The sequence below is a fragment of the Grampus griseus genome (assembly GCF_964374135.1).
Source record: "Grampus griseus genome assembly, chromosome: 7".
NCBI classification, from domain to species: domain Eukaryota; kingdom Metazoa; phylum Chordata; class Mammalia; order Artiodactyla; family Delphinidae; genus Grampus; species Grampus griseus.
In genome coordinates this window covers 73,543,852-73,688,030 of record NC_139001.1, presented here as the reverse complement: position 1 = coordinate 73,688,030, position 144,179 = coordinate 73,543,852, and the positions used below count along the sequence as shown (strand labels likewise).

Here is a 144,179-nt window from a genome sequence, read left to right as displayed (position 1 = left end):
ATAGATAGAGTCTGATATATTCTGTGTCTTCAAAGGTAGCATTATATGAAGGGTTAAGTTTTATATTGACAGAGAAATAGAGCTGTTATTACTTCCTGTTCACCCAGCATGTAAGGAAAATAAAAAGTCATGTAAGAAATACCAGCATTTTCACAATAAGTCAATTCTCCCTCCTACCAGGTACCAGAGTCCTTCTTCCATTCCTGAACCTTGAAGCACAAAAGCAGTAAACCTTCATGTGTAGCTACCAATCTGTGTTCTTAATGTGTCCCATATGCTTTTCAAATATGTTAAGTATCCCCCCATGAGATTTGAACCAGACCCTTGTCTTTCTTAGGCTACAAGAATCAAACAGCCACCCATCACCATTATGTACTTACAGTCACTAAGCTCTGTGGCCTTAATGTAAGATGGCGGAATAGGGCAATGGGCACGAATGCCAAATAATAGTTTCAGTGCTCTTCTGCAACTACATTGCCTCATTCATGAGCATTTAGCATTTACTCATTGAACATACCCTGAAATAGTCTTGTTGATAAAATCTTTCATAGTTGGTTAATCATCTGGTAAGAGCACAAAACTAAAAGGGCCAGGGTTACTATATTTTGGAGTCCAATTAGAGCTAGTTGCTTGGCCACATCAAATGACCACAGACCTCCCACCTCACTCAAGTTCCACAGGAATTGGCTGCCTCTGCTGGAATAATTCAAAATACAGGCTCTGTTGATGGTAGGTTAAGAATATGGTCCTGTTCCATGATGGATAACACAATACTGTGCTTTGAAATTAAGTAGAAAATAGTAGGGTTCACCAGTAATCCAAAAAGAAAATAGCTTGTCCAAGTGAAAAGATTTAGAGGCTCTAAGTAAACAGGTAATTGTCCTAGTGCGTCAATCTTCTACCGAAATTTGTCAATAAAAAACTGATTTCCCTGTCTTTATTCTGAAAACTTGCATTGTCGAGAGTGAAATGTATAGATTCTATAGATTAAGCGTGACAGGCTTTTATATGGTCAGGTTGTGAAGTATCTGTTTGAAAGAATAAAAGGAAAAAATTCAAAATTGAGTCTCATAAACACTAATAGTATGTGATACCATGGAAACATATTACATGATAATAAAGAATTAAAGAAAGTGCCTTTAGAATGTGTGGGATTTGTTACACAGAAATAAGCAAAAATCTGAGAAGGGCTAACCCAGGGTTTTTCACAAAATGAAAAATAAACAAAGGGTTGAATAGTACAATGAAGACTGTATTACATTCAGACAATAAGGAATTGTCTTTTTATTTCTAGGGCCAAAAGAAGTGTCTTTATCTGTGGTGACAGAAAGCTCAGGATAATATATATAGAAGCATGAAATGAAAAATTATGGAACTATCTAAGAATATAAATATAGACTCTCCCTTTTCATAAATATTCAATACATTATTTGACACATTGGTTTGAGTGAAGCTTCACAAGCACAATTTTAAGCATCCTGATTTGGGCTGAGGTCCAGTAAATTATATATTCCCAACAACCATCAGAGCTTTCTCACTAAAAATACATGCTCACACTCTACTTTGAAAATATTCTAAGATAATTATTTCCATTTTCATAGTAACTAGTACAGTTATGACTAGAGTTGTCTCAGGTTTCTAAGGAAAGAAAATTATTCTGAGATACTCTTAATAGGAGAAAGTGTAGTAATAGAGAGGGGTATTTTCTTAAAATTGTGCTAAAGCTGTCATTTTCATGTTTAATGACATTAACTGTGCTAGACGAGATTTTATTTTCAGTCTCAGAAATAATCTATCTGATATAACTCTAGTCAATTGCCCACCAATCTTCCAGCCCCTCCCTGTGGCAATCTCACAATGGATTTAATTCATCTTGAGAACATAAAGCCAACATTTAGTAAACAGAATTTTCCTGACTGACAATTGCTCAACCCCTCTAGTGAGAAAATTCAGTGAATGGTAACACCTAGGAAGGCAGCCTATACAGAATTTCACTCTGTACATGCCAAGAAAAACAACTTAAAATCTGAAGATAATAGGAAAGGCAAAATATTTTGGAAAGTTTATTGCCAGAGTCTATAAAACCACGTTTTAAAGAAAGAGAGATTTGATACCAGACTTTCTATCACCCTCAGGAAGAAAGACACCAAAAGAAATACATTTCATTTCAAATAGTCCTCTTTCATTTGATGACTACATTTCCCAGCATTGCTACTTTTAAAGTCAAACTGTTTAGTGCTTAGCACACAGGCTATATTAGTGAGGATTTAAAAAGCAAATATCCAAGAATGAATCTAAAGCTTTTTGATTTGAGGTTACCAGACTGAGTTTTGCCTAGGGTTATTTCCACATTATTCTGCAGTGAAACAGAGATTAAGCTTCCACTTCTTTATAAGGGATGACTCAAGGCATACAAAGATGCATCTCAGGAGAAGAGAATTAGCTTTTGCTTTAGTGGGCATGAGAACTTCTCAGTTCCAGTTAGTTTATAAATGCATCATAGACTCGAATTCATCAATTCTTTGCTTGGTGTTCCCCTTTCTGATTTTCCGATAGGATATCGTATTGTATCTTGAATAAGCATTTCTGGAAATATCACCCTTCTTTCCGAAGGCTGGCTGCTCATCAGGTGTGACAGGTTGGGAACTGGGGCTGCTCAGTGGGGAGTCCTCACTTGCATCGCCTTCCTCTTTTAACTGAGAACCTTCTTCATTTTTTTTCTTAAGTTCTATCACTCGAACTTCATCTTCATCATCTTTGCAATCATCATCATCATCATTATTAATTTCTTCATCCCAAACCTCTTGCTCCTCATCATGCTTAGAATGTAACACATCAACTTGGCTTGGTTTCCGAAATCCTAGCCATTCAATTTCCATTGCCTGATGTTGAGTTTTGTTCTTCAGATCCTCATCTTCTCTCTCTCCTAAAGGTTGTTCAGCAATCCTTTCCTTTCGTCTACTTGGTTCTTGGTAACTGCTGCTCAAAGGAATCTTCTCCCACTGACGTCCTGTAGCAAAATCAATTGGCAATTGATATGTGTAGAGATTTCAAAATACCACAGATTCTCCAGATTATATTTCTGGACAATCGTTTTCCACCAAACATTTTATGGGATATTGTTTTATGGGTTATTAATATGTTTTATACAATAAAACAGGCTACACCATCAAATTAGCTTGGAAGACACTGCATTAAGCACAATGAAGTAAGCCTCTTCAGAATTTATCCAAGCCTTTAAAATACTAATGGATATTAGCATCCAGCAACCCAACCTCATTTGACTATGGAACATTTTTGGTGTGGACTACTGTATCTAGTGATACTGGTATTCCCTGAGACACACTTTTAAAAATCCTGTCTAGCCTATCACGAGTGGATATGTGAATATATTAAAAAATATTTGGACCTAGCTCCTACACACACACACACACACACACACACACACACACACACACACACACACACACACACACACACACACACTCCTCAAGGAAAGTTAGAAAAAAGGCTTTCTTCCAACAGTAAAAATAATGAAATAATGACTGCCAGTGACTGGTCACACTCAGAGTAGCAAATTCAGTGTTTACCACCATGCTTCTCAGAGTTCTCAAGTCCTAAAGTACCAGCTATGGAGGAGGAGTACAGATGGCCAAGAGTCATGTGCTGGGCTAATGGACGCATCAAGTCCACGAAAGGACACACGCTAGAGCCTAAGATCTGCTACTGATTTCTAGTGAGTCAAGATTTAAAAATCATGTTGAGGTCGTATCTACAGAGTGTTAGGTTAGCCTATTATTTTCGACATGTCCTTAACCGACAACTAATTAACTTAAGTTGTTTGGTACCATGCAGTGACTTTTAAGAGGCTCATTTAATTCATTGCAAATTTCACTTTTCAAACACATCCTATCAGCATATCCTCAATAATATTTATTGAGCATGAAAAAAATGAATTAATAATAGGAGAGTAGAGGTTGTTCTCAGAGCTTTCAGCCCTGAAGGACTTCTGTGGGAAGCTTCAACCTGCAGTGCACATGACTCAGGGTTGCGTTCACTATTCCCTTTCAACACCATAACAGTCTTTATATAAAGCGAGAGGCACTGTTCCTCTTTGCCCTTCTCCTCCACAATTTCCTATTTTCACTGAAAGATGTTGACAAGTCCATTTCCATCAGAGATTTTTCATTCTCTTTTCGTTTTGTTTTCCCAACTATAGGAATCAGATTGTAAACTTACACAAAGAGATAGAAGTGGAGGTGGTTCATCTCTCCTCATTAGCTGTGCACAACTCCTATCAGGCCACTGGCATCCAGTCAGTGTTTTTTACATCATAAATAAATATGTATTCGAATGTTTGCTATAATTTTAAGCTTTGTTTTGTTTTCTTCTTTTCCATAAGAACCAAAGAAACTGATCTTTTTACTCATATTCGTGACTTGGGCATGGAGTTGTCATGCATGAAATTACTTCTTGACTTTAAATTATAATTCTAAGTATTTTTAACATCTTCCTATTTCTCAACTCAGGAGTATTCTCTTTGGGGACTTTATAGCTGTTTGCCATTGTGAAAATAAAAAACACCATAATGTGTCCTTCTAACCCTACAGGAGGAACATGTTCCACCAAACACAAAAGGATTCATGCAGGGAAAAACTCTGATCTGAGATCATCCACTTTAAAAATCCAGACTGCTTTTATTCTTTATTTGAAGGAAATGAAAGATCATAGAAAACTATTGTCTCCAGTGACTTTCTGATCACAAATTTGAAAGGGGCTCTAGTTGAAAGGTTGAGATCCCTGCCTCTCAGAATTCGCTTGCTCATTGGCAGTAGAAGGGTTAGGGTGAGAGGTTATTTAGTCCATTTCATGCAGTTTAGGTCTTATAAATTATCTGTGATAACGTAAGAGCTTGACAGTGACTGTTGCTTACTACATTCTTCTTTGAGTGACTACACAGTGGACCACCGTATGTAGTCAGCAGACAGTCTGAGAGGTGTCCAGGCAAAGGGGACAAACCCAGGAAACTGCCAACAACCTTATCCTCCTAGGCATCTACTATTTTGTGTGATGTTCTAATATTTCAACCAATAATCTCTTCAATGTTTTACTTGTTAAGGTCCTAACTAAGCTAAATCACTTAGGTCTACCAAGCTGACTTCAATTTTGAGATAAGATGTGTATGGCTGCAAGAGAGGATATGAATGATTAACTGGTAGATTTTTATCTTCCACTTTATTTTGAAATTGTTTGAATGTAGGTGTCTCCTTAGAAGTCTAAAAGATTTTGTGTCTCTTAGACTCTTGAGTTTATTTGAAAAATAATACAGTCATTTAAAAATCAGTGTTCTTTTTCTTCTCCCATTTTTCTGAAAGAACACAAGTAAAATTAACTTCATCACCTGGAAGATTTCTTTGACAAGAATTAGGTAACCATTTTGTGCTTACAGCAGAGGCCTAGAATTTTCCTATAGATAAATAAATTTATAAGATTATTTTAAACAGTATGCCAATGGTAAACTTTTAAGATAAACCCATTTTTGAAATGTTTACATCTTGCAAGGCGCCTGACATAGATTTGAAGACACTTAATAAAAAGGAAAGGTTTATTTAGTAGACTAACTTATTAAGACGCAGATATCATATCATCAGGTCAAAGCGTGCCAATCAGTTTTACCGATCCATGCAGTCTCAGTCTTGAAGAGTGTGTAATGCTTTCCCAGGTGGAACCCACAGATAAATCCAGACTCCCTTATCTGCCTATAGCAGCTTTGAGTTTTTGAAAGCATTACCTGGATTGCTTTTTCAATACCACACTCACGTAACATCCCATGCAAAAACTGTCTTCCACATTCCATCAAACAATTTCTGTGTACAAAATGGAAGTTCCTCTTACCTTCTCTGAATGTCATTTCGTCAACACTCGTTTCTTGGAGAGAAAGATCTGTGATAGCCTTATGAGCAATATAGAGATTCTCTTCTGGTTTTTCTGGGAAGAAAACCCCCCACAAGATTAATATTTTAACATTTAAGTAGTCTAAGATAAATAAATTACCAATGAAGACTCTAACAAGGTCGAGGTCTTTGATTTTTGTGGTCACTAAAAATAACTATTTCATTCTTCCAACTCATTTCTTCACTGATTCCTTTTATGTATAAGCATAACGGTAACCTCTCCTTTAATGTCTATGTAAGTTTATAGTACCACGAATTCAGACACTTTCAGGTAGATTTAGAAAGAAAAGTTGAATTTATGAATTTCTTCTGACTGAATAATAATGGTGCTGTCCATATAATAATAAATAACAGTAGTTAACATTTAACCAACAGTAATTTTCACAACAACTGTACAAATATCAGAACTATTATTCTGCCTTCTTCTGAGAAAACCAAGGCTTCGGGAAGCCAAGAAAGTTGTCTAGGGTCACAGAGCTATCAAACAAATGAGCCTGGATTTGACCCAGGGCAGAGGTTTAGTCCTTATACTCTGCAGCCCCTGTAGGATAAGGGACTGCATTTGGGCAGGGGCAAGGGTGGGAGGATGTGCAGCTTATTCCTGTCATAACAGTTCACCCAAAGATTCCTGAGTGAGTTTACAAATCAAATCAAGCAAATTATAGAAGAGGAAAATGCTTTACCTTTTAGAATCTTCTCATCCATGGACGAGTGGAGCAGTATGTTCTCTTGTAATTTTTCACTTTTCTCCTGACTTCCTTTCGTGGGTTCATCTTCAAGACTAGATTCTACCCTGCAGTATGGTGGGGTGCCATCCATATCACTGGCTTTTTCCGTGATTTTAGTGATTTTTTGTTGACCGTTTTCAGGGGGTGTATCCCCATTACACTCAACCTGACTGAATGTCACTGGAACGTCTGTCATGATGTACAATTGAGTCCGACTTGGAGAGAGCTTTGGGGAAGATCCTTGAGAAGTTCTCTTGCCTTCAAATCCAGCTCTTACTCTAAGGACACAAATGATTCCCTTTAGTGCATAATAACAAGCTTCTTTTCCTGAAGGTGTGCAGATAGAGCATAGCACAAAAGTAATAGAATTTGTCAGATTTGCCACCAACCCATGAGCGAGAATCTGGCCAATCACCACCTTCTTTGTTGCTCAGCAGTCCCACTTGCAGAATTAATGGCAGCCTTTTGATTTACATAAACAAACAATCCGAGGCAATCAGCCTTTTGTGTTGGCATGTACAGGGGGACTTTCAGCTTGTCAGTCCCCCTCTGGGAACAGAGATTTTTGTCCCTTTTCATAATGGTCCTTTGTCATTTTCCTTGTAACAGGAGCCACAATTGTTCCACAGCTTTAATCCAGAGAGAATGACCACCTTGAGGCATATTAGTTCTGTGTAACCAGCTTAACATTTCCAAACAGATTTTGTTCAAGTACAACCTCAGCTATTTTGTAAAGGACAATGGCCTCTTTTCTTATTTATTAAAGAATAAAAACAGCTTATCAAAAACCTGTAAACAGGACAAATTTATTGTAAGTGGTCTGGCAGCGGATTCCACGGTATGCTTTCGGGAGCCCAGAGAAGTAGATCTAAGAAAATACAAGCATAAATTCTGCCGTCTTGCTAATACCAAACATTTTACATTTCAGTGATGTATTTGGTCTATAGCTTCTTATCCTCTAGTTTATTCATGTCTATTGTAGCTCAACCCATCCTGTAAAACCCTAGTATAATTGCCTCCATGAAATCTTCCCTTCCCTCAATCAGAATTATTTTCAATATTCCCTACTGCTGTTTCATGGTGCTGGTAAAATTATAAGGCACCCACACTGTCTGCCTTTGGGGGAAACAGGTGATTATATAAAACATCTGCCACCTACCATTCCTTCCTTCTTAAAGTAAGACATTAATTCTTTTCTTTGTTGAATCTCATCTAGTGCAAAATGATTCCAGAGCATTTGCCCATGTTGCTCCCTCAGCTTGGAACGCCCTTCTCTTCCTCAAGGCCAAACCCCTGGCCTAACCAGCTCCTCTGAAATACCATTTCTTTAAAGACACTTTCCCTGACCCACAGGATTAGGATGGGACTCCTGTTACACATTATCTTTCTCCTTCAGAGTGCTCTTCACAGTTGTGATTAAATAAGTAATTGCACAGTTATCTGCATAATGTCTCTCACCAACTAGAATCTAAGCCTTATCTGGGCAGAGACCATGGTTAACTTACTTATGTGTGTCCCCAGCATGTAGCATCTGCCTTGAAATAAGTAGGTACTGAATAGAGAAAAAAAAATTACTGTTGAATAAATGAATGAATGTTACTCCCTAGAGAATACACTTAAGATCTTTTCTAAAGGGAAGAAGAATAAGGTTTGAGAGTAATTGCACATTTATCATCTTTAAACCTGTGTCTAGGGCTGAATGCATTAGGGTCTATATCAGGGACGACAAATACAAGGCACTCTGGTCTCATCCCCTTTCCCCACATACTTGGAGGATATCTCTATGATCCTAGAATTCTCTCCCTTGTCATCACTAACTCTTCTCTACCCAACACACTGATTATTTGTTTGTTTGTTTCTGCACAGGAGGAAAATTAACTTTCCCTCTACCTTCTTCTGAGTTCTTGTCTGAGATCCCTGTAATAAAAGATAGATTAACAAGAGAAAAGGGAACAGACGTTTATTAATATGTTGTTAAAAGGTAAATTGAGGTATATTAAAAATTTTAAGAGTTTTTTTGAGCAAAAATCAATTCTAACTGGGTAATGTTAAAACAGAAGTGGCTAGGAGCACTGTATGGGACAGGAAATGGGGAGACTTTTATAGAGAAAAGGCAGAAGCAAAGTAAGGAAATTATTGATTGACTACAGCTTAAAACCTAGCTGGCTGTTTATGACTGGTTGTCCTTAGCATTTTGATCTAGGAAGCATGAGGAATATATAAAATATATATTTTATTTTGGTTTGCTTATGTAGGCCACCAGGCACTAGAGCCACATTAGTCCAATGGCCTCCTTGTCTAATTAATTTAACAAATATGCCTCATGTATACATGGGAGAGACCCAGGGAAACCTAGTAACTCCCTAAGATGGCCTATGCCACTCCCATAAATATCATCTCCAGCTAAAGACAAAAGAGAAAGGTGTGTGCTGGGGGTGGAACAGAGGAGGCCAGTTAGAGGTTTCCAGGAAAACCACAGTCAACAAGGGTATGGTATGTTATGCAGATTTACGTGGCTGCCTTCTCCATTGACAAGATTCTGTTATGTTTTAGAGTTATCCTTCTCTTCCTGGTACCGAGAGGGAGACACCCTTACAAAGGGAGATCTCCTTTATAAGTGCCAATTTCCCTTACAAAAGATACCTTTCTATTTTCTGAGCTTCTCCAGTGTCTGCAGTTTCTCAAAAAAAATTAACTCAAAATAATCCTTATGCCAAAGAGACATATTTTGGAGTGGCATATCCTAATGCTCTTCTTTTTTTTGTTTTTATTTTTTTTAACAAACTTTCATATAGGATTTATTATATGTTAGGCACTGTTCAAATGCTTCACAAATAGTAACACATTTGATCTTCAAAACAGCAGTGTAAGGAAGGTGCTATTATTAGCCTCATTTTGCAGAATAGAAAAATTAAACACAGAGAGATTAAGAAACTTGCTGAAGGTCACACAGCTGTAAACCTACTGTTGAGAGTTTGCAGCTTAGATGAAGCCAAGAGCCATCTGGTCGGGGTGCTAGTGTTTCCTTGGGCCAGAGAACCCACTGGGCTCCAGCCTGATGAATTAACCGCCTCGGCAGCAGAAGTAGCTCTAGCCAGGAAAGGGCAACAGAAGGCCTGAGGTGTCATCAAGGCCTTCCCAAGACAGACACCCCAGCTGCTGAGGACAGGGTTGGGAGGGTCAGGGAGTTTCCTTCCCATCAGAAATAACAGAGCTATTCTCTTAATTCAAAAATCAGAACCTGGAGCTTCAGGGCCAGGTCGATCCACCCCCACTAGCTTAGAGGTAGAACAGCCCAGGATCTAGGGCAAGAAGAAAATATAGGGGGAATCAGATGGGAGGATGCAGAGACTAACACCAAAGCTAGGAAAGTATGGGGACATACTAGATTGTGAGATGCAGAAGGGCAGGAAATAGTACTAATTCAACCGAATGCCCAGCAATAAACATAAAAATGTAGAAGCGCTCACATTAGCTTTGAAATCCTGTCTCCAACATCTGTCAGTTCCCTCGAGACTGCCAAGTACCTCAGGGACACAGCAAAGTTTTGTTTCTCTCTCATACTCTTAGATTGCTATGACCATATAGCAACTTGCAACTTGTACCTATAGCTTAGTTTTTATGGGGATTAAAATTTGGGGGTGGGGGGAGGATCATCTTTTTTCTAATGCCTTGCTTTGACATTTTTGGGGGGCATTTGAATTATTTCAGATTTAGAAACATAGAAAAGTGATCCAGACTTCTATCAGCCTCGGCTAACCAATGTGTTCACTTCTATAAAAAGCCAGGTAAAATGTTTTGTAACGTGTATAAGTTTTCCTACAAGTAGATGGCAACACAAAAACCATTTAGCTCCAAAATGAGTCTAACAACCAAATAAAACACAGGGTATTTTATCTATTAAAAGGTATGTTGTCACCCATTGACTGTAACAACCTACGATTTGTAAAGTGTGTTTGAATTTGCATTAAGGATCCTCATTTCAAAATACCATTGCATATGGGCTTCCCTGGTGGCTCAGTGGTTGAGAGTCCGCCTGCCAATGCAGGGGACACGGGTTTGTGCCCCGGTCCAGGAAGATCCCACATGCCGCAGAGCAGCTGGGCCCGTGAGCCATGGCCGCTGAGCCTGCGGGTCCAGAGCCTGCACTCCGCAACGGGAGGGGCCACAACAGTGAGAGGCCCACGTACCGCAGAAAAAAAAAAAAAAAAACCATTGCATAATTTTCACTGCATGAAATATGACTTTTTTAAAAGAGAATTTACTGGAGTATTTATGTTTTTTCCCTAGTTATTATTCTAAATGGTAAAGGATATTATATAAATATAACCATTCTGAAATCTATAACAAAATATGATAATGAAAGAATTTTCACATGGGAACTTAAAAAGTATCAAAATTACATTATGCAGATACCCACATTTCACTTGTCAAATGCCAAATGATGAATCTTAAGGCTATATTAGGTCCAGCTAAGGAGCCAGGATAACCTGATTTGGTTCACTTAAGGGACTAACATTCCAAATTGACGGGACAGCCCAGCTAAAGTGAACTGTTACAGAAATACAAAATATTATAACATCATAAAATCAATCAGTAATCATATATCTCACTTCGAAAAACAATAATTGCCTACCACCTTGCATAAATTAGATTAAGTTGATTATCTTATGCCATCTTCGTACCTTGTGTTTATATTTAAGCCTAGCTTGAAGCAATAGCTATCATTTGGGCAATATAAGGTCTTGAAGCAAAGGATGGTGTCTTCCAGGCAGCCAGTAGTGAAGTCTGTGGGTAACACTTGAGGTTTAAGAATTTAATGTAACAAAATTTAAAAATTCAACTGTTTTTTACTAAAAGCATGCTTTCCAGTCTTGGAGATGGGATCGGTTGGAAGGGGATAGTTAGTTATCTCTCTAAAGACAAAGTCTTTCTTATACCCCAGGAAAGATACATGTCTTTGCAGCCCTAGAATCTGGGGCCTAGCTTCTCAGTGAGTTACTGTTTACCATATTTTTAAAAGTACTGGAAGAAACAGGCTAGGAATTTGGTGAGGATTAGAAGAGAGTGTAGCCCTGAACAAGAAGCCACAACGTAAATCCCTGTGGCCAAGGCAGGCAGGTGGGAGTGAGAGCACGAACCAAGAATTAAGAGGCCCCCCCCTCAAATAAAGGGCTAATGAGCATTATCATCAGCGACCCCTATAATGATCAAGAGGTTGGACTCGGTCATCAGATGACCTGGCATGAAATCTTGCTCTGCTGTTCGTTTTTTTGTTGTTTTTTTTTTGCGGTACGCGGGCCTCTCACTGTTGTGGCCTCTCCCGTTGTGGAGCACAGGCTCCGGACACACAGGCCCAGAGGCCATGGCTCACGGGCCCAGCCGCTCCACGGCATGTGGGATCTTCCCGGACCAGGGCACGAACCCATGTCCCCTGCATCGGCAGGCGGACTCTCAACCACTGTGCTACCAGGGAAGCCCTTGCTCCGCTGTTTTGTGACCCTGAGCCAGTGTACAAATCAGGCATGTTTGGGTCGCAGATTACAGAAACTCAATTCAAAAAATCTTAAACTCTGGATTTAATAGATCATTTCACTAGAAAGTCCAGAATTGGCTTTGCACTTGTTTGGATCCTAGGATTTAAACAGTGTCACAGGTAACCTTTCTCTCTTTCTTCCAAGGAAGGTGACGATTAGGAGGTATTTGGGTGAAACTTTTTTCTAGGTCCCATAAGATTTCCAGCTGAGTGTGATAGGCCGGAAGATGACCACCCCGCAAAGGTGTCCAAGCCCCTAATTCCCATACCCTGTGAATCATTACCTTACAGGGTAAATGGGACTTTGCAGACATGATTAAATTAAGGATTTTGAGATAAGGAGATTATCCTGGATTATCAGATTGAATCCAATGTAATAATCACAAGGGCCCTGAAAAAAAAGAGGTAAGAAGGTGAAATGTGATGTCACAGGAGATGTCACAGGAAAGCAAGAGGTTGGAGTCATACAAGGAAGGGATCGTGAGGTAAGAAACATGAATCATCTCTAAAAGCTGAAAAGGGCAAGGAAATGGAATACAAAGACTCTGAACGGAGTACAACCCTGCCAGCACCTTGATTTTAGACTTCCAACATCCAGAACTGAAAGAGAATAAATTAGTGCTGCTTTAAGCTATTAAATGTGTGACTATTTGTTGCAGCAGTAATAAGAAACTAATACACTGAGTTTCTTGTTTCTCTGCTTTCATTTTCATTGACTGCCTTGGGGCAGAAAATTCAGCTTTTCCAACTATTTGTGGGATATATATTTTTGAATCTTAATCATCTTGGATTGCTTCCTACTGGCCAAGAAGACCTCTCATACTCTCATAATAAGGTTGTATTTTCTTCTCACTCATCTGTCCATCAGTACAGGTTTGACTTTATCTGTAGCAGTTTGCTAAAAACTATAAGAAAATTATAAACTCTCAAGCATCCTGATATTTTTCTATCAAGTCTTCTAAAATTCAATCTTTAGTAGGAAATGGTCCTAATCAAGATTTGAGGGGACGGTTTAGAGCAATGATGGTCAGTTTCACAATCAGGAATGAGAGAATTCTCATTTCTTCTCATCACTCCTAGTTATCCAATCGCACATTTTAAGGTCTATAATCTACCTTTCACTCTTGGTGTCCATTTCTTTGATATATAATGTTTCACTGGTTGAAAATGAAAGAGAGTCAATTCAAAACAAATTCCACAGAAAGGAGAATTATTCTGGCTTCCGGAAAGTTTCGTTTCTCTCCCTCTCTCTCTTTCACACTCTCTCTCTCTCTCTCTCTCTCTCTTTCTCTCTTATTGTTCTACTTTGCTCTATACTGGCTTGTTTCTCAGGTAAATTCTCCCAAGGTCATAGCAAATACTTCTCCGGCAACCCTAAGTTTACATTATCAAGATAATTATTAATATGAAACAGGAGCATTTCTTTCCCATTAATTCCAGCCCAAGTCCCTGGGATGGCCTTCATTGGGCCACTTTGGGGCATGGGTTAACTCCCGAGCCAGTTGTTGTGACTTGGGGGATAGAATCCTCCAGTTGCCAGGCCTGGGACAGGTGTCCACTCCTGAGCAGAAAAATGGGCAAAGACAATGAGAGGGACTATAGGACAAACAAACAAACAAAAACCAGACATTAGCAGATGCCTACCTTTTGAAGAGATTCAGGTCTCCCATCAGTAAAAGATAGATTCTAATATAATATTCCTCCTAGAATTGTAAAAGCTGAATGTGTTAATCCAGGGAAACTGTTTAGCACCGTGTGGCATAATAGATATTCATTCATACTTGTTTCTTTTTTGTTTATTGTTTTATCGTTACTTAGTTATGTTACTATTATTATGACTGCTAGCCATGTAGCTTTGGAAAAGTCACTTAACCTACCTGAGCCCATTCCTTCATATTAATAAGAATGGTAACACATCCCTTGTCGTGTAACAGTAAAAAGCAAGTTAATATGTACAAGGTGCCAGGCACAAGGTTGGCACATAGGAGAGAACCATGAAGAGGGGATATTATTTTTATTGTTATCTGAGAGAGAAGGAACAGGACCACCCCTATCTTATCTACATATGCATAGATTTTTTTTTACAAACCAAACGCTGAAATTTGACTTCTGAGATAGGTATCATTAGATCACTGAAAGCTCTTTTTCACTCAGTAGGAGGCAATGTGTGGGCTGCTCCCGAGACTGACACACATACCTGGAATTTAGATCTAATGTAGCTTCAGTCCTATCCCTTCCTGTAGTCCCTGGGAAAACTTCAGTCATTGACACACTTTAGAATGATTTGTTGTAGAGGGTCATTGCAAACAATGGTGGCATCTGTTCCATCTAATAACACACACCTGGGTGAGTACCGTGGCTTCATCCTTCCTATCTTGAATTGGGATTAGTGTGTGAGCACCAGCCTGTGGCCACTACCAATACCCCAGTGCATTGGCTTGGTGGAAACTGATCCTAAAATTGTACAGAAACTGATCCTAAAAATGTATGAAATAACAGGTGACTATGAAAACCTTGAACCCTAGATCTCTCTTACACATCAATCCTTGCAGTAGAGAATGAATTATGTTTGAGACCCTTGCAGAGCAATCGCACAGGTAAGGAAGGGGAAGCCCCATGGAATGAAATCATTTCACTCTGTTGGCCATAATTTTAAGAGTATACTCTCCTAGATGCACGGAGTGTCCCCGAGAGCTTTTAGCCAGGCAATTATAATAATCCTGTCTTACTTACAGTGGGATTTTTCTTGATGCACTTTAATGGAAAGAATGCTTTCTTTATTCACGGACACACCATATATGTTAGTTAATAAAAGGAATTTGTGCAAGTGTTTATAAAACCACAGAAAGAAAGTTTTTAACTGCATACACACTCTTTGGTAGTTTGAAAGCATTTTATCATCCTCCAGGGGAAGCAGAGCTGTATGAAAGTCATATCACTGCCAGCAGCATCCCTCCTGAACTATTTTGAATGTCACTAGGAGTTTAAGGCAACATATTGTTTTTCAGAGGAGAAAGGCAACAAAATAATTAAACACATTTTTCCTTCAGGAAAAAAAAAAAGAAAAAAACAAGTCATCTCTGCTTTTGTACAAAGGTGATGTGATGTGACCATGAACAAATATAATCTCCTCAAAGATGCCTCCGGTAACTTAGCTCAGAAGACTGTTTCAGGCTAAGCAGGAAAAATTCACACACTATCAATGCGTGAAACACATCTGCAGAGAGATTAGAATTTCTTGTAAATCCTTTGTGTTGAATCCAAATGAGGAACACTGGACAGCTGTGCAGATTCTTCTGACGTTTAGATGAGGAGAGCAATGATTTGAAAGCTCTATTTATTGATTAGCTTATTCACCCCCCTGCACCCCGACACTTGAAGCCAAACAGGAAATGTACTTCAGAAACCATCTGGGGACTTCCCTGGTGGCACAATGGTTAAGAATCCACCTGCCAATGCAGGCGACACGGGTTCGAGCCCTGTTCCAGGAAGATTGCACATGCCATGGAGCAACTAAGCCCATGCGCCATAACTACTGCAGCCTGAGCTCCTAGAGCCCACGAGCCACAACTACTGAGCCTGTGCTCTAGAGCCCGTGAGCCACAACTAACGAGCCCGTGTGCCACAACTACTGAAGCCCGTGTGCCTAGAGGCCGTGCTCCGCAACAAGAGAAGCCACCGCAATGAGAAGGCCGCGCACCACAACGAAGAGTAGCCCCCGCTGGCCACAACTAGAGAAAGCCCACGCGCAGCAACAAAGACCAGACAACGAAGACCCAACACAGCCAAAAATAAATAAATGAATTAATTAATTAAAATAAAATAAAATAAAAAGAAGCCATCTGACTCAGAAGAACAGCACACTCGCTCTGTGGGGTCTGCACAGCAAGGTAAATGTAGGTTCTGGGAATTGTTGATGTGGACCGTAGTAATAGTCTTCTACCTGGTTGCCCACCTCCAGTCTTCAATTCTCTGTCTCCCAACTCCAAATGGTAATATTGCAAATTCCAAGTACATTATGTGCTTCACAGCAAATGTTCATTCACACACAGAGAAACTCAGTTTTTGCCCATCGCTCCACTGCTTGCCATATTCAGTACCAGTTCCTTGTAACACAATACAGCTACTTTCCAGGTTGATCACCCCAAATTGCCCCATTCTTGTTTCTACCCTTGCCACAGAGAAGTATTCTGTGTTACCACACGTGACTCCCGTTTGCATGTCTTGGAGTATTCTTTCCCCCATGTCTGGAACTTTCAGAACTTCAGAACATCTGGAGTTTTTGAGATTAAATTACGTGACAAAATATATGTGGATCACTCGGTACAGTGCTTGATACGTAGTGAGAGCCGAATAATAGCAACAACGCTATTTATTAATATATTGTTGGATACTTGCAGGCTTTGCGTGATTTGTTTTTGTACTTCTACAGGGGCAAGCACACCACCTAGTTCACAGTCTATGTTATATACACAAGATTTGAGTTGGCAGTAGAGGTTTCTGGCATTAGAATGTGACAATAAAATTCATTTGAATATATCTCGGATCCCTTTCTTGTCCTTTTACAAATCTGCTTTTATCTATTTAAATTAAGTATTAGGGATTCAGGATCTAAGAGTCGGGTTTTCCACGGTGTAGGATTGTGGTATGGCTTTCGAAGACGCCACCTACTGGCAAACAGGCAGAGTTTGTTAGAAAGTGAAATAAAAGCAGCTCTGTGGGGCTTCCCTGGTGGCGCAGTGGTTGGGAGTCCGCCTGTCGGTGCAGGGGACGCGGGTTCGTGCCCCGGTTCGGGAGGGTCCCGCGTGCGGACCCGTGGGCCGTGGCCGCTGGGCCTGCGCGTCTGGAGCCTGTGCCCCGCAACGAGAGAGGCCACAGCAGTGAGAGGCCCGCGTACCGCAAAAAACAAAACAAAGCAAAACCAAAAAAAGCAGCTCTGTGGTGCCACAGAAGACGCTCAGTGTTCTCATCATCACCCTCCTGGTTGCTCACTGGACAGAACCTCTCAGTAAAATACACATTGGCTAATACAGTCTTCATGTAGAGAGTTTTAGAAGTCAGCTGACACTGATTTGGAGGTGAATATTCTGGCTCGGATTTCCCAGAGCAGAAAGCCTCCACAGAGGAGGAGCACGTGATCAGACAGGATGTGATGCGCTTGGCGTGTTTAGGAGCCCTAGATTCTGGCCGGGTAGACCCCACCCTATCCCTCAATGTGCCCCCTCACCAGTAGCTCTCGGGCAAATCCTTTCATCAGAGACCTCTTATGAGGGTTTAATGAGATCCTATCCAGAGATCTCAGTGGCTGGTGTCTAATATACGCTCTAGAAATGGACCTGTTGCTGTGATTAAGCAAAAGAGGCTATGCCTGCGTTACTCAGTCATCTTCAACATTCAGTTTGCCTCAGAATATTCTGGGCACCTCCTTTAAAATCTAGGTTTCTAGACTGTACTCCCAGATATTCTAACTTGGTTGAAGTCCAGAAGGTGCACTATAAACAAACACCTGGGTGATTCTGGTACACATTCTAATAAGTAATACTACACTTTCTAACCTCCAACACACACCTAAACAAGGAAAAATAAAAGGCAGTAACTCTTGGAGGACAATGTTTTTTTCATTATTCATATTATTTAAGAACGTAAAGACTGTGAATAAATAAATTTCTGGAATAACAGTAATAATTTAAAAATAAAAGTAGTAATAATAATAACCAACACGTGCTAGCACTTACTATGTACCAAGGTTGGTCAATGAGCTCTGAAAGCAATAGCCCTTTAATCTTCACAACAATCTTTGAGATAGGTATTCTGGTTGTCACCATTTTACAGAAGAGGAAACCTAGGCACCATCTAGTCATCTATCTAGTAAGGGACAGAGCCAGGAGCCAGCATCTAAACCAAGAAAGTCTGGGTCAGAGCCTATGTTCTTAAACACAATCCACCCTTTATAAAAATATAGCACTATTCACGACCGAACCAAATCACAGGGACTAAACAGCTATTAGTCAAATAAGGGACAAAATTTCCTGTAGAGCTTTTCTATTTAATAGACATCCCAGGGGAACAGGTAACTAATAGTATAGTCACAGGCCACCTTTTAATGCATTCCACCTTCCCATGTTTGATTTAAAAAAATTTTTTTCTAATAGGTTGGTCTTCACTTCTTATACTTTACAATATCCCAATGTTGTATTCCCATGGTTAATAGCATTCTTTAGTCTGGTGTTCATGGATAGACTTGCAACGTTATACTTGTTTGCAGTTTTAATTTTAAAAAATGACCTGCCTAATAAAACCAATACATCCTCAATAAAAGTCAAGGTTCAGAAAGACTAAAGGGATAGAGAAGTCCTAGCAACCTCTGTGAAAGGCTGGTTTTGAGGGAAAGAGCTAATGTGTACCTAAAAGCCTAAAGGTTATACTTAGTTTTTACTATCTACAGTAAGAAACATAATTTAAAGGGTAACGTCTCCCAGGCTATGTTCTCAAGAGATTCTATGGCTGACAATAAAATTCATGCCTGAGGCTCACTTTTGCAACAAATTTTAAGCAACAACTTGCCACTTCTTCCATCCAAAATCCTGAGGGAGAAGAAAAAAGTGCGTAAGAGAATGACAGGGCTCAGAACTCATAGTCATCCTTAAGGGGAAATTCGTGGAAATTAAACAGTGATTTGTCTCCTTTCTCATTTCTAATCCCTCGCACTCTGTGCATAGGCTTTTGGATAATAAGAATATGTGTATAGATGGAGCATTCCTGTGTTCACAGTCTTTCACAGTCATTCCTTTGATATGAGCAAAGCAAATCATTTCAGGCTGAGTCCAGTGAGGAGCTTTTTAAAGACAATGTTGGCAGCCCAGGATCATAGCCGTCTTGTCACTGACTTGACGTGAACTCAGAGCACCTAAGGGCAAGCCAGGACGTGTGTCTCTGCATCACAGAGAACTAGTGCAATGCCTGCCACCAAGGATGCACTTCATAAATGTTTAATTAAACGAATAAACAAAGTATCTTACCCAACCCACTCCATTTATAGATGAAAAACTCAAACCTCATAAGAGTGGAAAGTTTCATGAAGCAGAAGTTAAGACATAAAGAGAGGCAAAAGAGCCAGGCATATAAAAGAGAACATCCTTCTGCCAATTACCTTCCTTTTTCCCAGCTCTACCTCTTCTCTCTGGTTCCTTGTTCACTAAATTAATTGACATTAATGTGTAACTAAAATATATGGTTAATGTATTGAATTAAGAAAACTTGAAATATTTAAACAGGCTTCTTAAAAATGAGCTGACCTCAGATAGGTTTGGGTTGCTGTGTACATCTCTAGGATACGTACACTCTGCATTTATTTGTCTCTCTTTGGGTTAGTAGCCCTCAGGCGTAAAGAGGTTCATCGTACCAGCAGCTTATGTTTCTAGTTAACTCATGTAGTTTCATGCTCTCATTTTATTTTCCAGGCTAAAGAGGGGAATAAACTTGACATAATGTATATAAGTAACTCACAGAAATAACAGAATTACCACTGAGACTCCTGCCTCTTGGTCATAGAATCAAAGATGCTCAGGGATGACGGGACCTTTGAGCTGAATCTATGACTCCAACGGTTCAATAGTTGAATCTCTTCCACAACACCCATTCCAGGCACTTGACTATTCTCTTTTCGAATATCGTTAAATAATGGAGAATTCAGCCGTGCTTGAACTGCTCTGAGTTCTGAAAACTTATCCCTGTATGGAGGTGAACTTTCATGCCCTAAAGCTTTCACACATCAGTTGTGCTTGATTGAACCCTCTGGAACCACCCAGAACAAGTCTAGTCTCTCTTCTACCTGACACTCTTCAGATATTTGAAGACAGCTTTAATGCCCACCCCCATCTCCCAAGTCTTCCCTTTTCTGGAATAAACTTCTCTGGTTCATCATATAACATTGTATTGAGTAGCTTTACACTATCAAACGTTCTTACCTGAACATACTGTCATATGCTGTGTACAGGGCTGACAGGGGTCAGATATATACTAACATAGATACACTGTGTATTAAAATAGTTTCCCTATAACTGATAAAAAGTCATGGTTCTAAATCTCTCCCTGAGTGTCCACCACTGCCTTTGCCCATCACCTGGCACCCTCCTGACATCGGCATGACCAATAATCAAGGGTTGTTCCTAGACCAATGTGTTGATTAGTAAATGACTAAATCATATTAGTTGCTAGATGTTCTAAATATGACCTATTCCTAACTATCTTTTTCAAGGTAATGGCCGGAAATTTAAAAAAAAAAAACAACAACTTGAAGGAAACTTTCAACATTTACTCAGAGCTTCTTATGTGCCCAGCAATATGACAAGCGTTTTCAAACATTATTCTCATCTAACTGTCATAGAAAGACTGTGAAATAATCATTATTATTCCTATTCTAGAAAAGAGAACACTAAGATTCTTGGAGGTCACATATCTTACCCAGTGTTTCACAACTATTAAATGTCAGAGCCAGAATTCAAAAACAGATCAATGGTCAAATAAATTTGGCAAATGCTGCAGGTTCTTTATCCTCATGGAAAATCCTGATGAACTTGAGCACATTAAAGATTCTAAAAAGTTCTTTAATAAAGAAAGTAGTTTAACCCAATGCATTTGAGGTTTTACTCTTATTTGATACCCATAAGCACTTAGCCGAACCAATGCTTTAATTACTTTGGAAGCTGATCCCCACTGTTGATTCATGGCAGTCTAAATGGTGACTAAAGCCCCAGATCTTTTTCATGGATGTCATTGTTAAAGATCAGCTATCCTTTCCTATCCCTGAAAAATGTATTTTGAACTCAAGGGCAGAAACTTAAGTCTATCTCTTTTATATTACCTTTGGTTAAATTCATGCTTTTTCCAGCTTGTCAATATCACAACTCTGCCATCTTATGTAGTCACTGTTCCTTTTGTTTTCATTCATCCTCACACTGACCACATTCTCTACATCTTCACTTAGACTGGGAATTATAAATGTTAAACATAGAAGAATTGAGGACTTTCAGTTTCAGATCTAACATGTAATGAGGTCGGAAGTCATCACCTCCATCCTTATAATTAAAAATCTGGATAAATTAAAAGTCACTGACTTTTCTTGGACCTATCAGAGAATTGAGGTTTCAGGGCAAAATATAACCTCCAAGTCTGAAGGGTTCATCCAGACAGACACAGTTGATACCTGCTTACTTAGAGCAGAAGGTACTGGAGCCATAAACTGTTAGAAACACTCACACAATAACTTTGACAATTTGCTATAAGCTGAGGGAGGACTAGTGTGAGAGGAGAAATTCCTGGGGGCCACACTTCTCAGGGGTTCCCTCACAGATTTATGGGCTTTATGTCCAGAAATCCAACCAGGTTCTCATGATGAAGATCTGAGAAGGATCTTCTACTGGCTCTGGCAGAAAAAAAGGAAGAATAATAATTGTGAAATATACCCAAGAGTCTTGTTCATAACTAAGGTCTAATCTCCCTGGGGAAAGACTTTCCCTGAGCATTAGTCCAGCTGGAGGAGGGCATTCCTCCCTCTCCAGCCCCGTCTGGTCTCCCTGTCTCACCTAAGGGAGAAATTAAAAAGCTATGCTAGTGCAGAAATACTTGTGAAGGTGACAGCTCAGAGACACTGCCCCAAAAAGGACTGAGATTTAATCATAAAATTATTGAATGTTTCTGCTCCCCCTACCTTTCCACCACAGCAATGGGGGCTCCAGTATAATAGTGGGTTGCCAATGAAGGAGCTTCAAGACATAGATTCTTTCTGAGGAAAAGTAAACAGGGAAGCCCAAAGGCAAGAGGAGAGACAAAACTAAGGAAGAATTTGAAATCTCTGATGCCTAACACTATAGTGAACACTAAACACAGCTCAACTACTAGCCAGATTAATATAAATCCTCACACTGAAATCCTATTACCTATTTACCTGTCTCACCTTCAACCAAGAATTACTAGGCATGCCAAAAGGAAAAACAAAAAACAAAAAAACACACTCTAAAGAGAAAATCAGTCATCAGAACTCAGAGATGCCAGATCAGTCTGGTAATTTATAATATAATAACTATGATTAGTGTGTTAAGAGCTTTAATAAATAAAGTAGGCAACATGCAAGAACAGATAAGTGATGCAAGCAGAGAGATGAAAACTCTAAAAAAGAATCAAAAGAAAATATTCCAAATAAAAAACACTCATTTATGGAGAACTATATGGAGGTAACTTTAAAAAACTAAAAATAGAGCTACCATATGATCCTGCAATCCTATTCCTGGGCATATATCTGGAGAAAACAATAATTCAAAAATTTACATGCACCCCAATGTTCATTGCAGCACTATTTACAATAGCCAAGACATGGAAGAAAACTAAATGTCCGCTGACAGATGAACAGATAAAGAAGATGTGGTATATATATACAATGGAATATTACTCAGCCATAAAAAAGAAGGAAATAATGCCATGTGCAGCAAAATGGATGGACCTACAGATTATCATAATAAGTGAAGTAAGCCAGACAGAGAAAGAAAAATGTCATATGATATCGTTTATATATAGAATCTAAAAAAAAAAAAAGACACAAATGAACTTATATACAAAACAAAAATAGGCCCACAGACATAGAAAACAAACTTATGGTTACCAAAAGGGAAAGAAGGGGGAGGGATAAATTAAGTGTTTGAGATTAACATTTACATACTACTGTACATAAAATAGATAACCAACAGGGTCCTACTGTGTAGCATAGGGAGCTATAGTCAATATTTTGTAATAACCTAAAAGCGAAAAGGTTGTCTTTTTCAGATTGAAAAAAACACAGATAAATATATATATATATATATGTATATACACACACACACATATATATATATAAAACTGAATCACTTTGCTGTACACCTGAAATTAACACAAAATTGTAAATCAACTATACTTCAATTAAAAATCAATAGGTCAATAGTGACTTCCAAAAACTGAAATGCAAAGAGAAAAATAATGAGAAAAAAATAAACAGAACATCTAAGACCCATGCGGCAATTTCAAAAGATATGACATATAATTGGAATACCAGGATAAAAAAGAGAGAATGAAACAGAAGAAATATTTGAAGTATAAACGCCAAGAACTTTACAAAATTAATGTCAGACACCAAACCACAGATCCGGGAAGATCAGAGAATACCAAGCAGGTTAAGTAAGAAACACAAAACAAAAAACTAACCACATCATATTCCAACTGCAGAAAACCAAACACAAAAAAGAAAAATCATGAAAGAAGCCAGAAGGAAAAAATCATTTTACCTATAAGGACCAAGAATAAGAATCACCACAGACTTCTCATCAGAAACCATGCAAGCAAGAAGAGAGTAGAGTGAAATAGAGTGTTAAAAGAAAAAAGTCCACTCACCTAGAATTCTATATCCTGTGAAATTATCCTTCAAAAATGAAAGAGAAATACTTTTCTCAGACAAAAACTGAGGGAATTCATCACCAACAGACCCATCCTTCAAGAAATGTTAAACGTGGAAGAATCCTGGGAAGCAGCATTTAGAACTTCCTCTTTGGATAACATCATTCTGTTAAGCAGCCCTTGTTCAGACGCATGTGAACCATTTTCCAACAGGATATTTATAATTGTATTAAATCTATTCTTCATCCTTTCTCCAGAAACTTTATGAAGGAACTTCCAATATGCCTGTGGAAGATCAAATACACTCATACAACAGGCAATATTTCTTGCTAAAAGATGAAATGAAGTTATTCTGTCATGAAGTGATCTTAGTGAACTCTTGCTGGATTTTCTTCTCAGTTTTTCTGAATCCTCTCTTTAATAATTCATTTTGGAACCTTGCCCAATATTAATTTAAATCTCACTAATCTGGAATGTCAGAATATACTCTTTTTTGTTCCTCTTTTTAAAATGTGAATCTAAATTTGCATTATCGTATCTTCAACTTTTCCTTCTAATTTCTTTACACGTCACTGTCCTCATTTGCACCCTGGGAAACTGTACTCCTGATTTGCCACAGCAGGAAACTTGAACACATTTTTAGTAGCAGGATTATCTCTTAGACTATTTTATTCCATCTTTATCTTCCATTCTGCCTAACCAATGTTTATTCTGTACAATTTAATATAGAAGTCAGTCTATCTCAGTATGCTAACACATATATATGGAATCTAAAAATAAATGGTTGTGATGAACCTAGGGGAAGGACAGGAATAAAGACACAGAAGTAGAGAATGGACTTGAAGACAGGGAGGGGGAAGGGTAAGCTGGGACGAAGTGAGAGAGTAGCACGGACATATATACACTACCAAATGTAAAATAGATAGCTAGTGGGAAGCAGCTGCACAGCACAGGGAGATGAGCTCAGTGCTTTGTGACCACCTAGAGGGGTGGGATAGGGAGGGTGGGAGGGAGACACGAGAGGGAGGGGATATGGGGATATATGTATATGTATAGCTGATTCACTTTGCTATACAGCAGAAACTAACACAACATTGTAATTATACTCCAATAAAGACGTTAAAAAAAAAAAGAATGTATCAGTGTAAAATATGAACTACTTGCTTTTTTCTTTAAAAAAAGAATAAAATATTAATATGTTTTTGGAAAAAAAAAAAGAGTTCTACTCTCTGGTGTCAGCAAGCAACTTTATATCCTAATTGTGATATACCCCCTGTCCCTGAGCCTATTCTCTTGATGATCTTATTCTTGTTCTAAATGTAACTAAGATCATTTGGTCATCCTTGACTTTCTCATAAGTTACAAACCACTTTGGATCTTAGTCTTTCTAAAGCTGATCTTCAGATCTTTGCTTCCCCCCTCTGCTGTGACTTTAAATTTTTCAGTATCAGGAGCCCTTATTTTTACTTCTCTAAACCTAAGGTCATTGAAGAGTCTAGTACATTTCCTATACTGCCACTCAGGCCAAATCTCTTCCTTCTCCATACATCTATTACACTATATATGAAAGCAGATGAATGAAATTTCCTAACCAACCCAGATCCCTCTTGAAATAAATCACAAGCAGAGGCTGAATGTCAGTTAATAAAATGTCTACCCTCAGGGTATTGAAATAAGAAAAATCAGTTTCCTGTATCTTAATAAATTTTTTTGATAATTTTTATTGTTACTTATTTGAGATATTTAATAATAAAAGAGCTTAGTGAAATAAGTCAGACAGAGACAACAAACACTGTATGACCTTTCTTATATGCAGAGTTTTAAAAAATCGAACTCAGAAACAGAAACTAGAATGGTGGTTACAAGGGGCTGGGGTATGGAAGAATAGAGGAGATGCTGGTCAAAGAATACAAATCCCAGTTGTAAGATGAGCAAATTCTGGAGATACAGAATAAAAATGATAATCACCATACAACATGGTGATTATCGTTAATAATATTGTATTATATACCTGAAAGTTGTTAAGAGACTACCTCCTAAATGCTTTTATCACAAAAGTAAAATGGTAATTTATGTGATGTGATGTGATGCAGGTGTTAGCTAACACTATGGTGGTAATCATTTTGTAATATATGTGTATCAAATCAACACATTGTATACCTTAAACTTATACAGTGTTATATGTCAATTATATCTCAATAAAGCTGGGGAGAAAAAAGGAATAAAAAGAGCTTGAAATAGTCGTTGTATAACGTATAACACAATAATAGTGTGAAACATAATAATATAATACAATGATTGTATAATTGGAAAGTGCTTTTTTTCTCAAAAATCTGGGCTCCTGTCTGTATCTAACACTAAACACGGGGGAGCAGTGGTCTTTTAACCTCCTTAGTCTTTGTTTCCTTATCTCCAAAATTGGTCTAATACATGAACAAGCTGTTAATGCCAACTTCATAAAGTTCTTGTAAGGGTAGATGAAATAAAGTATATGATCTTGACCTTGAAAGCCTCAAGGCAGTGAATTCAAAGTATGGGACATGATGTTTTGTTTTGTCTTGTTTTGTTTTGTTTTATGGCTGTTGGACATGCATCAATACTAAGTAACATTAAATCACATAGTAAGAAAATGATTTCAATATATTTTTTAAATTTATTTATTTATTTTTGGCTGTGTTGGGTCTTCGTTTCTGTGTTAGGGCTTTCTCCAATTGCGGCAAGCGGGGGCCACTCTTCATCACGGTGCGCGGGCCTCTCACTGTCGCGGCCTCTCTTGTTGAAGAGCACAGGCTCCAGATGCGGAGGCTCAGTAGTTGTGGCTCACGGGCCTAGTTGCTCCGCGGCATGTGGGGTCTTCCCAGACCAGGGCTCGAACCCGTGTCCCCTGCATCGGCAGGCAGATTCTCAAACACTGCGCCACCAGGGAAGCCCCAATATTTTTAATTATGTAAAGAAGAAAGTCTCTTTTTGGTGCTGGTATGGTTTCACACCTTTCTAGCCCTAGTTAATCTCCTTTTTAAACAAAGGGAATGTAGGTCACAGGCCTCCCTTCAGCAGGCAACAGCATTTATCTAGAATTTAATTACATTATTTTGTTTTAATTGTACTTATTTTTTAGAACTATACTTACTTTAATTTTTTTTTTAATTTTTATTTATTTATTTATGGCTGCATGGGTGTTCGTTGCTGCGCGCAGGCTTCCTCTAGTTGTGGCGAGCGGGGGCTACTCTTCATTGCGGCGCACAGGCTTCTCATTGCAGTGGCTTCTCTTGTTGTGGAGCACGGGCGCTAGGTGCACGGGCCTCAGCAGTTGCAGCACGCAGGCCCTAGAGCGCAAGCTCAGTAGTTGTGGCGCACTGGCTTAGTTGCTCCGTGGCATGTGGGATCTTCCCAGACCAGGGCTCAAACCTGTGTCCCCTGCATTGGCAGGCAGATTCGTAACCACTGCATCACCAGGGAAGTCCCAATTGTACTTATTTCTATAATTACTTTCTATTTAAACTATATTTGTTTCTGATTTTCCATTTCTTTTTCAAATAAGCAAATTGAAATAAAAAGAAAATTGACTTTAAAAAAAAAAGGAAATTGACTTTTTAAGTGAGTAAAAACTAGTACAGATGGTTTAAGGTTTGGCATAAATCATGAAGTTAATATAAAAAGAACTGAGGAAATATCCTATACTGAAATGTACTCATTTTACTGTATTATACTGGTATTATCAATGAAATTATATTCTTATTATTTGTTACTAAAAACAAATCATTATTTGAAAAATTGATATTTGGTACAATTTCCTACACCTGATTCCCAACGCTTCTTACACAGAATTTTAAAAGAATTCATCCATAAAAATTAAAAATGCAACTTGCATTTGATGTCTGACTTTTATCTCCTTTAAGTTAGGGATAATATCCTACCGCCTTTGTTTGTCCTATGGTTAACTCTCAGAGTGCTGAGTGCATAAGTGTTGCTAAGTAAATATTCAAATGTGTTAAACTGACATTTAGGAATATCAAGAAAGTTTATGTTTAAGATATCAGTGCCTCCCCAACTCTTCTCAAAGTATCACTGGATGTTAACTAGCAGGACAATTTCCTCACCTAACTCCCATTCTCAACTATGAAGTTATAGCTAGATAACGTAAAGACCAGTCTGGCTCATAGAATCTTCAGCTGTTTAGCATAATGTCTGCCAGTACCCTTAAGCAGGCTGAGTCTAGGTCAAGGAAGTGTACTTTTCTCCATAGTTTATATATGCTATAATTATAATTACATGTCATTAAGTGTAATTATATATGCCTTCTCTAATCCTTTCCCAATTCAGTCCCTGTTCCCCATCACCATGACAATGCATATCTTACAAAGAGAGCCTTTATCAACAGTCAAAAGGTGAGACCTTTTGACTTTTCTCTTCAGGGATCTCATCCATATCCACATTCTCTGCTTGTGGGCTCCTAACATTTTAATGTCTGAAATAACTAAATCCTTTATAACCAATAGGAAAAAACAGAACGAAACAAACAAACAAAAAAACACAATGTCTCTACATTCTAATCACAAAAATGGTTGTTCAAAGTCTTAAGCCAAAAAGGAATAAAAAACATTTCCAGGAACCTCATCTTGGAAGATATTTCAATATTCATGAGAAGCATTATTTACCATTAAAATATCTGAAAAGGAAAACCAAAGCCTGCAGAGGAAAGCCAGCTAAAGGCAGATTTTAAATTCTCTGCCCTTGAAGCTGGGTTAGTAGAGCTCATACCAATTGCATTTGATTAGGTTCTGCTTTAAGCCTGTGGAATCCTCTCAACTAGTACTATGCTTTTCCTTTCTCACTGTTGTGGCCTCTCCCGTTGCGAAGCACAGGCTCCGGACGCGCAGGCTCAGCGGCCATGGCTCATGGGCGCAGCCGCTCCGCAGCATGTGGGATCTTCCCGGACCGGGTCACGAACCCGTGTCCCCTGCATTGGAAGGCGGACTCTCAACCACTGCACCACCAGGGAATCCCTCTGACTCTTACTCTTAAGGTCTTTAATCAAAAAAGTGACTTGGCTGACTGCCCAAATAACACAGTTGGCTAAAATCCCAAGCTCTGACATTTGTCTGGCATGCTAGCTTGTTCATCAGAACCTAGATTTCTGAACCTTCTGAACGCTGGGCAGGCTGACTGCTGGCTGATAACAAGCGTCTGCCCAGTCTTCCGCCTGCCCTCAAGAAGGACTCTAGTGTAACTACTTTGTGAAAGACCAAGCTCTATCTTGCCCTTTATATGTGATATTTCCTGTCTTCCTCCCAACAACTCAATGAGAAAGTCTTGCTATGTGCATTATAGGGAGAAGGAATCCTGAGCTTAGAAAGTTGTTACTCAAGGTTATGGAACTTGTGAAGGGCAGGGCAAGTTAAAATCCAGGTCTGTCTGACTACAAAAGCCATTCTCTTTCTATTACACCAGCGAACTCCAAAACAGTGTTATAATGGTAATCTTAAGTGTGTTTTAGAATATTAAAAGAAGTATTTCAATTGACTTGCATCCAATATTAGCTTATCACTTGCCTTAAGAAGCAACTATTTCTCCCATCTGTTCAATCAGAAAATCAAATCTCAACAGATATTTAGTACCCTCTCTGGCAACTTGTGATGGTAAAACAGCTCCTCTGTTCAAATGCTGTTACACTTGCTTCATGTATATGTGACCATAGTCATCCTTTCTGCAGAAAATACAGAAAATAAATGGACTACCACATCTTGCTAATGCTTATAATTAGTCTGTTGTTCAAACTCCTAAGCTTCTGTTTCAATTCTGGTTTTTTATTTACATTCTTGCTTTTTTTTTTTTTTACCACTAATAATTTCTACTGTTGCTGTTTTATCAAATTCAGGAAAGTCAGGCCTTCTGCACCTCATTAATAGCATTTCCTGCAGACCAACAGCACTTGTGAATCTAATAAGCCTGAGCAATCTGCAAACAATACTCCTCCCATGTATGTATAACCAAACCTTGGGGAAATAGTCTACGACCCTTTCAGCTTTCTCGAAGAAGACATGCTTTCATCTAGAGAAAAACAAAGCTCGGGACAATTGGCTGCCTGATGAATGCTTCCATATGGAAGTCTGTGATTCCCAAATTTTCTGACTAGTAAAGCATGTTGGCATCTGCTTATTGCATCTGGAGGCAGCCTGGGGCATATGAATTTTATATCCATATATATTTCTTCATGTTCCTAAACAGTGTTTTCACTATATCTTTTGGTTAAAACTCTTCCTGTTTACTCTTTCCAAAATATGCCCTGCTTCTACATTTCATCCACCCCTCCCTGAATTATTCCAATAAACCAATTTTTAGAAGAGACCCCAACAGGATTCCTACACTAAGAATGCTTCTATGAAGTTTTAGAAGCCCTTGGATCGCAGTTTTCTGAAATACAAACAAAATCATAATGAGAAGAAATACTCCTCTTATCATCTAGTGGGACAGCTTATCACCACCACTCTTCAGTTCCATAGAGAACAGACTTCCACATCTCTCTGAAGAGTAAGCAGTGAGTTCTAAGTTGTAGGCAGCCCATTATGTCGCCCACAGTGGTTTCTATTTTCCCAATTGAGCTCTGACTGAGACAATCACATAAATTAATAAGAAATGAGATTGAGAACATAGTCTATCTTGCTGTGAGCCCCATGCTCTTTCTACAAAGAAATAAATAGCACACTTGTGGAGGTAAGGGAATTTCCACCACCTTGGATACCTATACCACCCAGCTAACTGAAGTTTAGCTTAGTACTGAGTGGCACCGTAGAAGCCATCCTAGTCCAGTGCCCTCATTTTACAGAAGAGAAAACTGAAGTCCAGAATTATTGAGACTTGCCAGAATCACCCAGATAGAATGTGGCAGAGTGATAACATGAACACAAATCTTTTGAGTCACATACAAAAAACTTTTTTTGATTAATCCATTAACTTTCACGTTACTACAAAGGAAGAAAGAATCTGGGGACTAGATACAAGAGAGGAACAAGTTTGGTCTTGCTAAGAAAGGGAGGACAAATCTGAATGATTCTGCCCTTTATGAAGGAAATTAAGAGTGGAAGGGGGTGTTAAAGATTAATGCCATCTCTTCCAAATTGTGCCAACATAATTCACACACACACACACACACACACACACACACACTCACACATCAGTTATTTATCAAAACCATGTCTATTTGTGGGAATGAAATTATGGGTCTAACACAGCTTCCTTCTTTAGGATTGAGGAAACAAGTCTGCTTTGAAATGGTAAAGGAAACTGTGAGGCTTGAAAAGGTGGGGATGCTGATTTCCCATCTGTGCCTGAGTAGGACCCGGATCACCTGCATCCACTACCTGGCAGGTGAAGGACTGGCAGGTGACATGCACACATGAATTCTCCAGAGCAGTGCTATCTAGGCTGGGGACTACAGGTTCCCAAAGGAGAGGAAAGGGTGGACTCAGAGGGATTTCAAGAGTTCTGTCAATACACATAATTTCCTTTCATAGAATTTTCTGTGGACTAATATTTTTCTGGGCTCCCTGCTTTGGAAGCATGGAGTCTTAACCACTGGACCGCCGGGGAAGTCCCTGTGGACTAATTATTATCCGAAAGCACTCAGAAAACAAATGGTTTCTAATATTCCCAAATGATTAGGAGTTGTTATTTTAAAGCAAATGTGCTGGCTCAGCCACATCTTTTCTTCCCACTGGCTCCCTTCCCTTCACTACCTTGCCCTTTTCTGGGTCACTGCACATCACAGCTGAAAGAGGCAGCCAGGGCATTCTCTGCGACAGCCCCAGACACCTGGGTGGGGAGACACGGGGGAGGTACTGCTATTTCTGCATGAAGACAAGATCCACCGAAACAGAGAAGTTGCAAGTATGGACCTATTCCCTGTCTCATTTTTGTGTGTTTCTTTAATTCTTTCCTTTTTTGCCACAGGTAAAATTTTAAAAGATGAAAATAAACCAAAAAAAACTGAAAAGTCTTTGCAGGTATCAGCCAAGATCACTTTGAGATTGAGTTCTCAATTAAAATAATTACTTTATTGCAAACAGCTATTCATCTCAGTAGACAAGAGCTGAATGTCTGATTTAGAGGTTAGGTTGAGACAGTCAAAGAAAGTTTGAAAAGCCCTAAACTCAATGTGATTGCACCCTAAGAGGTGGGAAAAGGGATGGAGAGGAGGAATGAGGACTTATGATGCATGGCTAAGAAGGCCAGGGTCAACATGCTTGGCAAGAAAGCTCAGGAAACAGCGTTGAATTGAACTTAATTGAAACTAGCCAACAAAGTGGAATTTCAATGTGATATTTGAATAGAAGACTAAAATAATTCTAGAATAGAAGCATAGAGAAAGAATATAGAGGAGTCTGGTAATTCCATTGAAAAATTAAAGACAAATATAAACATTTTGGTAGACTTAGACGACTAAATATAGTAATATGTCAGGAAAAATCATAAACAGTGAACTAAAAATCTTAACAAAAGAGAACAAAAAAAGAGAAACATTGGGCTCTTTCTCCAGGTCAAATATATCACTTCCTTTAATATTCATAGTAACCTTATAAGACAAATATTATTTCTACTTTATGGATTAGGAAGCCATGATTCTGGAAGGTACATAATGTGCTTGAAGTCATAAAGATACTTTCGTTTCTGCAAGTGTTGGTAGGTATTCTACAAAAAAGAATTTCACAGTAAATAATTTTTGTAAAACAACAGCTAATGCCATTTCTCTCTTCTACAGATTAGGCTCTGAGAGGTTGTACAGAGATAATTTTTTTTTTTTTTTTTTTTTGCTGTACGCGGGCCTCTCACTGTTGTGGCCTCTCCTGTTGCGGAGCACAGGCTCTGGACGCACAGGCTCAGCGGCCATGGTTCACGGGCCCAGCCGCTCCGCGGCATGTGGGACCTTCCCGGACTGGGCCACAAACCCGTGTCCCCTGCATCAGCAGGCGGACTCTCAACCACTGCGCCACCAGGGAAGCCCGAGATAAATATTTTTAACCTCTCTTTAACCCAGAACTTCTCAAACTTATAACATGATGGGAAATGTGTGTGTGTACATTTGTACTCTCTTACTACCTTTGTGAGCACATGAATGTTCTGTAGGAAGTATGTTGCAAGAGACAGAAAAAAGCTATAATAGAGCTAACCAATAGGACTAAATTTAATAGAGAGCAATTTTAATCTGGCATTGGATATTTTTAAAGTCTGATTGTGCAAGAACAAATTCCAGGCGAAAAATGTCATTTAAAATGCCCAGAAGCAGAGCTACCATGAGTCAAAAGATGATGACAAAGCTAAAAGTTAATGAAATCTTAGGCTATGTTAATAGAAGTATACTGCCAATATTAAAGGAGGTTAGGGTGTATGTCTGGCCCTGGATGAAACCTTGAAATAGAATGTTTACAAATTAAAGAAGACATTGAGGGGCTTCCCTGGTAGCGCAGTGGTTGAGAGTCTGCCTGACGATGCAGGGGACGTGGGTTCGTGCCCCGGTCCGGGAAGATCCCACATGCTGCGGAGCGGCTGGGCCCGTGAGCCATGGCTGCTGAGCCTGCACGTCCGGAGCCTGTGCTCCGCAACGGGAGAGGCCACAACAGTGAGAGGCCCGCGTACCACAAAAAACAAACAAACAAAATAAATAAATAAATAAAAGAAGCCATTGACATTAAAGTTGAAAGTTCTGGGAATTATGTCACATGACATTACTGGTTAACTTGAGAATATTTTAACTGATATAAATATTTGGTTGGAGGCTTGGGGTCGCTAAGGAGAGGTAGTTATCTTGCCATAGTTAACAGATTGTCATAAGGATAATGGTGTAGACTTGGTGGTTTTCTAGAATGCTGAACTAGGACTAACAAATTATGGTTATAAGGGATTAAGTTTAGGTGTAACATAATAAAATGATTCAATAAGGTATCTAAGAAGAAAACAGGCTGATGAAAGATTAGACTTGTTAGATAGTCTGTTAGAAGTTACCAAGGAACAGAGGCATTTTCTGGTTACTTCACTTAATAAAGTTTCACTCCGAAAATTCATTAGTGAAAATGGCAGTCTCAGAAATCCCATAGCTGTGTTTAAAGAAGAAATAGAATATTATGTACTGATGTCCAGAATTCAGACATCTTTAGTTGTCAAAGAACTGTTCTGTTGACCCAACACAGCAACTCCAGTTATTGGCTATGCTTGTGACTGAGCTTCTCCTCTTTGCTGCTCCAACTGCTTTGACCTGTCCCACAATTGACTAACTTCTTTCCATCTCATGGCTTCTCCTATTCATGACTTCTTATGCTTCAGGGCAGGAGAACCTGCCGCATGCTTTGTACTCACTAGTTTCTTTGTCTGTTGTTTGGCTTCTGACAGCTCTGTTATCTGATGATTTTCTCCATGACTTACGGAGATCATCTTATTGTATTGGCCTGTCAACATCCAGTTTAGTGCATCACTATTAGATTTCTCTCATGAGGCTGTCTTTCTTACTACTCTCTCCAGATAGCTGCCTTGGGGAGAGCTATCCAGCATAATCCACTCAGCGGTGACCAGGATGTTGCTGCCACATGATAGCAAACATTTTGCAACCTATATGAAGGAAATTCTTAAGCGTGGATATGAATGGCAGACACTTTCAATGACCTATCCAATACCACCATCTCTTAGGAATGTTCCAGAAGGAGCTTTCACTCTTTATGAAGGTTAAATAAGATCTCCTCCATAGTCTTTTCCAACACTAATATTCTTTTACATTAAAGAATAACTATGAACTTATTTTATCATATTGATAAACTAGATTTTAGGTCTTCTGGAAATATTAGACTTACTGGCATCATATTTACTACAAAGCATTAATTGAACATAATATTACTTCTTCCAACACAAGCCTCTAATCCGGACCATTAGTTAACAAGTGAGACAAAAGAGAGAAATGAGAATAAGTTATAAGTATACAGACACAGCCTATATTTTACATGTTCCATCCTGCCTTTTACTTGCTGAATTTAAGCAAATCTCTTAATCTCTCTGAGACTCTGTTTCCTCATTTGAAACATGTGGAGACTATCACCTGGCTTCCAGGATGTAGAAATCAAATGATATAATTCTTTATAAATAACAAAAATTTCTATAATACCCTTGATCAATAATCCAGAAATGATTGCAATCACAGGATTTTGTTTCCCTCCGTATCTCCAGTTATCAAAGTACATTCTTTCAAGCAACTGTAGAGCACCTGTTTGGCGCTCAGAAGAAAACTGAGCATTTGGAATTTCAGGCACCTTTCTAGATGACAAACTCACGGCTAGCCAATTGTTCTGCCTTGATTTTCACCATTCCCTTCTCCATATTTTTCCCATTTGATTGCCCTTAATGATTCTTATGTATACAACCACTGATTATTCTATATTTCTTATTAGTCTTTGCAAATCACAGGGAGTTACAACTTAGACAATAAATCTTAGGGGAAAAACCCAAGAGTCTGTTATGACACATTTCTTGTTCTCTGGAATAAGCAGGGATAATAATTAAGAATCACATGAAGTATCGCTAAAAATAGATTTCCTCTGTTTTTTTGTCATACACACATCTAAACTTTTTTTAATGTTTATTTTAATGCAATACATATTTAGTGTCTGAGAATCATTTCACTGAGTAGCCAGGAAGCTGCAGTAAGTTCTTAGTTACTAAAATGACAAGCAGATGAATTATTTAAATACCCTTATGTGCATAACAGTAGCGTGTTTGAGACCAATAGTCCTGTTGTGGCTCACTCATAAAGAACTCATAATCTAAATAGGAGGTATCATGCATCTTTTTTTTTCTCAATGCATGAATCTCTTTCGATAGTCATTCCTTCAACATTTATTGAGTATCCCAAGGCTAAGGATACTGCAGTCAACAAGACAGATGAATATACTTCTCTCATAAATTCACAATTCTATTTTAGGAAGGCAGACATTGAACAATGAAATAAATAAATAAATATATAATTCCACATGGAGATAAGTGTTATAAAAAAAGAAACTGGGTAACAGAATCAGGAAAAGCTACAGAGATGGGGACAAAGAAGAGCTTATTTCTACTGGATTCTTATGGAAGACCCTGAGAAGAACTGAGTGATGAGAAACCTGTCACTTGAACACTGGGAGGAAGGATGGTTAAAGTAGAGGGAACCACAATGGTAAGCATGACATATTAGGGAAGGGAGGCCACTGTGGCAGAAACACGGAAATCAGAATGTGTTTGGAGATGTGGTCAGTGTGACAAATGAGAGCCAGATTCTGCAAGGACGTGGGAACCTTGATGATGAGTTTATATTTAATCTAAGTTCCATGGGAAGGAGCAATTGGAGAGTTTTTAGCAATGGACCAATAGGACCTAATTTACATTTTCAAGAGCTTACCCTGGTTATTTGGCAGATAGGAATGGAAGTAGGGAAGTCATTTAGGATTTTGAAACACTCAGTAATACAGACAAAAAAAGTGATGGCTTGGACTGCCATTGAAGGTGGGTGCAGAGAAGAAATGGTGACTTTGAGAGGTGGTCAGATTCAGGATGTATTTTGGAAGTAAAGCCAATGGGTTTTATGATGGATGTGACATGTGAAATTAAAATGAGGAAATGAGGCAGCAATTTTTGTACTTTATTCTTCAGTCCATTTTATACCAACCTCTGTGTTGCATGGTAGGAGTTCATAGTTGGTAATAAAAATAAAGAGTATCTACATAAGAGAAGGGTTTTTTTTGTTTTTTTTGGTGGTACACGGGCCTCTCACTGCCGTGGCCACTCCCATCGTGGAGCACAGGCTCCGGACACGCAGGCCCAGCGGCCACGGCCCACGGGCCCAGCCGCTCCGCGGCACGCAGGATCCTGCCGGACCGGGGCACGAACCCGCGCCCCCGGCATCGGCAGGCGGACCCCCAAACACTGCACCACCAGGGAAGCCCCAGAAGGTTTGAGCATGAGGAAGGGTCTACTAGATATTAGAGAATTGCAGAACAATGCATTGTGAGACCCCCGTAGAAACAAAAGTAAGTAAATGCTGTCTCTAATTCTGTGATCATTGTAGGAAGACCAGGGCTTCTGGATTTGTGGAATTTTCCATGTCCTTCCTTTATTATAACACATTATGCTACTTCTGTCTTTATGTTTCGCATTAGACTATAAATGTTTCACAATGTTTAATGAAGTGCCACAACCCTATTACATAATTTCAATAAAATTTGGCCAACATAGATATGGACAAAGAAAAGAAAAAAACAAAATGAAAGTGAGAAAACACTAAGTAAAGACAAAGAGGATGAAAGAAACAGAGGGGAAAAGCCTGAAACATGCCTGGCAAATACAAAGCAAATTCATTTCTAAACATCAGCTCCTGTGTGCTTTTGAACTGAGGAAGTTTTGAACTGAGTGAGTTCGAAAGGTGGCCAAGACTGATAACGTGTCTTTGTTAATAGAAAACTTTAAAACAAGTCTACTTGAGGGAGGCTTAGAAATCCTCTTAGAAATCCTCTAATGAATTTCTCAGTGGGGAAAAAAAAAAATCTGAACCTAACCTTTGGTTTAGTAAGTTAGTTTTCTTAGTGAAAGAGAAGTCTAGTGAAACAAATTTGATGAAATGCTGAAAGAAAAACTCTGCAGAGAATTGGGGCTCCAAACTACTGCATTTCAGGCCTCTCTTCTCTATTTTTTTTTTCCATCCTCTTTGTTGGCTACTCTAGAAACCATGTATCAGGCTTCCAGGCAGGGCAAAAGTCTGAATGCTTTGTGACAGGCATTTGAAAAAAATCACATTATGTCTACCAAAACTTTGTATTTGTGGATGTGAACAGTAAAAACCAAGAGAACAAGTCTGCAATCTGTATTACTATTACAAGGATAATGCCCAGAACCCTTTATACTTAGAGGAAGAATAGCATAGGATCTCAGGCTATGTCCTTGAAGTACAAATATTATTATACAAGGAAAGATCTGCCTTGAACTGCATGGCCCTTGGTATTTTGGTAAACCTAGTTTCATAACCTTATAAATGATGCAAGGAAATTTCAATAAGAATCTCATGAAAGTAGACTTGGGTTGTAGAAAACATTATAAAGCTTTACTTCTGTAAGTCTCGAGGTAATTGCAAGCATCCAGTTTAACCAGCTCATTACATAATGGTCAGCTCCTTTTAGCCATGGATAAAGAGTAGAAGAAATTTAAAGATTCAAAGCTCTAAACTGTTTTAACTAACTTCTTTTGTGTGTGTGTGATACGCGGGCCTCTCACTGTTGCGGCCTCTCCCGTTGCGGAGCACAGGCTCCGGATGCGCAGGCTCAGTGGCCATGGCTCACGGGCCCAGCCGCTCCGCAGCATGTGGGATCTTCCCGGACCGGGGCACGAACCCGTGTCCCCGGCATTGGCAAGCGGACTCTCAACCACTGCGCCACCAGGGAAGCCCTTAACTAACTTTTATAACAGTTACAGAAGACATTTTGTCAACATGAGTAAATAAAACAAAGTGGTACTTGAGTTAAAATTGGAGTATTTCTATAGAACTTTTCATGGTAAAATGGCCAAGGTGAATTGGATAATGGGGCTGGAGGGAGGGACACATTATTTTTATATAAAATATAAAAGTAGTGATACAAAAGTAGAGAACAAGTTTTCCTTTTTATTGGTAATCAGCAAGTACCAGTGTGCCCCTCTAGAAACAATATTTTCCATCAATGGAAAAAAAATAACTAGTATATATAGATGGCTAAGGTAAACCTGGGAAAAAATGTCAAAAGGAAGATTATGCATTACAGCTTAATTCACGTGTTTAAGCTACTTTATTGGAAAGCCATGTGGTATTGCAAAAAGAGCACAAAGTATCTAGTAAGAAAGACATGTTTGCATTCATGCTCCATCACTCACCAGCCAGGTCATCTCAGGCTAATTACTTTACCTTTCTGAGCCTCAATGTCCTTAACTGTAAAATTTAGATTCAAAAATTAATCTCATGGAGTTGCTCAAAGACATAAATGAGAGATTACCTTGGAAATATTTGACCCATGGTATGTAATACCTAAAACACCTTCACATCTAATTCACAGTGTTATCACTAGCATAGGTGGCAAAACTATATCAATTTGTATTTAAAGCAAAACAGCATCTATTCAAGAAATAAGAAAATTCAATGAGTTCTATAATTCCATTTTTCTTTAAAATACTGCATCCTCCTCTGTAATTACACTGAGACATTTTATTATTGGCAATGAGTTAAGCATCTCTTTACACAAATACACTTCTTGTTAACTTAGAAGCTCAGGACAAAGGATAATGAGAAACACCTTTTTTACAGGCTTAGGGATAAAGGGAATAAGTGAAAGTAAAAGGCTAACAAGATAGGCAATTTCTTCTCTCTCAAAGGCGTTTTAAGAGAAAGGATCAGAGTATCTGGAGAAGAACACCGAGTGTGGATTTATTTAAGGTGAACTGAGTTGGAACGGAATGGTCTAAGTTATAAGAACTCAAGCAGGATTATCTATAAGTAAAGAGGAATTCTAGAACCAATGGAAGAATTTCCCAACTTTCACCCTTCTAAAAGAGTTGCAGAGATAAATGCCAAAGTGTGGCAGTTTTTAAACCTAATTAACATTTGTCGAATCTTTATTATGGACCAGGCACTGTACTGAGAGCTTACATTAACTATCTCATTTAATCATCCAACAACTTCATGAGGTATAAAATATTTTGATCTCCATTTTAAAGATTAAAAAAATAGGGCAAGATCATATAATTAGTAGACAGAAACACCAACATCTGATTCCAAAGTCCAAGCTCTCAACCCTTTCACTGTACTCTTTAACAGCACCGGTAGATCTCGTAAGCTTCTGCTCAAACATTTCCACTTACCAATAGCAGCCTACTGGTGTTTAACCATAACTTATGGGATCAAATTCTTCAAAACAAGCAGCCTGATATCGGGCACAGTCTGACAATTTGTGGTCATTTTCTTATGGAGCCTATGAAAATCTCCATATTGGGTTTCTTTTTTTTTTCCAAGTAAACTTATTAAAAGAACTATTCCATTTTCTTTTCCTCTTGCAAGTATCACTAGGTATGAATTTCAGAAAACTCTGATTATCAGATTGATTTACAGGAATTCCCTCCTCTTCTGTAACCTCTTGCTTTCAATGAAGATATGAATTATTTATTTTTTATAGCTAGCATTTATTGAGCCTTAGTATGTGCCAGGCTTGGTCCTAAGCTCTATGCATAACATATTCTATTTGATCCTCACAAATCTCTATAGGTAGATGCTGCTATTATCTCCATGTTATGTCTGAGGAAACCGAGGCTCAGAGAAGTTGTGTCTTGTCCAACATTACAAAGCTTGCAAAAAGCAGGGACAGGATTTGATTCCAGAGCTATGCGACTACAAACTCAAACTCTTAGGCATTATAAAACTGGATTAATGTCACTTTTTGTTAGCTATGGGTACCTTGGGTAAGACATAAAACCTTAATGACCCACAATCTCCTCATATGAAAAATGGGAATAATAATATAACTGGCTCTCAGATTATGATCAGTAAATATGAGATAATGTATGTGTAGAGTTTAAAGAGTGCTATAGCATACATAGTAAGCATTAAATAAATACTAAAATTTTAATTTTACCCAACAGTATTTTTGAATAGAAATGATAAACTCTATGCAAATATGCTTGGGTGTATCTCAGGTCCTATGAACACCAAGTTGCAATAATAGCAGGACAGAGAGGCTTCCTGGAAAGACTTCTACCTGATTATGTGCTGTTAAAATGCTACAGTTGGTGATGGTTAATTTTGCTTGGATTTGTCCTTTGGCTCAAACCCCAGTCTCCATGTGAGCTACTGTCCAAGTTCTAAGGAGAGGAGAGGCTATAAGTAAAAGCTCCCACAGTATTTTTGTGACCCAAAATATCTGTAAGACTCTGGTGGATAGAAACAGAAATGCAAGGTGTCACTCTTTATAATCGAAGTAACATGGGGGAAAGAGAGTCTCCTAAAAATGTTTTCTGGGAAGAAGTTCATAGTGTTTAAACCTTTCTCTTGCTTTGCTGTTCGGGTTGGCCTCCTTAGATGGTATCTCATATCAAACCACATCAAAGGACCATCCTGCAGGCTTGTATTGAAAAAGAAGCAGGCCTTGCATTTAGCCCCATTCTTCTAAAATTGTTTAGTTTGGAATTTCAGGAAAATATGTCAAATTAAAGGTATATCTATTCTATACTTTTCCTTGAAATCTACCAAAAGTACCAAAAAATTTTATATGGGGAGGAACATTACATTCATAAGTTCAGAAAAGCGCTACCATACAACCAAACATAATAAAAAAAAAAAATCAAGGGGAATGATCATGCGAAATCTACTGAGTTCAGTAAAATATGGGCCAAAATGAAGGAGGCAGCTATAAACTTAAGCATCTTAAAGTAAGCCAGAGGATCACTCAAAGACTCTTCTGATGGCATTTTATATAACATAAGGAGGATTAAGGGCACGGCTTCTGCAGAAGACTCATGGTAGAGCCCTAAGAATGTCAAAGCCAGCATCATGCAAATAGCACAGGAGAAACTACCACTGAGGCTGGGATATTTGACCTCAAACCACCATCTGGAGGTAACCTGAGGAGGAGGAGAATAAAAGGGAAACAAAAACCAGACTTGCAATTAAGTATGAATGTAACTGAGCAGAAGTAAATCCAGAATGATCACTTTCAAGACCATGGTAAGCCAAGATGCTCTACTGAAACCCAATATGACCTCTGACTAGTTCACCTGCTCACCCTGAAGGGAAAAGTGCTACAAGGTCAGAAAACTCTGTTGAATTGATGAGGACTTGTGAGGCAACATTCCTGAACTGAAGCTGTCCATGGCTCTAGCTCAGACCAGGGGTGCTTGGTCCATACTGCTCTTAATCAAAGTGCAGGTACACATTAACTTCCTCATTCAGGAACAGGAATAATAAAAATAAAGATTCCAACATGGGAACCTCAAATGAAAGCTACAAAATTTTAAAAAATGAATAAAAGGGTAAGACCAAGCAAAAAAATCTAATAGTACCCTAAGAAATAGAAGAAAATTAAGCACTACAACCCTACACTCTTGAAAGTTAAAAGGATTATGAACTCTGAAAAGGTATTCAATGAAGAGCTATAATGACCAAGAACACACCAAGGAAACAAGTCACCCTGGGTAAGAGTCACTGGAAACAATAGATTGTATCATCAAAGTCTTCAGATATTGGAACTATCAGATACAGAATATAAAATAGCTATGTACTAGGTATTTTTAAAAATGAAAAATTGTTTTTTTTTAAATGAGCAAGGGACAAAAGAGTACTAAGTAATGATGAAAATTTGAAAAAAAACCAAGTAGAACATTTATGGAATATAAGCATTGAAATTAAACTTTCAGTGAATGAATTAAATAGGAGATTTGATGCAGATAAAAGAACAATCTGAAGAAATTATCCAGAATTAGTTAAATGTAAAGAAATCAAGAGGGAAACACAGTGAAACTAGGAGAGGCAAAATGCAAAATAGAGGTTAAAACACAGAAGCATAGAATGGAATTATCCAACATACATCTAATTAAATATAAAGAAGGAGAAAAAATAGAGAGAATGAAGGCAAGGTGATATTCAAGAGATATAGCTGAAAAATTCCCAGAACTGATAAAAAATAAGAAGTCCTAGATACGGAAAGCAAAATATATGCCAATCAAGATAAACAAAAGAAATCAACACCTATACATATTGCAGTGAAAAAGGTAGATTATTATATATAAAATGAATATATAAAAATTATCCACTTAAAAAAACAACCTAGGAAGGACAATAAACTGATAGCAGACTTCTCAAGGGCAAAAAATTAATAAAGTCATAAAATAAAATCTTCAAGGTGTTGAGAAAAATTGTTACATGCCTATAATTATGAATCCATAAAATATTTATTTCATAAAATATGAAATAAAGTTTTTTTTGTATTCAAAAAAGAGTATTCACCACTAGATTTTCACTAAAGGATTTTCTAATGGATCAATATTTGGAAGGAAGAAAATGATCTCAGGACTGTCTGAGAAACAAGAAGGAATAGTAAGAATTAATCACGATAAGGGTCATAAATATTGTCTTTATAAAATAATATTTATTATATTTAATTTGTATAGTTAGAATTCAAATACTGGAAAATAATAGCATGCAAGTGAAAAGAAGGATGATCAGAGTTAATGGATAATATTCTTGCTTTCTTCAAAAGAGAGGTTAACTGTTTTTATTAACTTCAGGCCTTGCTAGGTTATTAAGTGCACAAGGTACAAGTTCAAGTGTGCCCATTAAGAGTATAGAAATAGGAGGTATAATCTCAAACCCAACCCAATAGAGGGAAAAACAAAAACAAAATCCACTCATTTTAAAAAAGAGCATTTTAGGAAGCACAGAAAAAGCAAATCAATAGCACAATATAAAATACTAGGACAAAAAATTCATTTATCAAAATAAATAAAATGAAACTAAATATTCCAACTAAAAATTAGACTTTTTAAGGACAAGCTTTTTAAAATTGAGCTATATTCTGTTCAAAAGAGACATTTAAAACATAAAGATCTAAGCCCTTTGGAACTCAGGGAAGGTCTAGGAAGCTGAATGAAGCCTATTTCCTACAAATGAGAAATGAGGGACACAGGAAGGATTTGTACTTGAGAGGGCCCCACAGGGTCCTGCTAGGTTTCATGACTGCTTGAGCTAATATGACTAAGCAAAAGCAAACAAATACAAAGGTTAAACTAAAAGTAAAAGAAACTGACCCAGTATGGAGTCAGATTTGTTCTTCCCGATTACACATTGAGTTTCTGTGATGGACCAGGCATTGTAATACGCACTAGAGAAACAAGGATATTCCCTGTCCAGAAGGATTTTCCCTTCCAGATTGTAAGGAAATGTATAAACTCCATGAAGCCAGAAATTTTTGACTGCTTTTTACTACTGAAATCCACAGACCTGGATTAGTTCCTGGTTCATACTGTGTGGCTGACAGGGTCTTGGTGCTCCAGCTGGGTGTCAGTCCTGTGCGTCTGAGATGGGAGAGTCTAGTTCAGGATATTGGTCCACCAGAAACCTCCTAGCTCCATGTAATATCAAACAGCGAAAGCTCTCCCAGAGATCTCCATCTGAACACTAAGACCCAGCTCCATGCAACAACCAGCAGACTACCGTACTGGACACCATATGCCAAACAACTAGCAAGACAAGAACACAACCCCACCCATTAGAAGAGAGGCTGCCAAAAATCATAATAAGGTCACGGACACCTCAAAACACACCACAGGACGCAGTCCTGCCCACCAGAAAGACAAGATCCAGCCTCATCCACCAGAACACAGGTACCAGTCCCCTCCACCAGGGAGCCTACACAACCCACTGAACCAACATTAGCAACTGGGGCAAACACCAAAAACAATGGGAACTACGAACCTACAGCCTGCGAAAAGGAGACCCCACACACAGTAAGTTAAGCAAAATGAGAAGACAGAGAAACACACAGCAGATGAAGGAGCAAAGTAAAAACCCAACAGACCAAACAAATGAAGAGGAAATAGGCAGTTTACCTGAAAAAGAATTCAGAGTAATGATAGTAAAGATGATCCAAAATCTTGGAAATAGAATGGAGAAAATACAAGAAACATTTTACAAGGACCTAGAATAATTAAAGACCAAACAAACAATGATGAACAACACCAAAAAAGAAATTTAAAATTCTCTAGAAGGAATCAATAGCAGAATAACTAAGGCAGAAGAACGGATAAGTAACCTGGAAGATAAAATACTGGAAATAACTACTGTGGAGCAGAATAAAGAAAAAAGAATGAAAAGAATTGAGGACAGTCTCAGAGACCTCTGAGATAACATTAAACACACCATCATTCAAATTATAGGGGTCCCAGAAGAAGAAGAGAAAAAGAAAGGGACTGAGAAAATATTTGAGAAGATTATAGTTGAAAACTTCTGTAATATGGGAAAGGAAATAGGCAATGAAGTCCAGGAAGCGCATAGGGTCCCATACAGGATAAATCCAAGGAGAAATATGCCAAGACACATATTAATCAAATTATCAAAAATTAAATACAAAAAATTATTAAAAGCAGCAAGGGAAAAACAACAAATAACATAAAAGGGAATCCCCAAAAGGTTAATGGCTGATCTTTCAGCAGACACTCTGCAAGCCAGAAGGGACTGGCAAGACATATTTAAAGTGATGAAAGGGAAGAACCTACAACCAATATTACTCTACTCGGCAAAGATCTCATTCAGATTCGAGGGAGAAATTAAAAATTGACAGACAAGCAAAAGCTAAGAGAATACAGCACCACCAAACCAGCTTTACAACAAATGCTAAAGGAACTTCTCTAGGAAGGAAACATAAGAGAAGGAAAAGACCTACAATAACAAACCCAAAACAATTTTAAAAATGGTAATAGGAACATACATATCGATAATTACCTTAAATGTAAATGGATTAAATGCTCCAACCAAAGACATAGACTGGCTGAATGGATACAAAAACAAGACCTGTATATATGCTGTCTACAAGAGACCCACTTCAGACCTAGGGACACATACAGACTGAAAGTGAGGGGATGGAAAAAGATATTCCATGCAAATGGAAATCAAAAGAAAGCTGGAGTAGCCATTCTCATATCAGACAAAATAGACTTTAAAATAAAGATTATTACAAGAGATGAAGAAGGACACTACGTAATGATCAAGGGATTGATCCAAGAAGAAGATATAACAATTGTAAATATTTATGCACCCAACATGGGAGCACAACAATACATAAGGCAAATACTAACAGCCATAAAAGGGGAAATCGACAATAACACATTCATAGTAGGGGACTTTAACACCCCACTTTCACCAATGGACAGATCATCCAAAATGAAAATAAATAAGGAAACACAAGCTTTAAATGATACATTAAACAAGATGGATTTAATTGATATTTGTAGGACATTCCATCCAAAAACAACAGAATACACATTTTTCTCAAGTGCTCATGGAACATTCTCCAGGATAGATCATATCTTGGGTCACAAAACAAGCCTTGGTAAATTTAAGAAAATTGAAATTGTATCAAGTATGTTTTCCGACCACAACGCTATGAGAGTAGATATCAATTACAGGAAAAGATCTGTAAAAAATACAAACACATGGAGGCTAAGCAATACATTACTTAATAACGAAGTGATCACTGAAGAAATCAAAGAGGAAATTAAAAAATACCTAGAAACAAATGACAATGGAGACATGACGACCCAAAACATATGGGATGCAGCAAAAACAGTTCTAAGAGGGAAGTTTATAGCAATACAATCCTACCTTAAGAAACAGGAAACATCTCGAATAAACAACCTAACATTGCACCTAAAGCAATTAGAGAAAGAAGAACAAAAAAACCCGAAAGTTAGCAGAAGGAAAGAAATCATAAAAATCAGATCAGAAATAAATGAAAAAGAAATGAAGTAAACAATAGCAAAGATCAATAAAACTAAAAGCTGGTTCTTTGAGAAGATAAATAAAATTGATAAACCATTAGCCAGACTCATCAAGAAAAAAAGGGAGAAGACTCAAATCAATAGAATTAGAAATGAAAAAGGAGAAGTAACAACTGATCCTGCAGAGATAAAAAGGATCATGAGAGATTACTACAAGCAACTCTATGCCAATAAAATGGACAACCTGGAAGAAATGGACAAATTCTTAGAAAAGCACAACCTTCCGAGACTGAATCAGGAAGAAATAGAAAATATAAACAGACCAATCACAAGCACTGAAATTGAACTGTGATTAAAAATCTTCCAACAAACAAAAGTGCAGGACACGATGAGTTCACAGGTGAATTCTATCAAACATTTAGAGGAGCGCTAACACCTAACCTTCTCAAACTTTTCCAAAATGTAGCAGAGGGAGGAACACAAACACATTCTATGAGGCCACCATCACCCTGTTGCCAAAACCAGACAAAGATGTAACAAAAAAAGAAAACTATAGGCTAATATCACTGATGAACATAGATGAAAAAATTCTCAACAAAATACTAGCAAACAGAATCCAGCAACACATTAAAAGGATCATACACCATGATCAAGTGGGGTTTATCCCAGGAATGCAAAGATTCTTCAATATATGCAAATCAGGCAATTGGATAAACCATATTAACAAATTGAAGGATAAAAACCATATGATAATCTCAATAGATGCAGGAAAACTTTTGAAAAAATTCAACACCCATTTGTGACAAAAACTCTCCAGAAAGCAGGTATAGAGGGAACTTACCTCAACATAATAAAGGCCATATATGACAAACCCACAGCCATTCTCAATGGTGAAAAACTGAAAACACTTCCACTAAAATCAGGAACAAAACAAGGTTGCCCACTCTCACCGCTATTATTCAACATAGTCTTGGAAGTCCTAGCCACAGCATTCAGAGAAGAAAAAGAAATAAAAGGAATCCAAATCAGAAAAGAAGAAGTAAAGCTGTCACTTTGCAGATGACATGATACTATACATAGAGAATCCTAAAGATGCTACCAGAAAACTACTAGAGTTAATCAATGAATGTGGTAAAGTAGCAGGATATAAAATTAATGCACAGAAATATCTTGCATTCCTATACACTAATGATGAAAAATCTGAAAGAGAAATTAAGGAAACACTCCCATTTACTATTGCAACAAAAAGAATAAAATACCTAGGAATAAACCTACCTAAGGAGACAAAAGACCTGTATGCAGAAAACTATAAGACACTGATGAAAGAAATTAAGCATGATACCAACTGATGGAGAGATATACCATGTTCTTGGATTGGAAGAGTCAACATTGTGAAAATGACTCTACTACCCAAAGCAATCTACAGATTCGATGCAATCCCTATCAAACTACCACTGGCATTTTTCACAGAACTAGAACAAAAAATTTCACAATTTGTATGGAAACACAAAAGACCCCGAATAGCCAAAGCCATCTTGAGAAAGAAAAATGGAGCTGGAGGAATCAGGCTCCCTGACTTCAGATTCTACTATAAAGCTACAGTAATCAAGACACTATGGTAGTGGCCCAAGAACAGAAATATAGATCAATGGAACAGGATAGAAAGCCCAGAGATAAACCCACGCACATATGGTCACCTTATCTTTGATAAAGGAGGCAAGAATATACAGTGGAGAAAAGACAGCCTCTTCAATAAGTAGTGCTGGGAAAACTGGACAGCTACATGTAAAAGAATGAAATTAGAACAATCCCTAACACCATATACAAAAATAAACTCAAAATGGATTAAAGACCTAAATGTAAGGTCAGACACTATAAAACTCTTAGAGGAAAACATAGGCAGAACACTCTATGACATAAATCTCAGCAAAATCCTTTTTGACCCACCTCCTAGAGAAATGGAAATAAAAACAAAAATAAACAAATGGGACCTAATGAAATTTAAAAGCTTTTGCACAGGAAATGAAACCATAAACAAGTTGAAAGACAACCCTCAGAATGGGAGAAAACATTTGCAAATGAAGCAACTGACAGAGGATTAATCTCCAAAATCTATAAGCAGCTCATGCAGCTCAATATCAAAAAAACAAACCACCCAATCCAAAAATGGGCAGAAGACCTAAACAGACATTTATTCAAAGAAGAAATGCAGATTGCCAACAAACACCTGAAATGATGCTCAACATAACTTATCATTAGAGAAATGCAAATCAAAGCTACAATGAGGAATCACCTCACAGCAGTCAGAATGGCCATCATCAAAACATCTACAAACAATAAATGCTGGAGAGGGTGTGGAGAAAAGGGAACCCTCTTGCACTGTTGGTGGGAATGTAAATTGATACAGCCACTATGGAGGATGTAAATTGTAATGTAAATTGATACAGCCATATGGAGAACCGTATGGAGGTTCCTTAGAAAACTAAAAATAGAACTACCATATGACCCAGCAATCCCACTACTGGGCATATACCCTGAGAAAACCATAATTCAAAAAGAGTCATGTACCACAGTGTTCACTGCAACACTATTTACAATAGCCAGGACATGGAAGCAACCTAAGTGTCCATTGACAGATGAATGGATAAAGAAGATTTGGCACACGTATACAATGGAATATTACTCAGCCATAAAAAGAAACGGAGTTATTTGTAGTGAGGTGGAAGGACCTAGAGTCTGTTATACAGAGTGAAGTAAGTCAGAAAGAGAAAAACAAATACCATACACTAACACATATATATATATGGAATCTTAAAAAAAAAAAAATGTTCTGAAGAACCTAGAGGGCAGGACAGGAATAAAGACACAGATGTAGAGAATGGACTTGAGGACATGGGGAGGGGGAAGGGTAAGCTGGGATGAAGTGAGAGAGTGGCGTGGAGATATATACACTACTAAATATAAAACAGATAGCTAGTGGGAAGCAGCCACATAGCACAGGGAGATCAGCTAGGTGTTTTGTGACCACCTAGAGGGGTGGGTTAGGGAGGGTGGCAGGGAGACACAAGAGAGAGTATATATGGGGATATATGTGTATGTATAGCTGATTCGCTTTGTTATAAAGCAGAAACTAACACACCATTGTAAAGCAATTACACTCCAATAAAGATGTTTAAATAACTAAATAAAGATCCAAACACATGGAAAGCATGGAAAATGATACACCTGGCAAATCAGAACAACAATTAAAAATCCTGAAATATATATATTAATATTAGAAATATGGACTTTAATACAAAGTGCTATAGGGACAAAGACATCGCTACAAAGTGCTGAAAGTAGCCAGTCATCAGAAAGATATAATAATTCTAAATTTTTATACATCTAATAAAATAGCTTCAGAATACATAAAGCAAAATATCATTTAAACATGAGAAACTGACTAATCTAACCTGAAGTGGAAGACTTTCAAACACCTTTCTCATTGTCCATGCACAGAAAGGTGAATTATATATAATTCTACAGCCAGAAATTACAGAATACACATCTGCTCCAATAAACGTGGAGCAAGAAAAACTTGACCATGTAAAAAGCTAAAGAAAATCTCAGCTCATGTTAAACACAATGCATGATGCAAACCATATTATTTGCATTATAATTAATTAAGAAATAAATAACGAAAAGTTAAATAAAGCATCCCATACATTTGGAAATATAAAACACAATTCTATATATCTCATTTATAAAATAAGTAATAATGCAAACTTAAAATATTTAGCACCAAACAACAATAAAAAAATACATATATCAAATATTTGTCAAAACCTGTGGGATGCATCCAAGCTAGTCATCAGAAAGAAATCTATAGCCTTCAATTATTACTTTAGAAAATACAAATCCATCATGAGAAATTAGAAATAGAACAGTAGACTAAATTTGCAGAAAGTAGTAGGAAGGAGAAAATTTTAAAAGAGCAAAAGTTAATAAAATCAAAACCAAAAATACAATAAATTCAACAAAGGTAAAAGTTTATTTCTAAAGACTAATAAAATAGACAAGGCTCTGCCAAGATTGAAGAAGGAAAATGAAAAGAGACAAAAAAATTAGGATTTTTAAAAGGTAACATAACCAGAAAGTCAGTGGAGATTAAAAAGAAAATAAAATGATACTATGAAAAATATTATGCTAAAGTCTCTGAAAAGTTACACAAAATGAACAGAGTTCTAGAAATACATAAACTATTAAAATTGTCTCAAGAAGAAACAGAATTATCCTAAAATTAGTACAAAAATCAAATCAAAATTTTAAAGTTTTTCTGCAAAGTAAATAGTAGACCTAGGTGATTTTACAGGTGAGTTCTACCAAGCCTTCAAGGACCAGACCATGCCAACCTTTCAGAAACTCTCTGGGAGAATAGAAAAAGAGCAGACATTCCTCACTTCAACCCTAAAGCTAGTATTACCTTGATAGACCAACAGGCTACAATGAGGAAAATGGTTCAGTTAAGAGTCAGGACCATAACCAGTACTAGAAAGTTTTGGGTAATCTTAAACCTCAAATAGGATAAGGAGGATGGGGTGGGAGTGGAGTGACTGGATATCTGTAACTAACATAGACAAGGAAGAAGAAAATCAGGAAATCATTAGCATAAGCAAGGGACTCATTAAGATAGTTAAAATGCTAATTACAAGAAAACATTTCAAGGTAACATAATTAAATTTTAAAGGGCTTTAGATATTAAAAAACTTGATTGTAAATTTTACAGAAATAAGAGGACTCTAATGAAATTTAAAACATCAAGTTGCTGAGCATTATATATGGTATAATTCAGTTTATATAAGTATATTAAACGTTTTTGGCTTTTTAGATATTAAAAAGTACAATTTAATATATAAATTATATATATATATATATACATATATTTTAAACCACAATTTAATATATCAATGCCCAGACAAATGCCTATAAGAAAACTCACCAAAGTTTTGACAAAAATACCTCTGAGGAAGTGAAGAGGAGTTAACTGAACATTTTCAATTTGATTTAATAACAGCACAAAAATTGTTTTGTCACTGCCAGGCAACTATGCTCATGAACATTCTCATTTGAGTACTGTCAATGACCCATGCTTGATTCCTGCTAAGCATGTTCCCTGTTCTGGCACCCCGCGAGGGGAGTCTGCTCTTGTAAACCTGACATTTTCAAATTCTTTTTTGTTTCCAAAATAAACCCAAAGGGCACACATATTTCTGTTGCCTTTCTAAAATGACTGCCATCACTTCTTGGCCTTTAGGCTAAGATCAAGTGTAGTATCTGTTCTTATTTTAAAATGACTGCCAAATTTTTGTCTGTCCCATGCTTAGTGATGCATACACAACATTTTTAAGTTTTTTGTTTTTAAGGCAGAAACATCAATAAATGTCTTCTGGACCATTTTGAATGTGAAATTCTTCCCCTTAAAATAGCAACAATCAAAAACCTCCAATTGCACAAAAGTGAAGCATGTGGATTTACAATCTCGAATTGTAAAATTAGCATAGATACTGCAAACATGATCATGTATTAAAATCCAAAGATTTTGCTAAAAGCAGTGAACGTCAACTCAGTATTTGCCTGGCTATATACCACTTGTAAGTTCAATATATCTTTCTACCCGGAGTTGGTTCATGTGCCAACTCCGATGACAGAAAAAGGGAAGGAACTCATTATTACTGGCCTGCAAATTCTGTGACAGATTTTAAGTCTCTTAAGTATTTAAATACAATCTTTCAAAAGAAAGAAAGAAAAGGAAGCGGAAGCGAGGGAGGGAGGAAGGAAGGAGGGAAGGAAGGAAAGAAGGAGGGACGGAAGGAAACAAAACCTGAAAAACAATTCACTGGAGCTGAGTAGCAGCTGGCTTCCTGGCCATAACCTCCTGAGTGCCCACCTTTCCCTGTTGTCCTGACACTGAGGCTGAGTGTCTGTTATAAAATGATCCGTCTTTCCCTGGCCCACACCACTCATTTATGCATTCTCTCTAATCTCTGTAGTCACAGAGATAGAAAAGTTTGTTCATTCAATACAATTAAAACATAGGATATGTAGGAGAGACAAGGAAAGATAAGGTCAGAGGGTTAGATTAACAGCAAGGAATTCTGGTCTGGGAAAATGGCTGAGGTATACAGCAGTGATATTTGAAGTTGTAACAGAAGATGAGGACCCCAAGGAAAAGAGTATAGAGAGGAGAGAACCTAAGGAATGGCTCCGTTTAAGTGGCTGAAAGAGGAATCAGAAAAGGAATAATCAAGAAGGCAGGAGCAGAGTATTTCATAAAGGAAAGAGTGTGATCACAGATATCAAATGTTACAAAGAGGTTGAGGAAAATAAAGTTTAATTTTAAAAAAAACATAACACTGTTCTTTAGAAGGCTGTCAATGACACTTTTCCAAGATTAGCTGTTAACAGAAGGAAAAAGATACAGCAACAGATGCAAGAAGAAATCAGTCAAGATGCATATATACAGATGTATACATATGCATGTGTGTGTGTATATATATATATATACACACATATCACATATATATACACATATATTTAAGGCATATAAAATTATGACAAATTTCTCTAAGCCTGGAAGTGGAGACTGCAGGTTATCCTGAAGAATGATTTTGTTAATAAGGGAAGAATCACTAGAATGGCTCTTTAATTAGCTAGTTGTAACACAAGTAGCAACCTACCATCCCAGGTGTAAAAATAAAACAGGACCTTTCATCAGCAAACAATGGCTGTCCTTGGTATGTGAAGTTGGACACCATTGGAGGAGAATCAAGAAGCCAGAAAAGAAATACTGGTTCCTCTCTCTAGACTCTAAAATTAGCTACTTAAGACCTCTGATAAACTGAGATTGTCTTTAATGAGGTCCACTAACAGGAAAAGCTCACAAAGAGATTTCACCACAAGGGGAGGATCAGTCTCAACTGTTGGGTTTTGCTCCATATCTGAACCTTGCTAGGCATGCAAAGAGGGGTTGCTCCATTTTGAAAATTAGACCACAGCTCCTTCCAATTCAGCCATCCCATTACGAAAGGGGTCTTGAAGACAAAAAATGGAGCACGTGAATGAAAGCTAAAACAACTGCCATCTTGGGAGCTCACATTCTTTTGGCTGCATTAAATACCAGATGACCTAGACTGGCTTCTTTCCAATACCAAGCTCTTGAAGGCTCAGGAGAAGGAATGGTGTCAGTGCCTTGAACTCTACAGGGCAGGATTTTGGTAACAACATTTTGTGACAGCAGCAGAACAGTAACAGAACCTGGGCCCACTAGTGGCATTTCAAATTCTCCATTTCTCTTTTCAGGAAGTTTGGAAGCACCACCAGTTAAGGACCCTCGATTCTCAGGGAATTTAGGAAAGAAGGCAGAACAGGAACCATGAATGAAAATCTCCTCCTGCAAAGCTGAGCAGATTGTGGGCTCATGAAATTAAATATTGAAGAGATGTGATCTTCTTTTTACTTCATGTTGGAAAAGCAGGTCCAACTGGTTAAATTCAGAATAAGGAAAAATAGAAAACATTTATAGGCCTAATGGAAGAAATCCGTGGGTAAGTAAAAAAGATGTGAGGGAAGGGAAAAACATGAATTCGCTTCAGTCAGTACCTTATCTCTGAAACAGGGGCAAAGGGAAAGAGAGACAGAAGTCAATGGGGGAAGGGAATTAAGGAAACTCCTTTCAGAAGACTTCCACTGCAGTGGAGTAAGGGTTAGTGTCACTCACTGAAAATGAGGGGTAATAGAGGCTGGAAAGGGTAAAGATTTCACACAGCCCTGATGGGAAATCAAACAGGAAATTCCTAGGAGGTAGCTTTTTTCTAAAGACACTTTTAATATTTTTTAGATTTCTCATAATTTTTTCTTATACTTCTCTCTTTATCACTCAGTCTAGCCCTTTAACACGACCAGAGCTGGCAGAGAAATTGTAAGCTTCTTGTGTTTCTCAAAGTGTGGTTCCTTGGCTATCTGTATGAGAATCTCTTGGGGAGCTTGTTTAAAAGGAAGATTCCTGGACCCCGCCCAGACCTATTTGACAGACTCTTTGGGATCTGGTGCCTGGGAATTTGCATCCTAACAAGTTTCTCAGGTGATTCTTACACAGCAAGCCAGCACTGGTCTGAAGATGCTGTTTCAGAACCACTATCTTAGCTCATGTCTAGTCCAGCAAGTCCTACGCATAACTGTTTACCCACATCCTGTTTTTAATCAGTGGCTCCGTCTACAGTTTTAAAACTAAATAAAAGTGTCACACACTGTGGTGAGGAAATGACAACCGTGCCTTCAAGTGCAGCTAGCTAGGATCAGACTCATACCCATGATCATCTTCTATGGTTTCGTTATTATTTTATATTTAAAAATAGTTTAAAAATCCACTTAGTTATTGATGGTCAAGAATGGTAGAATAACTATATTGAAGCAATATAGTAAACTGCATTGTTCAGTCAATTAGATTTGAAGATATATCGACCTAGTTACTTAATTCTGAGCATTTGAGGACAAGACAATTACAGAATTTCACTCACCAAACAGTGCAAACACATTTCCTCTCTGGTTTAGCTGGTTCATTGGTATTTGGAGATTCAGGTAGGAAACGAGTGTGGCAAGAATGGAAGACGCTCTCTTCATTGGCCGTTGGGAAGGAAAGTGGGTACCATTCCACCTGCTCTGCTCTTCAGTCTGAGCACACACTTTCATCAATAATGAATTTGTGACCTGACCAGAAGGCTCTCAAGTCATAATCACCAAATTGGCACAGCTGTGAAGAAAAGGAAAGCTTACTTCAAATCCAAGTGATTTGCTTAGATTAAAAACTTTGTAATTTCCTTTGTCATATGTCTGCTTTAATGTTATAACCAGGTGAAGTTCTTTGCACTCCTCCCCCCGAAGGGTTTGTGAAAAATAATGATCACATTTCTAACTACAGTCTGAGTTAAGTGGCCCTTGTATAAGTTCTTAAATTACGTTACATTTCTTTACCTTAGAATTTATCATGGGGAATTCCCTGGCGGTCCAGTGGTTAGGACTTCATAGTTCCACTGCAGGGGCCAAGGGTTCGATCCCTGGTTGGGGAGATAAGATCCCGCATGCCGCACGGTGCAGTCAACAAAAAAAAAAAAAGGGGGTTTCCCTGGTGGCACAGTGGTTGAGAGTCCGCCTGCCGATGCAGGGGACATGGGTTCGTGCCCCGGTCCGGGAAGATCCCACATGCCACGGAGTGACTGGGCCTGTGAGCCATGGCCGCTGAGCCTGCGCGTCCGGAGCCTGTGCTCCACAACGGGAGAGGCCACAACAGTGAGAGGCCCGCGTACAGCAAAAAATTAAAAAAAAAGAAGAATTTAGCATGCTATAATATCAATATGTGTCTTCTGACAGAACTCTACCTTTTGAGATAAGGGATTTTTAGTTGTTTTGACTTTCTAAGAGTTCCCATTAATTAGAATTAGCTCAAAAATGATTTGTTGACTTGGATGATTGTAGAAACAAGTAAAGATTGAATATATGTATTCTTTTACATACATATCTTCAACTCCTTGTCCCTTTAATAAATATTTTCCTTACCTAGTAACTGCAGAAATATAAGAAAGAAGGAAAAGTGTGCGCGCCACCAATGGTAAGTTAAATTCTCCCCTAGGAAAGTACAAATGTTCATGTATCATTTTTTTGCCTTTAATTTTACAGACTTAAGTCGTTTCCAAAGTTACTTAGGTCAGCTTCTTTTCCTTCCACTTTCTTAAGGAGGTTGTTGCATACATTATTAATACAGTTAGATTGTCTTGTCACATTCTGCATTCTATTCTGGGATCCCCCAAACTCCTAAGTTGGTTTTTATTAATTTGCATACATTGACTCATTCTTTGTGCTGAAAGTTCTGTGGAAATTGACAAACACATAGTGTCATGTATCCACAGTTACTGGTACAATATCACACAGAGTAGTTTGCCACTCTTGTCTTAGTCAGCTCAGGCTGCCATAACAAAATTCCACAGACCGGATAGCTTATATGATAAAAATTTGTTTTCTCATTATTCTGGATGCTGGTTCCAGATCCAGTCCAAGATCAAGTTCTGGGAGGGTTCAGTTTTTGGTTAGAGCTGTCTCCTTGGGTTGCAGATGGTTTCTTTGTCCTCAGATAGCTTCCCTACCCCCCAAGGTTCTGCTGGGCAGTCAGCCTCCAGAAATATGAGAAAATAAATATCTGTTGTTTCAGCCACACAATCTGTGGTAGTTTATTTCAGTAGCTCACGTAGACTAAGAGAACATTATAAAACTCATGAGTACCAGCAAGCCCTCGCTGCCCTCAAGAGCAACAGCAGGGTCTCAGCCTGAAAGTCCGAGGGTGGGAGTGCCAGCAGGTGCCCCCAGAATGGGGCCCTGGGCCAAGAGGAGCTCACCTGATGGTGCAGCCCTGAGGTCACATGGCAGCCATCGGCCAGGGCCGCTCTGTCCCCTCCCCCTCCCCATCCTACTTGAATTTAACCAGGAAAAACTGTGATAGCACATGGGTAGCCTAGGCAGTGGGTAAATACCTCAGAAGTCCTCTTGCAGCAAGTGTCTGTACATGTTGTGGTCATTTTCTATCTTATATGTTCTCGAATGTTTGTATTTCAATAAACCTCTACCTCTTCACACACACACACACACACACACACACACACACACACACACACACACAAACTCATGAGTGCTCCATCGATTCAACCTTCTCCACGTACACACACACCCCCCACCACCCGCAAACCCCTGCGAACCACTGATCTCTTTACTATTGCTATAGTATTGTCTCTCCCAGAATGTCCTATAAGTAGAACCATACAGTATGTAGCCCTTTCAGACTAGCTTCTTTCATTTATCAACATGCATTGAAGGTTCATCAAGTCTCTTCTTGGCTTAAGAGCTCATTTTTATAATAGTTGAATAACATTCCGTTGTTTGTTTATCCATTAACCTATTAAAGGACATTTTAGTTCCTTCCAATTTTTTTGTGATTGAGAATAAAGTTGCTACAAATATTTGTGTGTGGTTTTTTGTGTAGACATAAGTTTTCAAATCAATCAGGTAAATACAGGCATACCTGGGAGATATTGAAGGTTCAGTTCCAGACTACTGCAGTAAAGTGAATATCTCAATAAATAGAGTTACATGATTTTTTGGTTTCCCAGTGCATATAAAAGTTATACTTACAATATACTGTAGTCTATTGTGTGCAATAACATCATCTAAAAAAAAAAACCCCACCAATTTACACACCTGAATTTAAAAATACTTTATTGCTAAATAATGCTAACCATCATCTGTGTCTTCAGTGAGCTGTAATGTTTTTGCTGGTGGAGCATCTCGCCTTGATGTTGATGGCTGATGACTGATCAGGGTGGTGACTGCTGAAGGTAGAGGTGGCTGTGGAAATTTTTAAAAATAAGACCAAAAAAAGTTTGCCACATCGATTGACTCTTCCTTTCACGAATGATTTCTCTATAGCATGCAATGCTGTTTGATAACATTTTACCCACAGTAGAACTTCTTTTAAAATTGGGGTCAATCCTCTCAAAACCTGTTGCTGCTTTAGCAAATAAGTTTATGAAATATTCTAAATCCTTTGTGATCATTTCAACAGTCTTCACAGCATCATGACCAGGAGTAGCTTCCATCTCAATAAACTATTTTCTTTGCTCACCCAAAAGAAGCAGCTCCTCATCAATTAAAATTTTGTCACGAGATTGCAGCAGTTCAGTCACATCTTCAGGCTCCACTTCTACTTCTGGTTTTCTTGCTATTTCCACCACATCTGCAGTTATCTCCTCCACAGAAGTTTTGAGCCCCTCAAAGTCACCCACAGGGGTTGGAATTAACGTCTTCCGAACTCCTGTTAAACTCCTGTTTGGCCTCTTCCCATGAATCACAAATGTTCTTAATGGCATCTAGAATGATGGCTCTTTTCCTGAGTTTACTTTGCCCAGGTCCATTAGAGGAATCACTATTTATGGCAGCTACAGCCTTACAAAATGAATTTCTTAAATGATAAGACTTAGAAGTCAAAATTACTCCTTGATCCATGACGTTGTGTTAGCAGGCATGAAAATAGCATGAATCTCATTGTACATCTCCACCAGGGCTCTTAGGTGACGAGGCACATTGTCAATAAGTAGTAATATTTTGAAAGGAATGTTTTTTTCTGGGCAGTAGGTCTTAACAGTGAGTTTAAAATATTAAGTAAACCATGTTGTAAACAGATGTGCTGTCATGCAAGCTTTGTTGTTCCATTGATAGAGAACAGGCAGAGTAGTTTAACATAATTCTGAAGGGCTCTAGGATTTTCAGAATGGTGAATGAGCGTTGACTTCAACTTAAAGTCAGTAGCTGCATTAACCCCTAACAAGAGAGTCAGCCTGTCCTTTGAAGATTTGAAGCCAGGCATTGACGTCTCATCTCTAGCTATGAAAGTCCTAGATGGCATCTTCTTCCAATAAAAGACTGTTGGTCTACATGGAAAATCTGTTGGTTAGTGTAATCACCTTCATTAATCATCTTAGCTGGATTTTCTGAATAACTCGCTGCAGCTTCTACATCAGCACTTGCTACTTCACCTTGCACTTTGATGTTACAGTGACGGCTTCTTTCCTTAAACCTCATGAACCAACCTCTGTTAGCTTCAAACTTTTCCTCTATAACTTTCTCACCTCAGTCAGCCTCTATAGAATTGAAGAGAGTTAGGGCTTTTCTCCGGATTAGGCTTTGCCTTAAGGGAATGCTGTGGCTGTTTGATCTTCTATCCAGACCCCTCAAACTTTCTCCATATCAGCAATAAGGCCATTTCCCTTTCTTATCCGTGTGTTCCCTGCAGTAGCACTTTTCATTTCCTTCAAGATTTTTTCGTTTGCATTCACAACTTGGCTAACTGTTTGGCACAAGACACCTAACTTTTGACCTATCTCAACTTTCAGCATGCCCTACTCACCAAGCTGTATCATTTCTAGCTTTTGATCTAAAGTGAAAGATGTGTGACTGTTCTTTTTGCTTGAACACTTAGAGGCCATTGTAGAGTTATTAACTGGCCTAATTTCAATATTGTGTCTCAGAGAGGGGGAGAGATGGGGGAACATTTGGTTGGCGGAGCAGTCGGAACACACATGACATTTATCAATTAAGTTTGCCGTCTTATATGGGCACAGCTTGTGGTGCCTCAAAACAACTACAATAGGAACATCAAAGATCACTGATCACAGATCACCATAACAAATATAATGATAATGAAAAAGTTTGAAATATTGCAAGAATTAGCAAAATGTGACACAGAGACCCAAAATGAGCAAATGCAGTTGGAAAAACGGTGCTGATATTGCTTGCTTAATGTGGGGTTGCCTTCAATTTGTAAAAAAAAAGATGCTTCAATGTGTTAAAAAAAAATGCAATATCTGTGAAGCATAATAAAATAAAGCACAATTAAACAAGGTATGCCTGTACCTAGAGGTGCAATTGCTAGATCATATGGTAAGGCTATGTTTAGCTTTGTAAAAAACTGTCAAACTGTCTTCCAAAGGGCTGTACTAGTTTGCATTCCCATCACCAATGAAGGAGCATTCCTGTTACTCCACATCCTTGCCAGCAATTTGTATTGTGAGTTATCTGGATCTTAGTCATCCTAATAGCCATCTAGTAGTATCTTGTTACTACTTGGGATTTAATTTGTAAACCCCAAGTGACAAATGATATTGAACTCTTTTAATGCACTTATTTGCCACCTACATATTGTCTTCGGAGATGTGTTCACATCTTTTGAACATGCTTTAATTGGGTTGTTTGTATTCTTATTTTTGAATTTTAAAAGTTCTTTTTATATTTTGGATGCAAGTTCTTTTTCAAATATGTGTTTTGCAAATATTTTCTCCCAGCCTATGGTTTTTCTTTTGATTCTCTTAACAGTATCTTTCCCAAAGCAGAAGTTTTTAATTTTAATAAAGTTCAATGTATCAACTTTTTCTTTCACAAATCATCCTTTTGGTGTATCTAAAAAATTTATCATGAAACCCAAGGACATCTAGATGTTTTCCTTTGTTATTGTCCAGAACTTTTATACTTTTATGTTCTACATCTAGGTCTATGATTCATTTTGAGTTAATTTCATGAAATGTGTAAAGTCTTGCATATGGATGTCCAATTGTTCAAGAACCATTTTTGAAAATACTGTCCTTTCTCCATTTAACTGCATTTACTTCTTTGTCAAAGATCAGTGACTATATTTGTGCAGGTCTATTTCTGGGCGCTCAAATCTGTTTCATTGATCTATATGTCTATTCTTTTGCCAAAACCATGCTGTCTTAATTATTGTAGATTTATAGGAAATCTAGAAATTGAGTATTGTGATTCCTCCAATTTTCTTCTCCTCCCCTTCCTTCTTATACTTCTTATTCTTCAGTATTACATTGGCTATTCTAGGTTTTCTACTTTTCCATGTAAATTTTAGAATTAGTTTCTCAATGATTGCAAAATACTGATTGCAATTTCAATGAATCTATAGATTAAGTTAGGAAGAATTAATATCTTAACACTACTGAGTCTTCCAATCCATGTATACAGAATATCTATTTAGATTTTCTTGGATTTCTTTCATCAGAGTTTTAGTTTCCCACATATAAATTCTGTACATATTTTGTCAGGTTTATACCTAAGTGGTTCTTTTTTTTTTTTTTTTTTGGTACTATTGTAAACAGTATTGATTGTTGAATTTCAAATCTCAGTTGTTCATTTCTGGTATATAGGAAATCAGTTGACTTTTGTATAGTTATTTGTGTCCTGTGACCTTGCTATACTCACTTATTAGTTCTAGAATGTTTGTTGTTGTTGATTTGAGGGGATTTTCCACATTGACAACCATACCATCTGAAAACAAAGTCAGTTTCATGTCTTCCTTCCTAATTTGTATGCTTTTTTATTTCCTTTCCTTGTCTTAGTGAACTAAGTAGGACTTTCAGTACAGTGGTAAATAGAAGTGGTGAGAGGACATCCTTAGTTTGTAACTAATCTTAGAGAAAAGGCATCCAGTTTCTCACATTATGATATTAGCTGTAGCTTTTTTGTAGATATTCTTTAGCAAGTTGTGAGACTTATCCTTTATTCCTAAGATATACATTTTTTATATTCTTTCAAACTGTTTTATTTTCTCAAGTTCTAATAATTCTGCTATTTGTGGAATCACCTGACATTTGCTCATGGCTGATCATTTCCTTTTGTGCTTTGTAGTTTTGATTATGAAAGTTTTGTTTTGTTTTTCTGTGGAATTCCTGTCGTCTGCTCACAAAGATGCACCCACATAGAAGTGATGAAGTCTAGCATGTCAATCACTGAATTCACTTAAATACATTCAGATTCCCTGAGCAGAATTTGGAAGCAAGTTACTGGTTCACTCTTTAATATTCTTTTAAAATCTTCTATCATTTCATGCACTTGGGGGACAAAGTTGGGCGGTCAATAATAGACCTGGATACAGTTTCCTACTCAGCTTATCGGCTAGTTATACAATCTTGGCCAGTTTCTTAATTTCAAAAGTCGTTAATCTTAACATTTCTCTCTATAAAAATTAAAAATGGTGACATTCACAATTTCTTTTTGCTCAAAGAAGTTTAGAGAAGACTCAATATCTGAAGTTATCAATCTGTGAACTCCTTGAATAGTGTTGTGAATAGATTCTAAGGTAGCCCCTGATCCCCACCTCCTGATGTTCATGCCTTTGTGTAAGCCCTGCTTTGTGAGTGTGGGTGGTTCCTGTGAATTGTGTCTGACAAACAACATGCCACAATTGATAGGATGTCACTCCTGTGATTATGTTCTATTATATGGCAAAGGTGCCGAGATGCCAGTCTGGTTACGTTGCATTATTTAGGACTCTGTCTTGCTTGCACTATCTCTTTCTCTCTGTTGCTGGGTTTTAATAAGCAAGCTGCAATGAAACCTACGGCCACAAGGAATGCTTCTGACAACAATCTGAGGGATTGTGGTAGGAAATCCTTCCCCAATAAAGCCTGCAGATGAGAACTCAGTCCTGGGTGACACCGTGATTGCTGCTTTGTGAGACACTGAGGAGACCCAGGTAAGCTTTGCCCATACTCCTGACCCACACTTTGAGATAATAAATATGTTTTAAGCCTCTATGTTTGCAGTAATTTGTCAAACAACAACAGAAAGCTAATACAAGTGCAAAGCTTCAATTAAGTAGGTAATGCCTCTTAAGAACCACAAAGAGGTAGGTGTTAAGAGGTCACCCAGATTTTTTTTAATCTTCTTTAAAAACAACCATTTCATTTAAAGTAAGTAAGTAAAGTGAGAGAGAGAGCAGAAAGTTCTGACACTGAAGAATAGCATTCTTTATTTCAAAAAGGTATCAAATTTTTATTTTATTGCCCGTAGTTCTGTAAGGAAATGGATATAAAGCACCAATAATTTTGTGATCTGAAGGATAGTATAGTTGTTAAGTATTATTTACTGTGCTTAGATTGTATACATCCATAGATATTTATACTTTATGATTAGTCACACAAACTGTGTCCAAGTTTGATATTCAGTTCAAAGTGGGATTTTTAATACTGTTTGTATCATGCAACTAAGATATAAAAGAATTGAAAAGTAGAAAGTAATAAATAAAAGTTCATTTCAAAAAATATGGTTCCAACCTGTTTGACATGGTGGTGTTCCTTTTAGTCACATGACAGAGTAATTCCCAGTAGGCTTGCTTCAAATTTGGCTTATCAATCAATGCCATACTAGAAAAATACATTTTCATAACAAATTATCAATTAATAAGTTCACCAACCTTACATATTGGACAACTTTGGGGTTAAAAAAAACTCTTCATTCTTTTCCCAGTAAATTATAGCAAAGTGAGTCCTGTGGTCATTGTGCACCAGAAAATTAGAGAAATGAAGTCTTCTAAAGCCCCACTGAGGTCAGATTCAGTCTGAAAAGCTGTGCTATGAGAAACTTACCCACATTTCCACTAAACAAGAGTTTTCGTACAACTTGTGAACACACAAAACATGACATACCCTTACTTCCTGTACTTTGGTTAAAAAGTGCTTAACTTTTTTTCCTGAACATATCTAATTCTTGACTCTAATTCTGCTCATCACAGACTACAGCAAAACATGCCATGTGCTTCTTCCCTGTACCATTTTGGGTTTGATATTTACTGTAAGAAAGTATTAAACTATATTTAACACTTAAAACCACTGAAAAGCAAATGACATATTGTCTGCTTTTCCAGATGAACTGTGGTAGTTCTTGAAACATTGTTCACATTGTAGAAGACTTTAAAGTCATCTTTCCTCAAATAAATGTGATATTTCTTTCCCCTTGACTTGGCGAAATAGGATTAACAGATAATACTGCATTCATGTAAACAGATCTTTAACGTGATAATTGTAGCCTACGATGAGAAATAAGCAGTATCAATCAAATCACAATTGATTTGCAAGCCCTTGTTGAAAATAAATGTATTGCTAACCATGCAGTTATTAATGTGCTTATATCTGAAAACTTGCTTGTGGAAGCGAGAAGGAAGAGTCACCCTAAATATATGTTTGTTTTCCTATTTACCAAATAGGAATGTTTTTTTTCCTATTTACAATATCCTTATTCATGCAATATCTACAATTGCGCATTTTAAATTTTCCTGGGATTGGGGCAGGAGGTAGTCCTGTGGTGATAACTACACAGACCCAGCAAAAGGGTAAGCAATATCTAGAGAGACTAAGCGGGTAGGCTAGAGCTGGGAAGAACTGGCTTCCAATATCAGCACTGCCACCGACCATGGGAACTTCTCCCAATACCTGCTTCCTTATCTGTATGCCTAATATCTCCCTACAGGGTTATTTCGAGGATGACATGGCAAGCATCTACAACCTATTATGCATTCAGTAAATGACAGACAAGATTGCTGTTGTTCCTGTGAAAGCTCTGCTTTTCACATGAGTGATTCTCAAGCAGAGCCCACTGGATACTTCTGAATTCAGAGACTTAATAGGAAGCAGATCTCAATTAGAAATCTTTTTCTATTTTATTATTTATTTCTTACCCTACAAGCTTCCTTACCTTCACCTCTTTTTTTTTTTCCTCAAAATGACTCACTCTTTACTCAGTTTATTTAAGTGTTTAAGTGTATCAGTTGCGCTCAAAGTCAACTATCACACACACACACACACACACACACACACACACACACACACACACACACACGGAGTTTAAAATCAGTAAGGACTATTTATTGCATTGTCCAGATTATCTACCCTAGAATATAGGTAATGAGCAGCTTTATCACCAGAACAGAGAAATCATGGACTTTAATGGGTATTGAATAAAAATATGATTGAAAGGCTAGAAGTAATGTGATACTAACATAACGAATAGACAAAAGAGCGCTGAGGCAATAACTATTTGGAATATATAATATAAAGTGAGGAGTAATGTGGAAAAAAATCTACCGGAGGAAAATACTTTTCCTAATTTTTCAAATTTTAGACATTTGTTCAAAAAAATCACAAGGCTGTAGGATCTTGAGAGAGCTAGACTTGTCATCAATGTTTAGGCAGAACAAAAGTTGAATTAGGTAAGAATGACATCCTCATCCATTTTGTTTAGGCTACCAATAAAAAAGGACTTACTATAGGCTTCCTTAGCACCCATCTTAGATAACATCTTTCCATGGAGCTCATAAAGTTTAAACCCCCATATTAAATCGTATACTTCCCGATTTATTGTCATTGTGGATGTAAAAAAGGGCTGATGATCATCTTTGTTTATAATCTTTCATAGATTTGAACAGAAACATTCAAAATTGCCTATTAATAAGCCTCCCCAAAGGCTACCGAGCTTAAGCAAATATAAAGTTTTGTAACCTACCAATTAACCTACAGAAGGTATTCCAAATAATTATATTCTGTCACTTTCTTATTCACACTTGACTCCAAAAAGTTCTCAACATTTTACATGAATAATCTAGAAAATAAATTTTACTCTTGCCTTCACAGGCAGCATTAAAATGAGCAGGCACTTGTGTTAATTTGTTAATATTTTCTAATTTATTACTTAATTTTCCTACTGCCTGCTTGGAACTTGAGTTGTTCTGGTTACAAAAATGATTGAAGGAGCAAACATAATGATACAAAAATTTAAATAAAGTTCACTCTTGCCATGAAATGGGATGTCAGTTTTGCAATCCATCTGCACTTTCCCGCTAAGCTGGGTGGAGTTGGTCTAAATGAATCTGAAGACATTTATGAAATAAGCTAATATGAAAGGGCACTACAACCCATTAAAAGCGACTCTCTTCCTCTTCCACAGCGCGATGAAGGCCAGGGATGAATTTTAAGAGCTGTTTCCGGACACTTCCCCTTCTGCTTTTCCTGGGCAGAGTCCCAAACATGCTTGAGAAGTTGCCTTCCCACAAGGGAGACATGGACCCACTACTAGCAGAACTAATGCTCTGGTTCCTCCTTGAAGAACACCTCTTCAGAAAATCATCCCCATCCTTGAGGACAAAACACTCATCATCTGTGCTTGTCTGCCGGCTGAAGGCTTCCCTGCTCGAGTCTTCAGACACACATGTCTGGTACCCATCCTCACTGTCTATCGTCATGGAGCTCAGGCAGCTCTTACAGCTGCTCTCACTGGATAAGCGACTCCGGTCCAGGAGAGCTGAACCCGGCAGGGGTCCAAACAAAGCTGATTCATCTATGTCCATATTTTCCAAACTTGGGCAGTTAGCTGCATCACCTAGAAAGCAGAAAACAAAGACTACTGGGAAATGGATCTGAGCATCACTCCTTATAAGTAAATACACCAAATTTCTCTTTGAAGGGCACAAGAAAGAATAAGGGTAAATAATACTTTTCACTAAATTTTCACTTGCATGAATAAGTAACTGTTCATGAGACCATTCAATAAACCTTATAGTATGATTTTTCAAACTATTTGTTCATGAACTAGTTTCCAGGTAAAAGGGTTCTATGGTGACAAAAATGGTAATGCTAGATTAAATAAATTGAAACAAGAGTCTTCATATGAGAACAGTTCAACTCATCTAACAGTATGCCAGTGTGACTTATGAATTTCCAAAAGAATCATTTCTTATATTGTAGTGACCACGCCACCTTTTATTAAAATTATCATAGAAATGGGCTCCAAAGAATATACTTGGGGAAATGCCTCTTATGGATTTTCTCTATTTTAGTTCTTCTGATTTTTAGTTACTATCTTTTTTTAATAATTGTAAAATTATTATAACATCACTTGAAGTGTATGGGAAACACAGTTATAAAACCTGCCCCTGTAGGCTGATTATTAGAGAATTCAAAGATGTTTAAAACAGAAAGGATATCTTCCAGCCTCGATATGCCCAGTTGATTCTTAGAACACTTTAATACTTAAATGCTTTGAAATGGTAGTGTACCCAGAAAACATCCCTGTCCTAAAATAAGTAATAATTCATTTGAAGAAATTGAATGTTATCTGCTTAGCTGAATTTCTTCATCAACCTTTTATAACCTACATCTGGGCTCTCCAAACTCAAATTTTAATCTCACACCAACAGCCTGTTCATATTCCACTTGTTTCTGTACTATTTGAGTTGGTTAGTATGCTGCTAAAAGAAAGGAGATTATTTGTAATACTAGCATGAGAAAAACATCATTAGAAGATGACTTTGCTTCAGGAAAAGTAATAGAACCTTACACACTCAGAAATTGTTTTATTTTGTGCTGATAATCTCTAATTCTGCTCTCCTTTGCCCTTGGTTGACACTATAAAAAGAGACTGCTTATTTTTCCATTTGATCTGCAAGGTTGAGTAGGGCCAGCCCTGTGGTGACTAGTTATAATGCTTTCCTTTTTGTTAACAAAACCAATTTTATTTCATCTCCCAACAAGTTGATGAATTTCTTTTGATTGGCGAGCAGTTGGCTTGTAGAAACTCATGCCCTGGATATTTACTGTAGGTCTAGAAAAAGTAAGCTAAAGAACTCCTTCAATCTCTCAAAAAATATGTACAACAATGACCTATGAAAAGTCAAACTCCTTGATTCTGAACTAAGGATCGTGTCTATGCAAGGCCACTTCCATAAAGCCATAGAACTGCCTACACTTACCAGACCAAACCCCATCTCCACTCCAGGATGCTCCGGAAGTAGAGGCAAAGATATCCCAAACACCCTCAAGTCTACAGAAATCCAGAAAGTGGCCAGAAATGTGTGCCTCTGTCTGGTTAGCAAACTTCAGATCCCCCCCAACAAAGCCTGCTATAGGTTTTTAAGAATATTAATTTAGAAACACAGAAAAGAGAAGTAACTCATACACGTTTGTTTTTGAAAAAAACAGAACTTTGACACAAGCCCCTAAGCCATAAATTAGTGCCTAATTAAGAATTAAATGTATCCTTCTTCTGTAAACAGATTATCACTTTTAACAAACAGATATTCTAAGGTTATAGAGACGTTAGCTCTGTGTTATCTGAAGAAGATACAACCTATATTTCCCACCCACACAGTTAGTGGTTTCAGCGAATTATCTGTATCTACAAGTTCATTCCTCAGGTTATACCAGTCACATGGCAAATGCCATGTCAACAAATTTTAAACTCAACCCTTCTTTTCAGAATGTACACAACAGCAAGAGCCATGCATTTACTGTTATAACGATCCTTCATATTTCTGTTTTGGATTTGAGGGCCATGAGGAAGGATTTCTCTGCATTACTGTAACTTACACAATTTGAGCAAATAATAGGAGCTCCACCCAAGAAGCATGTTACCATTCCCAGCTTCAAGAGTTTCTGAGAACTACCCAGCCCCTGAACTGCAGATGTTCTCAGGAATTTAATTCATCTGCTGAAGTAGTAGGAAAATCAGGCAATCATTCATATTACTCTTCTAAAATCCCCAGGTGCCTCTTGAGAGCGAGTGCACACATGCACCTGTGTCCATGTTTTCATGTGCATGTGTTCTGTGTATGGAGGAGGGGGTGTGATGATGACTTACCCCTCCTCCAAATACAGTGGTCACTCCAAAAGCCATGCCAAAGAAACACAGGCTACTATTCTCAATCCATGCTAGGCAATTTTTTTTCTTGTAATGATGATAATCTTAAAACAATTTAGAGGCAGAAATACTGAAAGAATGAAATGTAAGTGTGGTTTCTGAACAGGAAATCACATTTACCATGAAGCAGGCGCTGTTCCTGTAACTGCAGAGATCTGAACTCCACCCATTTTCTCTTCAAGGTTTGCTGAGAAAGAAGAAAAGTGCTAATTATTTGGAAAACCCAGTGAAGATAGCAATTTACTTCCAGGTGTTGAGATTTGTCATTATTTTTTTTTCATTTCTTTCTATCACTAACAATCCCTCCCATTCATTTGAAAGATTCTTTTTCTGTATAAAAGCAGAATATTGGGAACACTAATTTCTCAAGAAATAATCTAGTATCACCAACAAGTTGAAACAATGATGTCATTTCAATAGAAACAACAGATAATAGAAACAATGATATTTATATTTTTTTAATTTAAAAATATTAGAGAAACAGATTGCTTAGGTTTGTGTCCATTTACTAGCTGTTTCGGCAAGGCTTTTACACTCTAGGCTTCTTCCATCAGCAATATGAGAACAAGAACAGAACCTAAACCTGGGAATTGTCATGAGGATTAAATGCATTAGTAAATGTAAAATGATTGGAACAGTGGGTACAGCTTAGTAAGTGTTCAAAAAATACCATGATCATTTTGAATGCATACATAAGACGTGGTATACGTATACAACGAAATATTACTCAGCCATAAAAAAACAACGAAATAATGTCATTTGCGGCAACATGGATGGACCTAGAGATTATCATACTAAGTGAAGTACGTCAGACAGGAAAGATAAATACCATATGATGTCACTTATATGTGGAATCTGAAATATGATACAAATAAACTTATTTACAAAACAGAAACAGACTCACAGACATAGAAAACAAACTTATGGTTATCAAAGTGGGAACGGGAGGACGGATAAATTATGAGTATGGGATTAAGAGATACACACACTATACATAAGATAGTAAATAACAAGGGTTTATTGTACAGCATAGGGAACTACATTCAGTGTCTTGTAATAACAAGTAACGGAAAAAAATCTGAAAAAAAATAGATGTATAACTGAATCACTTTGCTGTACACCTGAAACTAATACAATATTATAAATCAACTATACTTCAATTTAAAAAAAAAAACACCATCATTCTATAAGCCTGGGGCACTAAAATAGTCTTTTCTGCTGGATATCTACTTATTTTCTATACCCAAAAGGGGAAGCTGACCAGTTCTAAAAGGCTTTCTTGGAGGGCTAAACTTAGAACACTGTAAGCACCCTGACTTCTTAACTGCTTCCTTCCTTGGCTACCCCGCACATGAGAGCAGTGGCCCAGGGAAAGATGAAATGGCTGCTGTAATGGTCACGACTGCACGTGAGGCCTGGTCTAGCCCACAGGCTGGAATCAAAAGTCAACCAAGAAAAAAAAAAAAAAAAAAAAAAAAGTCAACCAAGCAGAAGGCATCTGACAAGGCAAAAAGTCTCCTTCTCCCTCCCCGTCTTTTCTCTTTACTCCACCCCTTCCTTTGCCATTTCAGGTCCCCACAGCAAGTCCAGCAGGTAAGAACAGCTCAGATTTGCCTGGGGACACTTATCCTGAAGGACAGCCAGCCTAGTTGGAAACAAGTGGTCCTTTGTACAAATCAATCTGGAAGGGGCAGGTGAAGGCTAAAAAGGAAGAGGGGGATAAAAGCACATTTGGAAGGGGAAGACTGAAGGAAAAGAAAATATTACAAGAATGTCATTAAGTGTTTAAGGGGGAAAGTGGCTGGTTCCTCAGTTCAGGAATTGAACAATCACTGGGCAGGATTTTCCAAGCCTTGATAAGAGTAACATTTAGCAGCAATCATTATGATTGTCAATATAATATGCCATCAATGAGTCAAAGCCATAAAATATCTGGCTCAGTTAATTTCTTGTTCTTTCTGTACTATAATATAGTCTACCTGGTTATGAGACTGCTGGGCTACCTGAATTACAGCTCTTGTAAACCTGTGGTCATGTGAAGGTCAGAGTTAGGAAACCAGGAAGTACAGAACTAGCAGGGATCTGGCATATATACCAAGCCCTTTTTTCTTTCTTAAAGAGGTTTATCTCTTGCAAGAGAATAGAGTCTAGTTGGGGAGCATAAGGATAGACTGATGCTCAAAACTAATTATAGGGAGAAGAGGAAGTTGTATTTCTGCACTTACTATGCAGAAATACAAAGTTAGAGCTTGCCAAACAGTTTCTGTGAAAGTCAAGGTTTTTAAATGTCAAATCTGTTGATTTGTCCCAGTCATCTAAGTATGTCGTCACTTAAACCAAGAAAATACCAATGCAAAGAGCAGATGTGTCAAAGTGACTAAGAGTTTTTAGTCTATATTGAAGCTTCCTTATTTTCCTCAGAGTCAGCCTATTATTAATATCACAGTAGTGTATTTGGACAAATCTAACCTCTCACTGTTAGAAGAAAATTAAAGTACATGTGAGATTTAACCCTACTGGATCATGTCACCTCGCTGTGCCTAGCTCAGTACGCCCGGTACATAGCAGATGCTCAGTAAATATTGGCTAAATGAATAAATGAAAGGATGGCTTCCTGGAATAACACTCAGCTATCACAGACTGGATATTTTGGTTGAACATATCTCCAACGTTTTCATTCTACATGAGACATATAGCTAAACATTTTCACGGCACTTTACTACTTTTATAGTGCTTTCATGGATAATATGCTGTTTAATTTTTCTAACTGTCCTAAAAAGTTCCAGATTAGAAAATAAAGGTTTAATGTAGCAAGATATTTCCCAAGGGCTACAAACGCAGTAAATATCAGAGCTGGATTAAAAAGTAGGTCCCTCAGCCCACTAGATGTACTGTTTTCATGTTAAACATTTGAATCACAGGCCATGAGAAAGGGAATCCCTGAAAACACAGCTCAGAAGGCACCATTGTTTCTAAAGAAGAGGTTATGGCCCCACAAAGAGTCTTTGAGGGACACAATGCACACGTAGGATGTACAAACTAAATGTCATTGTGTGAAGGGGAAGCCAACCTGACTCTGGTTAATAGGTCAGACCCAGACATTTCTGGCTCAAGAGATGAGCTGGAAATCTCATAATTTCAAGATTAGAAAAGGAACAGAAATGAAAGAAAGTGAGCAGAAATGAACCCAAAAGTCTTCTGGATCTGGAGAAAAAGAAAGAGGTCACAAGGAAATTGGACCCTATGGCGATAGTTTAAATGCAATTATGTGAGGCAGAGACAAAGACAAGTTTCCTGCTTGAGAGAAGAACCTTGGCTGAAGCTCCACCATTGTGAAAAGGAGCTGAGCAAAGCTGTTGAGGGCGACTAAAGCTCATGGAGAGCATGTACCCAGAGAAGCAGGAGCACATAAACGTGGCCTCATGACCTGAACTGAGCAGCACACCGGCCCTCCAGGGAAGGCATCCAAGCTGCCAGACCTGGCTTTAGACCGGAAGCCTTGAAGTGCAGAGCAGAGGCCACTGCCCAACTCTCACACTGAGTGGAAGGGAGAGGCCCAGGGAAATGGGCAGTAGAGACTCCGGAGCTCCACAGAAGTTTAATGAAAAGAAAGACAACAAAACTGATAATCAGGACATGGACTCTCTACAACAAAATAAAAATAGAAAAGTGTTCAAAGACTTTAAAATAAGAATATTTACAATCCTCTGAGAGAGAAATGTGATGTTCCTAAGAATAAGAAATTTGAAACAAAGGAAGAACAGATAGACACGAAAAAGAACTATTTGAAAATAAAAAATTAACTTTTAAAACTCAAGAGAAAAAACACATTCTATACAGAACACAGACAACATTACTGAAGATATTACTAAAGAATTCAAAAATAACATAACAGTGAAAAGAACTGAAAAAAAGAATATAGATATAGACGTATACACACATGTATGTATAACTCAGTCACTTCGTTGTACACCTGAAATGAACACAATACTGTAAATTGACTATACTTCAATAAAAATAACATAACAAAAAAGATAAAGTGATACAAAATCTGAAGTGGTTAGGAAGCATGGAAAGTAAATCAAAAGACTCTGAAATATGTCTAACAGAAATTTCAGAAGATAATCCAGGGAATGATGAGGAAGGTGTATTCAAAAAGGCCAAGCTGACAATTATACAAAACTGAAGAAAGTCAGAAGCCTTTAGACTGGAAGGACACTGCAAGTTCCAAGCAGTATAAATTTAGAAATGAATCCAGACCTAATCACATTGTGGTGAAACTGTAAATCAGGAAAGACAAAAGAACACCTTAAAAGCAACCAGCAAAAGATGAAAAATTGCCCAATATTGAAATACTGGGTTTTGAAAAGAGCTTAAAAATGGGAAATCCTCTAGAGAGAATTACCAAGAAAAAAAAAATAGAAAGAAGGCATAAAAAGTAGTACAAATGAAAATGGGGACACAAGCACAGCTGCGATAGAAAAGAAAAAGATGAGAACAGAATGTTTATTATCAACTTCAGGCAATAAATTTGAAAATTTTAAAACTTTATTAACAAAAACATCATTCAATAAACCTGGCTCAAACAAACAAACAAAAATAGAAAGCCTGAGCAGTCTTATGGCTAATAAAGAAACTGAAACAGAGTTTAGAAGTATTCACATCAAAAAGAAACACAAGCCCAGATGATTCAGATAGCGTTACAAGAATTCTACCAGAGGACGAAAAGGAGAAGAGACTCCTCACCTCATGCTAAGAGTCCAGTAAATTTGATACCAAAACTAAAAAAGATAGTCTGAGAAAAGAAAATTACAAGCCATTCTACCTGTAAGATGAAGTTACCCTCAACAATGCTAAAGAAAATGTTATCAAATCAAATCTACAAGTATATTAAAAAGATGATAAGTTATGACCAGGTTGGATTTATTATAGAAATGCAAGGGTGGTTTTACACTAGAAAATTTTTAAATGTTATTCACCAAATTGACAGATTTTTAAAAATAAATAAATGAGACCTCCTCAACACTTATAGAAAAAAAGTATTTGATACAATTTAATACACGAGCACTGTAAAAACTATCAGAAAACTTGGTGTAGAAGGGAACCTCCTTAACCTGAAAAGTATAACCCTAGAGACAGGAAAGAATCAAAAGAATTCCCTTTAAGGTCAAAAGCAAAGCAAGGATGCCTACTATTTTAGCTTCTATCCATCATTGTATTATAGGCCTTAACCAGTGTAGCAAAATAAGAAAAAGAGCTAAATATCATTCTCAGCAGATAGTTATTATCTTCATGAGAAACTCAAAATAATCTGTAATTTATTAGAAATTATATAGTTTAGCAGGGTGTTTGACTATAACAGCACAGAAAAATTGATTTCACACATCTACACATTAATCTCAATCAAAACATTATTTTTAATAAATAAACTATAATAAGGACAAAAATCATTTTACAAAGGAATAAATCTAATAAAAGCTGCATAGGATCTATCTGCATAAAATTATAGGAATTTATGGAAAGAAAATAATTAAAAATTATTTACTGAGATAGTCTGTCAGTAAGATAACTCAATACCATATGGATGTCAAGTCTCCTCCAATTGATCTATCTATATAAAGCCGTATTATCTATCAAAGCTCCAACATACATTCATAGAACTTAACAATCTGATTTTAAAATGTATACAGACAATCAAAGGGCCAAGAATAACCTGGAAAGCTTGCCCAATCAGACATCAATATTATTACAAAGGTACAATAGCTGAGTTTGAAATAAACAAATTGATCAATGGATCAGAATTGGAAGCCTGTAAGATCCATTCATATCTGGAACTAGCTTAAAAATAGAGGTTTTACTGCAGGTCCGCTGGGGAAAAAGAAGGACTGTATAAAATAAATGGTACTGGGAGAACTGAGTACTCAAATAGAAAAAAATAAAACAAAATTGGAATCCTACCTCATACTACATACAAAAATTAATTCTGAATGAATTAAAGACTTGGATATTAAAAAGCTTTAAAACTTTTAGAAGAAAATATAGAAAATGCAGAGTACCTTACAAAGGATAGACAATTAGGAGCTCCCTCATAAACAAAATATCAAAGGAACAAAGCGTTCAAAGTGCTAAGGAGACAAAACACCAACTTAGAATAATTCAATTACCTATAAAACTCTCTATAGTTTTATAGGTAATTGCTATAGGTAATTTCACTGCTATAGTTTTATAGCAGTGAAATAGATATTTTTCAATAAAGACCCACCTACCCTCACTAAAGGAGTATAATACTACAGCAAGAAGGAAAGTAAACCTGGAGGTAAAGAACAGAATACAAGAAACAAGGGCAAGGCTGACAGTTCACAGGTTGGTATACTTGTTTACCAGCTGTTAAGAAAAAAAGCCTGTCTTTTTCATTTTAAAAATGGATAGAATTTTCTCAAGTAAGCAATAATAAGGAAGATGGAGCCTTAAATGGACATTTAAACATGTTAAGGTCCTCATGATGTTCTGGGAGAGGATGGAGATGTTGAAATTTTTCTAGGTTAGAAAAAATAATAAAGTATGTATATTAAAAGTTCAAGAGAAAATGTTCAAAGAACAGAAAATGCTTAGAAGCATGCAAATATGTGTTGTGCAATAGAGTTCTTTATTCCATGAAACATAAACCTATTTTTCACTTGTGTTTTAAATAACATCACTAGTTTACATTCTACATTTCTTTCCTTTTTTTTTTTTACAAAAGCCTGAAAAAGCCAGTTTTACTTTTTTGAAAATGATGTTCACTAAGACTCTCTCTCTTTTGCAGAAACAAATTAACTTTCGACGGTTTAAAAAACCTAAATATAATATGAAGAACTATTTACTCCTTACAAAAATTTAATGATAAAATGTTAGAGGCACCCCTTTTAACATGAAGAAGATGACTCACTATTTATAATATCCTGAGGGTCCTAGCCAATATTGTAAGAGAAGAAAAAATAAACTAGTTGAATAATTGGGAGTAAAGGGGCAAAACTTTCATTATTTCCAGATGATACTATGTTTATATAAAAAAATCCAAGGGAATCTACAAACATATTACTAGAATAAAGGGAGTTCAGCAAGACTCCTGGATTTAAAACTTTACACAAAAATCAATAGCAATAAGCAGTTGAAAATGTAAAAGACCACATTAATTATAGCAAAAAAATTAGAAGGTATATAGGAATAAATATAATCAAAGATATATAGAAATGTATGAAGAAATTACAAAATGTTTTTGAAGTACATAAAAGACCTGAATGGAAAGAGAGATCCTGTGCTTGAAGTAAGGAAAGCAAAAACCATAATAACGTCGATTGATATCATTTATTCTATAAATACGATTCAATTACTATCACAGTCTGAAGAGGACTTTTTTCCGATGAATTTTATAAATTGATTCAAAAGATCACAGGGGTAAGCAAAATGACAAGAATATAAAAGCAATGTGGACAAAGAAGAAAACAGGTCTTGTTGATGAATTAAATGTGGTAGAAGGGAGGAATAAAAGATAAAGTAGGAATATACTAACTCTACCCTCCTGAGCTCAATAACTGAGCGCATCCTGAGATGCAAATGAGCGAGGGCCTAGACTTCATGGTCTGCCAGAACCTCACCAGTCTAGGAAACTGAGATTTTTAAGACCCTCAAATAGCCTAGAGAATTTTCACTGAACATCCTGCATTGTACACTATCTCCTGTAAACTTTAATTTCCTCTTCAAAGTTGACACTGTATTTGCCAGTGAAAGTAGATACAAGGACAGCCACAGGAGTAGAGGGAGATGATTTTTGTAGTAAGAATGAGGCAAAACGAAAGGACGCAGAGGAGGACAACAGAAAAACAAAAATCCCAGGCCCTCCTGCACACATATATAGCACTTGGGAAAATGACAAAAAGACAGCTTCTACTTCTTTGGTTTTTTCCAAACAAAATGTAAATTGAAAGAGATCACAGGTGCATTAATGAAAAGTTCTTCAGGTGATATGCCTTCCTGTTGCCTTTCTGAGCCTCATAGACATGCAGAAGAAGGAAGGAAGAAAGTGATTTGCCCTGGTTTGTGGAATTTAATATTCCTGCAAAGGTAATTGTATGGCTCTTGATAATTCAGCAGTTTAGTCTCATCACGACATTTCATCTTCAAGGGCTATCTCAATTCTTCAAATAGATCTTTATTCTACCACTCACATTCAAGGATGAAAAATGTGTCTCACTGTATTAAATTAAATTACCTTTAAAACTTGCAGCTTTGCCTCAAGCTCTGTTCTTTTGAGCATCATTGTTCCATTAAGAGTCTCTATCCTGTTTGAACAAAAAAAGGAGGGGGAGGGGAATAGCATGAGTGATTCTTTCAAACAAGTACCATCCTTATGGAGTACTACACTTTGAGCACAGGCTATCCTTAAAAAGTAACGTAAATGTTACCATTCTCACGGCACTTCAAGTATCTGGATGTAAGCCAAACCTTCTGACAACATTCTAAGAAAGAATATGGAAAATAAATACTCTCTTTGAGAGGGTGACTGAAAGAAAAGACTGGTTTATTTGTAAACTGTAGCTCATTTTATAGAAGCCCCTATGTGGCAATGACGGTTGTTCTCTGCTGGAACCTATTCTTGTGTGGTCCGGGTGAATCACCTCCTTCATTTGGTGAATATTTATTGGGCATCTACTATGTGCCAGACTCTAGACATCGTGCTAAAAGTGAGGGATACAGCAATGAAAACAGGCACTAGGGACTTTCAAACAATGGAGTCGAGAAGCTATTTCTTGAAACAAGGGAAAATCCTTTCTTCCCTAAGATTCTAGGAAATTTTACCTCTGTAAATTGCCTTAATTTTGGAACTAAAACAAATAGAACCAGAACTACTATGAGATAATAACTTTCATATGACTCTCATCTCAAAACCTTTTAAGCGTACAAACTTCAATCTTAGAATTATCCATCTAATGGTGTTCTTTCTCCCTATACCAAATGCCCTTCTAAAAATAAAAAGACTTGCTCTATCCTGAGTGATTTGATTTGTTTTGTGGGCTCAAGTTAGATGCCATCAATCTGCATAAGATAAATATGATATGTGAGTTATACAACTAAGCATTTTTAAAATATTGGTTCCAATTCATTTTGATAAATAAGCTGTAACTCTATAAAGACGCAAGAAAATTTTCAAGACATGGTAAAATAATAGTATTAAATGCAGAGACCAGTTTCCCTCTATTTCCAACAGCATTATGCCCAAGATAATGAGATGATAGCAAGAGAACACGTTGTCTGCTTTCTCATTAGCGGGCTTGACTCTGGGCGACAGTGACAATCCCTATGAATCTATTTGGCACTTTAATGTTGACCTGACCTGCCCAAGCAATAGATGTCTGTGGGCAGAACTGCAGCCATAGATTGGCCGCTCTCTTCAGTATTTGTACAAACGGTCTCTCATCTTCCTTATCTCTGGATTTCCAATTGTCTCCACCCAATACTCTTTAATTATCCACCTGAGGTCTGCCCACTTTACCCATCTGGAATATAGGTTTCTGTTTCTAATCACCAGCATGTTCCCCTGGACTCTATATGATTCCTACCTTATAGACTCAAGTTTCTCTGGAGCTCAAGTGGCCCCAACCTTTACCCTGAACTCATAGGATTCACAGAGTTGGACTCAGTCCTCTACCACCACCAGTCATCTTTCAAAACTACTCTCACACAAACCCCAAAGAAATAGCCTTTGAAGTTTTAGACTAGAATCACTAAAGACTGTCCAGCAGATTTTTTATTGGCAGCTTACAAGGAGCAGCTGTAGTGTAGCTGGAGAATAGGGCCTGGCATCCAGAGCAGATGGTCAAATCCCAGCCCTGGCATTTACTAGATGGTTGGTCTTAACTAAACCTCATTTCAGCCTGAGTCACTTCGTTTATAAATAGGAATATAACTAACTTCTGTGAAGAATAAATGAGATGATCAGAATAAATTCTAAAACGATTAAGCCTGGCTGGTGAGGCCCATGCTCTGCTCCCTGGAGAACTCTCTGTCTTCATTTCTTACTATAGTCTTCCTAATTCACCAACCACCAATTCCACTGGCTTCCTCTCTATCCCTTGAATATGCCAAGCCCACTTTGAGAACTCAGAGACCTCTCCCTTTATCTGAAATGTTCTCACCAGGAGTTCATCTAACCATCCCTTCTGTTCATTTCACTCTCAGCTCAAAGCTCACCTTCTCAGAAAGGACCACTTTAAACACTTAAGCTAAAATAGCAGCCCTCTCACTCAATGTTCTATCCCATTTCTTGTTTTACTTTCTTTATAGCAGTTATCAATAACTGAAATATCAAAATTACTTATTGTTGCAGGCTCTTCTTACCTATCTCCTTCCACAATAAAGCAACAGAAGAGTCTTTATCTCTCCTGAGCCTATCACAGAGCTGGAAACATAGTATTTGCTCAATAAATATTGTTTTAGTGAATGGGTGAATTCCATCTTTTAACTAATTACTAAGGTCTTATTAGTTACTAAGGGTGGAAATGTCAGTTGAATCTCTAACTGGGGAAACAAATGTCCCATTAGTAAGTTGGGAATAGTAGCAGATGTGAGTGTGTGTGTTGCACGGCATGAGGGCCGAGCAGACTGTTCTTTCAAACAGAACACTAGGAGAGAAAAACAATTGGCTGGTGGTAGAAGAGGAAAAAACTCAGCCCTTCTGACCTTTCATTTGTTCTAACCACAGGATTATATCAGCCATGGAAACTGGACCCATTCCTCTCTGTCCAAAGAGAATGTGCGCCAGTTTAATTGAATTTGAATTAAAAATAAAATTTAAAAAATGCTATCCCACCCACTCAGATGTTTGGGCTATTGATGTCCTCTGACTTCAGATGTTGACAACATGTTCAAGTTTGAGGAAACCTTGAGAAACAAAAGGAACTGATAAAAACGTCTGTACCCAATCCCCAAGCTATGGTGCACTGCCTCCCTTCTTGTGATCATGAACAAAAAGCCTATTCATTCACTCAACAGGCATTATGAGAGACCATAACATTTTTGAAGCCCCACGGGAAGCAGCCAGATAGTTACATTAGCAGGTTTCCTGATGATCTGATCAGGTCAACAACTTGTTTGTGGGTGAAACCTTCTGTGCTCACACCATTGATATTTGCAAGGACATCACCTGGGAGATGCCAAGAAAAATGAGTGTTAAAACGGTTGGTTAAACAATCTTTCCTGACCCACGAATGAAATAAAACAAGCAAGACCCAAACCTTGGCAACATAAAGGAGTTAAGGAAATTCAAAGCAACAATCATGTCCTGACCTTTACTATCAAAAAAGTTATTTTTCTTGCTATTTAAATAATTCCTAACATGAGCATAGTTCTAACTTACCAGCTTGCAGGCCAGCACAGTGTGCTGGGCTATCCTCCTGGATTTTGCAGATCAGGGTGCACATCTCTGAGGAGCAGGTGTTCTGGTTTTGGAGCCTGTAAGTCTGTAAAATTAAAGGGATACATAATTCCCATTACCAAATATAAAATAGATTACCATTACCAAAAAACTCAAAATCTATTTGTTAAAAAAATATTAAGTGGTATCAGTTACCTTAAGCAGCATAATAGATAAGTGCAAAGAACAATTTGGGAAGCTTTTCTGAATATAAACTAAATCTAAGTACCAATCTTACACTTCTCCCACACAATCTGTAGCTGACTCCATTCATAAAAAATACATCTGGCTTAAGAAAGAAAGTAGGATAAGACTGGCTTAAGACTTTAAGACTTTCAAGCCTAAGAGACCACCTGATGCTATCATTATCGCATATTTAACAAGAAAAATTTGGTTTCTCTTTTCCCAATGGGCTAAAACAATAATGGCCAAGAGCAGAGAGAAAAATCTCTATGTGGTTCTCCCGAGCTAAAGTACTTCTTACAGGAGCGTATGAAACAGTACACATCCAGCAAGGGAGATACGCCAACAATAATTATTTTAAATCAGAGTTCTGCAAATAATGACAATCTGCCCTGCATTCATTCAAAAGCACTATGATTGACTCAATTACCTTCATTCCTGAGCGCTCGGTGGTACATCTGCCCTAAATACTCATTCATTAGCCACTCGACTGAATTAGAAAAAGTTATGCTTCGCCTCTGGCCTCAATTTGGCAAAAGCAGCTTGTTTTTGTTTTTGTTTTTGTTTTCGATTTGTACCAAGAACACAGCACAAGTGTTTGGTGAATAGAGTGGCCCAAGGACCTATATTTTTCTTTTTCACATATTTAAGTTATGAGGTCTTGCTGCATTTAGAATCAAAGTCAGCATTCTGAGTTGAGTAAGTCTTCTAAACATCTGTTTCCTAAAATTAAACCACATTCCAGCACTGCTTCCCTGTGGAAAAATGAATGTCCGATGTTCATTCCTTTTGGTATTACAGACCTCCAGGCTCCAGAACCAGCAGAACCAGAAGTCAGTCAAACTTCTAGAAACTTGACTTTGTTAACCTAAGAGATTTCTATGTACTCTGCAAGGCATTTAGAATCCCCGTATCTTAAAGATAGAGGGGACTTTCAGAGATCGTGTAATCTACTTTCCATCTATGCCAGAGATCCCTTTAACAGCTTTTCTGCCCGGGAGTCTTCTTGCCACAGCCCAGGCCCTTCCAGAGATGGAAGGGTGGTCTGGTTCATGGAGGACATGAACCAAAGCTATAACAGACCCTCCTTTGGGAAACCACTGTTGTAATGATTCTCATTAGCAGTGAGAGTCTACCCTCCATGTCCAGGGAGAAAGGTGAGTACAGTGAAGGGGAAACATGTTAATTGATGTAGCCTGCACCTGTGTATATGTTTGCAACAGGTATAAAATTTGTGGCTTAGAGAAGGAAAGGCAGAGGTCCCCAAGTTTTGGAAAGAAATTATTAGTTGGATATTTCTCTCTTTTATCCAGTCTTCTAGCTCAGTCATTTCCTAGAGACACAAAAGTACATTGCCTTTCTCATGCCTGATAGCCTTCATTCTAACAGTTGTCGTTTGCTGATCTTCTACTGGAACCAGGCACATTACTAAGTACTTTATGTGTTAGTTCATTTGAAGTGCCTAAGAACCCACTAAGGTAGCACTGAAAGGATATGAACTCAGGTGTACATGAATCTAAGGTCTATCTTCCTGCCAAATTACTACATTACTCTCTGTAGCAGCAAAAAACTAGCACCCATGGAAACCAGAGGAGGTGGACTTGTTCTCTCCCAGCATGCCCTGCACCTGGTAGACAAGGGCCCAAATACGTGTTAATGATGGGGGCACAATAAGGGTACGTGAGGTTCTATCTGGTCTTCAAAATGTTGCCAGAGCATGTCCCCTATTTGATGACTACTACAAATCTTATGAGTACTAGAGAATAGGTTACGGCGTAGAGCTGGTAATGGAAAGCATACGCCATAAGGGAATTTGCAGAGGAGTGGATCCTTGCATCAGTAAGATAGCACAGACATGCTGCAGTCCAGAGGTGAAGCCATTAGCTCACATGAATCCACAAAGTTTCAAGGCACTATAGCCTGCTGTCTACTAATGATAGTTTTGATTCTTGCTTCATATAGAGTGTTTATGGTATAAGGGAGAAACATGGGGGAAGCAGTGACATATCTATAGAAAAATGAGAAGAGATCCTCTCTGGTTACATTAAGTAAGAGTAAGTGAGTAGACTTTGCTCCTGTTTTCAGTAGCAATCACTGCACATCCTTGGGGATAATCTCATTTGAAAAGAAGTGGTCACAAAAAGCATAGTGTCTCTACAACAGAATAAGGAGTGTTTCATGTGAATGAGGAACAAGAGAGAGTACTATGCTTCTCAAACCTGATGGAAGAATTAGAGATTTCACCAAATTCAAAAGTAGAGGAGTTAAGAAAGGAGAAGGTCTCTCCTTTTCTCCTAGAGCCTTCTCCCTATTCATTGCAGCTAGAGTTCCATTTTGTTTCTTTATTCATAAAACACATCTTACATAGCAGCTTCCTGTTCCTAATCTAAAAACACACTGACTTTACAACTGTGGGGCTTATATTTAGTCACCAAAGTTTTCTGAAGGCAGCACCAAAGTTAAGATATAAAAACTGATGTGCAGTATAAGGATATGGTTATGCAAAATGCCTCTAAAAGAAATGCAAAAGTGTAATGGAAAAAGAACACAGTAATACTTAAACTACTTCTCTTGCACTTAATTAGACTAGACTTCATTTGACCTAACTCATCACCTTAGCAAATATGGCCATGAAAAGCAGACAGAAAATAAGAAATGAAATTCTTAGGCTATTAAATAGAAATCCATAAAGAAGTCAAAATTTTCCTAAAGCACGAGACAATACGCACATAGAGCCAAATGTTCTTAAGTGTTTCAAATAATAGTTTAAAAATGTTGCCATAGTGAAAGCAATCTTGAGAAAGAAAAATGGAGCTGGAGGAATCAGGCTACCTGACTTCAGACTATACTACAAAGCTACAGTAATCAAGACAATATGGTACTGGCACAAAAACAGAAATATAGATCAATGGAGCAGGATAGAAAGCCCAGAACAGGATAAACTCACACACATATGGTCACCTTATCTTTGATAAAGGAGTCAAGAATATACAATGGAGAAAAGACAGCCCCTTCAATAAGTGGTGCTAGGAAAACTGGACAGCTACATGTCAAAAAATGAAATTAGAACACTTCCTAACACCATAAGCAAAAATAAACTCAAAATGGATTAAAGACCTAAATGTAAGGCCAGACACTATAAAACTCTTAGAGGAAAACATAGGCAGAACACTCCATGACATAAATCACAGGAAGATCCTTTTTGACCCACCTCCTAGAGAAATGGAAATAAAAACAAAAATAAACAAATGGGACCTAATGAAACTTAGCTTTTACACAGCAAAGGAAACCATAAACAAGATGAAAAGACAACCCTCAGAATGGGAGAAAATATTTGCAAATGAAGCAACTGACAAAGGATTTATCTCCAAAATATACAATCAGCTCATGTAGCTCAATATCAAAAAAACAAACAACCCAATCTGAAAATGGGCAGAAGCCCTAAATAGACATTTCTCCAAAGAAGGTATACAGATTGCCAACAAACACAGGAAAGGATGCTCAACATCACTAATCATTAGAGAAATGCAAATCAAAACTATAATGAGGGGCTTCCCTGGTGGCGCAGTGGTTGAGAGTCCGCCTGCCAATGCAGGGGGCACGGGTTCGTGCCCCGGTCCAGGAAGATCCCACATGCCGCGGAGTGGCTGGGCCCGAGAGCCATGGCCGCTGAGCCTGCACGTCTGGAGCCTGTGCTCCGCAACGGGAGAGGCCACAACAGTGAGAGGCCCGTGTACCGGAAAAAAAAAACAAAAAAAAAACTGCAAAATGCTGTTTAAATGCTGGAGAGGGTGTGGAGAAAAGGGAACCCTCTTTCACTGTTGGTGGGAATGTAAATTGATACAGCCACTTTGGAGAACAGTATGGAGGTTCCTTAGAAAACTAAAAATAGAACTACCATATGACCCAGTAATCCCACTACTGGGCATATACCCTGAGAAAACCATAATTCCAAAAGAGTCATGTACCACAATGTTCATTGCAGCACTATTTACAATAGCCAGGACATGGAAGCAACCTACGTGTCCATCGACAGATGAATGGATAAAGAAGATGTGGCACATATATACAATGGAATATTACTCAGCCATAAAAAAAACCGAAATTGAGTTATTTGTAGTGAGGTGGATGGACCTAGAGTCTGTCCTACAGAGTGAAGTAAATCAGAAAGAGAAAAACAAATACCATATGCTAACACAAATATATGTAATCTAAAAAAAAATGGTTCTGAAGAACCTAGGGGCAGGACAGGAATAAAGATGCAGACATAGAGAATGGACTTGAGGACACGGGGAGGGGGAAGGGTAAGCTGGGATGAAGTGAGAGAGTGGCACTGACATATATACACTACCAAATGTAAAACAGATAGCTAGCGGGAAGCAGCCGCATAGCACAGGGAGATTAGCTTGGTGCTTTGTGACCACCTAGAGGGGTGGGATAGGGAGGGTAGGAGGGAGACGCAACAGGGAGGGGATATGGGGTTATATGTATACATATAGCTGATACACTTTGTTATACAGCAGAAACTAACACAACATTGTAAAGCAATTATACCCCAATAAAGATGTTAAAAAAAAAAAAAAACACATCACTAATGCAAATATATAAAATGCACATTATAAAGAGTACATCACTCTCTTATTTATGAGCTGGCTGATATCAAGAATTTCTGATCAGTCTCAAACCTACCAGAAGACTAAAGCGCTACAAACAAGAAGCAGACTATGTCTCAGGGTGGGTTTTTTATCCGCTGAATGTTTTCTTTCCTTGATGGTACCCAACACACTGAAAGACTACCAAAAACATTGAAAACAAGTCACAGTCTCCATCATTCCCTAAGCCCAACTTCATTCTTTCTCTGCAAATATCATGACATAACCAGTGCCACTTTCTTCACTAAAAGTCTGGAAAATCTGAAAACTGCCCACCTGAATTTCAAAGCCAAATTTTCCTTTATTTTGTTTTTCCACAGTAACAAGCTTTCTGTAAAACAAAAAACAAAAAATTAGGCATGAAGATCAAAGTATAACATTTGGCACATACCTATCATTAAAAATAACTGTCAATAAAAAATAGCTGATGTTTATGTAAACTGTAGTATATAAGACTCTATGTGTGTGTGTGATATCAACAGCCTGGAAAGCTGTGTTCCTAAATATCTTGCTGAGAAACCAAAAAATAAATTAATTTCTTTACCTTTGAGACCAGAAAAAGGTATGATCTAAAGAACTTGATCTCGTCAGAGCAAGCTGAAAAACACAAGCACACAGTTATTGAAAGGTCCTTAAGACACATCTGCAAAATGTTCTATATCACAAAGGACTTTGTTCTTTATCACCTTCTTTGGCCCAGCTCCTGGGAAATTGTTACGGAAAGGCGGTAATCTCCATTCTCTAGCGACAGCAAAGGAGAGCTGGGAAAGGGACCGTTCAGGCAGTCCGCTTGAAAGATTAAATGAGGCTTCCATAATAATACCCCATGGCAAAAGAGTTAATGTAATGTGGCAAAGCTCCAAACCTTCCAAAAAGAACTTCATATCTAATCTGTATTTAAAATAGCCTCCGAAAGGTTAACCACAGCAATTTATAATCACACTGAAATCCAAAGAAAAATAACACCATGGAATGGCATACAAAACCCAAATAGTTGATAGTTTGGGGAGATGCTGATGAAATGACTGTGTTTATTGTAATAGTTCAATATGTTACTGTTTTTAGCAGGATAAAATCATCTCTAAAGAACTAACGAATACTCAGAAGCACAATTCGGGTGAAATCAGAGACTCAAAACCTCAATTCTTTTTATGATTTATTTTTGCAATAGTTGTAAAAGAGTACAGTGAGATTTCCAGCCAAGAAAGGAAAGGAACCTCAGAATGATGTAAATGGTATAAATAACATCACCTTTACTCCTCTGCATGTTTTGGGAAAAGATCATATAAACATAAGCTTCCAGGATACAGTCTACCATTATAAACAAAGTAAAAATTAACAAAAAGTGGCATCTTGTTTTTAAGGTAATTATACTGAGTTTTTGTGTTTCTTGTTTTGTTTATTTGCTTAGGAATTAACAAATGTTAATTAGCTCTTTCTCAAGTGTTGGTCCAGGGCTCCAAAACATAAGCTCATTCTACTAGTTAACCCATGGTGTTTATTTAACTGGCAACCTATTATGCTTCTCATATGTCAAGGACTACAGAAAATATCAGGAGATCAATGCAGGAGTCCAAACAAATAAAAGTAAAATAGAGGATGAAAGCCAGGAGAAAAACACATAGAAGAAATGAATGCACAAATTAAATCTTCATTAAGGCATTTGTTAGTGGAGAAGCTTACATCACTAGAAGGAATTTGAATTACCAAGTACAAAATGTCAGCATTCTCACAAATTTTCTGGAATGGCTCAGTGTTCAGAATTTGGCCACTGGTCAGAAATGTTAACATAATGAAGACCTACGAAGACCTCTTCCTAACAATTTGATGGAAATTAATTATATTTTCCTCTCTTGTCAGTTTTGGACTTCAAATCATTTATATCATCGTGAAGACTGCAATAGGAAGGCTCAGAACCAAAAAAAGATCTCTATATTTGCTAAAAAGTATCTATTTTCAATTTATAAGGACTAACTGTGGAAGACCTATAACAGTTTGCATGGTTTGTTTCAGCCTGATTTTGTCCTGATAAGTACCATTAACAAGGGTGGGGACCATTCAGTTATGCAGTAGGCTGCCTTCTTGAGGAAGATAGCAGTAAATTCGATATGCCCAAGCATTCTCAACCTCTCTGTTACACTGTACACACATTTTCTTATCTACTTTCATTATTTCCATTTGCTTGGCTTTGATCCTTATTTCAGATTGTAAAGTACTTAGGTAGGTCATACCTAATCGTGCTATCTGTAAATCATAACTAGGGTTTATATTTAAAATCATTACTCTTGCTGTTAATATTCATCAGATAATGCACATATTCATTCATGTAGAGGCACAGATGTGTATTTATGTGAAGGGCAGATTGGATTAAATACCTCACTTCTGTTCATAATTCCCCGTGTCCTTTGGGCCTCTTGGGGAATGTATTTGTTTTACTTTCTACCCCAGTGCCCATCACAGGGCCTGGAGTCGAGTGGAACCGTAAAAACAGCTAAACAGACAAACAGAAGTAAACTACTAGACTACAAGACGAGCAGGTAAGAGGTGGTGGGAGATCCACAGTAAGAGAGCCTTCAACTCTGTCCTTCATTAAATTAAATATCCATAGGAAAAACTCAAGGGTGTACATTTAAAAATATGAAGTAAAATTTAAAATGAAAGAAAACAAACAACGATAAAAAAAACAAACACCGGAATCGCAAAACAGCAAGAACCATAGAAAAAGGACTAATAGAAAGCAAAGTCAGTCAGTAATGCCTTAATACACAACTGCTAAATGAATGGATGGTGGCAAAAATTAATGAGTCCTTACAATTTTGAGCCTTCCTTCACCAATTTTAAATACCCTTTTGCTAAGCAAATAATCATAGCATTGATGGGAACTTCAAGATTTCATCTCTTCCACCATTTAACCTGCCTTCTAAATCAAAAATTATTCTAGATAGATTCAAATATAAAATTGTTTAAGTCCACATGACAAATCCCAGACTTCTATAGAGAAGGAAATTTCCCCACCTCTCTCCGTCTAACCTTTCTATCTAGCTAATCAACTAGATTAACATGGAAATATCTGCCTAGCACAAGGTGAGATGCAGAGCAGATACTCAATTCTTGTGGACTGACTGATCCAGGTCATCACTGACACAAAGGAAAAACTCAGACTAAATCAAATTAGGAATTAGTTTCCACTCTGGATCAGCAATGAGCCTGTCATAGGCACCTAACGGTTAAATAAAAAAAATTTTAAATAAATTAAGCACCATCAAATTCTCTGACACGTTCCACATCTCGCCACAATGCTTACTTGGTTTTGATCTGGGCTGTCAGACTCAGGCGATGTGGAAAGGAACGTTCTCAGGGTTCAACCAACTATCTGCCTAAGTGACAAGAAGTACGTCTGAGGTCTTAGCAAAGGTCTTACACTTCAGAAAAAGTTTTCCCTGCGGCCCTGGAGTGAGCAGCCCTCTTCTAGCATCTGACCAGTGGAGTCTCTGCTCCCTTGACTGCCCCCCCAGCCTGAGCTTTTTCTTAGGGCTGTGGGGATGACAGCAAAACTCATGAATGAGGAACTGGTGTGCAATGAACAGCATATGCTGGCAACAGCTGTCTTTTATTACACATTATCTAATATGAGAAATCTAGGTTTAGCAGTTTGGCAGGGCTGCAAACTACACATTCAATTACATCTGCTGAGTAGACAGCTCTTTAACCCCTTGCTAGCTTCTAAAATAAAGATGCCTGGGGTAGGGCTGAGGATCCGTCTCTTTTGTTTTTAGTCAGAGGACTTAAAAGATTAGACATCAATGTTAAAAATGTAATTTTTGCTGCTATGCAATGATTCACAATGCCCCTCTTTAGTGCGAAACCAAGACCAAATACTTCAGCTGTCAGTTTGCAAAAACTAGGAATAATCTGCCCCAGAGCCAGCCAGACAGCCCTGCAGAAGGAGCTTGTAGTTCCATACTGTAGCCACTTCTGCGGCTAAGTAACAGCCTGTTACTTCCTGGCCCCTCTGTGTACTCATTTCCTGAAACTGTTGTGGGTCGGGGAGGGGAGGATACCTGTTCACAGATGAGGTATTTTTGGTTTTGTTGTTTGTTTCAAAAGTCCCAAAATTATGTGCTCTGCTCCCTTTCCAGTCCCCTGCCTCATTCTTCCCAATTCTTCCATGAACACAGGTTTTTTTTCCTTTTTAAGTCAGGAGCTTTAGGATAGCAGGGCTCCACAGAAATATTCTAAGATTAGCAAAATAATAGAGCTGAACTCAAGTTTTTAAATTTAAGGGCCCTTTAGGAACCCAAATAGAATGTTGTGGCTTCTCAGGAAAGTCCCATTGTGGGCCCATGAACCTCTTTTTCAAGAAAAAATGTTTGGATATTGTCTCTAAGCATACCACAGTATGGATTAGAGAATACTTTTCACATTCTTTTGTAGTGAAATTAACAGTTTTCTACTGAACGTATACATTCAATGATCAAAATATCTTGCAGTCAGGAACACTTGGGAGTTTTGGTAATGGATGGGTGTGTAGCCAGAAATAATGCAAAAGCTCGTGAAGGGCAGAACCCATCCCAGAAATACACGCATTACCGGGTTTAGCACAATATTCTGTACCTGAACTTACAAGTGAAATAACCCTTCCAGAAGTTGTCTATTTAGTAATAATTCGATAACCAAAAGAAAACCAGGCAAAGAGAGTCTGTCTGTGGTCCCACTAACGCACATGCAGGCTTCTCCTCTGTTTGTCAGGTTTTCGCTATAGCATTCAGTGAAAACTACTTTCCAACGACAACCCACTGCCCTTGGGAGAGTGGGTGTAAGGTCCAGTGGTACTCCTTTAGCATTGCCACATTCATCAAGATGACGTTACTTGATCCTGTCTCCCTCCTACAGCGTTTTCTATTTCAGAGATGGTTTTTTTTCTGAAACCATGTTCAGAAGTAGAAGCCACACTGGGAGTGTGTCACCTCCTACAAATAAAGGTATTGAGATCATATAAACACACAGAAATCTGTTTTTAAATAATGTTGAGTATAAACACCCTGGCTAACCAGATAGAGCTTTGCAGAAAGCAAAGCCAATGATAACAAGAAGTATGAATTGCTGACATCAGCCCTGAAAGGGTTGAAAATAACCGTGGGCAGAGAAACACCTGCTTGTGGGACTGCCTCAAAGGGATCTTGTTGCCTGCAGTTCAGTCAGTGCCAAATAGGTGATTATTCTCTAAAAAACCAGTTAAGGGAAATGAACATCCATTCGGAAAATTCTGAACTGTTGGGATAAACTTGCATCAAGCCTCACTGATGATAATTGTATAGAATCAGAAGTATCGTATACAAGACGTTTTGTTTTGCCTTTTTGTTTTCTTAAGTAAATCTCACAACAGTAAGAAAAAGCTGTTTGAATAGGAAAAGTCTTACCATGGGAAAGAATATGAGAAAAGGGAAAAGAGAAGAACTAAAAAAGATGAGAACATATGAATAAAATAACTGGTGTGGAAATGTGTGTGTATGTGTAGATATTATACAGATTATACACACACACACACACACTCAGGTACATCTCATATGCCTACATCCCTCTCATTATCTTCTGCCAATAGCCTTCTACTGATTCCTCTTTTTAGTTCATGCTACCTTCACTCAGGCTTAAAACCAGATGCGTCTCCTCCTTCTTCACTGCCTTCACAGCCAAGCCTCTGAGCCTCTTCTCCATTCCTTCGAATCTTCTTTCTCCAACTACAAAAGTTGCTCCCTCACTGCTAGTCTCTCTCTACCCACTTACCGACAAGCATGTTGTCCGACTAAGGTTCCTAAAACCTTCTACTCAATCATGCTCAGTTGTTTCCCTGTGCTGGTCAAATTACTACTTCCTCAGGGAAAGTGTCCAAGTGTTGTGTAAAGCAGCCCAGCTCTGAGGTCTCCCCTCCCCTCCCACACAGACTCTCATCAGGTCCACCTAACACAATAATGTGTTGTTACTTAAACTGCCCTAAGAGCCCCAAGATCTGTGCTGCGGCATTTAAATTATTCCTTTGCTCTGGAATACCCTTCAATATCTGGAATATCTATCCTTCAAGGTTGTATTCAAAGACATGTACTTGGATTGGAGCAGGTATATTATTTTACGTTGTATAATGCCTATTGGTTCTGCCTACTCAGTTGTAAACCCTGTAAGACCAGGAAAAAGTGTCCTTCTCATCTTTGTACACCCTACACTGCTGTACACATGAAAAGTGAATAGAGATTTTGGTACTTCCCACAGTTGCTTTAGTTTCAGACAGTAAATTGATAAGAATATTCATTATTATGTTAAACAATGTCATAAAGGCACTTTTGGATTGAAAAGGATCAATCATCCAAACCATGACAAATTATTCCCTTATCTTCATTGTGAAAAATACCAAGGAATCAGCTATGTACATCACTGAAAAAAGATCACGACTCTCCCACTATGCTGTAACTCTCTAATCCTGAAATTAGAAGGCTTAAGAGGAACATATGATGTGCATACAAGATTTAAGGGCAAAAATTCATGCTTTAAAGCAATTCTTAATATTTTCTGTATTCAGATATGTACGTGGGGCATTATAGCAAGTTATTTAACCAAAATCTGAAGAGGTGTTTTGGTTTAAATCTTTTTTACTAGCTGGAAATTGAAAAATGAAAAAAAACCGCACAATAAATCCAGTTGTACATGGATTTTTTCCAAATGAGTTTTCCTCTCTAGGGAAATACTTTTCAATAAAAATTAAAATAATAGCATAATTATTGAGCACATACTACATGTCAGTCACTCTGTTAAGCACTGTACATTTCCTCACTTAAGCTGCAGAAGAGCCTCACTGGATGGTTCTATTATTATCTTCATTTTAGAAAAAACAAAACTGAATCTTAGAGAAGAAAGTGACTCTACTCAAGATTCTACAGCTAGTAAGTGGTGGACCTTGCACTCATTTATCCCATTAAGAGTCTTAATTCCCAATAGTGTGAGGTATGTGCCAGTGCCCCAGAACTGAAGATAATTTAGTCAATAAAATTTGCCCTAATAAAAGTATTCTCATTGGATTATGAACTGAAATGACTATCAACGACTGGGAGAGAGGCTGGGAGGGAAGGAATCAATGGGAGACACTGGAAAAAGGAAAAAGGAACAATAACTCTCAAGCTGGTTGTGTCTACATACACCTTCTTCAAGTTGATGCGCTCAATGATTTTTATTTTACCTGAACACCTCTTCCAGTAAGAAAAACAATCTTCTTTTAACTTTTGCCCTAAAAATGTTGTCTTATAGTCTTAAATCTTCAAGATTTAAGGATTAGCGCAGGAGCTTTCTGGGTTCCTCACCTCCTTCCTCACCCATACTCTGAGCCACTAATTTCAAAGCAGCTAAAATAACATTTTTAATATGCAGTCAGACAAACATCACTCTGCTCTCAAGAGAACATGAACACTCTAAAAGGTACAAAATAGCAACCATACCTGCTTTCTTCCCCGAGGCAAAGTAGCCACAGTATCTGCCAGCATTTGAAGCCTTCTATTATCATCCATGGGAAAGCTGCCTGTGAGTGTGGGGTAAGAGCTATACGCTGGACCAGCGCAGTACTCCACGAAACTGCCATTGCTGCTCTGTTGCATGAGCCTTTGTAAAGACATTGTGAATAAAGATTACTCCAGCTAGCACATGGTTGAGTGGTCTTGCAGGCTGGGGGAAGCTAAGAGCGTAACCCTCTGACAAGTAATCAAAAGTAGCAAAGCAGAGAGAGCCCATGTGACTTCTGTGGTTTGAGGTACTTGTTACACAAACCCTATCTTGCAGTTCACTCCCATTTCTCAGTGCTCTTTTCTTTAAGCCCCTGAGAAAACCTAAAGCTAGTTTATACCATTAAAATAAGTCGACTTATTTTTTTTTCTCCTTCAAACAGCCAGAACTCTTATGCTTTCATGTTCTATGGCAAGTTGTGTTCAAAACACCATCTGCCTTTTTTTTTCAAAGCAAAAAGAAAAACTTCCCCAAATTATGCCATTTGTTTGCCATCCACTAGGCTACTTAATATGGTCAGTGCAATGTAAAAGTCAGGATGTGCGGACATTGAGTTCTTGTGAATATAAGCAAGACTTACAGGATCCAGTCATAAGGTCCTCTCACGAAGTCCTTGGAATGTACTTTCCCCAAAGTACATCTTAGCTCATTAATGGTCATCAAAAAGACATTATATCTGCCACGTGGTCTGTGACCATTCAGCATTCTTCTGATTGCCCTTCCACTACTCTGTCCTCACTAAAATTATCCACTATCTTTACAAAGAACAATGGGAGGGGAAGACCAGCCCATTTAGAGCACAAAGTTGTCCATATCTTAGACTGGAATTTGTCACAGCATCAGCAAGTGGTCCCAGGGGAGGAATGAGGAGGCCATGAAAGTAATAGGCAGACCAAGGTGGCACAAGGATGTTGCCAGTTGGTCCCTGCTTATGCATATGGGCCAAGGGTACCATCACGAATTACTCAAGATCACAGATGCTTTTATTGGCTGGGGGGTGGGGGGATTGGGGACATGCAGTTTTAAGAGGCTTGATTTTAGAGAAGAAGCAGTGTATATAAGTAGAAGGAAGATTCAAAACAAAAATAAAAATGAGAAGTTTTGCATAGTATGAAAAGTCAATTGTCATTTTCAAAATCATTTGGAAGGTCAAGAGTAGAATTGTAGAGACAGAAAGTCTTTGAACTGAAATGGAAGTCAATGTGAATTCAGCTCGAGCAGACCCTGCCAAATGTAAATTGTAAAATCTTCTGAGTTAACAGTGTTTCAAGAGATGGAGCCACCTCAAAAATTTTTAAAACCCTATCACAGCATGACTCATTACCATTGGAACTGGATAATGAGCAAAATGATGTCTCCAAAGACATAAAAAGATCTAAATCAGGGATTACAAACACATATGCCGTCTGGGTTCAGGTAGGTAAAATAATATAACATATATGTGTAAAACAAAAGGGAGTGGTAGAGACTTTGGCAACTAAAAATATGGTCAATTATAAAGACATTTATGTAATGTGTGTGTGTGTGTGTGTGTGTGTGTGTGTGTGTGTGAGAGAGAGAGAGAGACAGAGAGACAGAGAGACAGAGAGAGACAGAGAGAGACAGAGAGACAGAGAGAGAGAGATTGATTTTAAAAACATCTCCAGGCTGCTATAAGGTACATGACTTAAATCAACACTGTTACTTGAGGACAGCAGTCTTCCTGTCCTCTGGGAATTTTATAAAATTAGGGAAATATTTTAATATTTCAAAATACCAAATGGAAATTACATATTTGCTTGATATAAGGCCACTAGGCCAACCAACAACCAAGTTTTACAGATGGATGCTAAAATTGTATCAATTTAGTCGTGTGATACTAATCTTAAGCTAATATAAATTATAGAAATCTATTATTAAATTAAGAAATTGGAAAATAAATTATCTTTTTACTTAATTTATGAAATGTGTTTAACAAGTAGAATATTTCAAATCATGAGATCCATGGCTGTAAAATTGGAGTCAAAGGCTAGTTTGACATTCAGCCAGTACATACTGGTATGGTCACACTTGTTAATTACATATTTATGACTTGGTCTATTTTGATTGGTCAGTTCCCTGTTCTGATTGTCAGGACCTGTGTCATACTTAGTTATTAAATATTTTTAATAACATCCCTGATCAAAAGTATCCTTTGTGACAAAATGTGGGGAAAAACTAATCTTTCCATACAAATGTGACTTCAACCCTCAAACCTTGATTTACAAAGGTGTTCTACTATTTACAACTTCTCTTTTCTATAGAATCTACCTTAAGACAAATATAATAGCCTGAAGCTGTCTTCCCCTTCATCATCCCCTTTATTTTATAATAAAATGAAACCAGATCAAGCTATCTACCTGCTCAAAAGATTTCACGAGTCCCTCATTGTCCATAAAATAAAATTAAAAGTAAAATTAAATTAAAGAATTTCAAGTTCTTACCTAACTTCACCTCTGAAATGTCATATCACTTTTTTTAGAGACATCAATGGTTCAATGGATGGGGGATCTTACACATCTGAAGCAAGGTCCTGGAGCAATACCCCACTGTGTGCTGCAGACGGAGGGCAGGACATGGTATCTGCCTTCACTCTCATATCACTTTTTTCAGATCATTCTTTTAAGACTTAATATTTTATTGTTAGACTACAGTTAATTGTACACAAGTCTGTTTCTACACTGTCTAATTTCCTCTAATTACCTTGAGCACAAGGCCCATCTCTTATCTTTAAATTTACACTCATATCCTATATCTATAGGTGTTCAGTAAATGTTTGTTAAGAAAAAGAAAAGGGTAGAGCAGTAGATATTTAACAAAATGAATTCAACAATATTGTTCTAAAACATCAAAGAAGAAAAACTAAACTGGCAGAAAAGTTTTGTGCTATTAACCCATATTCCAAAGTGCTATAGTCTTCTATAAGAGTGATCTGAAAGATGTGGACAGAACCTTTTACAGTAGTCAAAGTAGTCAAAAAATCATGAGATTAGACCCAGGTTACTTTATCAGTGCTATACCAAATTTTCAAGATAAATACAAATCTTATATTAATAGTCCCAGAGCATAAAACAAGATGCATTCTCTAAAGCTAATTAATCTGATCCTAAACTATATATAGAGGGAAAAAAGGAAGGAAGGAAGGAGTGAAGGAAGGAAAGGAAGGAAGGAAGGAAGGAAGGAAGGAAGGAAGGAAAGGAGGGAGGAAATTAAGCTAATTAAGCTAATCTCACTTATTAATTCTGATACAATTAAAATATCAAATTGAGTCCAATAGTGTATTAAAAATAATACCTCTAAACGAAGTAGGATGTACCCCAGGAATACAAGGATACTTCAACTTCAGGATATAAAATACTAACAGACATCACTAAATCTCTGGATGAAAGAAGAAATTCAATGCAATAGACACCGACAGTATAGTGATTCATCTTTGCTTTGAAAAATCCTAAATAAATGAGGAATAGAAGGAAAACTTTCTTAGCATAATGAAAGGTATCTACCAGAAACACCCACAAAATATCATCTTCAATGTTGAAATGTGTTTCCATTACAGTGAGAAGGAAAGCAGAGATGACAATAGCCCCTCACCACTGATCACTGTTGTAGTTCATATCACAGATAGGAGGTATAGAATTTGTAAAGAAAGAGACTAAACTATAAGGTTTGTTGGTGCTATGGTTGCATAACTAGAATATCCAAGACAATCCACTGAAGAACAGACTTAATAAGATAGTTTTCCTAGATGTAAGATTCTAAGGGTAACATATAAAAAGAAAGAAATTTCTCATACAGCAGCAGTGGATGATATGAACTGGTAATATCAGAGGAAAGAAATACTATCAAAATAGCCAAAAATTCATAAAACAGGAATGAACTTAGCAAGCATTTTTAAGATTTTATGAAGAACATTATAAAGTCCAGAGTAAGGGAAAAAATACCACGTTCCCATATGAGAAGAGTCCTTCTTGTAAAGATGTCTATTATCCCCAAATTTTCTAAAATATTCAATGTACTGAATTCAAAATCCACACAGGTTTTGTTTGTTTGCTTGTTTATAAAATTTGACATACATTCTTACACTCATCTGAAAGAGAAAGTGCACAAGACGAGCTAAGAAAAATTTGAAAATAATAATGGTAGGGGATAGAGGTAAGGATGAGCATTGAGAAAATCACCCTACTTGGGTATCAGAAAATATTACAAGACTTAGGACTGTATGGTCAAATAGAATAGGTCAATGAAAAGAATAATGACAAATCAAATATTGTCAATGAATAGAGAATCTCAAAACATATCCATGAATATTCAGAAATTTACTATATCATTAACTTATTTTAATTCATTAGGAAAAGAATAACCCCTTCAATAAATGGGTTGGTACCCGTGTGGAAACAATTAAGTTATAGTCTTTTATTACATTATAATAATAAATTCCAGATGGCTTAAGGAGTTAAGTATAAAAATAATTTTAAATATTTAAAATAATAGCAAAAATATAAAGTATTTTAGTAAGATTAGATTGGGAATGGTTTTCCTAACAATACAGAGAAGTCCAGAGAGCATTAGTAACATAAATAACTTCCATTCAAAGAAAAAAAACTTCTGTTCAATGGAAGCTATAATATACATAGGTTAAAGCTAAATGACAACAAGAAATTACTTGTGATACATAATTGATTAAAGGCCATAATACATAAGGAATACTTTATTCTTTGAAGAAAAGTAGTTTTAGATGATTAAAGGCTCTGAACAGATAATTTACAGAGAGAGCTCAAATCATCAATATACTTATTAAAGGATGTTCAAACTTACTAGTAATCAGGAAAGTAAAACTTGAAACAACAGTTAGATACTAACTGTTGCCTACCAAAAAATGAACAAAAAATAAAAATTGGCGATATCCAGTATTGGTGAAGTTACAAGTAAATGGGCTTTTAGCACTTTGTAGGAATATAAATCAATAAAACTTTATTAGTGGGGTAATTTGACAGTATTGAAATTTTAAAATGCACTCCAGGAATTCTACTTTTAAGAATTTATCCGACAGAAGTACTCTTACATGTGCAGAAAACAAGTATGTTTCTTGTGACATTGTTTGAAATTGTGAAAAATTGAAGTTTTAAATGTATATCAGTTGAGAAGTAGCTATATAACTTGTGATAATTTAATTCAATGGAATGCTCGGCACCCACTAGAAAGTATAAAATAAACAATTACGTGCATAAATATTTTTAAGACAGATAAAGTAGGGGAAAAGATAGAACAATGTGCCCGATATGTTTCCATTTATTCTTTTTTCTTAAAGAAAGAGCATGTATCTATATGTACAGAGACACATACAGACATAAAAAAGACTACATAATATGGATGGTTCCCCGCATAAGATGGTCTGACTTAGGATTTTTTGAATTTACCTTGGTGTGAAAGTGGCATTCAGTAGAAACCATACTTTGAATTATGAATTTTGATCTTTTATCAGGCTAGCAACATGGGGGATGATACGCATGATGCTGGGCAGGGCAGCAAGCCGTCGCTTCCAGTCAACCACCTGATCACGAGGGTAAACAAACGACAGACTTTACAACCATTCTGTTTTTCAGGACAGTATTCAATATATTACATGAGATATTCAGCATTTTATCATAAAATAGACTCAGTGTTAAGTGATTTTGTCCAACTATGTAGCCTAATGTAACTGTTCTGAGCTCATTTAAGGTAGGCTGGGCTCAGCTATGATGTCCGGTAGGCTAGATATATCAAATGCATTTTCAACTTACAATATTTTCAGTCTATCTGGATGTAAACCCATTGTAAGTCGAGGAAGATCTGTATATACTAATCTGTTAACAGTGGTTACCTCTGGAGAACGAGTTGAGGGAGAAAGTGGGAAGGTTTGTGAAGGAAGACTTCCAAATTTTGTTCTATTATATATATGGTTTGAACCTTTTTTAATAAGTAGGCATTCTTATATTAGTTGGTCAACTTTTAAAATATTAACAACTCACAGAGAATTTTTAAAAGCCAATCACATTTTGCTGAGAATACCTTATGATTTTCTAGGTCCTCATACTGTTTATGCTTACTGATAAGAATTATTGGTCTATCTACTGAATGTTTGCCATTTGTTTATAGGCTAAAATTTTATTTTGCTTCATGGGATTTTTTAGGTAATTCTTTCATATTTCTTTATCATGTTCTTCCAACCAAGCAAAATTCCTCCTCAAAAAGGACTGCTGAAGTCTCCACGAAATAGTACAGTAAAGGAGAGTAGGGCAATCACGCCGCTAATTCTCATGGAAGCAAAGGGCATTAGTTTGTCCTGCTGAAATCTGCGGTTCTCAAACGGCAGTCATCAACTGCCTAAGAGTTCTCATTAGTCATTATTACCTCCACCTTCCCCCACCGCATACACACTGTTCCATTTCAAAATCGAAATCTTTTATCAAAATTCAGGGTAAACGGGTGACAGTGTTCCTTCCTCTTCCTTTAACTAACACCCCGTGTCACACTCAGCGTTCAGCTTTTACATAACTTGCTCAATGGGGTTGGGCAGAGCCACCCCACAGAACTGAGAAGGGCTTTAGTGCTTTAGAAAGTAGCTTCTTAGAAAGCAAGAAACCTGTTTGGGACTGGAATTTTGTATAATACTTGGAACAACAAAATACTTACTTGAGATGTAGGTAAATTCCCCCTGGCCTTTGAATAAAATCCAAACTTTTTAGCCTGTCATTTAAGGTCATGTTTGTTCTAGTAGATCCTATGGCGTCATTACCAGACCACATCCTGGTCACACTGGGCTTCCTTCTAACCCTCCAACAGAAGCAGTTTCTCCTCAGGGCTTTTGTACTGACTCTTCCTTCTGCCTGGATCACTGCTCTCCCCACCAGTCTTCATTTGTCTTGTTTTCTCTCTCTCTGTCTCTCTCTTCAAATCTCAGCTCAAATGCTATCTACTAGAGAGGCCCCAAATATTCCTAACTGAATGGATAAAGGTGTTAAACAGGCTGCATCCAAACGGAACAGCTCCGAAGAGAGCCTTCACCTTGGAGTTCTCTAAGCAGACACCCCTCCAATCTGCTCACCTGCCAGAGCTGCCTGGATTGGCCACCTGGTGGAGACTTGCCTTTGACAATAGCAAGAGAATCAGCAGAGAAGGGCCAGCAGGAAGCAGCTTAATGGACTGATCCTCACCTTCCCCGTCTTTGTTTTCAGTCTAGAAAGGTGGCAGGGGCAGGTAGCGGGAAATGTGTGTGCGTGCACCAGAAGGAAGTACAGAAGAGCAATAAGGTAACGTCTTAGAACATCAGAATCCCCTATTTTCTTTCTATCCCTGTCTGATTACAATTTCAGAAAACGATATGCAATCTCAACTTCTTTGATATTCAAATGTAACACAGGGAAGAATAGTATAGTAGTCATTTCTATGTATAACCTAACACAGAGACTAACAGTGGGCATCAGTAAATATTTTTTAACTTTACTGAGTTAAAATAATAAAGCCAAACAAATAAGCACAAGGTAGTAAGGACAGGAGATAAACCACTAACAATACATCTTTCTTTGGTAATCACAGTGCTTGTTAGAATAGAATCAACTATATATAGAACTGAAACTATATATATATTCTTGAAGTCATCAGAAGATACCAGCTGAACTTACAGAATGTTAGACTGGAAGGAACCTCAGAGCCATGTCCTCTAACTCCCTTAATTTTCAGATTTAAAAAAATAACGCCTAGAAAATGTAAGTCTTGCCAAAGAGACACAGTAATTTAATGGCAGAACTATGGCTGGACTACTTGGTCTCCTTCAACTCAATTCTACAAAAATTTATTGAGACTATAGTCATAGTAACAGCTGGCAATGTGCTGAAGAGTTTAATCCCATAAAACAATGAGAATAGTATTATATTTCTCATGCTTTTCCAGATGAGGATACTGAGGCTAAAACACCTGCCCAACATTACACAGCTGATACCTAGGATAGCTGGGATTAGAATCCACATCAACCATTTCCAACGACAAGGTCAGCCACTATGCAAAACTGCCTTCCCCAAACTGTGCTAACACTGTGCGGATGAGCCAGGTATGACTCCTGCCCTCACGGAGATCAGAATCTGGTAGGAAAGATAGAGAAAAAAATGTCTCAGTGTGATAGCAATTAAAACAGTGATTCGAACAACCACTATGAACTTACCAAAGAACAAAACAGTACTCCCTCTACTATAGTTCAACTCATACCCCTAAGAATTTTACAATCTAGATAAAATGTTATTATCTGTATAGAATTAACCATAATAAAAAGGAAAAGTGCCAATTATTGCTTACTATCTTTTTTTTTTTTTTTTTTTTTTGCAGTACACAGGCCTCACACTGTTGTGGTCTCTCCCGTTGTGGAGCACAGGCTCCGGACGCGCAGGCTCAGCGGCCATGGCTCACGGGCCCAGCCGCTCCACGGCATGTGGGATCCTCCCAGACCAGGGCACGAACCCGTGTCCCCTGCATCGGCAGGCGGACTCTCAACCACTGAGCCACCAGGGAAGTCCTGTTGCTTACTATCTTATAGGTTAAATTCTATCTCCCCAAATGATGTTGAAGTCCTAACCCTTGGTATCTGTGAGTGTGACTCATTTTAGAAATAGGGTCTTTGCAGATGTCATCAGGTTAAGATGGAGTCTTAGGGTGGCCCTAATCTGATATGACTGGTGTCCTTATAAGAAGAGAAAAATGCCATGTTAAAAACAGACACACAGGAAGAATACAACGTGATGTCAGAGGCAGAGTTTGGATCGTAGGCTTTACAGTTGTAAACTAAGGAACACCAACTATCAACGGCTAGCACCAGAAACCGGGAGGAGGCAAGGAAGTATTCTACCCAGAGTCTTAGATGGAACATGGCCCTATGACAGCTTGATTTCAGACTTCTAGCCTCTGCAACTGTGAGGGAAAAAATTCTGTTGTTTTAAGGCACTAAATTTGTGATAATTTGTCATGGTAACTAGGAAATTCATACGCTAGGAAACACATACACTCTCTATTCTTGCTTACATTTAGAGATATTATGACAATATTAGAAGTGCAATGTGCTGTCAATCTCAAGAACAGATAGGTGATTGTTCAGCACCTCATTGGCCAGGATATTAACCCAAAACACAGTGGAAGTTCTTTGAGATAACCAGTACTGAAATTTAATATACAAATATATGACAAAGAATTGTGCTGAATTCAGAAATAGTGACACCTTCTCTTTAGCCAAGCACTGTGGGCATTCTATTTCACTAATAAGCTGCAGAGTGGGGGTCAGAAAGGTTGTGAAATGAATGATTTAACCTAAGACAGTTGGACAACTGGCCTAGTTCCCAAAAGAGAAGTCTGAGAAATTTTCCATGAAATCCTGACACTGTTTTAAGAGGCAGCAGCTAGGACAGCTTCCCTCCTCAGCAGTGGAAAAGTACAGAAGTCTCCTGACCAAGCACCTGACTGTGTGGTCCTGCCTGTGTCAGCCAGAAACTGGTCCATTTTTCTTGTTGGGCAAGGATACTATCTTCTACTTAGGAGTACTTATTTCCAGTGTTGAGCAAACCCATCAATTACAGTATGTAGACCCATTTACACCTCTGAATGTAAAGAGGGGATTGTTGATGTAAAACCAGTAAAAGGAAAAGAGGTCTGAGGAAAAAGCAGTAGCAATGATTTAAGCGCCAGAAGATCTTGCTTCCTTCTCTAGCTCCACCATCTATCAGCCCTGGGGCTTGCTTAGGCAAAGTTAGTACCAATGTAGGGTACGTTTCCCCATATACCCAATGCAGGGAGAAATGCCGCATCAATCTGTGGATCAAAATAAATGACATAGGAAATGAAAAAGATCTTTGAGAATGTAAAGTCCTATAACAATTTAAGGGTTTTAAATGTTCCCTGGAGGCTGCTAGAATTTGACATACAACCTACCCTCCTCTGGTACCGTATTTCTAAAGACCATTACACACACCGATTCTATTACACATACCAAAAGGCGGGTGGCAGAGTGTTCCAAATCCAGAGAATGCCAGAACATTAGCTACAGAGTCAACTTCAGACTCCATCACATAGTTTGCAGCACCTTCCCTAACCCATGTCCAGCATTCTTTCACAGCTGTATATTCCTGTGTGTGCCCTTACAAGCACACTGCTTATGAAAGGAATAAGGCCAACTGGTTCAGCTTGAGCTCTTAGACCCCTGGGCAAGTTAATTAACTGACCTGGTCTCACTGTCCTCACCTATAAAATGGGACCAATCATTCTACATATCACCAAATAAAGTGTAACAGGACCTAGCACATAGTAACTGCTCAATAAATGTTTCCTGTAATCATTGTTATTATTATTATTCACACTTTTCCCTGCAACTACCCTGGACTGCTGTGCTCCCTGAATATGCATGGTTCTTTCCAACTTAACCTTTGTTCATAACACATGGTTCACCTGGATTCACTTACTTCACCTCTATCTGTAGAAATCCTACCCATTCTCCCAGGCCAGTTTAAATGCTACATCCTTCATGAAGCCTTGACTGATATCCCCAAGCAGATATGAGCATCACCTCCCCAGAGCATCCAAAGTACATCTAAAGGACCTCTCTTATGATAAATCACACTTTGCCCTGTGAAAATTATGTGCACCTGCCTTTCTTCTGTAATAACTTGTAAGCCCCCAGTCCTACCCCAAGACAGAGATTCTTTCTCATTCATCTTTGTATCCCTCCTGCCCTTAGAAGAGTGACTTTCTCATAAGAGCTGCTCGGTACGCATTTGATGAATACATCCATAATCTCCCCAAAGCTCTGGCAGCTGATTTATTCTCCTAGTGATTCTTTTCTTTGGGCAATGTAGGTATTTGATGAATAGTATTTACTGTGTGCTTAATACTTAATGTAATTTATATTTACTGGGTAGTTTGGCTTAATTATAATGAGAATGAAATAATTTGGCAGTTTGAATGAAAATCCATTACAGTAACAATATATATTTTAAACTTTATTTCTATTATGATAAGTTGCCATCAATGACAGTATTCACCATTGATTTACTAACAACCTTTCAAGGAAAACTTTCACATTAAATGTGTCCATAGATGGTAAGAAGCATCTTAATTTCAGAAATGTAAAGGGTAAAGTAGAGGTGCAACAACATGAAGAAGTGCAGTCAGGGCTCTTTTCTCCCAATACATATTCCCCTCCATACCCCAAGATGTACACACATTAAACTAGACTCACCCAGTCAGTCCTGTAGAGCAGAACACAGCCTAGCATCTCATTTATCTCAGACTTTTCTTTTTCTATTGATTGGACCTCACGTTTTGTCACTTCTGCCTCTAGAATGTCTAACGTCTGTCTCCTCCTTTCCATGACCACCTGCTGCTTCCAAGCTGAGGCCCTGGGTTCACTCCTCAACACATACAATAGCAGGCAACGGGTCTCCCAATAGAGTCTCCCAAACCTAACTATTACTACCTAATCATGTCCTACCCCATGCCTACTGAATTAAGTTTAGACTTCTTAGCCTTGCATTAAAAGTTACCCACCGTCTAATTCTTACCTAATGTTCCAGTCTTAAGTTTTAATCTAAATAAATTGACTTAGAGGTGCCAAGATATAATAGCCTTCCTCCTGAGAACATACCTAGCATTGTCATACCTCTGCATCTTTTTTTAAACTATTCCCTCTTCCTAAAACTCCCTTCTATTCATTGAAATCCCCTCTGCTATTAAGAGCTGAGTTCAAATTCCACCTCCCCTGTGAAGTATTCCCTTTGGACAGCAGCCAAAATATCTCATTACCACTACTGAACTCCCATAAAATTTAGTATCTGTCCCATTCACATAACCCTTGGTACATCACCATATAACCCAGTTATTTATTTGCATGGCCATTCTCCTATTAGGACAGGAACCCCAATTTATATCTATTTGTGACCCTCGTAGATTTGAACATCTTGGTTTAGTAAAAATTGGATTAACATATGTCAAATAAGTAAGATTTTTGAAACAGGTAATTTCGTTGATTAGATGTCACATGGTGGTTTCTGAGATGACACGGAGGGAGTCAGACCGAATAAAAATTACTGAAATTAAGAATTTTATTTCAAGCTATTTCGCACGCTCACTCGGGACACTCAGAAGCGTGGTCGAGGAACACGCCAGACATGTTTAGAATGCACTAAAAGGTGAAATAGCCATTGTCCCAACCAATTTTTGTTTTTTAGACCAAGCAGAACAAGTGCAAAGTGGAAATTATAAAACGTTAGTTTCAGAGTCAGAGAGGGGGCAAACCAGGGTGTAAGTAATCTACAAAATATCAGTATTTTGCATTAGCAGTGTCAGGAAAAATGTATCATCACCATTTTACAGGAAAGAGAGAAGCAAGGAAAAATAATGCCATTTTGCAGGAAGAGAAAAGGAAGCACTTTATGTCTTTCTCGCTAGTGGTATGAATTCAGCAGATAAGCTCTGTAACACAGAGAATTTCAGCACCACCCTTCTCCATAAGACTGGAGAGGAATAAAAATGAAGTCTGTGTAAGAGATGCATCTGGAGAGAGACAGTAATTACTGGCCAGGACTGTTTAAAATTCTCAGTAGGACCTCAAAGAAACACACTGAACATGGCTGAGCAACGGAAGGAAAGCATAGCAACTGCTTGGAGGGAGGAACAAAGAGAGGAAAATATAACCCTGGCTTCCAGCTACAAGCTAAAAACTGAATGAAGGAAAAGCCAGATTGTATCGATCTGTCACTCCTATCCATGATGTGATATTCAACTCCACCATAGGTGTATAAGATGTACTTCCCCTCCCTGGTAAGAATATTGTTAACATTTCCTAGTCTTTCTCATGCTGCTGCATTTCCTCTCCCTAAATAATACCTATCATAAGGGCCAAGTGTGTTTGTGTCACATTATTTTGTCTTACACACCTGGCAAAAATTCTCTACATATTACATACCAATACAGAACCAAATAGGGAATGTTTCCTTCCCTCTTGACTCCGGAAAACAGACCCAAGATTTCACTCCCAGAACCAAGGGTTGTAAGGTGTTTTTTTGCCAGGCTACTGACTCCCATCTTTCCCTGGCTTTGAGAGTCAATTTACTAACTAGATTTTAAAGTAGATTTTTCAAAATAGATGTTTTTGAAATATTCTTTCTAAAATGCAGGGATAGGGACTTCCTTCATGCTTCAGTGGTTAAGAATCCGCCTGCCAATGCAGGGGACACGGGTTCGAGTCCTGGTCCAGGAAGATCCCACATGCCGTGGAGCAACTAAGCCTGTGTGCCACAACTACTGAGCCTGCGTTCTAGAGCTCGCAAGACACAACTACTGAGCCCACGTGCCACAACCACTGAAGCCCACGTGCCTAGAGCCCGTGCTCCACAACAAGAGAAGCCACCACAATGAGGAGCCCGTGCACTGCAAGGAAGAGTAGCCCCCGCTCGCCGCAACTAGAGAAAGCCCGCGAGCAGCAATGAAGACCCAATGCAGGCAAAAATAAAAATAAAATAAATAAATAAATTTTTTAAATTAAAAAAGAATTAGCCAGGAACCTTTAAAAAGATAAAATAAAATGCAGGGATAACATGAGTAATGGTGTTCACTACGATTAACTGATTTGTTTTCCAATTACTGCTAACCGATGACTTTATTTTTCAAAGGGTAGAAATTCTCTAAAATAGTAAAGAGTTCACAAGTGCATAGTAATATTGATTTGTCACTCTCCACTGGACCCGTTGCTTGCTGTTTGCTATCCTTTGCTTAATGGTTTGGCTTTTGAAACATGGCTCACTCTTTCAAGCAACTGGAAAACAAAAACCCCCTAAATTAGTGAACTCCCCAGGAAAAAGAGTATACTTATCCGCAATGCTGGGTAGGGGGGTTGGGTAGGGACACACTAGGAAGTAAAACAGCCTTTGTCATTTTCAAGTGAACCGCCTTGCCCTAGTGTGACTTCCCCTTTCCTCCACTTTTGGAATGCGATTTCCCTAGAGGCAGGAATCATGTCACGGAAACTTTAGACTGCATGGGACTTTGAAGATTGTCTAGTCCTTGCTCAACAAACCTTGAACCCCTCTTTGTCATTCTCCAAGGGAGGAGTAGTTAGTTATTTACTCGATTCCATGGGCTTGTGAAGGTTTTAGGTGTGGAGAGGAATGCAGTTCCGCTATTTTGCTTTTAAGTACTGAAAGTCTGTTAGTTTTATTTAATTTTGTGATTGCCTTTCTTTTTATTTCCTTTTTTAGCCCCACTTTTTTTTTTTTTTTTGCCAAAACTCTAACACAGTTTGCAAAGACACACACAAAACTGGCATGCAAACCAGGTTTGAAAAAAAGTAGGGCAGGCTGGAAGGAAACAAGTAGACTCCCCAGAAGAAATTGTACTTGGCATTAATTTTTCTATTTACATTTTTTTTTCTTTTTTACAGCTGGTATTTGAACTGCTAAGAATAAGCAAGACACAATGGGCTTTACAAAGGGAAGGAAAGAAGATAAACATTGAACCCAAACGCCAACATCATAGATTAAATAAAATTTCCCCCAATTCTATGAATGTTTCATCCCTAGCTTTAAAAATGCAGTATTTTTTTCTTACCAAGGTTAACACCATACACTCTGTACATTTCTTCTTGTTCCACATTTCTGATAGATGATAAGCCATGATAAAGTTTGAGCTGGAGAGACCTTAAAAATTAAGCAATGCTCTCACTGACTAATATGGACAATTCGATACAAAGAGGTAAACCGACTTGGGTCATTGGCAGCAGCTGTAGAACAAGGCAAAGGTCTCCTACCTCACAGAGCAATGCTCTTCCTGCCAAACCATACTACCTTTTACTGGAAGATCATCATGAGAACCCACTTTGCCGTTTTCTCACCTTTCTTCATAAATCCAAATTTTCAATCATGTTTATGGTCTTTCAACTAATCTGTAAAATTTCAACATGGCACAAGTAATTTTTCAATAAAAAATAATCAGTTCATTTTGTTGTAATGGTATCAAAAGTTCCAGCTCTCTAAACTTACTATGTTTCTATTCCTCCTAGTAAAAATAATTCCTTGCTGCTATTTTCTGACTTTAGACCAAATTCTCATACATATTTCTGTTTTTGCTCTTTTCCTACTCTTTTTCATGTGCTACAGATCAGATTGCTAAGATTTCTGAAGCCTGACACAAGAATCGTTTAGTACTCAATCCTGCTGCCTACTGCCTGTCATCCATCCATCAATTCAAAAATGAATATGTAGGAATGTATTTCACAGTCTTGGCAGGACAAATTTTTTAAAGACTCTTACTGATTTACAACATTATACTAAATTGCTAGAAATATACTCTGACAAAAAATAACTCTCAATACTAAAACATAATTATAGGAAAGCAAAAAAAAAAAAAAAAAAACCTGGAAAAAAGTCTGAGATAAAACAACTCTAAATGAAACTGCTTTTCTTATTACTTATTCTTCTAAATTAAATAAATCTAAGACTTTTTTCTGTCCTTGATTATTTAAGGTAGAAAGGAAAGGAGGTAGAAAGAATACAGATTCAATCATGGTAACTGGAATTTCATTAGAAAATAAAATTAATATGTTAAAGCAAAAAAATCCGTCATACTAAAATATGCACCCTGAATTAGCATGACCTTTTTTCATGGGAAGGAAAAATATCATGGATATAAGGAATCTCACTCTCTAATAAATATTCTATCCACTGAGCCCTTTCTGTCTCAGGTGGAAAGCTAAGGAGATGCAAAGTTAATTTAATATACACATAATAAAGTTTTTAAAACACACGTGGACACTGTCACAGACTTTTTGTTCAATATCAGTCTACGTAAGAATGAGAATCTGGGGTAGTCATTGCAAAAGCATCCTAAGTGTGCTGCCTAGAAAAAGTATGCCTGTTTTCCTCTGGAAGAATAAAATGGGAAGAAAGAAGAAGAAAGAAGAGCATAGGGGAAGGAGGAGGAAATAAAAAGGAGAAGAAGAAAGAAAATCAGCAGGGGAAGTAGAAGGTTGAAGACTCTTCCTGAGTTATGGTGAAGACTCTCTCAGCAGGAGAAAGATGATCCTATTTGACTCCCAAACTCTTTTTTAACTTCAAAATTCATGTCTTTTTGTCCAGCTGTCCCTTCACATCACCTTTCTATCCACAATGAAGTTCACCTACAATCTCAAAATCAACAAGTATGATTGGAGTATGAAACATCCTTGGCATAATCCCGTTCCTCTGCTTCATTTATAGACAAAGAAACTTAGGTAGAAACAGGGTATTCAGTTTGCCCAAGAACACATAGAAACTTATTCTAAATAAGTTAGAAGAAATAAATTAATTCCAAAACAGAACTACTCTGGGCAGGAGGTGGTGTGATGGTCCTTTAGATCAGTTTACCAAAAACTTATAACTGAATATTTAGAAAAGATATATTGTCTCTCCTCAAGTGTTCAATCCCATGTATATAAAGACACTAAGTTGAAGGACTCAGAATGACCTTTTACTAAAAGTTGTCACAGGAGTATATCTTCCTGGTCCTTGAGGTTCTTAACCAGAAGAGTTGGAGCTGAACTAGTTGGTGAAAAAGCAAACTTCTTTCACTGAGTTTATTTCATGTAGAAGAAACTTCAATATGGAAAATAACTTTAGAATAAAGAAAGCCCCAAATTTGGTCTTTCATAGGTTGTGGATATCTGGGAGGTGATTCAGAGAAGAAATCAGGAAGAAGCTAAGACCCTAATGACAGGGTTTGGATAAAGCATGATAGATAAATAACTTGATATCAGTCTTCTGATTATCTAAAAGAGGACATGACTGACGTCCTCAGATATCCCGATAAGAACAACCTGGTTATTACTCTTCAGATGATTACTTGAGGTGGTACTTTCCAGAAAAGAAAACCATTTGACATCAGCATGTATTGTCAAGGGAATTTGTGAAGTATCTTTTTCCTAAGTTCTACAAAGTTAAGCAAGACATCTGGGGAAGAGGGTTGGATGAAACTCAGTGACTATATATAAGAACTGAGCATGTGGGACTTCCCTCGTGGTCCAGTGGTTATGATTCGGTGCTTTCACTGCCGTGGCCCGGGTTCAGTCCCTGGTCGGGAAACTAAGATCCTGCATGCTGTGTGGCACGGCTGTAAAAAAAAAGAACTGAGCATGTAAGGAGTGAGTATCATCAAGCACCCATCTAGCCCTAAGAAATCAAGCAAATGACCAAGAATGTGGAGAAAAGAAAATATATCCTATTCTCTAAAACAAAAAACCATAAAACGACAACAACAAAAAGCAAACAAAAACAGGAGGTAAAAAGGAAATTGCCTTAGTCTGTCTCCTGTTTTCCTATCCTGAAAACAGGATAACTAGCATTTGCAGAAGAGAACACGCTGTTTGCATCTACAAGGACTGAAAGATACTATCAAAAATTATCAGTTTATGGGGTCACATTTCCTGCCAGACTAACCTAATTGTCTTTAACTCACTTTTCATCTGAGTGGGTGTGGTGAGAAGGGCTGATGTTGCTTAACAGCACTTGGTATTGAATATAGAAAATTCACAAAAAGATTCTTATCTATAGAAGAATGGAAAACTTTGTTACACACGATGAAAGAGTCAGAGAGAAAGGAAGTTGGGAAACGTCCCCCATCCTGCCACACATTTCATCTATGAACAAAGCTCTGACTGGCCTCAAAGGAAGCTCTGTGCCCAAAAGAAATAGTTGAATATGTAGGGGACTGAAAATCAGATCCATTATGAATAACATTACCAAAATATATATGTATGTATTACCTGAAGGTATGATGGAAAAATGACACACTTCAAAACTGAAAACAGGATAACTAAATATTGTTGAGGTGCAAAGAGAATCAATTCTGAACATTATAACATTTAATATAACAGAAAAAAGATTTGAAACAAAAAATCACAAGAAAGAGCATTTCTTTAAAAATAGCAGTTTTTAAGACTTTAATATGCAATTTTCTGTGACCCTAATTCTCAAACTAGCCTACACATCAGTTGGCTGTTGTTAGTATAGTTGAAGATGGAAAGACACGTCGGAGGTTCTCTCTTCTCATAAACCTACCACACGACAGAGTTCACCTCTAAAAAACAGATGAAGAAAACAAAGGCATAAGGCATATATAGCAAAGTATTTAAAGACTTCCCATGTCAGCATATTGGGTTACTTATAATTGGAGTTACTGTCTACGAGAGTTGTTAGAGTTGATAAGCTTTAACACAAAAGAATAACCACTGTACATCCAATTTTTGAGGAAACAATCCTATTGTCCTTGGGCAATTATATCTCTGTGATATCCTTTAATAAATCACACTTAAAATTTTTGGCTTAGCAAATATAATCATGGTAATTAGGCACCAAAACCAATCATACAATTTCTTTACATACCCCTTGCTTTACACTCTTTACATACAGAAAAACTGGAGTTAATGGTCTGAATTAGATGTAACTTTTACCCAGAGAGAACCTGTGAAAATTCGATTCAAAACAACAAATTTTAGCAAAGGTCTACTACCTACCTGGCTCTAAGCTAAGGGAAGGCGATGCTGAAGTTATTAAAACCTCATCTCAGCCCTGCATGAGCCTACAGTCTGGTAAGAAATCAACACGCCCACTTCCATAGCTTACAAGACAGAAAACGATACAAAGCACTTCAAGAAGACAGAAGAGAAAGAGTAATTTCTTCTTGAGGTGGCATAGGAGTTGCCATTGAAGGACAAAGAGAAATTTAAAGAATCAGTGTAATTCCAATAGTAAGATGTGGTGGCCAGGAAAGAATCAACATTTCCCATGTGAAATGAGCTTATTAAGGAGAGCCATGAAGAGAGAACACAGAGAGAGAACTGATCAGAGATTGGTAATGAGACTGGTGTTTCAGGACTGTGGGATGCTTAGTAAGGGATAACTAACATGCACTTTATCAGGGCTGGATGGGTAAGGCCCCTTGTCTATTATATCAAATAATTTGAACTTGATTCAACAATCAAAGGGGAAGAAATAGAGTTATAGATGTAGAAAACAAACTTATGGTTACCAGGGGATGGGGCGGGGGGAGGGACAAATTGGGAAATTGGGATTGACATATACACACTGCTATATATAAAATAGATAACTAATAAGGACCTACTGTAGAGCACAGGGAACTCTACTCAATACTCTGTAATGGCCTATATGGGAAAATAATCTAAAAAAGAGTAGATATATGTATATGCATAAATGATTCACTTTGCTGTACACCTGAAACTAACACAACGTTATAAACCAACTATACTCAAATAAAAATTTAAAAAAAAATCAAAGGGGAATCACTTTTTTTTTTTTGGCCTCTCCACGTGGCTTGTGGGATCTTAGTTCTCTGACCAGGGATTGAACCCTGGGCCACAGCAATGAAAGCTCCGAGTCCTAACCACTGGACCGCCAGGGAACGCCGAAGGGAATCACTCATTGTTTGAGGAGAGGCGTAAGTGAACTAAATACGAATTTCAGGAAAATTGACTTGGCATTGGATTATAAGAGAATTGAAGGGAGAAAGCTAAAGACCAGTTCAGTTAATGCCATAATCTTAGAAACAGGCAATAAAGGCTTGAACTAGATCAGTGCCAGTGGGGGAAAACGGGAAAGAGTAGAAGCCAGAAGCACTGGAGAGGAATAAGCAATAGAATTTTGTGCCTCCTGGATATGAGGAGCAATAAAGGGAGATGATGACTGAACCACCCTGGGGAATAGGAAGGATGATGGACCGTGATGACAAGGAGCCTAATGATTTTGCTCCATCTTTAGATCCTAATTTCACTGCCACCACTCCAGTCAAGACCCAGCAAACTGTGCTCAACCTCTGAGGTCCAAAAATTAAAATCACACCGGGAAATCTAATTCTCTCTTTATCCCACACTACAGAAGCCATTTTCAATGGCAAGTCAACAAGTGTCAAGATTCTGTAGCTTTCCAAAACAGTAATTCTGAAAGCCACACTAAATGTACACCTTGAACTCGACAAGATAATTGTGTCTGACCGTCCCTTTAGACCGATGTCCAATCAGAGAATCTGACTTGAGTATCAAGAGGCTGTCGTGAAATTCATATTTCGGCTGCTTTCTCTTCCTATATCAGGCAACCCCCAATGATTACTAAGAGGTTATACTCTACCAAAGAATTTTATCAGAGGGGAAGAACTTGGTCTGTGATAGGTAGGCAGCTGGAGGTTGGCCTTTAATGACCTATTCAAAAGCAATGGTTTAAAGTAGTTTAAATATTAAAAATAATAATAAAGCATAAGCCAACACCTGACCTCTCCTGTTAGCACTAAATTAAAGGGAGGATGGAGTCAAGCAATACTCAGGATATCCACTTGGGTGGAGATGTCAGTAGGCAACATGACAGAAAGCTTCTACAGGTAGCCCAGACGTATTTAGCCAAAGACGTTGACCTTGTCTGTCTGACAGTTTTCCAAATACACTTAATTGTGAGTACAACAAGCTTTTTTTCCATTGTATCTCTGGTTCTAAGCCCTTGCATCTTCACTGAACCTTAATGACTGCTTGTTCCAACTCTATCGAAGCCAAAATGGGAAGAAAAGAAGAGCCCTTGGAGCTTGCATGCCCCAGTTAAGACTCCTCTGAGGGAAGACCACAAGTATGTGCATTACAGTTGTACATGTGCATGTGGTGGGGGTCAGAGATTATTCCTAGGGGCCAGGTTGGTCTGAGCCAGGTGTCAGTTCAAGTGACACCAAGAGAGAACTAATATGTCAATTTCCAGTGAACAGGGGAGGTTGAGAGCTGAGTGAGGAAACCAAGTGTGAGACGATGAAGGGTAGTTCAGAGGAGATGACGGAGAAACAAAGAAGACAAAATAACACGTAACAGGAATGGGTTCTGAGACAAATTCTGTGAACAAGGGCATCCATCCTATCTCCACCTCTCTCTTTTGCACAGCTTACTTTGCTTGGCTTGGTCAAGAAACGTGTTCTTCAAAACCAGACCTCAGCTGGTGTTACAGACTAGTTTCAATACCAGAAGGCCAACATAGATACTGTCAGTGCTCTGATAGGCACCTATAATATTTATCCCCCCCAAGGCTAAATAAGACACAGCCTTCACACTTGGCTCTCATCTTTCCTACCCAGAGTTTCACCTTCATACTAATTTAACCACTGCCAAACATGCAAAACTTTTGAGCAGTGCAGGTGAGCTTCACTAGAAAGGGGCAGGGCTTTATGCGCTGACCGTGGTTCCTAGAGGATGCACAGTTTCAGTGCACCTGCTCACATGAAACTGAGCCTAGCACTGGCCCCTCTTTCCCCTTCACAATCAAAAGGGCACTTCTCAGAAACCTCCTGGACAAAGAAGACAGCTCAAAGGCATCTACTAGTTACCTCAAGGGAATCATTTCATAAGCACCTTTTCTACTAACCCCTAGCAATTGTCCCTTGTGAGATTTTATACCCTTTTGAGATAATGGACAGCATAGTCACAAGCATAAGCCACCACCTCCCCTCCCTTGTTAGCCCAGAGCAGTGCAAAGAGCTGCCTCCTCCCAATCTGGAGTCAACAATTCTATCTCCTAGATGTTAATTGAGCATCTACTGTATACAAATATAGGAAATAAACGTCTGTACAATAGAGTGATGGATCTAAAATAAAAAGATACTTGTAACAAGTTGTATTTTCCAAAGATGGCCTCATCCATATAGCTTATCCCACACAATCTACTTACAATGTGATTTTTGAGAGGCAGGGTATACATTCTTTCCCCTTGAATCTGGGTAAGCCCATGGCTACTGCAACAATGATGTTATGTGGCATCCAAGGGTAAGTTATAAAAGAAAATACAGCTTCTTCATAGTTCTCTTGGGATGCTTGGAACCCAACCACCACACTCGGGGAAGCCAAGCGGCTACATGGAAAAACCATGTGTAGGCGTCCCAGCCACCACCTCATCTGAGGTCTCACTGACAGCCAGCATCAAACACCACACATGTGAACAATTGAGACTTCAGGTAATTCTAGCCTCCAGCCTCAGCCACCCCAGCTGATGCTGAGTGCAGCAAAGGTGAGATTTTCCCAGTGAGCCCTGCCCAAATGGCAGATCTGTGAGCAAAATAAATGTTGTCTTTAGTTTAAGCCACTAAATCTTGGGATTATTTGTTATTTAACAATAGATAACCAGGACAGCACACACAGCATGACCTCAGAGAGCTTACAGTCAATTCAGGGAAGTAAATATGTTCACAGATAACTATAATATGTCAAGGTATGACACAAGTACCTTAACAGATCCAAAAACTAAAATGAATATGTATGCATATGTGTGTATATCTTGATTTATGCATAGACAATTTTGAAATACATAAAAAATTAATAATATTTACCTCTATGGAGTAGTCCTTAGGTGTAAGGGATGGAAGTCTTCCTTTTGTTTCCCTATCTCTTTGTATGTTTTAGTCCTTACCTTATACATGCACTTACTTTTGTAGCTTCAAAAACAGTTTAATTTGTAAAATAAAGATGAAATAAAGAGGAAAAGAGCTAAACAAGTGCTGCTGGTACCCCATGAGGACTGTACTAGGGACCCCATGAGGACAGGAGGCAACCAAGCTGCTGGGAATCACTGCATTTTCTCTCTGTGTCCCAGTTTTCACATCTATATAAAAACAGTACCAACCTCATATGGTTTTTGTGAAAATTGAAGTGCTGTAGAAGTACCTGACACAGTAGCAAGCACTCAATAAATATTAATAAAAATAAGATACCCTGAGTGGCTGAGCACTGGCACGGCATGTGGACACAGGGTCCCAAGTGGCAAAATCTTTAGGCAAAAGCTTTAGGAAGAAAGACATTCTCTCTCCTCCTTAAAGGATAAAAAGGGACCAGCATTCTTAGGTGCAATTACAAAAGAGAATATAAGATGATTTTGATAACAATGTTAGAACTTCTGCAAATGCCACATTGACTTACATTTTCCAACATGTTAAAAGACCACTAAATTAAAACTTTCCATCCCACTTCCCCATTCTGCTTCCCCTTCATGGTTTTCATTGGGTGTGACAAGCTGTCTGTATATTACAGATGACTACCTTCCATAGGAGGCCAAGGAGACCAGGTGTTTACAACAATTTTGCATCTAACCTTTAGCTTCTCCCTGGATTTTTGAGAAACCAGTTATTATCTCAACTATGTCAAAGGAACACCAATCTTTCCATTTGTTCTCATATATAGTTTTCCCATTCAAATTACCAATACATAGTATGGAGTAGGTCACCCAAAAGACGGAGTGTTGTAAGTCATCTTCTTCCTCCCCAAAATGTCCCATGTTCTAAAAAGTTTGTGAAAATATGATCTAGTTCTGAAGGGCTGGAGTTGTCTAAAGGAAATGGAGAAGGTGAAGTTTTCCATGAGATTACATGGTGTGAGAGCATAACCATAGTATTTCATAATCGACAATGAGTTGTCTTAAGTTTTGTAGATTTCAGGGTAGTGGCATCATCTCTCTGCTTGCTAAGTCACATGAGTAATGAGCAGTTCCTCTCTGACTCAAGGACTTCTGTTGCTTCCTGTTTGGTTTAACTTATCTAAGTATCTTAGAAACAGATAAAATATTATTTCAGCTCCTTAAAGATGGCTGGACTTAATGTTTTTTCTTATGAACTAGGTGCTTTACCTCATTCAAATTTCTGGCATTTCAGAAAAATTCTTTTATCTCAATTTTCCTTTCGTTAACTTAAAGATGATTCCAGCTTCTCAACTGCAAGAAAATCCTCTATACTCACAATGAAGTAACCCTCTCCCCAAAAAAGTAAAACTTTCCAAAGAAAAGAGAAACCACGCTAAATGTCAACTGGTTGAGCCAACTGGTTGCATTTTACTAAAATTTAACCATTTAAATCCCTTTTGATATAAACAGGGATGAGATTAAATAAACCACGAGATTGGCTAAATAACAAACAAAATCTGGCTGATTCCATCACTGTGTAGTGCATATGAACAAATGTGTGTATGTGAATTGTAATGAATATGGAGTGTAGACCGGAGTGTAGTTTTGAATGCTCAAAACTCTTGCTGATACATTGGGTAGAATTGTATAGGGGCATGAAGCATCCCTCATTAGCTCTATGTGAAGTTCCTGAAGGGGGAAAATTTACCTATAAAGATTTTGTGACGACACTTAGCTGGGACTTCTGAAAGCTGGTCCAAGCCAAGAACAAAAACAAATGTAAACAAGATTTATGTGATACGACAGTCAGCCACAGCCCTTCTCCAGGCAATTTCCCCTTCCATGTCATGTCTCTGTCTACGGCAACGTTCTGAGAAAAGAAGTAGAAGTGATTCTCTTTGATATCTTCTAAGTACCCTTTTATCACAAGCCTTTAGCACTAGTGGTTCTTCAACAAGAAGGCTACTCAGTATATGATGAATAAGGTCTGAGTATCTAATGTATAACATTGAGACTATAGTTGATAACACTGTATTGTACAATTGAAATTTGCAAGAGTGTAGAACTTAAATGTTCACACACACACACAAAAAAGGTAAACTTGTAGGGTGATGGATGTGTTAATTAACTCAATGTGGGGAATCCTTTCATGATGTATACATATAACAAATCATCACACTTTACAATTTCAATATCTTACAGCTTTGTCAATTATACTTCAGTAAAGCTGGAGGAAAAAAAAGAAGTCTATGGAGGTTGACAGTACTTCAAAACAAGAAATAGAGCCCCATTAATCCATGGCCTATAGCTAAATACACCTTCTATTCTTAGCTTCCCAGGCCATACCTCTTCCTCCATCACTGAAAGTGCCTCTTCAGCGACCTGGTTAGAACCAATTTGACCCTTGCTCTAACTTCATCCCCTTGAAGTAAGGAATCTCTATAATCTTCTTTATCTATCCACATAGCACAGAGAGTAAAAATTAAAATTTGTTTTTGTGTTCTTTCTTATTTTATGTATTCTTACAATAAGTAAAAAATTATTTTCATAAAAACGTGTTTTTTTACTAATAAAACTTTTATAGCAGCGCCAAAGCATCAGTATATTTGCAGGGTTACATAGGAACTGCTGATGTAAATGGTGTTGATCTGATAATCAAAGCACCTGTCTCCCTGTCCCCAAGCAGGGTGGTTTCAACTACAATACTTCAGATCATTTTTTCTGGCCAAGAATTAACAACTCTAAGCCCATAACAACCAACACTCAGTAAACAGTACAAACGAAAACAAAAAATAAAACAAAACAGAACAGAAAATTAATGCCTAATGACACCTCTGCCCCAGGATGGAGTATTCAGGCCTCCCCACTGATTGCTGATTCTGGAGTCTGACATTGTTTCTCCACCAATGGGGCCCACTTGGCCTCAAGAAGACCCTTTGCTTGCCTTGTGTTACGGACTGCATGTTTGTGTCCCCTCCAAATTCACATATTGAAACCCTAATACCCAATGTGATGTTATCTGAAGATGAGGTAATTAGGCAACGGTAGGCGCTCTCTCTATATTTGCTAAAAGAATGATTGAATGCTAGAGGTAGAAGCAATGGTGGAAGGGTTTACATCAGAGGTTAATAGCAACAAGAATTCCAAGAGGGAACAGAGGGACTTACGTGATATGGAGTAAAACCGCAGGCTAACGCAGCTCCACACTTCTAGAGACTTAGTGACTCGAGAGGCATCTGAGCCTACCTATAGACATTCCGATTTTAAATTAGCATTTTACGATTGTTTGCGACTTTTATATTTACAAGGCAACAGCCAAAATCACAGCTGAATTACAAGTAGGTGTGTACCCACTGAAAGATGAACTGGCTCAAGCGATGAGATGTTCCTGTAAATAGGCACAACACCACTTGCGTTTAAAAATTTGGCAGTTGGGGTACAGTATTTGGTGGCAGGCAAAACTGCCTTCAGAGAGAAAGAGGAGAGAGGAGATGAAAGAAAGTGAGGGTGGAGGAGTATGAATTCACAGGCATCATCTCCTTGGCTCAGCAGAGCAAAGCAGCAAAACATTACATATGCTCTGATGATTAATGCCCTGGGACTCAGTGACATCACTCTTTGGAGATCCACCAACCAGAATGTCACATCCTGGGTTGATGGAGAACCCCGTGGAATCTTACTGAGTCTGAGGGGAAAGAAAATTCTCCTCTCTACATAATATAGTTCAACGATGACTCAATGGAAAACACGACTCTAAATACACTTTGTTTCTAGTCAAGTTCTTTAGACATAAATAATTACGTTCATGCTTTAACCAAAGAAACACTGATACCTCTTAAAAAGGAATTTTAAAAAAAACACATTCCTTTCTATCATGCCTACCTAAATGGTCACTCACTGTTGGAATATGGGGTTAGGTGGTGGTGGGCAGGCTACTTAGTGCAAGAGAGGACAGGATGAGATCCCAGAGTAATCTGAGGAGACAGAAGCTGAACTTATAAACCTGAGTGTGTGGATCAGGGATCCAATATGCTGAGAGCAAGCACATAAGAGCCTGACTCTGGAAGGGTTTGATTAGAACCAAGAGGTCCAGTTGAGAACTGAGAATGCAGGGAAGTAGATTCCCTTGGCCATGGTGCAGAGCCTACAGCCAAGATATAAACACATCCAACTTCAGAAGAGAAAAGCATTTAAGAAAATACTTAGACCTTCAAACGCCTCCAAGACAGAGGAGGCCAATTGATGTGAGCAAAGGAAAAGTTGGAAACGTCTGTATTTTTAGACTATAGAGAAATAAAAGCAACAGTTAATAGACAAATTACATCTACATTTGCTGCTGCTTCCTGAACCCCTCAAAATTTATAATATAGCATGAATTGGAAAGCATGTTCCTGGACTTAAACAAAATATAGAGAAAATGCTAGAGACTGAATTCCAAGACTCATTTCTTTGAAAACATTTTAACCAGACATTTTAGAGGTAAATTTGAAAACCTACATGACATCTGTAAAAACATGAGTTTGGGCAGAAAACTAGTTTGTTTTAAGAAAACACTTTCATCGACATATCCCAGAGGATGGACTGGCTTTCCAATGGTTGAGCGAGAAGCAGATGTCTGTCCCTGCAATTGTTATATTGACTCTGGCGCTCTGAAGGAGCTGGCCAAAAGCATTAATTGTTCCAATATATTTATTTGCTCTCTGCTCCATTCCAGCTCTGCCAGGATATCAGATCTGAGATAATATCCATGTGCCTTTCACCATTTTCAACGATCTGCCCTTTTTTCCTTTGTCTCTGTATTGCACTCTGTATTTCTTTTTTCTTACTTAAAATAATTTTCCCCATTATTATGTCTGTTTGTTTTAGGCAGTTTGTAAAATATAAAAATCCTTTCTGGGGCTTCCCTGGTGGCTCAGCGGTTAAGAATCCACCTGCCAATGCAGGAGACACGGGTTCGAGCCCTGGTCTGGGAAGATCCCACATGCCGCAGAGCAGCTAAGCCCTTGTGCCACAACTAGTGAGCCTGTGCTCTACAGTCCGCAAGCCACAACTACTGAAGCCCGTGCACCTAGAGCCCGTGCTCCACAACAAGAGGAGGCACCGCAATGAGAAGCCTGCGCACCGCAAGGAAGAGTAGCCCCCGTTCGCCACCACTAGAGGAAGCCCGCGCACAGCAACGAAGACCCAACACAGCCAAAAAATAAAATAAAATAAATTTTAAAAAAAAATCCTTTCTGTCACCAATTATCATCATGGACATTTATCATGACTTTTCAATTCCTTTTTTAATTGTTATTAACTTTAACTAGATAAGACAATTATGCATAAATAATTATATATCCTCTTTTATTACACAAAGCATTATCTAATAACTGTTTTCTTTTCTCACTAAGAACTGCTCATAACATGATTTTATTTGTGGTGTGATGGTCCATCCTATAGCTGTACCATACTTTCCACTTATTACCAACAAATTCAATTTTATTAAACATTGTTTCTAATATTGCCCTATTAGAAATTAATGATGTTATAAAAATGTGAACATAAATCTTTGTCCACATAACCATTTTCTTAGGACAAATCCTTATATGAAAAAATATTGGTTTGAAAAATATGGCTGTCTTTAAGGCTCTTGCCAGAAGTTGCTAAATTATTGTCAGAAAGCTTCAACATGAAATCGTCCATCCATCCTGTAGAACTCCTGACAACCTGATTATTATCAGTTAAAAATCTTTGGTAAAATGTGCTCTGTGAAAACTGCTACCTAATTTTTGTTTTAATTTGAATTTCTGAAAAATTTGCCTTTGTTATATTACAAAAGAAGGTATTTTTCATATTTTGTTAACAATTTCTGTTTCCTCTTTTGTGATTTTCTTACAGATGTGTATGAAAAACCACAATTTCTTTAATGTGTTAGTTGTTGTTTATCTTTTCATTTGGTTTATAACATACAGAAACTTTTTTATTTTATCCATCAATCTCTTCCTCTGTGATTTCCTTAATTGCTTTTAAGTTTAGAAAATCATTTTCCATCTAAAGATCAGGTAAATATTAAAGTATATTCCTTCTAAGTTATTTTGGTTTAGCTATTTAGACTTAACTTTTTAATCTATTTAGAATAAAATGGGTTATTATTTTTAGGGGGATTTGCTAAAATGAATTTATTTAATCTAAATAATCAGTTTCCCCAAAATAGCATTTTAAATTACCCATCCCCTGTCTCACTGATATATGGTGCTTCATTTATCCTGTTAAGCTTTTCTTTTATTCTATCTTATTTATCTTTATTACATTAGTAGCTCTGATCTTTAGCTGGTACTGGTGCTTGTTCTCAGATTTCAGCTCTACCCCTTACTAGCTATCTAACAATAGACTAGTTATGGCCTCTCTGTGACTCAGTTTCCTTATCTGTAAAATAGGCATACCAATATTACTTCCATCGTGAGACTGTCATGAAGAGTAAAGTGATTAATAGAATAAAGAACTTAGAACAGTGCTTGGCACGTAGAAAGTGCCACAGAAGTATTGGCTATTATTGTTGTCAGTGTTCTGTGTTAGCAGTGCAAGTCCTTCTTGTAACCCTCATCTTTCAAAACTGTCGTACCGGGCTTCCCTGGTGGTGCAGTGGTTGAGAATCTGCCTGTCAATGCAGGGGACATGGGTTCGAGCCCTGGTCTGGGAAGATCCCACATGCCACGGAGCAACTAGGCCCGTGAGCCACAAGGCCCGTGAGCCACAACTACTGAGCCTGCGCGTCTGGAGCTTGTGCTCCGCAACAAGAGAGGCCGCGACAGTGAGAGGCCCGCGCACCGCGATGAGGAGTGGCCCCCGCTCGCCGCAAGTGGAGAAAGCCCTCGCACAGAAACGAAGACTCAACACAGCCAAAAATAAATAAATAAAATAAATAAAATTAAAAAAAAAAATTGTCGTACCTCCTTTATCTGTTTTTCTTTTAGATAACCTTTATTTTCAAATGAAAATAGATTAATTTTTTCTGATAATAAAAAATGCATGTCTATTATAAGAACATTTTTCAGAAAATGCATAAATATAATTTTAAATCACCTTTCATACCAGCACCAAGAAATACACGTTCTTAATACCTAGCTAGAAGATTTCCAAATATTAACTCTTTATTAGTTGGGCACGACCTCTTATTTTGATAGAAGGTAGTCTGAGATACTGAGGCACAGAATGGGTGTCTATAGCTAAATGTGAAAAAGTAACATAATAGGCAAATGCGAGGTTTGCCCAAGGGGCTACATTTCTCAGAGCTGCTATACCATGTCAAGTTTGCCAGCTTCAATTTTGTCTTTCTCTGCTTCTTTTAACCTGGTTCAAAGATCAACTAAAATTGTGAACACAGAAATGAATGTTCTAGGAAAACAGAATCCCAAATTTGAGGAACTGCTGGGTTTTTTAGGTAATAATGAGTCACTGTAGAGTTACATCATTCAGAACAGTAAGTGTCGTGCAGTTTTCTGTGGCCTTGAAAGCAGCTGCGCTATCAAAGAGAAGGCTTCCAGGAAGAGGCGTCTCTACTCACCCACCTGTGCTGCTGCCTAGTCATTTCAGGATCAGTATCGATGACCATAAAATACAGAGGAGGCAGAAGAGTTAATGCATCTATCATTTGCTAGACATTCACTGTCCAAGGGAAGGAGTCATATAACAAAACATCACTCAGTCCCACACAAAAGTGGAAAATCTGTTATCCATTTAGAAAGCAGACTTCTCTACTTTAGCTACCTATGACTTTTTATAATACTATTTCAATATAAATTAATGCTTAAGTAGACTATCTTTTACAGTAGTGTTAGGTTCACAGCAAAAGGGAACAGAAAGTGCAGAGAGTTCTCATGTACCCCTTGTCCTCATACACACACAGCCTCCTCCCCCATCAACATTCCACACCAGCGTATTTATTACCACTGATGAACCTACACTAACACCTCATTATCACCCAAAGTCCAGAGTTCACATTAGGGTTCACTTTGGGTGTTGTACATTCTATGGGTTTTGGTAAGTATACAATGACATGTATTCACCATTGTAATATCACACAGACAAATTTCACTGCTCTAAAATCCTTTGTTCTCCACTGGTTCATGTCTGTCCCTCCAGTCCTTGGCAACCACTGATCTTTTTAATGTCTCCATAGTTTTGCCTTTTCCAGGATATCATATAGTTGAAATTTGGAATCATACATTTTGTAGCCTTTTCAGATTGCTTTCTTTCACTTAGTAATATACAGTTAAGATTCTTCCATGTCTTTTCATAGCTTGATAGCTAGCTCATTTTTTTAGTACTGAATAATATTGCATTGTCTGGACATACCACAGTTTATCTATTTACCTACCTATCTTGGTTGCTTTCAAGTTTTGGTGATTATGAATAAAGCTGCTTAAACATTCATATATAGGTTATAACGTGGATACAATTTTTCAACTCATTTGGGTAAATGCCAAGGAGTGCAATTGGATCCTATGGTAAGAATATATTCAGTTTTGTAAGAAACTGTCAAACTGTCTTCCAGAGTGACTGTCATTTTGTATTCCCATTAGCAATGAATAAGAGTTCCTGTTGCTCCACATCCTGGCCAGCACTTACTGTTGTCAGTGTTTTGTATTTTCACCATTCAAATAGGCGTATAGTGGTATCTCACTGTTGTTTCAATTTGTAATTCCTTAATGAGATGATGTTGGGCATCTTTACAAATGTTTATTTGCCATCTGTATACCTTCTTTGATGAGGTGTCTGTTTCGGATCTTTTGCACATTTACTAATCAGATTGATCATTTTCTTATTGTTGAGTTTTAAGTGTTCTTTGTATATTTTGGATAACAGTCTTTTACCAGATATGTCTTTTATAAGTATTTTCTCCCAGTCTGTGTCTTGCCTCTTCATTCTACTGACAATGTCTTTCACAGATAAGAAGTCTTATATTTTATATCAATTAATTTTTGCCCCCAAGATTGCACAAATGTAACAGGCTATTGAGGGCAAGTCTTCCTCTTACCCTAGATATGGCCTGTAAGGCCCCAATATTGGGATAAAGACGTTGGATAACTAATGACTGGAGCCACTATCTCCTTCAAGTTCAGACTCCTCAGGCAAGTTCAGATTCATCAGTAAACTCTTTATTCAAAGTAAACAAAATAATATAATATTGCCGTTAAGAACAGAAATGCTCCACTAAAGTGATCATAAGTGAAAAGTGAAGGAGTAGGACACTAACACACTTTGCATTGTATTTCTTTTTTTTTAAATTTCAAATACATATATAATTTTTCCAAGCCACCAAATATTTGTTTTGTTAGTTTCTGCTTTATAACAGAGTGAATCAGCTATACATATACATAAATCTCCATATCTCCTCCCTCTTGCGTCTCCCTCCCACCCTCCCTATCCCATCCCTCTATGTGGTAACAAAGCACTGAACTGATCGCCCTGTGCTATGCAGCTGCTTCCCACTAGCTGTCTATTTTACATTTGGTAGTGTATGTATGTCCATGCCACTCTCTCACTTCGTCCCAGCTTAACCTTCCCCCTCCCCGTGTCCTCAAGTCCATTCTCTATGTCTGCGTCTTTCTGAATAAAAATTAGGAGACTCTGAATCAAGGAGAAACTATACAGGATTATTATGAATGCACTCAGTACAGCAGATTTATGGTATATTAAAGGAGTAGAAACATGGGTTTTGGAATTAGAAAGACCTAGATTCAAATCCTGACTCTGCTATTTGCTGTCTCTGTGACCTCTCAGAATTCTCATGGAAGATGGCCACAATAACGCCAACTTAACAAGGTTAGTATAAGGACGAAAGATGAAATGTGATGAGCACAGTAACTGGCAGATGATAGGTGTTCAAAATATAGTGGCTTCTGTTATTTTTTTCTTCACTATTTATCATTAGTCTGTATTATCATAGTTATTTATCCAGAGAACTAACAGCATTGGTAAAAACATATTTAAGTTGAAATTTGGATTTATGGGGGAAAAAACACTAAAAAATTCATAGTTCAGGGTACACAACATTCCTCAAAATAGCTAGCATTTGGTGATAACTTAGGTACCTTAGTTAGGGACTACTTTCCAGGTGTGAAAAATGTAAAATAAAATGTTTAAAGTGTTGGGATCTGACCCACCATCTATGCCTTATCACAGTGTATCAGGCCTAGAACGGCATTTAGAGAGGAAAGTAAGGCCCAAAGAGCTAAAAGATTTGCCTACAGACAGTCTGATCCTACCTCACCCCCACCTGTCCATATCCCTCATCTACTAACTTGTTGGCTGGTTCAGCCATAGCATACATTCAAGTGCTGATAAATTTCATCTTTGTCTTTTAAGAAAGGTATCAGTCCCATTTCCTCTATTCTTCATGCGTCATCTTGGGAGCGTACCTGGCAGCAGCCACATGCAAGCCAGCCAGCCGGTTCAGTACCACCTGACATACCAATGAATTACCAGAAAAGGATTTCATTTAATGACAGTCTATTTGATTTGCGGTCCCTGTTCCCTTCCTCCCTTTGACCATTTTTCTCTTCATTCATTAATCCTTCTATGTAGGGTGGGCGGCAGAGATGAACAAATCACTGAATTTGATGCATTTCATTCTGTTCCCTTTTAGACGTTCTTATAATGGTTTTCCCGAGGACAATCAATTAAACTATTGACTTAAATACTTTTTGGGGATCAATTATAATTCCAATTAACTGTGCCATCTGGGTTGTTCATTACCATTCTTGGGAAACATTTGTAATGGTGAGAAATTTTGTCTCCCAAGCTCATGTTTATTCATCTTCTGGTCTAGGATCTCATCTATCTTTAGAACTAGCCTCCTGGTTGGTCCTGCCTTGCTCTGTCTGCTGCACACCCTTTTCCTGGCCTCAGAGGACTTATTGACATCTCCTTCTCTCCCCACCACAAGAAGTAACGTTTACTGATTGCTTTCTTATGTGCCAGTCACTCTGCTAAGTGCTTTTTTGCATTATTTCTTTAAATCCATGAGGTAGACAATAGGGTTCTCGTCTTTCTAAAAGGAGGAACCTGAATTTCAGAGAAGGAAAACACTTTGCGCAAAGCCACAGGGGATTCAAACCCTGGTCTGCGGGGCACAGGCATGAATTACTTCTTCAATCAAGCTGCTCAGTCCCTCTCAGAACCGGGCAGCTGGTGGGTTCTGAACCAACAGTTCTGCGATGAGATCAACAAGCTAGAGAAGCCTGACACTTTTTTCTCAAAAGTGACGTCCTCCAACACCTACATCTTTTACAAAGTAAAGATTCCCAGGGATATCTGTCCCACTCCAACTGATGACTTCCTGAATCTGAATCACTAGAAGTGACAACCCGGAACTAGTCCTTGAACACTTTTCATTTTTAAAAGTTTGAGATCCACTGCCCTGTGTCTTTCTTCTTTGACACCAAAAGTGTCCTTTAACAAAGCTTTCTTGGAGACAATGTCCTAACCTGTGGTGGTCTAACCTAAAAGCGTGAGCACCCTGACGGGGATTTGAGGGAATACTCTGTGATCTGCTGCTCACAGCTCGCCTTTTGGTTGCAACTTATTTGATTAAGTTCCAGCTGCCTCTGCCTGAGCTCTGATTACCTTCTTCAGCCCTGTCTCACAGAAAGCACATAAAAGCAACTCGTTTGTGGACCTTTTTTCTGTAGCAGCTACAAAAAGAAATACCTTTTGTGATCAATAAATGTTTTTTAATTGTCATTCTTTGCAGATTGTACAGAGCTAAGAACAGAGTCCCTCTCCTCAGAAAGGCTAGTGTGGATATAGATAAGAAAATAAGCAAGTCTTCTCTCTGTCTCTTACACACACACACACACACACACACACACACACACACCGTAAATTTCCATTAGCTGCCTTACCCTGTCTTCATCATTAGAATATTGTGTTTGAGCTCTAGCACTCAGCCAATTTAAACCTGGCTTCTTACCAATTCCCTCTTTTCTTTTCTCTTAATAAGAACCTTCAACTTTCTAAATCAGCCTCTTCTATTTTTCCCTTCTTGCAGTAACGTCACACTCCTGTTTTTATTGGACCTTTCTAACTATTACCAAAAGTTGTCTGGATATTACAAATTCAACCTTTGCCTTGATAGAAGACACCCTGTCATCAAATCTGCTGACCATATGCTATCAGAAAAAGTAGCAGAGACATAGTAACGAGAATATCAACAAAAACGAGAGACCTAGTAAAAACAAGAAGTCCAAAATATTTAGGAAATAAACCAGAAAGAGCCAACCACCTTACTCATTAAACACTTGAATAAGGAAATCCCAATAATAATTCCGTCAATATTTTATTTATCTTATTAAAAAACACTTCATTAAAACTCGTTTGCTTCCTTCCCTCCCCCATATCAAAGACAAGAACATAACGAGAATCAACCGCATATTTCAAAGTCAAACTTACCATAGAAGTTTAGTTGGCAAATCTCAGTCAGAGATCCCTCCTGGTCTCAACACCAGAGCATATGAGGTGTCCTCTAGTCGGCTGCAGATGAATTTACAGCCCCCTGCAATGCAACAAGACACTGACATTCTGAAAAGGAAATTTGATCTCACCCTAACTCATGCTAACCTCCTCATCTTTCCTGAAGGGGGTTCCCATCTATTTATTCCAGGACACGGACAAACTGCTTAGTATCAAATACCTTACAAAGACAGAGGGAGCGTTCTGGGAAGATGGCGGAAGAGTAAGACGCGGAGATCACCTTCCTCCCCACAGATACACCAGAAATACATCTACACGTGGAACAACTCCTACAGAACACCTACTGAACTCTGGCAGAAGACCTCAGACCTCCCAAAAGGCAAGAAACCCTCCACGTACCTGGGTAGAGCAAAAGAAAAAAGAATAAACAGAGATAAAAGGATAGGGACGGGACCTGCACCAGTGGGAAGGAGCTGTGAAGGAGAAAAGGTAGGAAGCCCCTTCGCGGGCGGAGACTGCGGGTGGCGGAGGGGGAAAGCTTCGGAGCCGCGCAGGAGAGCACAGTAACGGGGGTGCAGAGGGCAAAGCAGGGAGATTCCCGCACAGAGGATCAGGGCCGACCGGCACTCAGCAGCCCAGAGAGGCTTGTCTGCTCACCCGCCGGGGCGGGCGGGGCTGCGAGCTGAGGCTCGGGCTTCGGTCGGAGGCAGGGAGAGGACTGGGGTTGGCGGCGTGAACACAGCCTGCAGAGGGTTAGTGCGCCACGGCTAGTCGGGAGGGAGCCCGGGGAAAAGTCTGGACCTGCCGAAGAGGCAAGAGACTTTTTCTTCCCGCTTTGTTTCCTGGTGCGCGAGGAGAGGGGATTAAGAGCGCTGCTTAAAGGAGCTCCAGAGACGCGCGCGAGCCACGGCTAAAAGCGCGGACCCCAGAGACGGGAATGAGACACTAAGGCAGCTGCTGCCGCCACCAAGAAGCCTGTGGGCGAGCACAGGTCACTCTCCACACACCCCTTCCGGGGAGCCTGTGCAGCCCGCCACTGCCAGGGTCCCGGGATCCAGGAACAACTTCCCCGGGAGAACGGGAGAACGCACGGCGCGCCTCAGGCTGCTGCAACGTCACAGGTCTCTGCCTCCGCAGCCCCGCCCCGCACTCCGTGCCCCTCCCTCCGCCGCGGCCTGAGTGAGCCAGAGACCCCGAATCAGCGGCTCCTTTAACCCCGTCCTGTCTGAGCGAAGAACAGACGCCCTCCGGCGACCTACACGCAGAAGCGGGGCCAAATCCAAAGCTGAGCCCCTGGGAGCTGTGCGAACAAAGAAGAGAAAGGGAAATCTCTCCCAGCAGCCTCAGAAGCAGCGGATTAAAGCTCCACAATCAACTTAATGTACCCTGCATCTGTGGAATACATGAATAGACAACCATCATCCCAAATTGAGGAGGTGGACTTTGAGAGCAAGATTTATGATTTTTTTCCCCTTTTCCTCTTTTTGTGAGTGTGTATGTGTATGCTTCTGTGTGAGATTTTGTCTGTATAGCTTTGCTTCCACCATTTGTCCTAGAGTTCTATCCGTCCGTTTTTGGTTTTTTTTTTTAAATTTTTTTCTAAATAATTACTTTTTTATTTTAATAACTTTATTATATTTTATCTTTATTTTATTTTTCTTTATCTTCTTTCTTTCTTTTTTTCTTCCTTCCCTCCTTCCTTCCTTCCTCCCTCCCTTCTTTCTTTCTTTCTTTTCTTTCTTTCTTTCTTTCTTTCTTTCTTTCTTTCTACTTCTACTAATTCTTTCTTTCTACTTTTTCTCCCTGTTATTCTGAGCTGTGTGGATGAAAGGCTCTTGGTGCTGCAGCCAGGAGTCAGTGCTGTGCCTCTGAGGTGGGAGAGCCAACTTCAGGACACTGGTCTACAAGAGACCTCTCAGCTCCACATAATATGAAACGGTGAAAATCTCCCAGAGATCTCCATCTCAACACCAGCACTCAGCTTCACTCAACGACCAGCAAGCTACAGTGCTGGACACCCTATGCCAAACAACTAGCAAGACAGGAACACAACAACACCCATTAGCAGAGAGGCTGCCTAAAATCATAGTAAGTCCACAGACAACCCAAAACACACCACCAGACGTGGACCTGCCCACCAGAAAGATAAGATCCAGCCTCATCCACCAGAACACAGGCACTAGTCCCCTCCACCAGGAAGCCTACACAACCCACTGAACCAACCTTAGCCACTGGGGACAGACACCAAACACAACGGGAACTACGAACCTGCAGCCTGCAAAAAGGAGACCCCAAACACAGTAAGATAAGCAAAATGAGAAGACAGAAAAACACACAGCAGATGAAGGAGCAAGGTAAAAACCCACCGGACCTAACAAATGAAGAGGAAATAGGCAGTCTACCTGAAAAAGAATTCAGAATAATGATAGTAAAAATGATCCAAAATCTTGGGAATAGAATAGACAAAATGCAAGAAACATTTAACAAGGACCTAGAAGAACTAAAGATGAAACAAACAACGATGAACAACACAATAAATGAAATTAAAAATACTCTAGATGGGATCAATAGCAGAATAACTGAGGCAGAAGAACGGATAAGTGACCTGGAAGATAAAATAGTGGAAATAACTACTGCAGAGCAGAATAAAGAAAAAAGAATGAAAAGAACTGAGAACAGTCTCAGAGACCTCTGGGACAATATTAAACGCACCAACATTCGAATTATAGGGGTTCCAGAAGAAGAAGAGAAAAAGAAAGGGACTGAGAAAATATTTGAAGAGATTATAGTTGAAAACTTCCCTAATATGGGAAAGGAAATAGTTAATCAAGTCCAGGAAGCACAGAGAGTCCCATACAGGATAAATCCAAGAATAAATACGCCAAGACACATATTAATCAAACTGTCAAAAATTAAATACAAAGAAAACATATTAAAAGCAGCACGGGAAAAACGACAAATAACACACAAGGGAATCCCCATAAGGTTAACAGCTGATCTTTCAGCAGAAACTCTGCAAGCCAGAAAGGACTGGCAGGACATACTTAAAGTGATGAAGGAGAAAAACCTGCAACAAAGATTACTCTACCCAGCAAGGGTCTCATTCAGATTTGATGGAGAAATTAAAACCTTTACAGACAAGCAAAAGCTGAGAGAGTTCAGCACCACCAAACCAGCTTTACAACAAATGCTAAAGGAACTTCTCTAGGCAAGACACACAAGAGAAGGAAAAGACCTACAATAACGAACCCAAAACAATTAAGAAAATGGGAATAGGAACATACATATCGATAATTACCTTAAATGTAAATGGACTAAATGCTCCCACCAAAAGACACAGATTGGCTGAATGGATACAAAAACAAGACCCATATATATGCTGTCTACAAGAGACCCACTTCAGACCTAGAGACACATACAGAATGAAAGTAAGGGGATGGAAAAAGATATTCCATGCAAATGGAAACCAAAAGAAAGCTGGAGTAGCAATTCTCATATCAGACAAAATAGACTTTAAAATAAAGACTATTAGAAGAGACAAAGAAGGACACTACATAATGATCAAGGGGTCAGTCCAAGAGGAAGATAAAACAATTGTAAATATTTATGCACCCAACATAGGAGCACCTCAATACATAAGGCAAATACTAACAGTCGTAAAAGGGGAAATCGACAGTAACACATTCATAGTAGGGGAGTTTAACACCCCACTTTCACCAATGGACAGATCATCCAAAATGAAAATAAATAAGGAAACACAAGCCTTAAATGATACATTAAACAAGATGGACTTAATTGATATTTGTAGGACATTCCATCCAATAACAACAGAATACACATTTTTCTCAAGTGCTAATGGAACATTCTCCAGGATAGATCATATCTTGGGTCACAAGTCAAGCCTTGGTAAATTTAAGAAAATTGAAATTGTATCAAGTATGTTTTCCGACCACACGCTATGGGACTAGATATCAATTACAGGAAAAGATCTGTAAAAAATACAAACACATGGAGGCTAAACAATACACTACTTAATAAGGAAGTGATCACTGAAGAAATCAAAGAGGAAATAAAAAAAAATACCTAGAAACAAATGACAATGGAGACACGACGACGCAAAATCTATGGGATGCAGCAAAAGTAGTTCTATGAGGGAAGTTTATGGCAATACAATCCTACCTTAAGAAACAGGAAACATCTCGAATAAACAACCTAACCTTGCACCTAAAGCAGTTAGAGAAAGAAGAACAAAAATACCTCAAAGTTAGCAAAGGAAAGAAATCATAAAGATCAGATCAGAAACAAATGAAAAAGAAATGAAGGAAACGATAGCAAAGATCAATAAAACTAAAAGCTGGTTCTTTGAGAAGATAAACAAAATTGATAAACTATTAGCCAGACTCATCAAGAAAAAAAGGGAGAAGACTCAAATCAATAGAACTAGAAATGAAAAAGGAGAAGTAACAACTGACATTGCAGAAATACAAAAGATCATGAGAGATTACTACAAGCAACTCTATGCCAATAAAATGGACAACCTGGAAGAAATGGACAAATTCTTAGAAATGCACAACCTGCCAAGACTCAATCAGGAAGAAATAGAAAATAGGAACAGACCAATCACAAGCACTGAAATTGAAATTGTGATTAAAAATCTTCCAACAAACAAAAGCCCAGGACCAGATGGCTTCACAGGCGAATTCTATCAAACATTTAGAGAAGAGCTAACACCTATCCTTCTCAAACTCTTCCAAAATATAGCAGAGGGAGGAACACTCCCAAACTCATTCTATGAGGCCACCATCAGCTTGATACCAAGACCAGACAAGGATATCACATAGAAAGAAAACTACAGGCCAATATCACTGATGGACATAGATGCAAAAATCCTCAACAAAATACTAGCAAACAAGGCTTCCCTGGTAGCGCAGTGGTTGAGAGTCTGCCTGCCGATGCAGGGGACACGGGTTCATGCCCCAGTCCGGGAAGATCCCACATGCCGCAGAGCAGCTGGGCCCGTGAGCCATGGCCACTGAGCCTGTGCGTCCAGAGCATGTGCTCCTCAATGGGAGAGGCCACAACAGTGAGAGGCCTGCGTACCGCCAAAAAAAAAAAAAAAAAAAAAAAAACTAGCAAACAGAATCCAACAGCATATTAAATGAATCATACACCATGATCAAGTGGGGTTTATTCCAGGAATGCAAGGATTCTTCAATATATGCAAAACAATCAATGTGATAAACCCTATTAACAAATTGAAGGAGAAAAACCATAGGATCATCTCAACAGTTGCAGAGAAAGCTTTTGACAAAATTCAACACCCATTTATGATAATAACCCTGCAGAAAGTAGGCACAGAGGGAACTTTCCTCAACATAATGAAGGCCATATATGACAAACCCACAGCCAACATTGTCCTCAATGGTGAAAAACTGAAAGCATTTCCACTAAGATCAGGAACAAGACAAGCTTGCCCACTCTCACCACTCTTATTCATAATAGTTTTGGAAGTTTTAGCAACAGCAATCAGAGAAGAAAAGGAAATAAAAGGAATCCAAATCGGAAAAGAAGAAGTAAAGCTGTCACTGTTTGAAGGTGACATGATACTATACTTAGAGAATCCTAAAGATGCTACCAGAAAACTGCTAGAGCTAATCAATGAATTTGGTAAAGTAGCAGGATACAAAATTAATGCACAGAAATCTCTGGCATTCCTATACACTAATGATGAAAAATCTGAAAGTGAAATCAAGAAAACACTCCCATTTACCATTGCAACAAAAAGAACAAAATATCTAGGAATAAACCTACCCAAGGAGACAAAAGACCTGTATGCAGAAAATTATAAGACACTGATGAAAGAAATTAAAGATGATACAAATAGATGGAGAGATATACCATGTTCTTGGATTGGAAGAATCAACATTGTGAAAGTGACTCTACAACCCAAAGCAATCTACAGATTCAATGCAATCACTATCAAACTACCATTGGTATTTTTCACAGAAGTAGAACAAAAAATTTCACAATTTCTATGGAAACACAAAAGACCCCAAATAGCCAAAGCAATGTTGAGAATGAAAAACGGAGCTGGAGGAATCAGGCTCCCTGACTTCAGACTATACTACGAAGCTACAGTAATCAAGACAGTATGGTACTGGCACAAAAACAGAAAGATAGATCAATGGAACAGGATAGAAAGCCCAGAGATAAACCCACGCACATATGGTCACCTTATCTTTGACAAAGTAGGCAGGAATGTAGAGTGGAGAAAGGACAGCCTCTTCAATAAGTGGTGCTGGGAAAACTGGACAGATACATGTAAAAGTATGAGATTAGATCACTCCCTAACACCATACACAAAAATAAGTTTAAAATGGACTAAAGACCTAAATATAAGGCCAGAAACTGTCAAACTCTTAGAGGAAAACATAGGCAGAACACTCTATGACATAAATCACAGCAAGATCCTTTTTGACCCACCTCCTAGAGAAATGGAAATAAAAACAAAAATAAACAAATGGGACCTAATGAAACTTCAAAGCTTTTGCACAGCAAAGGAAACCATAAACAAGACCAAAAGACAACCCTCAGAATGGGAGAAAATATTTGCAAATGAAGCAACTGACAAAGGATTAATCTCCAAAATTTATAAGCAGCTCATGCAGCTCAATAACCAAAAACAAACAACCCAATCCAAAAATGGGCAGAAGACCTAAATAGACATTTCTCCAAAGAAGACATACAGACTGCCAACAAACACATGAAAGAATGCTCAACTTCATTAATCATTAGAGAAATGCAAATCAAAACTACAATGAGATATCATCTCACACCAGTCAGAATGGCCATCATCAAAAAATCTAGAAAGAATGCATGCTGGAGAGGGTGTGGAGAAAAGGGAACCCTCTTGCACTGCTGATGGGAATGTAAATTGATACAGCCACTGTGGAGAACAGTATGGAGGTTCCTTGAAAACCTACAAATAGAACTACCATATGACCCAGCAATCCCACTACTGGGCATATGCCCTGAGAAAACCATAATTCAAAAAGAGTCATGGGGCTTCCCTGGTGGCGCAGTGGTTGAGAGTCCGCCTGCCAATGCAGGGGACACGGGTTCGTGCCCCAGTCCGGGAGGATCCCACATGCCGCGGAGCGGCTGGGCCCATGAGCCATGGCCGCTGAGCCTGCGCGCCCAGAGCCTGTGCTCCGCAATGGGAGAGGCCACAACAGTGAGATGCCCACATACTGCAAAAAAAAAAAAAAAGAAAAGAAAAAAACAAAACAAAACAAAGAGTCATGTACCAAAATGTTCATTGCAGCTCTATTTACAATAGCCCGGAGATGGAAACAACCTAAGTGTCCATCATCAGATGAATGGATAAAGATGTGGAACATATATACAATGGAATATTACTCAGCCATAAAAAAAAAACGAAATTGAGCTATTTGTAATGAGGTGGATAGACCTAGAGTCTGTCATACAGAGTGAAGTCAGAAAGAGAAAGACAAATATCAAAAAAAAAAAAAAAAAAGAGAAAGACAAATACCGTTATGCTAACACATATATATGGAATTTAAGAAAACAAAATGTCATGAAGAACCTAGGGGTAAGACAGGAATAAAGACACAGACCTCCTAGAGAATGGACTTGAGGATATGGGGAGGGGGAAGGGTAAACTGTGACAAAGCGAGAGAGAGGCATGGACATATATACACTACCAAACGTAAGGTAAATAGCTAGTGGGAAGCAGCCGCATAGCACAGGGAGATCAGCTTGGTGCTTTGTGACCACGTAGAGGGGTGGGATATGGAGGGTGGGAGGGAGGGAGACGCAAGAGGGAAGAGATATGGGAACATATGTATATGTATAACTGATTCACTTTGTTATAAAGCAGAAGTAACACACCATTGTAAAGCAATTATACTCCAATAAAGATGTAAAAAAAAAAAAAAAGACAGAGGGAAACAACAAAAATTCAGTAATGCCTATGTGATCCTTTAGCCCTGTACAAATGGAAAATCAGAGTTCTTCATTTTATAATGAATTAAGCGGAGAAAGAAACCATTTCTTATCTGGAGTCACTCCCATCTCAATGTTTCACATGTGGCTTTTATGGGGATGCTAAACTTTCAGTTTCAAATACTACTTACTGTAAACTAACTACAAATTTTATTCCCCTTGCTTTTGTTTTCAGATTAATAATGATTGCAATTTAATTGGAAGGTACTTCCATAATTTATTCTGAACAAAATTTGAGACTTTTGGTTGACTTCATGCTGTTCAACTAAACCATGCTTACCTGAGTTTTCCCTTTAAAGCAAAGCAGACATCATTTACACGGTCTATCTTTTCAATAGAAAACCATGTTAGCTTTTATCCCCATAACATTCATTTCCAGTCCCTAGAAACAATTTCTAGAGAGAGCAAATTTTCACGCATACAGCAGCTAACATATAAATATGCATCATGGAAAATTTTCCACACACAGAGAAAACATCATGATTTGGTTTGGAAAAACAAGTCATTTTAAAGTTGTGGAAAATAGGATCTGTTCCTGCCTTTAAGGCAAGATCTGCCCCTGATATAGTCATTCTAGTTATTCTGCACCTGTAACCGGCTTTCCCGGAATTACCTTGAGATATGCATTGTGTGTGATCAGTTGAAAGTTCATATATTGTAACCTGAAAAAGAAAAAAAAACTCTTCTTCTAGAATTTCTTCATAAAGGACAACCATTCTTAATAGAAAACAGCTTTTGTTTCCCAAATCACATTTGAACTGTTTAATTATTGAGTTTCTAAAAATCAAGGCAATTTTTATAGCAATAAACACATTGGAAAACATTGCAGCCTATGATTATCTATTGTGAGATAGAATCTCTTTTTTTCATCATCAAATATTTTTTTAAATTATAGGGAAAGTAATCATAACAGTTGAAATTTTTACCCATGTAAAAGAAACACATCTTGTCTTATGGAGTCCCTTTTAAAACAACTCTAGTACTTTCTGCCAGTTACTAGTCAAGGTTCTGTATTGTGTGTCTAAAATCATATACACTTTAGAAACCAGCTGCTTTGGCACATGCTCCCAGTTGCCTCTGTGACACCCTCTATCTCCCCTTCAGGATCTAGTTTGATGTATCGTCACAGATCAACCTGCCTGTCCCAATAGCTTCTTCCATGGCCGACCAAGAATCTGCATCCCTCTATACACCAGTTGCTCTAAGTGTTATTAAAATCAACCCAAATTCCATATTTCCAGAGTCTCTTGCAAGGTCTTAAAGAAATCTTTCTGGCATTTGCTCTGTCCCTACCTGTCCTGCAGGGCTGGAGGTAACAGCTGCAAGAAGGCAGTGAGAGCGGTGTGGCTGCCTTCTGGGAGATCCTGGTGCAGCACAGAGCTGGGGGAGGGCACAGTGTGGGCAGCTGGAGGAAGAGGAGGAGGAATAATTTGTGTGCCACTGCAAACATGAAATGGTGCCAAAAAAAACACCATTCTTTTTCCCAAGAAGTTCAAAGTGCTTTGCAAACATTAACTCATAAGACCAAGCAGTCACGGAGCAATTACTACTTTATTATGCCCTTAAGGTAATGACTGCAAGCAAGGTCATGAGGAAAGAGAGTCTATTCATTGTTTCATTAGACCACAGATATTTAATGAGTGCCTACTATGTGCAGGGCACTGGCGGTAGAGAAACAAGCAAGACAGCCAACATCTGTGCTCCTCCAGGCTCTTATGCTAGTCTATGGCCTCTTGTTTGTACGATGAGGGCACTAAGAACCTGGCTACACTTCTTATCACACTTATTTACACTTTACTTTTGCCCAAATTGTTTAATGGAGTGTGCCATCCTTCAGAATGCCTATAATGTGCTAAGTGCTGAGCAAACACACAAAAGAAAAATTTCTTAACTTAAATGTAAATCTCATTATGATGATAGGGATCGGGGAATATCAGTTCAAAGTGCTTTCTTTAAGATGCCATAAACAAAGCTTTATTGTGAGCAACGTGTCTCTTGCAATGTTTGTGGAATTACTATAGGCAGACAAGAAAGTTTAATATCAGTAATATCATTCCAAGCAGCTTATATAAATAATTTGACTTTTAAAAATGATTAATCAGATGAGCGAGCATATTTGGTGAAGTGGAGAGCCTTTATCCATGGGTCTTTTTCTGATCTCTTTTTTATTTTATGTGACAAAACAGCAGGTCAGACATAGAAAGTGACTTATGACATTTGTAAATACTTCTCCTTAGGCAATGGACTCTAGATATTTTAAGGTATATGGTTATCTAAGACTAACTGGACCACAGAGGCTGCTTTTTAAAAATGTGTGACTTTCTGATGATTCAAAAGGGATTTAAGCTGTTGTGTTTTAAAGATCCAATATAAGGATTCTAGTCTGTTCTGAGACTCACTCACTAACCCAACTTAGAGGTTGTTGCAGTCCTCATTCAGCAACACGTAGTTTGAAAGGCAGAGGGAATTATAACACTACTTAAAACCCAACTTCAAACCCAACCCTCCCTCATAAACACTTCCCTGACTAAACAGAATATCACAGGGGTATAATATTAATTCGTCACTCAAGTGTATTAGTTTACACACATACCCAGTGAAATTCAAACTCTATATCTTATTAGTTTAATAGCCTCTGCATTGGCCCCCAAACTACCAGTCACGCCTCAGCCTCATCTCCCCATTATTTGCACAGATTTTCATAACTTTCGCTATATCTTACTTACCTGGAACTCTCTCTCTTGAAGGCTTCACCCACTCTAACACATGCATATATTCACTCTGTCCACCTGGAAAATTGTTCAATTTTAAGATCCAGTGATATCTTCTAGTTATTTCTTCCCCATTTTCCACACCACTAGCTTATCACGTATTTAGTTATATAAGTATGTAACTAAAGCCTGCATATCTCATGAATATCTCATATATAGAGATATTTCTGCATATGTTCAGCAAATAGTACTAAATCGTTGTTGAAGTAGAATTTCCTACAGAACATCAAAATAGCACTTACTGAGGCTGGCAAGGTGATCAGTTAAATTTGGGTTTACTCTTCAAGTGAAAGCACAAATGGGATGTTTAAAAACCCTTTATCATGCAGAGCTGCTAATAAAGAGAATAACATCAATTAAATAAAAAACAATTATTTTTTTACTAAAAAGCTACTACAGGGCTTCCCTGGTGGTGCAGTGGTTGAGAGTCCACCTGCCGATGCAGGGGACCGGGGTTCGTGCCCCTGTCCGGGAAGATCCCACATGCCGCGGAGCGGCTGGGCCCGTGAGCCATGGCCGCTGAGCCTGCGCGTCCGGAGCCTGTGCTCCACAACGGGAGAGGCCACAACAGTGAGAGGCCCGCATACCGCAAAAAAAAAAAAAAAAAAAAGCTACTACAGTAACATCAACACCATTGTCATTCAGCTTTTTACCCTTTAAATGAGCCAGGACCATACTCTACTCCAATTATAATCATAACACTGAAGAGAAAACGACATACTTAAGGAATCTCTACAGGGGATGAGAAATAGCTAACCATTGACAGCAGTGACAATACTAGCTGAAGCTACTTATTTCTGGTTTCAAATCAAACAAATGGAAGAGAAGGATAGGGAAGGGCCCAAGAAAAAAAGAGGAAAGGAGAAAAGGGAGGGATTATATTTCTGTAAAAGATTATTCTTCAAATTCATTTTTGCCATTTTTCTCTTTATGAAAGTGAGAAAAGCAGATGTTCTTATAGGTTGTACAGAACATAGTGATAGACAGTTGAAGATAAATACTACTTAGTAAAAAAGTTCTGTCTCTAGAGCTTTTTATAAAAATTATTTGCAGGGCATCCTGCTTTCTTTTCACTCTCTGGATTTGAAATATCGATGATCTCTTTTCTAGTTTTACCCAAATACATTTCAGGAAGTCAATAATTGAACAATGTTGGTTTGTACGTTTGTGTGAACTCTTGTGTGTTCTGTTTTACGTAAACTTAGTTGATAAAGCGGTTGGCAGGGTTTGAGAGGACTGACTCTAATTTTGAAATAAGTTCTACTGTGGGTAAAATGTTATTAAACAGCATTGCAGGCTACAGAGAAATCATTCATGGAAGGAAGAATCAACCGAGGAAGCAAACCTCATTGTTGCCCTATTTTAAGAAATTGACACAGTCACCACAACCTTCAGCCACCACCCACCCTGATCAGTCAGCAGCCGTCAACATCAAGACAAGACCCCCCACCAGCAAAAAGATTGACTCGCTGAAGGCTCAGACAATGGTTAGCATTTTTTAGCAATAGTTTATAATTTAGGTATGTACATTTTTTTGGACATAATGCTATTGCATAGTTAATAGACTACAGTATAAACATAACTTTTATATGCACTGGGAAACCAAAAAGTCTGTGTGACTCAACTGATTGTGATATTTGCTTTATTGCAGTGGTCTGGAACCAACCCTGCAATATCACTGCGGTGTGCCTCTACTTTGTGTGTGTGTGTGTGTGTGTGTGTACTCTTGTGTGAACCTGTGCAAAGCACGTATATTTAAGACCTCATACTTTCAGTGGGCACGGCGAAGTGCTTTCTCATTCCTCGTTAGCTCATCTGATCCTCACAACAACGTTTTAAGGTGGATATGTACCTTACAGAAGAAATTGAGTCTCAGATAGATTTAGTAACTTGCAGAATTAATATATAAATCCGGGCAGTCTGACGGTTCTCCCAAAGTTCTTCCTGTCATATACCATGTGAATACTTTAAAAATTATTAGAGATGCAGCTTTGATTCTTTACATTTCTTTAAAACTGCCAACATTGCACTCCTATTTACTGAGCAAGATGTATACATATGATACACAAAGATTTATTTTTTTTCCTGGATACCTGGAAGTCTTCTAAGAAAGCCACATGTCATCAGGGGATGCACTCCTTGATTAATTAGACCTCATCAACATGCAAGCAAATATTTATTTTCAGATAAAACCCCAAACTTTCAACATTCATTAATTCTTTAGCAGGCAATGCAAATTCATTTTTCCTGCCAAATCCAGCAGAGGGCAGGATGCTCCCACCAACAGCCAGCTAGCTGGTGCCAACAGCCGAACCAGAGCAACTGCTTCGTAGAGAGAGTTCTACCTTTAGAGCAATCATCATTTTCTCACCTGGATCTGATAAAGGGTGTAGGCTTGAGCTGCGAATAGCGGCTGTGGGATGTGGCCTCGGAAATGTCAGGAAAAGTTTTGCTTTGGAGGTTGCCCATGTTTTGTTTGGGACTTGAAATTAAGACACCTGGAAACCAGCCAATTCCAATTATCTTCCTGAAATATCTTTCTGAAGAGGCTACACTAGGGAATTAATTTAAAATGTGCCATGATAATTTCTGTTTCTGGTTTTAGGCTGTCTGAGGTCACAGCTGGGCTATTACACTCACGTGTCCTGTCTCAGGTCGCCCACCTCAGCCCACCCTGCACCTACCAGCTCTCTCTGTCTTTCAAAACTTCTCGTGACTTCCCACTGCTTGCCCTCCTCTGCCTGTCATTACTGCACAGTCCCCAATGACAGGGGCTAATGACCTCCTGCTTGCTAATTCAAATCCTCTCTCTCTCCCCAGGCCCAACTCAGGGATCACCTCCTCTAAGAAGTTTCTGGAGATCCCAGCCCCAACGATCATCATCAAGAAATTTTCACAAATGAAATACTAGGTGAAGGTTTTATACCAGGTCTTGAATCTAAAAATATATTGCCGTTCCTCCTCGTGCAGGTAGTAGCATGGTCAATGCAAAATGGAAGGGAGCAAGGATAAAAACCACAGCTCACAGTAGGGATAAACCAGGGCTTCTGAAGGTGGTAGAAAAATTGCAACAATCTGCTAGAGTTTTCAAACTATGGACTGGAAGTTTGTCATTGGTACCTCAAAGGTTTCCAGAGTTGGGTGGTGGCTGGGGAAGGGATGTTGTTTGGGCAGGCTTTCCATCACTCTACCACACACTCCTCTCTCCACATGTCCCCTGATGGAGCAATTCCTTTTTTCCTTGTATTATTTATGTACACCTCTGGACACTACATAAAGATTTCTTTTAAAGAAAAGGGGCCTTAGAAAATAAGCAAAAAAAAATCCCTTCGTCAATAATCACAACAACAGCAAAACAAATGTTTAAAAGTTTGAAAATCATTGCTTAAAAATCCAAAGACCTGGCCAGCTTCCCTGGTGGCGCAGTGGTTGAGAGTCCGCTTGCCGATGCAGGGGACGGGGGTTCGTGTCCTGGTCCGGGAAGATCCCACATGCCGCGGAGCGGCTGAGCCCGTGAGCCATGGCCGCTGAGCCTGCGCATCCGGAGCCTGTGCTCCGCAACGGGAGAGGCCACAGCAGTGAGAGGCCCGCGTACTGAAAACAAAACAAACAAACAAAAAAATCCAAAGACCTTTCTTTACTCTTGAAGTAACCAAGCCTGGAGAGGGGGAAAGACTGAGGTGGGTTTCTGGCTGGAGGGTGAGAGAAGTAAGATCTGAATCCTTATATTTAGTCTCTAAAGCCCAAGATGGGGACTTCCCTGGCTGTCCAGTGGTTAAAACTCCACGTTTCCAGTACAGGGGGGTGTATGTTTGATCTCTGGTCAGGGAACTAAGATCCCACATTTTAAATAAATAAATAAATTATAAAGCCCAAGATGCTCTCCACTAAAAGATGGGGCTTGCATTGAGCCTGAAGGAAGAGGAAGCATTAAATAAAGGAATGAAGCCCTCAACCACCAGTGGATACAGCATTCCAACCAGTGCAGCTACTCGGAGCAAAGTGAAAGACAAAATGTGTTTGCATGGGCTTGACCAGCAAAAGAAGATTAAGGTTATACTTTTCAGCACACTTATTGAACACTGACTATGTGTAAGGCAATGTGTGGGACAGAGCGGTGAATGAGATAGAGGTGGCACCTCTCTGTGTGCATAGAGCTTACATTCTAATAGGGGAGACAGACAGGATTGTAACTTGATAAATGCTGCACTGGAGAAGTTCAGGGTGCTACAAGAGCATTCTTAAACTCTATGACCAGCACCACTTCCTGGATTATTCATTTGACCCCATCTCTTTAATTATGCAAGAAATCACCTATATTCTAATAGCGTAAAATCCTACCTGGCTCTCCAGAGAGCTTCCCCACCCCCAAGACAGGCTCTAATCCCACCCAGTTTCCTCCAATCTGGGACTGTTCCTCAGCCTTATATTTTCTTTGTCTTTCATGACCTTGACACTTTTGAAGAATACTGGTCAGTACAGAACAGTTCATAAAATGTTCTTCAATTTGGGTTTGTCTCATGTTTCCTCATAATTACATGAAAGTTATGTGGTTTTGGAAAAACACCAAGAAATGATGTTGTGCACTTTTCAGTACCTCCTATCAGGAAATCCATGATGTCAGCGTATCACATTATTGGTGATGTTAACTTTGGTCACTTACATTGGTGTTTGCCAAGTTTCTCCATTGTAGAGATACTACTTTATCTTTGTAATTAGTATCTTGTAGAGAGATATTCTGAGATTATGCAAATATCTTGTTTCTAATTATGTTTCTGCCTACTGATTTTAGCATCCATTGAGTCTTCCTTATGACAACTATTACTGGGCATTTGCGAAATGGTGATTTTTACATTTCCACCATTCCTTCTACATTTACTGATTGGAATTTTACTGTAATGAAGAGCAGTCTTTTCTGCTGTATTTATTTATGTAGTCAATCATCTGTATTAATCAACAGACGCACAGATATTTATTTTATTCAGTGTGTTATAATCCAATATTATCATTATTTATTTTGTTACCCAAATTATCCCAGCTTTGGCAACTGAGCTACTTCAGGTTGGTGTCCAAGCTTTTCAATATGCTCCCATCATTTACTGAACACTTACTTTCTGGTACCACAAGATGATCAAGGATTACCGTATGCTTTCTGCACCCAACCCTGGATTCAGTCATTTTATTGAAAAATGGCACTTAAAAACCAAGTTCTGGGTACTAGGTATACTCATTACTGCTGAGGTGTCATTGCTTCTAGGTTTTCTAAGTGAACAGAGCAAGGAAGTACATACATGTATACACACACAACTACATGTACATCTGTATCTATTTTTATATCTGCCTTTTTCTCTCTCTCTCCCCCTACATATATTATATATACATAATTATTATAGAAAATTATTATAAATATATCTATATTACATAGTATATTATGTATATATATACATAACTAGTAGTGAAACTGATACCTACGATGCTAATACCTGAAGTTCACTCTAGTCTTCTCCCTTTCCTCAGTTGTAACCCCTTTCTCCGACAGTGATAATTCGGCTCTCATTCTACAAAATTTATTTACTTATTTACTCACTTTCAGAATACACATAGTTTCAGAGTTACTAATATATATACCTCTGTGAAAAACAAATTTACTGAAAAGAGTACAGTATTTGTGTGCAGCGCTTTTGACTTTGGCCTTGTAGAATATATTCAAAATACTGTTTTTCAATATTACTTAGGTTTGTTATTTTCTTTTTTATCCCATTTGTTATGGTTGTGGTATTCATTTCTAGTACATTAGTAATCATTTGTATTCTGTTTGGATTCTCACACATCCTGGTTAATATTAATTATCTGTTTGTTAATATGTGAACCACTACTTGGTTCTCAAAGTCAGAACTGTACAAGAAGGTGTGTTTACAGAAGTGTCCCCGCTCATCCCTTCTACCCATTCCCTCTCCCGCATTCTTCCTGCTCCATTCCCAGTCAGCTCTGTAGGTAACCAATCACATTAAAGTTTTTTTGTTGTTGTTGTTTTTGTTTTGCGGTACGCGGGCCTCTCACTCTTGTGGCCTCTCCCGTTGCGGAGCACAGGCTCCGGACACGCAGGCTCAGCGGCCATGGCTCACGGGCCCAGGCGCTCCGCGGCACGTGGGATCCTCCCAGACCGGGGCACGAACCTGCGTCCCCTGCATCGGCAGGCGGACTCTCAACCACTGCGCCACCAGGGAAGCCCTAAAGTTTTTAATTTATCCTTGCCGTATTCCTTTTTGCACAAATAAGCAGATATATGTATAATTTCTTTCGTCTCCTTCATGTTTACTTGAACGGTATCATACTCTAGATATATTTTGGCACTT

The 144,179-nt window shown here is 38.2% G+C and overlaps 2 protein-coding genes across 4 annotated transcripts; both read right to left on the bottom strand.

Annotated features, from left to right (window-relative positions):
- Positions 1-2,486: 2,486 nt before the first annotated feature.
- Positions 2,487-6,902, bottom strand: ERMN (ermin; the record flags this gene model as incomplete). 2 transcript variants are annotated; one of them, XM_082658786.1, is made up of 3 exons in its annotated part: positions 2,487-3,010; positions 5,896-5,988; positions 6,638-6,902. In XM_082658786.1, 3 exons carry the CDS (start codon positions 6,876-6,878, stop codon positions 2,487-2,489), a joined length of 858 nt encoding a protein of 285 aa, XP_082514912.1. The 2 variants fall into 2 exon arrangements, with proteins under 2 accessions (XP_082514912.1, XP_082514911.1); XM_082658785.1 differs by having other exon boundaries at positions 5,896-5,928; positions 6,638-6,878.
- A 57,607-nt stretch (positions 6,903-64,509) lies between these two features.
- Positions 64,510-127,100, bottom strand: CYTIP (cytohesin 1 interacting protein; the record flags this gene model as incomplete). 2 transcript variants are annotated; one of them, XM_082658950.1, is made up of 8 exons in its annotated part: positions 64,510-65,942; positions 68,379-68,445; positions 76,510-76,579; positions 79,347-79,440; positions 79,654-79,756; positions 84,822-84,876; positions 85,090-85,142; positions 127,007-127,100. In XM_082658950.1, the coding sequence occupies 8 exons, from the start codon at positions 127,007-127,009 to the stop codon at positions 65,482-65,484; spliced, it is 906 nt and encodes a 301-aa protein (XP_082515076.1). In that variant the 3' UTR covers positions 64,510-65,481. The 2 variants fall into 2 exon arrangements, with proteins under 2 accessions (XP_082515076.1, XP_082515075.1); XM_082658949.1 differs by lacking the exon at positions 127,007-127,100 and adding an exon at positions 92,027-92,200.
- Positions 127,101-144,179: the final 17,079 nt, after the last annotated feature.